The sequence below is a fragment of the Nycticebus coucang genome, chromosome 19, assembly GCF_027406575.1.
Source record: "Nycticebus coucang isolate mNycCou1 chromosome 19, mNycCou1.pri, whole genome shotgun sequence".
NCBI lineage: Eukaryota > Metazoa > Chordata > Mammalia > Primates > Lorisidae > Nycticebus > Nycticebus coucang.
This window is the reverse complement of record NC_069798.1, coordinates 390,266-512,161: the sequence shown is the minus strand read 5'-3', so window position 1 is coordinate 512,161 and position 121,896 is coordinate 390,266. Positions and strand designations below refer to the sequence as shown.

Below are 121,896 nucleotides of genomic sequence, written 5' to 3'. Positions count from 1 at the left end.
CAGCCCTCAGCCACCGCTTTCCTGCCAGCCCCTACAGCCCTCAGCCACCACTGTCCTGTCAGCCCCTACAGCCCTCAGCCACCACTGTCCTGCCAGCCCCTACAGCCCTCAGCCACCACTGTCCTGCCAGCCACTACAGCCCTCAGCCACCACTGTCCTGCCAGCCCCTCCAGCCCTCAGCCACCACTGTCCTGCCAGCCCCTCCAGCCCTCAGCCACCACTGTCCTGGCAGCCCCTACAGCCCTCAGCCACCACTGTCCTGCCAGCCCCTACAGCCCTCAGCCACCACTGTCCTGCCAGCCACTACAGCCCTCAGCCACCACTGTCCTGCCAGCCACTACAGCCCTCAGCCACCACTGTCCTGCCAGCCCCTCCAGCCCTCAGCCACCACTGTCCTGCCAGCCCCTCCAGCCCTCAGCCACCCTGTCCTGTCAGCCACTCCAGCCCTCAGCCACCACTGTCCTGTCAGCAGCATCAAGGAAAGACCCTCCAGCAACAAAAAGATTACCAGTTGGGCGGTGCCTGTGGCTCAAAGGGGTAGGGCACCAGCCCTATATGCCGGAGGTGGTGGGTTCAAACCCAGCCCCAGACAAAACTGCAGGAAAAAAAAAAAAATTACACGTTGCTGAAACTCAGATGATTAATATTTTGCAAGTGATGAAGTATTAAAGTGCGTGGTTCTTTCAGACATGGTGCTATTGCATGCTTTGTAGAGTATATGTAAACCTTTAGATTCACAGGGAAAACAAAAAAATTGTGTGACTCATTTTACTGCAGTATTGGGGAGGTTGCAGTGGTCTGGAACCAAACTTGCAGTGTCTCTATAGTAAGCCTGCATACAAATGGATGAGTTTGAGGTGAAGCCTTTATATCTACTTTTTAAATAAAGTTCCTCAGGGGCATACTCCTAAAATGTGAGCCAAGGAATATTCTTGATGATTTTATGTGAACTAAGGTAGATGTAGCATTGACCCTGGAAACATCTTAAACATGATATCATACGAGCTCCCCACAAGCTGTCCCCCAGTTGCCATTTTGTAGGAGCCCCATTCACTGATGTTTCTGTGGGATGTGTGGAAGGTAAGACACCTCTGTGTGTACAGCCAGCTTATTATCCAAAAGCGTGGTGACTTTCTAAGTCCAAGTCATAAATTCGTATACAGTAAGAAATTACTTTAGGTAACCCTGTTTGAAGACTCCAGTTCTGATCTCTCTGCAGAAAGTGAGTGTGTGCACACCACACACAAATTAATTATGCCACTGAAGGGTGTGGGCCTTCTCTCATGTTGACCAAGGTGCATACCTAGAAACATATCCCTTTGCCCACTAAGATAGTTGAATATAAAACTGCCTTCACTAATCAAACGTTCAGATGCAGCTGCCTGGTGGAATTTGCACTACTTCTCTGGCCTATTCCATTAAAATATATGTTTAGAAGAGTGTGTGTGCAAACGTGCAGCTCTACCCTGATGCTGTGACACATTGGCGCCCATAAGAAGCAGAGCAGCCAGAGAGCTGATAGGACAATGCTCTTGAAAAGCAGGACTTGGGTAAGTTTATGACCTTGGGGCTCGAGCTGAAGCATCTACATGTGTGACACAAGTCAGGCTTCAGATTTCTTTTGGCACCAAGAGGACCAGATGCTGACCCAGCTGCTGTGTGAGACAGGTCATCCCTGGACGGAGGAGAGGCCCCCTCCCTTAGGAGCAGGGAGCATGGCGCTGGCTTGAGCAAGCTGGTCCCCAAGTCTGTGCCTTCTGTGTGTACTCCTGTGCCTCAGCGTTCCCTTCTGACAGCACAGTTATAGCAACGGTGTCTTGTCCCTGACCTGCCTCCAGCCCTGGGCTCCAGGATGACAGCAGAGAACCTCACATCTCAATACCCCGAAGCAGCAGTTCTTAGGAGAGCAGAGTTGCTGAAGATGAATCCCTTCATCAGGTTCCCAAGCAGGCATCCTGTAACAGCAGGGGCAGCATGTGAGAGCAGTGAGGAACAGACGGGTCTGATGCAGCTTCTGCAGTGTGGACTCTGAATTGGTCAACAGAAAACAGAAAGCACCTTCTGTGAAAGTGATGGGTCATTGGTCTCACACATCCCAAAGGGAAGAGAAACCTAAGAACTCAACTTGTCCACCAACCAGGGGACACAGCTTGAGATAAAAAGCTAGGGTTTTCCTGCCACAATCAGGAGCGCTCCCAAGTCAGATGCACAGGTTGTCAACTTGGGCTGAGTGCTCTGGTTGTTACACTAGACATTCCTTGGGGCAGTGCTGGTGAAGGCGTCCCCAGCAGGAGCCAGGCTCCTCTGTTCACTGCAAAGGGCTTTCAGGACTCTTGGTTCTGATAGTTGAAAAAACTAGTATGTAATTAGTCAAGGTAGTCTTCCTCAGCAATACCTGGTTTTCCATTACCTGAAATAGTTCTAGGGAAACTGTGCTCTAGGGTGGGAGTAAAGCAGCTGCCTCTCTTTGTGAACACTCTGAACGTTTACCGGTTGAATTCTTCAGTTTCAGAGCACGGGCGTTAGGTGAGGTGGTCTTTAAGGTCACTTTTAATGAGGAGAGAGAGTCAAGATATTGAAACAAAACGACCAACCCTACACAGGTACCAACCCATGACTACATCTGAACCTGAGCTCACGGTGATCAGATGCTGAGTAACCCAGCATCTTTGTGTAACCCAGGGCAGCTCTTCTGCTGCAGAGAAGCGTGGAATGATCAGCACCTTCTAAGCATGACTGCTCTGTGTCGATGACAAACCTGAGAATGAACATTACATGAAAGCAAGAGAAAGTGAAAAATGGGTTGCATTTATTTGAAACTCAAGGCAAAGGCAAACTGCGTTTTACTGATGGCTGGCAACAGAGCATGACGTCATCTTTTAAGAAAGAATAACAAATAAACTTAAGTCTACCTCTCAAAAAGAAAACCTCAGATGAGTTGACTATATTAAAAATACTTTGTTTTATCTTAGGTCTCATGATCTGAGTGCACATCCTCTCCAGAAAGGAAACCACACCACAACCTGTTTATCTCAAATAGTGACATTTAGTCTCCGCATGTTTGTGTTGGCGTCAACAAACATCAACAGCACTGGAAAGATGAACACACAGGTCACAGCCCTTGCACCTGCTGTCTCGCAACACCAGTTGCTTGCACCGTATCTGCAGATCCCACTGTAGGGACAGGCCCCCCATCCCAAGGGGCAGCAGGCAGTGCCCTAGCATTTCTTTGTTCCCACAGTGTATTCATATTTCCTGCTGGGATGTAGAGAGAAGGGGGTGACTGCAGAAAGCAGGCCCTTCTCATCCTGACGTGGCCTTCAGTCCTAGAACCTCTGCCCCTGCACGTCCCAAGACATGAGACCGCCCTGGCAGATTTCTCTTCCAAGCGCAGGGATGCCCCGAACATGGACGTGACAGCAGTGTTCAAAGATGATGAAACAATTCTCTGTCCTTAAAGTTGAACTGTAGACTTTTCTCAAATTAGAAATCAACGTTAAACTGCTTTCATGACACTTTGTCATACAACATCTGCTTTTGTGAATTAGCAATAGAAAGAGCTGTATGAACACTGAATCAATTTGCAACCAAACCAGAAGTTACAAAGCCAAACAACTTTACACTAAACAAATGCTGGAAATAATTACTACTGCTTCTTTAGTTTATTGACTGATTACCTCAAGAAAAAAAAATTTTTATTTGTAACGGAAAGCATAAAAAGAATAAAACACCTACTGCTCACCAGTGAAGTGGCTGGTCACTGACACTGACAACTGTCCTTGCCCTAACAAATGTAGATAGATGTCCTCCAAAAACACATTTTAACATAGCCACTGCAGAGGGTCACAGGAGGCTGCCTGGGTGTCAGACCAACCTCCCGCATCAGGGAGCTGCTGCTACAGAACATGCTGCAGGCGGCGTACAGTGAGACATGTGCCTGAGAGGCTCACCCATGGGGTCCCACCCGGACCATCGCCCCACAGGGGCAGCAGTGAGCACGTCCAGGGTCAGCAGCAGGAGCCTTCACTGCCTTCCAAATTAAGAATTAGGCACCAAACAGATAATCCTCAAGAGGGACTTTTCTGCTTAAAAGTAAAAAAAAGACACAAAACAGATCCTCTCTGTGTTCAGTAAAAGAAAAGAAAACACCACACACATACTTTCAAGTACAAAGAGAAGTTCTGAAAGGCTTTGTAAAAAAGGGGGCCGGCAGAGGGAGGTGAGGCCTTTACCCTCAGCAGACTCCTGTTCCTTTAACCATAAACATCGGCTGCCTGTATATTTAAAAAAAAATAATGTTTTTGTTGTTGTTGTTGTTATTGTTTTGAGACAGAGTCTCACTCTGTCACCCTCAGTAGAGCGCTGTGGCATCACAGCTCACAGCAACCTCAAACTCTTGGGCTTAAGTGATTCTCTTTCCTCAGCCTCCCAAATAGCTGGGACTTTGGTTGCAGTTGTCATTGTTGCTCAGCCAGACCCGGGCCGGGCTTGAACCCACCAGCCTTGGTGTATGTAGCTGGTGCCCTACTCACCGAGCTACAAGCGTGGAGCCAAAAAATTAATGTTGTTTTAAACAACTTTGATTTACAGATGGTGGACAAAAGACCTTTGCCCTTATCCTGAAATGCCCACAAAATCAAAAAGAGAAAAACAGGAACACAAACCAGAAACCCCAAGGCATCAGCAAGCACACTGGGCTGGACAGCAGGGACTGCCCATGACACCGGGGGTGGGAGTGGGGGTCCCTGGAGCAGGGCAGGGCAAGCAGGCTGGAGGGGGCTGCTTCACAGACTATAGAAAGGGCACTTAGACCCCCAGGTCCCCATCCCTCCTCCAAAACACTGAAGAGTCTTGTCAGGAGAAGCTGACCTACTCTCGAGAAAAGATATTTGGGGGCCCTGGGCCCTGCACAGTGAGCCCAGCCGGCAAAGCACCTTCCCCCCACCCCCCATCCCCAAGGTTGCAGATGAGTGTGAATAACGCGAGGACACAGAGGCCCCAAGGGGCAGAGAGGGCAGGCTGCTCAGGGGTGGCAAGGCAGACACACCTGCCAAGGGGCTGAGCGGAGGGAGGTGCTGGGGGCTCATCTGAAAGGAAAGACGGGACTTAGCAAACCCAAGAACTGGCAAAAAGAGAGCCAGAGCCCCTGCCAAGGGGGGCCAGGTGAGTGCACAGAAAAATCCACCCAGAAATGGCCGCAGGGGCTGGACAGGGGCAAGGATGTCCCAGGCGCTGGCTTTGAGCTGGCTTTCCAGCCTGGCCCTTCCCTTGCCAGCCCAGCTCCTTCCACTGCCTGGCTCTGGGACAGACTAGAGCTTCCAGCTGCGCCCTGGCCACCATGTCCTGGGAGGTCACCATGGGGAGGCTCTGACCACATCATGGCTGGTTCCAGCAGATTCCACCTCTCCCAGACTGGGTCAGCCAACCACAACCAGACTTGGTTTTCTCTCTTTTTCTTTATACCTTGTTTCCTTTTCTTTTTCTTTCTCTGTTTCTCCTTTTTCTTTTCTCTTCTTTCTTCCTTTTTTTTTTTTTTTTTTTGGTGAGTTATCTGATTAAAGATGAAGGCAGTTTAGCTCTGGTTGTGAGGAAGCAGAACCGAAGGAGCCCACAACCCACTTCAGGTGACACCATCACATGCGTACACACCACCAGGCAGGCATGCCCCACGCACACTCTGGATGAGGCCCCAGCAGACCAAGACCTCGGAGTCAAAGTGAAGGTCTCCAGCAAAGCTCAGCTATTTAATGACCTGGGCAACATTGGCAAGAAGTCTCTGAAGACCCCTGGGGCATAGTACCATTGCTGACCAAGGGGCCTGAGTGAGCACATGCTGTGGACAGGGGACAGATGGTCATGCCGACAGCACGGCACTGCACAAGGCCAGGGAGCCCCAGGCAGAGGCAGGGCCCTGGGCAAAGAAGAGCATGACACTCAGCTATTCCCAGCCCCACGGTGTCAGGGCCATGTCTGGCGGTCCAGCCACTGGTAGCCAAGGAGGCCACAGAATGTTTGGGAAGCTCAAGGAAATGCCAGAAGTGGCTTTTGCCATTAAAAGGAAGTGGCCAGTGGTGGCCACATGGCTGAGCACTGACTGTGAACAAGTGAAGAGCACAAACATTCTTCATAGGAAAGTGTGCAAATCCTGCCCAAAATGAAAAATTCTCCCCATCAGCACAGCCTTCCAGGTGAGCCTGTGGTATTCAGGCTCTCTGAACTGCTCTGGGCCTGTGGACAGGCTGACTGACACAAGTTACCAGGCAGTCTGCAGCCGAGACACCACTGCCTTGGATAGCCACGAAGTCCCCCTGGAAATCGCTCCTACCACTAAACAGGAAATGAGGTGGAAGGAGAATGGTCCTAATGACTTACCACAGCAGGCACTGGGAACACAGGATGGAGGCCACATGCAGCAGCTCCTTCCAAGCATCCACGCAACATGTGCACCAGGCGCCACAGGCCACGGGCACTCCACAGGCCACAGGCACGCCACAGGCCACGGGCACTCCACACGCCACAGGCACTCCACACACCACAAACCAAGGGCACACAACACTCCACAAACCATGGGCACATCACACATTATGCCACAGGACACCACACCCCATGGCAGAGTCAATAAAGGGGGCAACTCCATACCAGGATAATGAAGGCCGCAGGTACGGCTGCTTATCAGAGGTGCTGGTGCGGCCTCCTTAGCTTACAGCACTTTCAGAATTCTCGATTATCCACTCGATGGCAGCCCATCCCTACAGAAACAAATTTCAATTTGGTGCAGGACTGTCTGCCTCCCCTGAAGGCAGCCTGGGGTCAGGCTGCAGAGGGAAGCGCGGAGGCCACCATGGAGGACATGTGTGGTGGCCCTGCTCCCAATCTCACCTCCGACAGTTGAGCACACCCAGCCTGCCTGCCCCAGGACAGGCTGCCAGCACCTCCCTGACCCTCAAATCACCCAAACCACAGGGTGACACCCCATCTTTTGGCCTGCCTTGGGCCCCCCAAGCTATTTTCAGGAACAAGGGAACATTCCCCAAGTCGCCAGGGGAAGCAGCGATTCTCAAGCTTTCCACACGACCACCCCTGACAAAGTGAAATGATGGAAAGCCGCTTTGGCTTGGGTGTGCTCACCATGCTTTCCTCTTATGAAAGTCGGCGAAGGTGGTTTTGGCCTCACTGAGTATTCCCTTCCTCCTATACTAACTAGATTCTTATTCTCAGGACACTTTAGGGTCCTGCCCTGAGCCAAGTGCTGGAAGCGCAAAGATGACTAAGAGTCCGTCTCCACCAGGAGGGCTCTACCCGCCATGCCCTGAACTCAGAGGCTGCCTGTGTTTCTCACACTGCATCATCTACACAAGTGGGTGAGCTGGCTGTGCAGTCGGGGCTTGGACGAAGTGCACGTCCTGAGTGGTTTTCCACTAAGCAGAGACTTAAGCATGGAAGGGCATTGGGAAGGGAAGTATAGCCTCAGCATCACCCCACTGATCCTGAAAATGAAGGCTCATATCTAGACCCAAAAAGGAGTGAGGGAAAGTCATTGAGGAGGATCAACAGGGAAGGATGTGAGCCCACAAGGTGAACAGGAAAGGCCCTACTCTGGTGAGTGGCGTCACTTTGAACTGAAGCAACGTCTTCCCTTCCAAATGTCTGAGCGCATCCTATCAGCTCTGCAGGAGGCAAGGGCTCCTGGAACCCCCGAACAATAATTCTGGTGACCCAGGCACAAACGTAGAGCCACAGCCAGCCTCCTGGGATCCATCCTTTCTTCTCTCACCTCCACACAGCTTGCTCCCAAGTCCTGCTAGAGGGGGCAGGCGGCTCCAGGGAAGCCTCAAAGCTGGAGAGGTTCCACCAAAGCCACTACTAAATGCCAATTAAATACAAAACTACTGAAAGTCCGAACACCCTACCTGACGGTGTCAGCACACATGGTCTTTCTGATGCTGGGTCTGCTGTGTGGGGGAGCCTGTGGTATTCAGGCTCTCTGAACTGCTGAGTTTACATCCCAGGCTCACCTGTCCTTCCCCACGGAGAAGGGCAACTGCAGCTGCCTGGCTCCCACTGACACAGCTCCCCTCAGGCCCAGCCTGGCCTTTCCTGACCACTGGTCTTGAATATAACTGTGGGAAAGGCTGTGGCATTATGAACTCAGCATAGACAGAGAGTCCAGCACTCAGGAGGCCTCAGGTGCCTAAGTATCACTCTCTCAATCTAACACCTGAGCAGAGCTCACGTAGGACCCCGGGACGGAGGCGAGCACCTTCTTCGCATTGGATGATATTGTGTTGGCCATCAGACTTTCCAAGTAGTTGCCGAGGCTGATGCCCTTCACGGTGATGATGGCTTCCTGGGTGAGCACAGTCCTGCGAAGAGCAGGGAGTAAGGGGCTGGCCAGTGCGGAGAGGGGACGCCTGCCCACCCTTGCCCTGGGCACCCAGTGTGTCAGTCAGAATGAGACAACTCACAGTTCTGGGTTCTCCGGATGAGGTGTATACACCAGCCTCTCATTAACTGACACCAAATTTGTGAGCGTGATCTTTAAAAAAAAGGAGAAACGATGGCTTTAGGTTCTATTTCTCTTGTGTTCTTCCCAAACCATCTGCCCATCCTGTCCCATCCCCAAATCAGCACTTATTACAACCAGAGTAGAAGATACTTTTAGGCATGAGAGGCATCACCACTTCACATCCTAGAACAGTGGTTCTCAACCTGTGGGTCGCGACCTACAGGAACTGTATTAAAGAGCTGCAGCATTAGGAAGGTTGAGAACCACTGTCCTAGAGGAACCATGGTCAGCTGCTCCTTGTGGCTCCTGTTACCTGGCCTCTTCAGACACCACACTGAGCAGGGCTCTAGCAGTCAGCTACCTTCAGACTGTCCAGTCCATCAGCAGTTGTAGACAGGGACAAAACAGTCCTCAGTCCAGGGAAGCAGCCAGAAAGCTCTTCATGCACCCTGCCAGGCCCTGGCGCATCTCCTGGGAGTGGTTAGGCCGGAACCCTGAATCTCCACAGTCTGTAAAGGTGGCAGCCTGGTCTCCAGGATCCTCCTGGACACAGTCTGCCTGCCTGTTCTCATTCATAGTTCCTGTTAAAACCCACTCAAAACCGGAGGGAGGGGCGTGGGGCCTTAGTGTGTGTCACACTTTATGGGGGCAAGACATGATTGCAAGAGGGACTTTACCTAACAATTGCAATCAGTGTAACTGGCTTATTGTACCCTCAATGAATCCCCAACAATAAAAAAAAAAAAAACCACTCAAAACCTGGAACTCTAGAATAACTCTGTTTAGAACCGTCTTCTGTGATGATAACAGTGTCTTCTCCTGGTGCCTTCTGACACCAAACACACACACACGCGCACGCAGCTAATGGACACCTGACACGTGGCTTGTATGACTAAGGAATGGAATTCCAATTTTATTTTATCCTAATTAATTTAAATTTAAATAGCTACATGTGGCTAGTGGATGTCACACTGGACCATCGAGCTCTAGAATTGTATCATTGTTAACCCAATTTACCCTCTTCTCAAAGACCCAATTCCAATAAAAAACCTTTTTTTAAGTTTAAGTAAAACCAAGACAGCCTCTCAGCAATGATAAATACTTTTCTTTTGCTCACTGAAAACCTCCCCTGGCCTTACACTCTGGATGAAAGTCATTAGTGGGAAATCTCTCCTATGGACCACAGTTATCAAGAGTCTCATTTCACAATACCTATTAAGAATTACGCTCTAAGGCCGGATGCAGTGGCTCACACCTATAATCCCAGCACTATGGGGGCCAAGGTAGGTGGATCACTCAAGCTCAGGAGTTTGAGACCAGCTTGAGCAAGAGTGAGACCCCATTTTTAAAAATAGCAAGACTTTGTGCAGGCACCTGTAATCACAGCTACTTGGGAGGCTGAAGCCAGCGGATCACTTGAGCCCAAGAGTTTGAGGTTGCTGTGAGCTATGAAGCCATAGCATTCTACCCAGGGCAACAGAGTAAGACTGTCTCAGAAAGACAAAAAAAAAAAAAAAAAGAATTACATACATACTGATTAGCTGCTGTAATTTTTTTTTTTTTTTTTTTTTGAGACAGAGTCTCACTTTGTCACCCTTGGGAGAATGCCGTGGCATCACAGTTCACAGCAACCTCAACTCCTGGGCTCAAGCAATCCTCTTCCCTTAGCCTCCCAAGTAACTGGGACTGCAGGTGCCTGCCACAATGCCCAGCTATTTTTTTTTTTTTTTTCTTTTTAAGAGATGGAGTCTTGCTCTGGCTCAGGCCGGTCTTGAACTTACTAGCTCAGGCAATCCACCTGCCTCAGCCTCCCAAGTGCTGAGATTACAGGTATGAACCACCACACCCAGCCCCAAGCTTCTATAATTTTGTGTAATATTTTTATGTTAATGAAGAGAAATCAGGTTTATAAAATACAGTCGTCTGAGGTTTGTTCTTTCTTTTTTATGCAAGAAATGTGATACTCCAAAAAGGCAAATAACACCCCCAAAGTCCTACAGGCATGCAGTGACCATTCTAGGATGGAAGCTCACATCTGTCCTGCCCCAACCCTGCTCCCTTTCTACCAGACTTCACTATAGCATGAACTGTCCCTTCTGCTGGCAACTGAGCTTTCTGAAATGATCAGTGGAATTCCCAAGTAAAGAGGATACTGGGGCAGAGAGAACAGAACCCATAAATTGTCAAGAGCAGCAAAAGAAGACTGGCCAGTGGGGACCCAGCAGGTTCTTATGACTGCCTGGGAAGAGAGGGTCCAACCAGAACAGGGGTCCAGCTGGTAGGTGGCATCCTAAGGAGTCGGGCTTTATCCTGACAGCAGTTCAGAGCCTCATTCCAAGCCCTCCTCTGGAAAGTGTCCCCAGATGGATCCACAACATAGAGGTAACAATGCAGCTGTTTCCATGGCCTCCTTACAAGTTTGAAGATGTTCTGAGAAGCCCTCGGGTTAGGGATGAGTAACCTCAGGCCCTGGAGTGGCTCTGTCTTTGTTTCAAACACCTGGCTGCACAGGAGATGCCGGAGAAGATGGGAGACTCCCTGATGCCACTCAGCACTGTCCCTGCTCTGCCACAGCCTGCTGGCCCCTGCCTGGGCCCACATCACTCCCTCCTTCACTGCAGCACCCCCACCTGGACACCCCATGGCCCACCATGCAGGGGGGCCTGCAGAGACTTCATACACTCAGGATGCCCAGAATGAAGCTCCTTGCTGGTGCCCACGCCAGACAGTGGAGTTGCACCTTAACCAACCATCCCATTCCTTTCCCCACATTCTGCCCCACAGCCTCTCACCTGGATTGCCAGTCTGCCTGGTTTAGGTCCTGTCATCCCCCTGCCCTCTCCCCACAAAGCTGCCAGGTGACCTTCCCAGCACATAACCTGGTGACATCACTATCCCGCAACAAACTCTCAATGGCTCCCTATTACTGCAAAAGAGACTTCCAAAGTGGTGTCTGTGGCTCAGTGGGTAGGGCGCGGGCCCCATATATTGAGGGTGGTGAGTTCGAACCCCATCCCGGCCAAACTACAAGAAAAAAATAGCCAGGCGTTCTGGCAGGCGCCTGTAGTCCCAGCTACTCGGGAAGCTGAGGCAAGAGAATCTCCTAAGCCGAGGAGTTGGAGGTTGCTGTGAGCTGTGATGCCACAGCATTCTACAGAGGACAATAAAGTGAGACTCCGTCTCTAAAAGAAAAAAGAGAGAGAGAGAGACTTTCAGACCAGGTGCACAAGAGCACGCCTGTACTTCCAGCACTCTGGGAGGCTGAAGCAGGAAGATCCCTTTAACCAGCCTGAGCAAGAGTCAGACCCTGTTTCCACTAATAATAGAAAAACTAGCCAGGCATGAGGGGGTAGGGGGGCCGTGTTTAGTCCCAGCTACTTGGCATGCTGAGGCAGGAGGATTGACCCCAGGATTTTGGTTGCTGTGAGCAAGGGTGACATCACAGCACTCCAGCCAGGATGACTGAGTAAGACTCAAAAAAGACTTGCAGGGCGGCACCTGTGGCTCAGTGAGTAGGGCGCCGGCCCCATATGCCCAGGGTGGCGGGTTCAGACCTAGCCCCGACCAAACTGCAACAGAAAAATAGCTGGGCGTTGTGGCGTGCGCCTGTAGTCCCAGCTGCTTGGGAGGCTAAGGCAGGAGAATCGCGTAAGCCCAAGAGTTAGAGGTTGCTGTGAGCCATGTGACGCCACGTCACTCTACCCCAGGGCGGTACAGTGAGACACTGTCTCTGCAATAAAAAAAAAAAAAAAAAAAAAAAAGACTTGCAGCACCCACCAGTCTTCAAGTCCCCACCTTCAAGGGCTCCGCTCCCCACCCTCCCTTGTGGTTTTTATGGCCTGCCCTGGGCCTGTAAGGCCAGCGAGGGCAGGAACATCTCTTAAGAGACCCTGGCATTCCCCAGCCGAGGACCTGACACTGTCGGGAGAACCAGTCTGCGGGCAGTGACTCAAACCAACACTGTGGGTCCTCTAGCAGGTGTCCAGGCATGTCCTCTAGCGGGTCTCTGGGAATGTCCCCTAGCAGGGGGTGACTGTGTCCAGCGGCCTGACCCTCCGCTGGCTTTGAGGAGCGCTTGCCTGGGGACGATCCATCATGTGCCCCTCTCTGCACATCTACTGTACTTGAATAAAAAGACAAATGCGGTGCTGCTAAATATTAAAAACCACCGATCATCTAGAACAAAGGTAGACTGAAAACGAAATTACACGAAGGCATCGCGCACTAAGACACAGAGAGCGCCTTCTCATCTGAGGCCGTTGCTTACATTGGTGGAACAAAGTTCCATTTTCTTTTCCGCTGGGTCCACAACAGAATGTTCTTGGATGTACGTTAAAGTCTTACTGGTCCCCAAAATCTAAAAAGCAAAGCAGTAGTGGCATCAGGACGTGCTGAGAACTCCACTTGGCATCACCCAACACAGAAGGGAACCTCATCCGGTAGTCAATTCTGCACGTGCGACCCAGGAGGGCGAGACCAGGCGTCCTCAGCACGCCCCGTGGCGCTATGCGGGGACAAGTCCGGCGTAGAACCGGAGGGAGGTGCCCGAGGACGCGGCTCTGTGGGGAGGGGACCGGGCAGGGGACGCGCGTCCTCGGCTCTGCAGGGAGGGGACCGGGTAGGGGACGCGTCCTCGGCTCCACGTTTCAGCCACACCCCACCGCCCCGGGCGCACGGGGCTCACCGCTCCCACCAGGCTGGGCAGCCCCCACTCGGTGCTGAGCAGGCGCAGGCTGTGCAGCCGCCCGCGGCCGTCCACGTGGCGGTCCAGCACGTCCACGCCCACCACGCTCGGGTTCATCGGATTCGGATACTTCCGCATGGCCGCCTGCGCCACCGTGTCCCACGGGTGGCTGCGAAAACAGAAGAGGTGTCGGAACACCCGCACCTGGGTGGTGGGGCCCCAGGCCCCACTGGGCGAGGCCTCCGCAAACTCGGCCGCCTCTCCCCGCCCAGACAGAGGCAGAGCTCCCGGCAGCAACAGTTCCCCGACCTCTGCAGTGCATCCCCACCCGCTGCTGCCCACATTTCTCCACTTGGGCTCCTGTCCTTAGCCTCCCCCAGCTGGCAGCGTGAGAATGTGGTGACAGGATAACACACTGCTTTGTCCGTCCGACGCCCTGAGCGCTCCAAGCCAGGGGGAGCCGGGCCACCCACCAGCGATGGCCTGAGTGCCAAGCCCACCTGCAATGCAGCCTCCCAATCCTGCAAATCCCTTGAAGTCTGTGGGTATCCCCAAGGTGTCCCCTGCAGGATGCCACCCCCTTTTCCTGGTCCCTGTTTTATTTCCTGCCATCAGAGGGATCCTAAGCTACCCACTGCTTTCCAGGACTCTGCTTGTTTAAGGCCTCAAATCTGCAGGAATCACACACATCTGCTGGAGGCTCAGTGGAAAGGGCCACCCCAGGTGCTCAGCACAGAGCTGTTAAGGGACCAGCTTATGTCCCAACTGTCCCATCCTGTCTCTCCTCTAGGGTACACTCTCTCCCAGGAAGCCCCACAGTACCATCATTTCTCCAGATGTGCCAGACAGGTTCCAAAGCATGTGCAGACATAGCCCACATGTAAGGTCTAGACACACAAACACATGCACATATGTGCACATACACACATGTACACACACATTAAGTACACACTCACACATATACTTCTTAAAAAATGCACCGGGGCTAGTGGGTTCAAACCCGCCGGAGCCTGCTTAAACAAAGAAAAACAAACCACAAAAAAACATAGCCAGGCCTGTGGCAGCACCTGTAGTCCCAGCTACAAGGGAGGCTGAGGCAAGAGAAATCACTTAAGCCCAAGAGTTTGAGGTTGCTGTGAGCTGTGACTCCAGGCACTCTACCAAGGGAGACATAGTGAGACTCTGTCTCAATACAAAAAAAAAAATTAAACTGGGATATATGGGTCATCATCTACTTTTTATAACGAGTAACAAACATTTTTCTATATCATAAAGCTATTTCCAAAAATAGGATTATGGAAAGGCCAGGTACAGTGGCTCACGCCTGTCATCTCAGCACTTTGGGAGGCCAAGGTGGGTGGATTCCCCTGAGCTGGTCTCCATCTCTAAAAAAAGACTCCATCTCTAAAGAAATAGCCAGGCATTGTGGTGGGCGCCTGTAGTCCCAGCTACTTTGGAGGCTGAGGCAAGAGAAAATTAAATTATATTAGAAAGCAATTCAAAGCACACTAAGTATATTCTTTTTCTTACTCTTTTTTTTTTCCCTCCAGAGACAAGAATCTCACTCAGTCAGCCTGGGGTTGAGTGCCATCGTGATCGTGTCACAGCTCACAGCAACCTCAAACTCTCAGGCTTAAATGATCCTCTTGCCTCAGCCTCCCAAGTAGCTGGGACTATCGGTGTCTGCCACAAGGCCGGGCTTTTTTGCTTTTTTTTAAAGACAGAGTCTCAAGCTGTTGCCTTGGGTAGAGTGCCATGGCATCACAGCTCACTGCAACCTATAACTCTCAGGCTCAAGTGATCTTCTTGCCTCAGGTTTTCTATTTTAAGTAGAGATGAGGTCTCATTTTTCCTCAGGCTGGTCTTGAACTCATTAGTTCAAGCAATGCCCCCACCTCAGCCTCCCAGAGTGTTAGGATTACCATGCCCAGCCTTTTTTTTTTTTTTTTCCAGAAAGTCTCACTCTGTCACCCTGGGTAGAGTGCCATGACCTCATAGCTCACAGCAACCTCAAACTCTTGGGCTCAAGCGATTCTCTTGCCTCAGACTCCCAAGTAGCTTGGGACTACAGGTGCCTGCCACAACACCCGGCTATTTTTAGAGATGAGGACTTGGTCTGGCTAAGGCTGGTGAGCTCAGGCAGTCCACCCACCTCAGCCTCCCAGAGTGCTAGGATTATAGGCATAAGCCCCCACTCTTTTTTTGGGGGGGGGATCAACATAATTCAAGTGTGCTGTGGAAGTTTAACTATCAGTTCAAGTGTGCCATGAGATTAAAAAAAAAAAAAGGTTGAAAAATACTGCTCTAGAGCCCTCTAAATAAGAGAAGCAGAAAGGACCTGAAGCCTTTTCAATTAAGTTCCTTAGACTTGTTTCCACAGAAGTCATAAGCAGAACAGGCAATGCCTTCTAAAATTAAGCTTAAAAGCATTTATATGTTGAGAGACACTTGCATTAGGCTTGTTTAAAATACTACTTATATGAAAATCTTTCATCTTCCTGGTTGATGATTTAAACTAAATACACCCTGCTTAAAATAGGCACATAATAAGTAATTTCACTAATGATAGCAAGATGACCACAAAATAGAGACATCAACAGAAGAATGTGATAGAATCAGGTGTACCCACCCAAATAGACCAGCCCTGCCTAGGTAGGACTGACCAGGAAAGGCCAGACTCATGTCCCTCCAGGAATGCCCCCAATTGCTGCCCCCCCTGACCCTTTATCTGCCATCGCCTACGTGTGGAATTCTTTTCCTGATTTCACCTGTATCCAGGCGGAATAAAAGCCACCTTGACCACATATACTGGGCCTCCATTTTCCTTTCCTCTAACGTCTCAGAATAATCTTTCATCTTTGGGTTTACAACCTCTCACATGGCACTGTGACTTGGATGGGGAGAAGCCACTTTGGGGGGCCGAAGTTCACCCCATCGGACCCAGCTAAACGGACCCTTCTTCCAAGACAAAGGAGAACGGGAAGCCTGTCCGACTCTACCTAAACTTCATCCATTTAATGATGAGGTGAGCAATTCCCCTAAAACTCCTTTTCTGAACTTGTTAAAACTTCTCTTCCCATCCTAACTTCCTCTTTCCCTCTCCCTCCATCTCTGGGCCTCTATCAAGCATCCAATACAATCTCTCTGCATCTTTTTAAACTTCCTTTCCCTCTGGTCCTGGCTTCTCTGACCAAGGTCAGATGCAGAGGCCAGGTCCTCTCTGACACCTGGCTCACCTGTCCAGTGCCTCATGTTTAGGACGCTCTCTTGTAGGCCTGGGCTCCAGCCAGTTAACTTCAGCCTTGTTTTTTCTGGCTAATCCCAGCCCCAGCCACCTACGGCCTCTCTTTACATTCTCCCTTGAATCTCACTTATTTTCTTCCTCCTTTTCGATATAGGCACTGCTCAAGTCACCGATTCCCTCTTCATCTCTAAGCTGCCTTTTGACTCACCTCAAGCCTCTCAAGCCCTATCCTGACCTCAAAGATAAATGTCTCATCTTTTTCTATAATACTGCTTGGCCTATGCATAAACTTGACAGTGGCTCGCACTGGCCTGAACATGGCACCTTCGATCTCTCAATTCTTACTGATCTCAATAAATCACTGTCAAAAATTAGGCAAATGGTCAGAGATCCTTTATATCCAGGCATTTCTTTTCTTTTCTTTTTTTGAGACAGAGTCTCACTATGTTGCCCTTGGTAGAGTGCCGTACCATCACAGCTCACAGCAACCTCAAACTCCTGGGCTTAAGCAATTCTCTTGCCTCAGCCTCCCAAGTAGCTGGGACTACAGGTGCCCACCATAACGCCTGGCTATTTTTTGTTGCAGTTGCCATTGTTGTTTGGCAGACTGGGGCTGGGTTCAAACCTGCCAGCCCTGGTGTATGTGGCTGGCACCCTAGCCGCTGAGCTACAGGCGCTGAGCCTATTCAGGCATTTCTCATACTCTGGAACATTCCTTCTCTGTGTTCATCTCGCAAACCCTCTCAGATTCTTCTGGCCTGCACACTGGCTTCCCCTGACCCATCAGAATTTCCACTGTTTATTCCTAACCTGGCAGACAGCTCTTCCCCTCCGGCCCTTTCACAGCCTGTCCTGCTCCTCTAACCCCCACTCCTACAATCCCTCCATTCTCTCAGTCAGAACACCTGGGAAATTTCTCTGTGTGGGATACCTCTCTTCTGTCTATAACCTCCTATCATTCACCCGTTCTCATTGCCCTCCAACCCCCACATCTATATCCTTCCATTAAACACTATCCCATCCCCCTCTCTACATCTCCATATCTACCCTCCACCTAATGTGGTAAGAAAAAAAAAAAAATGGTGGAGGGAGGCACCTGTGGCTCAGTGGGTAGGGCACCAGCCCCATATACCAAGGGTGGCGGGTTCAAACCCAGCCCTGGCCAAACTGCAACAAAAAAATAGCCGGTGTTGTGCTGGGCGCCTGTAGTCCTAGCTACTCGGGAGGCTGAGGCAAGAGATTCATCTAAACCCAAGAGATGGAGGTTGCTGTGAGCTGTGATGGCACAGCACTCTACCGAGGGTGACTAAGTGAGACTCTGTCTCTAAAAAAAAGGTGGAATTCCCCCAGGGCCCTCAGACACCCCCCCCCCCCAGGGAGATCTCTTTGATCTGGCCTTCGAGGTGTGGCAGTGCCTCTCAGAGCTCCAGTTATCAGTTTCCAACATTAGGCAAAACCTGGCTACTTCTTGAAACTCTTTGGGCATTCCAGAAAAAAACCAGAATCTTCCTCTGGATCGTGCTGTAAGTGCAGCAGACCAGGCAAAGCAGACAGCCCTCGAAGGTCTTCACTGGAAGTCTGACGGCCTAGACCTTTCTTAAGATCTAGTTTTGCAGTCACTCCCAAGACCTAACGAAACTTCTGGCCTCCTGAGCCTAGCTGCAAGAGACGGACAACCCCATAAACTCAGGATTTCCCCCCGGATGCCATCCTGTATAACTAAACTCTGGGTATTTTTCCTAATGGGAGGTAAGCCAATTCCTTTTCTGATAAACATGGGAGAAACTTCTTCCACACTGCCACCTTATAAAGCTCTCTAAAAACAGGCAGAGATCTCAATAATGGGTATTTACAACGTTCCCCTACTAGGTGGAGATGTCCTCTCAAGATGACTGACAACCCTGACAACTCCTGCTTCTCACTGTCCATCTTCCTCCTTAGTTATTGTATGTGATAGAGCCACTAATTATGTTTTTCTCATTCTCGGTTTTGGCCCAGTAACCCCCCCACCTTATATCTCAATATATTAACCAGTCACCTGAAAACAACTCATATCCTCGCCTTAGTGGATACCACCCACCTTAGACTGAAAAAGCCAAAGAGTTCCTATAGAAGCCATTTCTTTCCCCATTCCCTTTTCGGGAGCCCACACAGACCCTCCCCCTGCAGGAAGCAGTCAAAGAGACACCATGCCCATCACCTGCCTCCTTATAATAAACTAAAAAGACCAGAATGATAGAATCAGGTATACCCACCCAAACAGACCTGGTCCGCCCAAGTGGGACTGACCTACCCAGGAAAAGATTAAATTCATGTCCCACCCAGGAAAGATCAGACTCATGTCCCTCCCAGGAAACAGGAATGCCACCAATTGCTGCCCTCCCTGAGCCTGTATCCGCCATAGCCCACGTGTGGAATTCTTTTTCAAATTTCAGGTGGAATAAAAGCCACAATGACCACATACACCAGGCCTCTGTTTGGAGGAAAATAACAAACACAATAAGGACATCTTTAAAACAACAAGGTCTTAACTCATGGTAAAGTTAAAAAAAAAAAAAAAGAGTAAAATGACAAGGTCTAAGCACAGCAAGTCAATGCACGTACCTTAAAGACAGCCCGACACCCACTCTGAAAGCACATGTAGTGAGAATATGATGGTGGGCTGGGGCGGATGTGACACAGCTGGTCTGGGGGGTTTAGGTCCTGCCCAATCTTCACCCTGTCTCCCATTCTTACTGTTTTGTAAATTTAGCTCCCACCCTAAAGATGCCTATCTTGAGTAGTTAAGTGGATTGATTTAGGAGATTAACTTATGAATTGGAATGTTGTAAGAGGTCACTGAGTTATGCTGATTATTATTTAAAATATGGGTTAATGTGATCTTTGCTTTGAACTTTTATGTATAATACTGTGATTTTGGAACCAGTCTTGGAGAGGCTACTCTGGTCTCCAGAATCACGGGCCTCTGACAAAGTTTGGTGGACCTGTCCCCGTCTCTGTATGTTGGCTCGCAGTGACAGGCAAGCCAGACCATCTTCGTCCAGTAACAATTTGACTGGCAAATAGCCGGGCGTTGTGGCGGGCGCCTGTAGTCCCAGCTGCTCGGGAGGCTGAGGCAAGAGAATCGCGGAAGCCTAAGAGTTAGAGGTTGCTGTGAGCCGTGTGACGCCACGGCACTCTACCGGAGGGCGGTACAGTGAGACTCTGTCTCCACAAAAAAAAAAAAAAAAAAAAAAACAATTTGACTGGCAAAAATTGAAAAGTCTGGCAATTTCCAGTATCAGAGAGAGTGTGGGACATACAAAGTGGACAGCACTGGGGGACACACACATGGGGTGGGCATTTGGGAGAGCAGTCCACCCACGGGAGTGGAAATGGCCATCCCCCATCCACCAGGCTCTCAGTCACCTGCTTCAGGCACAGGAGGAATTTGTTAAAGCTACTTTTCAGGGGAGAACTGCCACCTATCAGGGCCTCAGGGGAGTATGACTCCTGTCCCCAGAGGGCAGGAGGACTCTGCTGCCACCCACCTCAGGGAAGCTCCTGTACAGGCGAATCCTCCTGTTGTGGGAGGATGGGTTCTCACCTTGTGCAAGGGAGTAAGGCACAGCCAGGGTATCAGGAAGACAAGGAGGGGGGTTTGCCTGAAGTACCCCAGGGAAAGGGGCAGTGGGTGGGGCACAGAGGGAAAAGGACTATTGCAGGGGTGACTCTTAACCTAGGAACAGCACCCTCTTTGGCATTCTAGTCTCTCCACGTTCATAGATTTCTGAAATTTCCATAGTAAAAAGTCTTTTTAAAAAGATGTTGGCACTTTCATATGAGAGATGAATCACTACTATAGCCCAGGATGAAGGAGGGAAGAGGGGGGAGATGGGAATGGGGGGTGGTTTGATAGAGGGAGGGTTAATGGTGGGACCTCACCTATGGAGCATATTGCAAGGTTACAAGTCAAATCTATCAACTATTGAACACAAATGTCTTAACACTGTCATTAAGTAAATGAGGTGAAAGCTATGTTAATTAGTAGAATGTAAGCACTCCAATTTGTACAAATAATCAACACATTAAATTCCACAAAGGTATAAATGTATTCATGATCTATGTATATATGACTTAATTAAAAAATTAAAAAAAAAAGATGTGGGCAAACAAGTATAATTGCGATGGATATGTTACTTAGTTCAATGTAAGAATTTCACATTGTATATCAAAGCAGTACCCTGAATCCCATAAATGCATCAATGTACAAAGTTATGATTTAATAAAAATAATAATAAAAGATGTAGGCAGGCTGGGGTATGAGTGCAGTGGCGTTCACAAGTAATTCGTTACAGCCTGTTACAGATTCCTTTCTGCCTTCTCCAGACCCCCTGCTTCACCTTAAAAAAAAAAAAATTGAAAAGAAAAATAAAAGATGTAGGGAGCTATAAACAAATGAAGAGTGAGCTACTCCCCACTGCCTGGTGACTCCAGGCTTTGCAGGATGGAGGCCATACACTCTGGGGTATCCAGGAGTTTTCACCAGGTGTGTGAGGCCAAAACTATCTCAGTGCTCCTGAGATAGGACCAACTTTTTCTGCAGCAGTGAGATTTGCTCTGATGCTACAACAGTGATGGAAGGAAAGTGCAGGCACCTCCCCCACCAGGGCAGAGGGGCAGGGCTCCAGACCGCAGGCAGGGCCATCACCACTGAGCTAGGAAACAATGCCAGTTTCTCTTCAGAACTGATGAAATGGCAAAGTAATTAATTTTATTACAGCTGGAACAGGAAGGGCAAGGGAAGGGATTCCACAGCTGAGCACTGAGCTCTTCGCGGGCCTTGGAGCCCCTTATTCTTGAAAGAACAACATAGACAAACTTGGCTAAGAAAGACTTGGGGATCTGGCAGGCATTGTCTCAAAAATTAACAAGGAGAGCCTGTCCCTTCAAAGAAAACTTCTGCCAAAGGCAAAATTTGAGCTTTCAAGTGAAAATTAGAATTTTAGAAAATCTGTATCTGCTATCATGAGCTTGATGACTGCCCCAGATTGCCATATATCCCAAATGACATTAAATTACACAAGTGTTAAGGACATTCAAGTGCATGAGAGACAAATGAGTTGTTTTTTTTTTTTTTTTTTTTAGAGACAGAGTCTCACTGTACTGCCCTTGGGTAGAGTGCCGCGGCGTCACACGGCTCACAGCAACCTCTAACTCTTGGGCTTACCTGGTTCTCTCGCCTCAGCCTCCCGAGCAGCTGGGACTGCAGGCGCCCGCCACAGCGCCCAGCTATTTTTTTGTTGCAGTTTGGCCGGGGCTGGGTTTGAACCCGCCACCCTCGGCATATGGGGCCGGCGCGCCCTACTCACAAATGAGACAAATGAGTTTTAATGTAAGAAAGCTTGTTACTCTGCTATGTTTCAGATTTTATGTTGCAACTAACTTTTAAGAAGTTAGCACTTAATTTGTCATAGTAGCAACAAAAAGACACAATTACTTTAAAAGACTAAAATGTTCCTATCCTTTCCAGGCTGGGGTTTATCTAAACACTTCAACCAAAACAACACATCTCAAAATTCTGAATGGAGAAGCAGAGGTGAGAATCAAGCCATGTGCTCTTAAGACAGACAGCCTGCGCTTCGCAAAAACAAAAAGTATCACTCTACTTATTCATTTTCTAGGTGTTTTTATCTTTAAAATGTTATGAAATAGAATAAGTTTACTGTTAATTTTCATTACTAAATATTTTTTAATTTCTCAATTTTAATTTCCAATGTGGTAAATACTGATGGATAATAACGACATCAACAAAAGCTGTTTGGGGGTCCACAATATTTTTCCAAGAGTGTAAAAAGGTCCTAAGGCTGAAGAGGTTGGACTCTGCCAGCCTCAGTGGCCGTGGATTAAGTGCACCACAGATGCACCGCCAGTCACTGTGGTGTGATCTGTAATAAGGGGAAAACAAAATGCCCTTCAGTAAGGGAAAGGACAGGCCAGTGCAGCAGCTCACGCCTGTAATCCTAACACTCTGGGAGACCAAGGTAGGTGGATCTACTGAGCTCAGGAGTTCAAGACCAGGGCTGAGGGGCAGCACCTGTGGTTCAGTGGGTAGGGTGACAGCCCCATATACCGAGGGTGGTGGCTTCAAACCCAGCCCCAGTGAAACTGCAACAAAAAAATAGCTGGGTGTTGTGGTGGACACCTGTAGTCCCAGCTACTCGGGAGGCTGAGGCAAGAGAATCACCTAAGCCCAGCAGTTGGAGGTTGCTGTGAGCTGTGTGACACCATGGCACTCTACCAAGGGCAATAAAGTCTTTTTTTTTTCTACAAAAAAAGAAAAAAAAAAAAGACCAGCCTGAGCAAGAGTCAGACCTCCAACACTAAAAACAGAAAAACTAGCTGAGCACTATGGCGGGCACCTGTACCTCAGATACTCAAGGAGCTGAGGCAATAGGATCACTTAAGCCCAAGAGTTTGAGGTTGCTGTGAGCTATGAGGCCACTGCTGTGAGCTATGAGGCCACTGTCTTCTACCCAGGGTGACACTGTCTCAAGAAAATAGACAAAGGACAAGTGGTAGCATATTCGCATAGCTATTATAAGCGATCTAGATCTATGTCTGTCTATGTAGATACCTACAGATACACATCTCATCATGAACAGATTTCAAAAACATTTCAAAAAAACTGCCAAAAGATCTGTACAAAACGATGCCATTGATTTGTACTTCAGAAAACAAACAACATTGCCTGTGTAACATGAACACACACACACATGTTAAGTGTAGTCAAACAGGCCTTCATAACATAGATGGCAGAAGAACAGCCACCAAATTCACCCTCGGCTGCCTGCGAGGAGGCTGGTATGCACTTCAACTCTTGCCTTTCATGCTCAATTTCTCTTCTCTGCCTTTGGTATCTTCTCCCCAAAGCTCTTATCCCCTGAGAGGGACATGGCCAGATCTTTCCAGGCAGCTGTCAGACTCAAAGGCATGCACACCTCAACTCCTGCTACCTGCTCTACTACTGAAACATTGAACACTGGGTAGAAGAGAGTCACAAAGAGACTTAAAAACTCTGTTCATTTTTAAATGCCCCTTCCTGTATTTTGCTCCTATATTTTAAATTGCTATTTAAATTATTTAAAACCCTGCCTAGGTTACACATCAACTGATTCCGTTGGCTTTCCCAGGTCTCTCTGCTTCTGCAGGAGGGTTTAGCTGTACTTTGCTGTGACTGATCTTGAGGCCTCTGGAGTTCCTTGAACAAAGAAAGAAAACTTGATAAGATCAAACGCGTCTGTGCTTAGTTATTTCCTGCTGTTGCCCTTAGTAGAGTACCGTGGAGTCAGCTCACAGCAAACTCAAACTCCTGGGCTCAAATGATCCTCCTGCCTCAACTTCCCAAGTAGCTAGGACTAATGCACCCACCACAATACCCAGCTAGTTTTTTCTATTATTGGTAGAGACAAGATCTTGCTCTTGTTCAGGCTGGTCCCAACTCCTGAGCTCAAGCAATCCACCCACCTCAGCCTCCCAGAGTGCTGAGATTATAGGATTGAGCCACTGCGCCTGGCCCTGCCTTTCTTTTGGTTTATTTTTTAGAGACAGGGTCTTGCTCTGTTGCTCAGGCTGGAGTGCTATAGCCTGATCATAGCTCACTGTAGCTTTGAACTCCTAGGCTCAAGTGATCTTCCTCCCTCAGCCTCCCAAGTAGCTGGGACTGCAGGCATGAGCTACCACATCTGGCTAATTTTTTTTATTTTTCACTTTTTTTTTTTTAAGAGATAGGTTTTGCGATGCCCAAGGCTGGTCCAGATCTCTTGGCCTCAGTTGATCCTCTTGCTACAGCCTCCCAAAGTGCTGGGATTATAGGCATGAGCCATTGTGCCCAGCCTATTTCTTGCTATTCATGAGTAAATTTAATTTCCAATCAAATATTCACCTCACAGTATCATAATTTTTAAAAAATCAGAAAGATAAAGAAATGCCTATAATCCTTAAAGGAAAAAAAAAAATCAAGGATTTTGATGGACTGAGTAAGGGAAAAACTGAATAGGCCCAGCTGGAAAGCCAGGCTTCCAATTTTGTACTTTCTGTACTGTCAGATGGATGCTGTGCCATGAACCAGCACCGCATCCTCACAACCTGTCTAGCCAGAGGCCAGGGATGCCATCCTCAGCCAACCACGCTCCATGCTTCCCAAGTTTCATCACTGCCCTTTGCTTTTGAGTTCAAAGATCAAGGCAGGCAATGAGCACCTAGTCCACAACAGCTCAGGGGGTGACTGGGGCTCCTCTGCCAGAACTCTCCTCATTCTGAAAGGGCATCTGGTCTCCCATGCTGCTCCCCACCCCCTACTGAATGGGGTAAGGATGGAAGTGCTGACCCTGCTATGGCAAGGATGGACCTCAAGAAAATTAGCCTAAGTGAAAGAAACCAGGCACAAATCAGTAAATGTTGTATCAGCGCACTTCTGTGAATTGTCCCAATGAGGCAAATCTACAGAATCAGCAGATTAGAGGTTGCCTGGGACCAGCACAGGATGGATCGGAAGTTCTAAGAATGCGCTTTAGCGACGGCTGCACAATTTATTAGAAATTTAAGTTTTCTATAAACTTACAAAAATTACTAGATTGTACACTTAAAATGGTGAATTATTTTTCTTTTTTTTTTGAGACAGAGCCTCAAGCTGTCATCCTGGGTAGAGATGCTGTGGCATCACAGCTCACAGCAACCTCCAACTCCTGAGCTTCAGCGATTCTCTTCTCTCAGCCTCCCAAGTAGCTGGGACCACAGGTGCCTGCCACAACACCCGGCTATTTTTTGGTTGTAGTTGTCATTGTTGTTTGGCGGGCCCAGGCTGGGCTTGAACCCACTGCCTCTGGTGTATGTGGCTGGCGACTTAGCTACTTGGGCTACAGGCGCAGAGCCAGAATGGTGAATTTTTTATGGTAGGTAAGGTATACTTCAATAAAGCTTAGAAAATCAATGGCAGTTGGCAGCTGCAAAAATTTTCCTAAGTATCAGCTGCCACGTTTCACAGGTGACAATGTAATTAAGTTGTCATCGGCCACATTTTACAAACCCCGGGGGCAGACTTGGGCCTTCCAGAGCCCCGACCCCAGCACAGTATGTGATGCGTTAACCCCACGGGCAGTCCAGCTGGCACAAGTGTCCCCCATCCTCCTCTCTCCAGGAACCACCCCTGAGAAAGGCTGCGGGCTGTGCAAAAAATTTAGATGTCAGCAAGTCTAAAAATGTCATGAAAAATAATCAAGAGTTCTAGAAACCCACTTGATAAATTATTATAAGTTTACATTTTAAAGAGCCAAAGGATGACAATTCCGTTTCGTGCAGTGTTTTTATTTTTCCAAAACCGAAACGCTGTCCTGAGTGGGTTAGGGAATTTAAAAATCTGTGTTCCTTTAAAAAATACAAAAAAGAATTATTTCGGAGTCTTAGAGATCGCTGACCTAGGGAGAAGGCGGCACTCCGGGGGCCCCTTTACGGTTCGCGCGCGCAGGCCGGAGAGCCAGGCTCCTTCCAGCCGGCCCCGTCCGGAACCGCGGCCCGCAGTGGACCCGCCGGGAAACACCGCGCGCTGACCGCTGACCGCGACCCGGGGGACCGAGACGGCGCCGCAGGCCTCCCCGCCCCGCGCCGAGCCTGGAGCGCGGGCCCCTCGGGAGGCAGAGGCCGCGCCCCGGACCCCGCCGTCCCCAGCCGCTCCCGCAGGCGCCGAGCCCCCCGCGGCCCGCAGCCCCGCTCACCCGAACACGTGCTCGGAGCTCCAGATCCTCATCGCCGCCCGGGCCGCAGCTCCCCGCGCTCCGCTCCCCGCGCACCGGGCGCGCTTCGGCCCCGGCCCCGCCCGCGAGCACGTGACCGGCTCGGCTGCGGCTGCTAAAAATACGGCCGCGGCGGGGGCCGTGCGGGGAGAGCCTGCGGACCCGGCCGGGGCTCTTATTCCTGCAAAATTCTTGCAAAGCCCTTTGCAACCACGCCGGTCTCTCAGGGGACTGAGATGGGAAACAAAATCCGCCAACCCCAAAAGAGCCCTCCCACGCGAAGCCGCAGAGAGTGAGGACGGTTTGGGTATCGAATAAGCATTAAAGCAGAGCGCGGTGCTCAGCACCGGCAACCCGCTAAAGACGTTCCCAAGACTGGAAGAAATCTCAGGATTTCTAAGTAGCCGTGAGACGCAGCCTGTTACAGGCAGAGGATTTGACCCGCTATTTGTCAGATTGCATCCAAAATTCACCTGGTCGTCAGAGCGGGCACTGGTAAATGGAGTGGCCATTTGTGTTTGCTAATAGCCTTTATCCAAAAGGAAAAATAAATTTCTCAGGTCTTTATGACAGGAGGTGGGTTGACAGCTTGAGGCCTGGCCCTCCCCAGGTGTTGGCTTCCTGGAGGATCAAACAGTCCTGAGTTGTCACACGTGGGGTGGGAGCGCTTATTTAGCTTTTTAAAACATTTACATCTGTCTCCAGATGACAGAGAAAGAATTTGCAATTACAAGTTTTCTAGAGCAAATCTTCCAAGAAAAGGAGAGTTTCTTTTTATTTTGCACCAGGGAAAAATCAACTAGTTTCTTTTCAGATTTGTATTTGCTGTGCAAGTTGAGGTGCAAAGAAGCCAGTTTCTTGTACTAAGAAGAGGATAAACCTCTGTAGGGTGAGAGTAGTGCCCAGGAGTTCCAGAAACACCACACTGCCAAAAAAGCCAAATTTACAGCAGAGTTCTTTTATTGAAGAGCCGGCCGGATACTGCCTCAGTGTCCCTGAGGTTTCTGAGAGCAGCCCTGAGTGCTTAAGGAGTCAGGTTTTTATTTTATTTATTTATTTATTTATTTATTTATTTGAGACAGAGCCTCAAGCTATTGCTGTAGGTAGAGTGCTGTGGCATCACAGCTCACAGCAACCTCCAACTCCTGGGCTCAAGCGAGTCTCCTGCCTCCACCTCCCAAGTAGCTGGGACTACAGGCGCTGGCCACAATGCCTGGCTATTTTTTGGTTGCAGCCATCATTGTTATTTTGCGGGCCTGGACTGGATTCAAACCCACCAGCTCAGGTGTGTGTGGCTGGCACCTTAGCCGCTTGAGCTACAGGCGCCGAGCCAGGAGTCAGGTTTTTAAGGCTTGGTCTGCATCCTGGTTGGCACGCAGGCTGTCCAGGTGCATTGGGGTGGGGGGCAGCAAGCAAGCATTGTACAGAAGCAGAATTTTGCAGTTAGTTAGCTATATGTCGTACATCTTTGTTTTAATATTTTCCCAAACATTTTAGTTCCAGTACTTTTCCTCCCTACATCTTTGTCTCAGTATTCTCTCTACCTGGCCTTGTTTAAAGGTCAGTCTGGGGATAGTCGGTTCATTTCCCAGGCCCAGGAGTTAATCAAGCAAGAAGTTAGTGAGTACTTTCATATCTATCTTGGGAGTGAACCAGACTTACTCCATTTTGTTGAGGTCTTGCAGCCCAGGAATTTGTCAGGAGTTAACTGGTATTTTTCTACTTTACCCCGACCTAACATGGGAAAGGCAGGTGACAAGGCCCCTGCCCTAGGGCAGTCTCATGGGCACGGCATCGTGTGCAGTGAGCTGGTGGAGTAAGTGGCCAGGGACCTGGCTGCTATACTGGCCACACCACCCAGAGCTTTAACTTCACAATAATCTTCAGCAGTTGGTACAAACTGGGGTTCAGGAGATTTCACACTCTCTTCCCTGGGATCACAGGCTGAGGTAAGAACCAGGATTACAGGATTCTCCCTTCTTGTGCTGTGGTGATTTGCAGTTGTAACTGGCCAGTGGCTGGGCACTTCTTTGCCCAGGTAGGTACTGTATTTATTGCAGAGACATAGAGGTGACACTGCTCCAGGTCACAGATGGGAAGTCAGCTGACCTAGAATCCACTGCCATGTCTGTGCAAGTGCAAAGCCTAGTCTTGCCATCATTATCCCTGGGAGCAGGACAGCCCCAGCCGCAGATGCACCTGCATCCAGCCCCTGTCTCACCTGTGCAGTGAGGAGCGTGCTCCGCATCACTGGTTACTGATGTCTTTAGAACATCCCTTCCTTTTGTCACTAGCTCAGCCAAGCTGGAGAACTATCCCTTGACCTTTTCTAAAATTTTCAAAGGAGGAGACACTGCAACCACCCTCATCAGGGGAATCTGGAATTATTTCCCAATTACTGACCTATAAACCTGGAGGCATAATACCAGCACAGTCGTAATTGTAAGATCCAGCTGTGTGGTGATTCAGCACTCACAGGACCCTCACCCTCTACGTACTGGTGGGGGGCTGAGGCATACAAGGTGTAGGGACCTATCCAAGAACACATAGCTGGGAAATCTCAGAACTACCACTGGAAGCCAGGTGTTCTGGCTGGGGTAGCAGAATGCTTATAATATCCTGAGTTTGGTTCTGCCTACTTGATGGCTCAAATTTGAACAGCTTTTTTAATAGGGCGAGGTAGCTCATGCCTATAATCCTAGCCATGGTTAGGAGGCCAAGGTGGGAGGATCACTTGAGCTCAGAAGTTCAAGACCAGCCTGTACAAGAGGGAGACCCCAGGCCCTATTAAAAGTCCAAAAAGCTAGCTGGGCTTGGTAGTAAGAGCCTGTAGTCCCAGCTGAGAGGCTGAGGCAAGAGCCTAAGACTGAGGTTGCTATGAGCTATGATGCTGCAGAACTCTAACCAGGGCGACAGAGTAAGACTCTGTGTCAAAAAAAAAAAAAAAAGTAACATCATTAAAAAATAATAAATTTAAAAACTTAAATTAGAGCAGCACCTGTGGCTCAAAGGAGTAGGGCGCCGGCCCCATATGCCAGAGGTGGCAGGTTCAAATCCAGCCCTGGCCAAAAACTGCAAAAAAAAAAACTTAAATTAAAAAAAGAGCTTTCAATAGACCATGATAAATACTCCTCACTTCAACAAAAGACATTGACTTGCTACAATATATCAGTCACCATTTTAGCAGATACCACATTTAAAACAGATCTTCTAAGAGTTCTTTCATTGGTTTAAAATTATATTATTCATACAATTGGCTGTTTTGTCATAGCTTTTAAATTCAGTAATCAGATAAAATAGTACACATAAGTAGTTCTCATTATTTTACTATAAATCCTACTACCAGAATTACTACTTCAGCCTTGTAACATTTAAAGCCACATCCTAAAGACCTGTACTGACAGCTCTATCTTCTGTTGAAGTCTACCCTCTGGCCTCATCTCTCCTCACTTGATGCCATCAAGTGTGGTCCAGGAGCAGTGGTGTCACCTGGGTGTTTGCTAGAAAGGTAGACTAGCAGGCCTGCCTCAGCCCCATTATACAGCATCTCTGGGGTAGGGCCAGGAATTCCTGGTCTAACCTGCCCTCCCGGGGCTGCTGCTGCTGAAGAGGCTACTGTTCCGGGTACACCGACCCTTCAGCCAAACTGGGTAGTGGTGTGTCCAGCATACACCCCTCACCTTGCTGCCCAAACCTTGGCTCACACTGCTCCCTCAAGCTGGAGCACCTTCCTCTATGCTGGCCCTGGAGGTTCTGTCCAGTGCAGGAGGGCAGCATGTGCAGGGTCTGAAAGAACAGGGAGCTGGAAATCACCCCTGAGGCTGGACTGGAGGGCCTCACGGCAAGTGGAGAGAATTGAGGCCAGAAGGAGAGACAAGAGCCATAGTGAGAAGGGTTTCATAGTTTAAGATGGAGCCTTCATGAGTTGTAGAGTTTACAGTCTGAGCCAAAACCATTCAAAACACAGACTAGATCCAGGAGATAGGCTTGGCTGGACAGTGAAAGTCAGTGGAGGTGAAGATGACCAAGTCACCTCGACTCCAGTGCAGGATCAGAAAGTGGCCCCAGGTGCCGTGGCACCTTCCTCTGCTGTAGCACCTGCTGTCCCCTTTCACAATGGCATGTACTTTACTGTTATTTAACAGGACCACAGTATGGCCTGGGCATCAAGACTTTGCAAAGTTCCAAGTGACTCTGAGAGGGCAGACAGGCAGCAGGGAGACCACGTGACACACGGTGTCTGCCTCAGGGAAGCAGGTGTGAGACCTGCCCAAAACTAAGCAGTCATCATCCACTGAGTTCAGGGGGAAGGAAAATGACTCCCTCCCTTCCCTCCAGTCACTGTCACCTGCGCTTCTCTGACACCCTCCATTTGGGGGGCCTAGCAGCTCAGCTTGCTGCTTCCCTGTCTCCCCTTTCCTGCCTTAATTCTGGGTGATCCAGGATTTGTCATCTCCAGACCTTCCTAACTTTAGTTCCTCATCTCCGTGTCACTCAGCTGCCCATGCCCAGCCAAGCCTACCTACTTCCTGGGTTTTGTTCAGTCTCAAACTCCAATATCCTGCTATGGGGCCCTCCTCCTCCCTGACACCTCAACACCCATCTGCGTTGTAGTCAGCACCTCAGGGAAGGCCGACGCCTGCCTTGCTGCAGGGCTGAGGGCCAGAAGCCCACCAATGCTGGCTGGTAGGACTTGAGGGCATCTGCCAAGACACTGCAGGAAAAAGTTCTGTAATCCAAAGAGCAAGTCATAGGAGACCTTCTCTTCTATTGTTTAACTTTTTTTTTTTTGAGTCTCACTGTGTCACCCTCGGTAGAGTGTCATGGTGTTACCACAGCTCACAGAAACCTCACCTCAGTCTCTTGGGTTCAAGTGATCCTCCTGCCTCAACCTCCTGAGTAGCTGGGACTACAACCACCTGCCAACAACACTCAGGTAATTTTTTCCATTTTTAGTAGAGATGGGGTCTTGCTCTTGCTCCAGCTGGTCTCAAACCCCTGAGCTCAGGAGATCCATGGCCTCGGCCTCCCAGAGTGTGTGAGCTGGCCCCCATTGTTTACCTTCTGGAACTGGTGTGGCCACCTTGTTACAAGCAGGAGAACAAATGAACACCAAGAATGGAAGTATAAAGAAATGGTCATAGAACAGAACCACTTTCATCTTAGTCTGTTTAGGCTGCCATAACAAACTACCACAGACAGGGCAGCTTAAATAGAGGACATTTCTCACTGTTCTGGAGGCTGAAGAGTCTAAGATGGAGGCACTGGCAGATTTGGTGTCTATCTGGTGGCGACCAGGCTCCAGGCTTACAGCTGGTCCTGTCTTGCTCTGTCCTCACACAGCAGCAGGGGCAAGGGAGCCCTTGGAGGCCTCTTTTATAAAGGCACTAATCCCATTTTTGAGGGTACCCCCCTCATGATCTAATCACTTGAGATGCCCCCTCCTAATGCTATCACACTGGGGGCTTCAGCTATGAATGTGGAGGGGACAAAAATATTTAGTCTGAAGGGACTCAGCCCACCAGAAACCCTGCTTAGTCAGGACCCTGAAGGCCTGTTGTAGAGAAATCCTTTTTTGTTGCACTTCTGTCAATGCAAACTCAGCCACCCCTAACTGGCTCTCACCCCAAGCACAGCTCCAGCCCTTCCCCCCATGCCACCTCCCTCAGGTGACCTCGTTCTTCTGCTTCATGGCCATCTCCAGCCCCCGGGCTGTGGACTATCAGGCTCTGAGCTGCCCCTGCACACCCCGCTGCCTCTCCCCCCAGGTGCAGTCTTGTCTCTGGTCAGCATGACTCCGTGCAACCATCCTGCAGACCCTGCACAAGCATCACAGGTGTCACTTTCGCCCAGGTCCCAGGGGCTCGCCAGACTCACCTCTCCTTTTCTTCCCTCACCCCCAGCCTTGTCTCTCCCAGCCTCTGACTCTGGGCTAAGGACTTTGCTTCTTGCCATGTGGAGAAACTAAGCCAAGAAGTGTGAGATCTCTTGACTTGGGGCCCGTCAGTTAGAAGCCCTGGGGCCATGCCTTGAGCTGCACCCCTCATTCCATGTCTGATCAGGAGCCAGTCCCAGCCCCACCAAACCCAGTCTTTCCCACCCGTGAAGGGTCATGGGCGCTGGCCAGCAGGACACCTCAGGTTCAGGTGTCACCACAGTCCCCTCTCTCCCAGGAATCTGCTCCACTTGTCTTCTGTAGATTGGTTTCTTCCACCCGCAGGTCAGTCTGCCTCACATCTTTCCCTTCATTATGAACATGGCCATGTCTTTTCATTAAAAAAAACAAACAAACAAAAAAAAAAGAGCCACATACACCAGAGCTGGTGGGTTCGAATGCGGCCCGGGCCTGCCAAACAATGACAACTACAACCAAAAAAGAAAAAAAAAAAAAATAGCTGGGCATCGTGGTGGGCGTCTATAGTCCCAGCTACTCGGTAGGCTGAGGCAAGAGAATCGCTTAAGCCCAGGAGTTTGAGGTTGCTGTGAGCTGTGATGCCATAACACTCTACATAGGGTGATAGCTTGAGGCTCTGTCTCAAAAAAAAAAAAAAATCAAAAAACGAAAGCACAAAAAAAAATTTCCCCTGTGACCCTACACCTGTCTGTGGGTCCTTAAAGGAGTCTCGGGACTTTGTTGTTTTACCTACTTGGACCCTGCCATCCCAAACCTTGGGGTTTATAGAAAACAAGGGAATGATCCCCAATCACCCATGACTTAAAAAAAAAGATGTGGACTCAGCACCAGCCACATACACCTGAGCTGGCGGGTTCGAATCCAGCCCAGGCCCACCAAACAACAATGACAGCTGCAACCAAAAAATAGCCGGGCATTGTGGTAGGCGCCTGTAGTCCCAGCTGCTTGGGAGGCGGAGGCAGGAGAATCACTTGAGCCTAGGAGTTGGAGATTGCTGTGAGCTGTGATGCCATAGCACTCTACCCAGGGCAACATGAAGGTGCACAGTTCTCAGCACCCCAGAAAGGTGGCTTTGTCTCATATGTGCTCCTTGTGGTATGAGAACCTAAGGCAGGAAAATTCCATTCTCGGCTATAAGCAAGACTCGGGGGTTAATTCCTCCCTACTTCCTAAAGCAGCAGAGACGCAGGGGTTAATTCTTCCCTGCTAGCTGAAAAGGCCTTGAGATATGATTCCCTGAGGTCCCCGCCAAGTCGTAGCTGGAGATTTAGCACCTGTCTGGAGCTGAACTGTTACTCTTCATTCCCTAACTTCAAATTACACAAAAGCTTCATTTAACCTGTTAGGGAGGTGGGCGAACAGAAACAGACAGCCTGGTATCCTTGTAGTTTATCTTTAAGTTATATGCTCTAGACTTAGAAATGACGTGTAGATGCTTTGCAACATTTATGCTGAAGAGAACTTTTTATACTAGTCTCAATTAATGCTTTTGTTCTTTATTCTTGCTCATTCTTATCTGGTGAGTTTGAATGTATAATACAGTGAATAAAGATAAACAGGGCTGTAGGCCTGAGCGAGCCTCAGACTTCCCTTAATTAATCACTCCGTCTGCAGTGATATCTCTGTGTCATTGATTGGGCTGGTGGACAGCAATAGCAACAGCTTGAGGTTCTGTCTCAAAAAAAAAAAAAATGTGATCTAGAAGCAGATTTTCACACCTTCTCGAATCTCTGGTTTTGGGCCACCTGCCTCTACTCCAGGCTTCACCATGTCCATCAGGGTTACCCAGAAGTCCTACAAGGTGTCCAGCTCTGCCCCACGGGCCTTCAGCAGCTGCTCATACAGCAGTGGGCCCGGTGCCTGCATCAGCTCCTCGAGCTTCTCTAGGGTGGGCGGTGGCAGCTTCCGGAGTGGCCTGGGCACAGGCTTGAGTCTGGGTGGAGGCTACACCAGGGCTGGAGGTATGAGGGGCATCACAGCCATCACAGTGAACCAGAGCCTGCTGAGCCCGCTCAATCTGGAGGTGGACCCCAACATTCAGGCCGTGCGCACCCAGGAGAAAGAGGAGATCAAGACCCTCAACAACAAGTTTGCCTCCTTCATCGACAAGGTGCGCTTCCTGGAGCAGCAGAACAAGATGCTGGAGACCAAGTGGAACCTCCTGCAGCAGCAGAAAACGGCTCGTAGCAACATAGACAGCATGTTTGAAAGCTACATCAACAACCTTCGGCGACAGCTGGACACACTGGGCCAGGAGAAGCTGAAGCTGGAGGCAGAGCTTGGCAACATGCAGGGGCTGGTGGAGGACTTCAAGAATAAGTATGAGGAGGAGATCAATAAGCGTACAGAGATGGAGAATGAATTAGTCCTCATCAAGAAGGATGTGGATGAAGCGTACATGAACAAGGTGGAGCTGGAGTTCCTCCTGGAAGGGCTGACTGACGAATCAACTTCCTCAGGCAGTTGTATGAAGAGGAGATCTGTGAGCTGCAGTCCCAGATCTCGGACACATCTGTGGTCCTGTCCATGGACAACAGCCGCTCCCTGGACATGGACAGCATCATTGCTGAGGTCCTAAGCCGGGCTGAGGCTGAGAGCGTGTACCAGACCAAGTACGAGGAGCTGCAGGTGCAGGCTGGGAAGCACGGGGATGACCTGGGCGCACAGAGACGGAGATCTCCGGCATGAATTGCAACATCAGCCGGCTCCAGAATGAGATTGAAGCTCTCAAAGGCCAGAGGACTTCCCTGGAGGCCTCCATCGCGGATGCTGAGCAGCGTGGGGAGCTGGCTGTTAAGGATGCCAACGCCAAGCTGGCCCAGCTGGAGGCTGCCCTGTGTCAGGCCAAGCAGGACATGGCTCAGCAGCTGCGTGAATACCAGGATCTGATGAACGTCAAGCTGGCCCTGGACGTGGAGATCGTGGAGATCGCCACCTACCGCAAGCTGCTGGAGGGTGAGGAGAGCCGACTGGAGTCGGGGATGCAGAACATGAGTACCCACATGAAGACCACCAGTGGCTACTCAGGTGGCCTGAGCTCGGCCTATCGGGGCCTCACAAGCCCTGGCCTCAGCTATGGTCTGAGCTCCTTCCAGACCGGCTTTGGCTCTGGTGGGAGCTCCGGCTCCAGGACTGTGGTTGTGAAGAGGATTGAGACCCGAGACGGGAAGCTGGTGTCTGAGTCCTCTGATGTCCTTCCCAAGTGAGCTGCCACTGTGGCCCCTCCAATCTACCCTCTCACAAGGCTGCCACAGAGCCTGTGGGGGAGGCAGCAGTGCCAGGGAGCACATGGAACAGGAGACCCACCTGAGGCTCAGCCCCATCCCTCAGCTCATTCTTCTGGGGAGTTTACCACCTGGGTTACCCACCTCTTATGTACATCCCCAACTAAAAAACAATTTGCTTTTTCCAAAATAAAGCCTCAGCCTCGCAAAAAAAAAAAAAAAAAGTGTTGGTTTTAACAAATGCCAAATGGATCAGTGTTCTTGCTTTGGGAACACCTCTAGCAGGGATGCGGCTCCCTGCCTCCCCTTGAGGATAGCTGGCGGTAGCCAAGCAAGAACCTGGAGAGCATGTGTGCGGCTGGCCAAGTGAGCATGAGTCTGACTCAGCAATGCCCAGGCGTCCCATTGCTGTTTCAGGCTTATGGTTTCTGTAGAACTGAAAAGATGCGCTTCAAGAGGGCAGCTGGCCTAGTGCTGGCTGGGGAGGCCGCTCACAGGGTGCAGTTGTTTCTCCCAGAGCTGGACTGGGGAATCAGCACTGACTCAGCCCCACAGTCCAGGGATCTCTGGACCAGGTCTTGTCACTCGCAGCTGTGGGAACTGGGAGTGAAGACACTCAAGGAATGAAGAATTTTGGAGCAAAATTCCCCATAAGCTTTCTCTCTCTTGCTGAAATTCCTCTTTGTTTCTTTGGAAACAGTCATTCATGTAGTTGCAAAAACCCATTGTTAACAAGGCAGGGGGTGGGTCATTTGTGTTGGCAAATGTCAAACCTTCCAGGCCCACTTCCCATCCAAGACTTTCAGAAGAATAGTCCACACTTGCTCACTCCAGTGCTTTGCTTTGTTCATTTTATTTTGTTTTATTGAACTGCTTATTTATCCCACAACATGCCATAATGGGCTCCTGAAAAACCTCCCATTAAATTAAGGGCCTCAAACTTTTTCAGTTGAATGTGTACTGTTTGGTCCCTGTCTTTCGAGACCTCTCTGCTGCACTTGAACTAGTGCCAATTCCCTTCTGGAGTCTGCAATGACGCCTCATCCCTGCCTGCTCTGCAGCTCTCCCTCCCCACCTATCATCTTTCCGTTCACTCTGCACCCTTCTGAGCGCCATCCTGGGTTTGAAGGTTCCCACTAATGCCTAAACTAACATCTGTGTCTCAGGTTTCTCCCCCAAGATCAGACCTACATATCCAACAATGCAAGCTATTCCCCAGGTGCCACCCTCAGCCCCAACAGGTCCAGACCCTCTTCCTTCTTAAGCAAACTCCTCTTCCAGGACTAGTAGAATTCAGGAGTAGTGGAATCACCCAGGCACCCCAAGCTGGAGACCTGGGAATGATCCCTCACCTCTTATATCAGTCAGCACAGCCTCTGGAAGTTACCTCTTACAGATTATTTTATTTTATTTTATTTTATTTATTTATTTTGGAGACAGAGTCTCACTCAGTCACCCTGGGGTTGAGTGCCCTGGCATCATAGCTCACAGCAACCTCAAACTCTTGGGCTCAAGTGATTCTCTTGCCTCAGCCTCCCGAGTAGCTGGGACTACAGCTGCCTGCCACAGCGCCCAGCTATTTTTTAGAAATGGGGTCTCACTCTTGCTTAGGTTGGTCTTGAACTCCTGAGCTCAAGCAATCCACCCAGCTCAGCCTCCCAGAGTGCTGGGATTACAGTAGTGAGCTACTGGACCTGGTTGACAGATTATTTAAATCCATTCCTTTGTCTATATCCTTTACGAGGAAATAGGACTTAATAGTTTGAAGGAATAGATTTGACAAAGAACAGATAGGGGTCCCATTCCTGGCTCCCCTTCTGCAAATCGCTTAATCACTCTAAACTTCAGTGTCATCATCTATGAGATGGGAATGGATCCTAGCATTGCCTGCCCTAGGACACTGGTAAGAATTAAATGTGCAGAGTTCTTACCATAGTGACAGGTAGGCAGTGAATAGTACCTGTCAGCTCTCCCCAGGGTGCTGTTATGACACCCCATCCCTTTGACTGCAGGCCCAGCTCAGCTCCCTCTAGACCACTCTCTACCCCCACGGCCTCCCAGCTGGTCTCCACAACAGCCCCTCAGAAAGTGCCATCCCCAAGCAGACCATTAACCTTGTCCTTCAGGGACCCCCCTGTTGGTAGGGATCCCTCTGGGTCCTCCTCATTCCCATCATTTCTAACGTGAACCCTCCCGCCCACCTCCATCATGCTCAGATCATTGTTTTGTAATTACTACCCTGGTTTATGTTTCTGTTTTTCCCACTAGATTAAAGCTTAGTAAGAAGACAGTTTTCTAGGCTCCACCCTTTGACCTTTGAATGGGCTTTTCTGCGGTGAGACCCAGAAATGATATATTTTTTAAATTTGTTATTATTTTATTTATTTATTTATTTATTTTTTGTGGTTTTTGGCCAGGGCTGGGTTTGAACCCGCCACCTCCAGCATATGGGACCAGCGCTCTACTCCTTGAGCCACAGGCACGGCCCTATTTTTTTTATTTTTTGAGACAGAGTCTCACTATGTCACCTCCAACAGAGTGCTGTGGCATCACAGCTCACAGCAACCTCCAACTCTTGGGCTTAAGTGATTCTCTTGCCTCAGCCTCCTGAGTAGCTGGGACTACAGGCATCCGCCACAATGGCCGGCTATTTTTTGGTTGTAGTTGTCATTGTTGTTTAGCAGGCCCAGGCCAGGCTTGAACCCACCAACTTCATTGTATGTGGCCAGCGCCCTACTCACTGAGCTACAGGCACCGAGCCAGCAATGATACATTTTAATGAGCAACCTGGGCAATGACAGTGCTCCCTAAAGTCTGGAAAGGAGCATGGCACAGGCTCTCTGAGTTCCTCCAGGATGGGGCCTGAGCTTTCTTTGTCACTCTGCATCCTGGATCTAACCCAGTCTCTGGCAAACAGTGGTCATTTGAAAATTGCTTGTTCAGTGAGTTAAGGCTGACTCCCAGGGAGTCATAAACCGGGAGTGGCTTGTCTGCTGGGTGGTAGGGGCTCCAACTAGTGTTATCATTGACACAGCTGTCCAGGCTCAATGTTTCAAGCCGTCTTCCAGGAAGCCTGCGACCTTACTGACCACAAGGGGGGGGGCCAGGTGGGAGGCTTTTCAACCACTGGTCCTACTTTTTGTTTTTGTCTATTCACATTCTACATATATAGGCTGGGTATGGTGGCTCACACCTGTCATCCCGGAGAGGCAGGTGGACTGTTCCAGCTCAGGAGTTCATTGGTCTGAGCAGGAACAAGTCCCCGTCTCTTTGGAGTATGTGTTGCAGGTGTCTTGAGAATTTATCGGCCTGTCCTTGCCACCTAGTGGGAACACAGAGGCAACACAACCCCACAAGATCTAGCTCCTGAGGGAACATGATTTAAAGTGAGGTGATGGATGTGTTCGGTGTAAGCATTTCACATTGTATATCAAATCAGTACACTGAACCCCATACATACATCAATGTACACAGGTACGATTTAATTTAAAAAATAATTTAAAAAATAGTTAAAGAAGGGCAGTGCCTGTGGCTCAAAGGAGTAGGGCACCAGCCCCATATGCCGGAAGTGGCGGGTCAAACGCAGCCCTGGCACCAAAAACTGCAAAAAAAAAATTAAAAAGTAATTAAATAAATAAATAAAAGTGACATTTCCCTAGCAGTCTCAGGCACTAGCACGTGTGTGTGTGCGCACATGAATTATGTGTGTACACACATTATACACAATGCTCATTGCAGCACCTGAAATGCAAAAACTGTGGCAGTCTAAATGGCCATTAGAAAACTGTTAAACCTTTGTAGGAGCTGACTAAGGAGTGCCAGGGAGGGCCTGCCTGTGTTCCCAGTACCTTGGGAGCCTGAGGCAAGAGAATCACTTGAGCTCAGGAGTTTGAGACCAACCTGAGCAAGAGCAACACTCCATCTCTAAAAATAGCCAGATGTTGTGGTGCAGGATATAGTCCTAGCTACTTGAGAAGCTGAAGCAAGAGGATCGCTTCAGCCCAGGAGTTTGAGGTTGCTGTGAGCTGAGACGCCATAGCACTCTACTGAGGGCGACAAAGTGAGACTCTGAGAGCAACAAAATGAAACTGTCTCAAAAAAAAATAGAATAAAATAAAGAATAGGGAAGAATTGTTATTAACATACAAATAGCTAGGTTAAGCAAAACATCAAGATGCATAAAGTACAATTTATTCATGAAAAGGGTTTTTTTTCTTTTGTTTTTTGGGGTTTTTTTGAGATAGTCTCACTATGTCACCCTTGGTAGAGTGTCATGGCGTCACAGCTAACAGCAACCTCAAACTCTTAGGTTTAAGCAATTCTCTTGCCTCAGCTCCCGAGTACCTGAGACTACAGGCACCCAGCACAACATGCGGCTATTTTTTGTTGCAGTTTTCATTGTCGTTTAGCAGACCCAGGCTGGATTTGAACCCACCAGCCTCGGTGCATGTGGCTAGCGCTGTAACCACTGTGCTATGGGTGCTGAGCCTGTTTTTTTTTTTTTTTGAGACAGAGTCTCACTTTGTCACCCTTGGTACAGTGCCGTGGCATCACAGCTCACAGCAACCTCAAACTCTGGGGCTCAAGCAATCCTCTTGCCTCAGCTTCCCGAGTAACTGGGACTATAAGCGCCCACCACAACACCCAGCTATTTTTAGAGATGAGGTCTCGAACCTGTGACCTCAGGCAATCCACCCACCTCGGCCTCCCAGGGCACTAGGATTACAGGCATAAGCTACTGCACTCAGCCTATCTCACAGCTTTTGATGTAGTTTAATTTTCATTTAATTTAAAATACTTTCTGACTTTCCTTTTGGGGGTAGGGTACACAGCATCCCTCTTTGCTGCCAGGCTAGCATGCCGTGGCGTCAGCCTCGCTCACAGCAATCTCACAGTGGCTTCAGCCTACCTCAAAGCTATCTCAAATGCCTGGATTCAAGTGATCTTCCTGCCTCAGTCTCCAGAGTAGCTGGGACTCCAGGCAGCCACCACAACACCTGAGATTTGTGTTTCACTGATGGCTGATGTCACTGATCATCCCTTCATGTGCATACTGGCCATTTGTGTATGTTCTTTGGAGACATGTCCATTCAAGTCTTTTGCCCATTTAAAAAGATAACTTCATCTTGAGTCAATTTTTGAAACTGGTGAAAGGTGTGGGTCCAGTTTCAATCTTTTACCTGTGGTTATCCAGTTTTCCCAACACCATTTACTAAATAAGGATTCTTTTCCACAGTGTATGTTCTTATTTGGTTTATCAAGAGCAGGTGGCTGTAAGATGATAGTTTTATCTCATGGCTTTCTACTGGGTTCCAAATGTTAATGTCTCTATTTTTGTGCCAATACCATGCTGTTTTGATCACTACGGCCTTGTAGTATAGCCTAAAGTCTTGTCTGGTAGGGACATATCCCCAGCCTTGTTTTTATTTCTAAGAATTGCCTTGACTATACAGGGTTTTTCTGGTTCCATATAAAATGAAAATTGATTCAAGATGATAAAAGATTTAAATCTAAGGCATGAAACAATACAAATCCTCGAAGAAAGTATAGGGAAAACACTTGAAGATATTGGCCTGGAGGAAGATTTTATGAAGGAGACTTTTGTGGCAATGTAACAGCAAAAATAAACAAATAAATTAATTAAACTGAAAAGCTTCTGTACAGATCAGGAAACAACAACCGAAGCAAATAGACAACCTTCGGAATGGGAAAAGATATTTGCATATTATGAATTGGACAAAAGTTTAATAACTATGATCTACAGATAACTCAAATTAATCAACAAAAAAAGACTCAACAATCCTGTATGTCACTGGGCAAGAGACACGAATAGAACCTTCTCTAAAAAAGACAGATAAATGGCTAACAAACATATGAAAAATGCTCATTATCAGAGAAATGCAAATCAAAACCACCCTGAGATATCACCTAACCCCAGTGAGAATGGCCCACATCACAAACCCTCAAAGGTGCAGATGTTGGCATGGATGTGGAGAGAAGGGAACACTTTTACACTGCTGCTGGGACTGCAAACTCATACAACCTTGTTGGAAGAAGTATGGAGAATCCTCAAATAGCTCAAGCTAGACCTCCCATTTGATTCTGTAATCCCATTACTAAGTATCCACCCAGAAGAAAAAACATCCTTTTGGGCGGCGCCTGTGGCTCAGTCGGTAAGGCGCCGGCCCCATATACCGAGGGTGGCGGGTTCAAACCTGGCCCCGGCTGAACTGCAACCAAAAAATAGCCGGGTGTTGTGACAGGCACCTGTAGTCCCAACTACTCGGGAGGCTGAGGCAAGAGAATCGCTTAAGCCCAGGAGTTGGAGGTTGCTGTGAGCTGTATGATGCCATGGCACTCTAACAAGGGCCATAAAGTAAAACTCTGTCTCTACAAAAGAAAAAAGAAAAAGAAAAAACATCCTTTTATCATAAGGACATTTGCACTAGACTGTTTATTGCAGCTCAATTTACAATCACCAAAATGTAGAAACAGCCTAAATGCCCAACGACCCAGGAATGGATTAACAAGCTGTGGCATATGTATACTATAGAATACTATTCAGCCATTAAAAGAGATGGAGATTTTACATCTTTTGTATTAACCTGGATGGAGGCGGAACATATTCTTCTTAGTAAAGCATCACAAGAATGGAGAAGCGAGAACCCAAGGTACTCAATTCTGATATGAAGGCAGTAGATGATCTAATATGAGGTGAGTAGGGGAACCAGGGGGTGGGGAGAGAGGGGGAGGAGGGAAATGGGAGTCATGGTGTATGACACACCTCTTGGGGGTGGGACACAATTATAAGAAGGACTTTATCTAACAAATGCAATCAGTGTAACCTAATTCTTTGTACCCTGAAGAATTCCAAACAATAAAAAAAAGATAGCTTTAATGAGATATAATTCACATAAAACACTATCTATTCATCTAAAGTATATACATCAATGGCTCTAGCTCATCCAAAGAGTTGTGCAACCGTCACCACAATTTTAGGACATTTTCCTCATCCCAAACCCTCAGCTCTCCTTCCCTCTTTCTGGCAGCCCTGTCAGAGATCTACTCCTGTCCCTGTAGACTTGCCTATCTGGACAGTTCAGGAAAGTGCAGTCAGACATGCTGTGGCCTTTGCGTCCAGCTCCTTTCACTTAGCATGCTATTCATTGATGTTTTCTATTCTATTCTTTTTTTGAGACAGAACCTTAAGCTGTTGCCTTGGGTAAAGTGCTGTGGCATCACAGCTCACAGCAACCTCCAACTCCTGGGCTCAAGCAATTCTCCTGCCTCCACCTCCCAAGTAGCTGTGACTACAGGCGCCTGTCACAACGCCCAGCAATTTTTTTTTTTTTTGGTTGTAGTTGTCATTGTTGCTTGGCGGGCCAGGGCTGGATTTGAGCCTTCCAGCTCAGGTGTATGTGGCTGGTATCTTAGCCGCTTGAGCCACAGGTGCCAAGCCTATTCTATTTTTTCTTAAATATATTTTTGTTGTGATAAAAATTCACAACATAAATTTGACATTTTTTTTAAATTTTTATTTATTTTTTTTTTGTTGCAGTTTGGCCAGGGTGGGTTTGAACCTGCTACCCTTGGTATATGGGGCCAGCACTCTTCTCACTGAGCCACAGGAGCTGCCCTGCCATTTTGATAATTTTAAATGTACAATTCAACAGCATTAATGACATCCACAGTCCTGTTCAACCATCATATGGTCCATTTCCAAAACATTTTTATCATCCCCACTCTGTAACCACACAGCAGTAACTCCCACTCTCCCTTCCCCTTTAATCTATCTCTGTGGAATTGCCTATTTTAGACATTGCATGTAAGTGCAGCCATATCATATTTGTCCTTGTGTGTCTGGCTTATTTTACTCAGCATAATGTTTTAAAGGTTCACCGTGTTGCAGTGTGTCAGAACTTTCACAGCTGAGCAGTACCCACTGTCTGTGTACACACCTCCCTGTCTTTGCCTATGATGTGTAAGTTCCTGTTTTCAGTTCTTTTGAGCACATACCTGCGAGTGGAACTGCTGGTAATTCTGTTTAGCTTTTTGACAAATTGCCAAATGGTGTATAGGGGTACCTCATTGTTTTAATTTGCATTTCCTCACTTTCTTATGATATGGAGATTTTTTTTTTTTTGTAGAGACAGAGTCTTTATCGCCCTCGGGAGAGTGCCGTGGCATCACACAGCTCACAGCAACCTCCAACTCCTGGGCTCAAGCAATTCTCTTGCCTCAGCCTCCCGAGTAGCTGAGACTACAGGTGCCCGCCACAACGCCCAGCTATATTTTTGTTGCAGTTCGGCCGGCCACCTTTGGTATATAGGGCCGGCGCCCTACCAACTGAGCCACAGGCACCACCCAATATGGAGAATCTTTTCATATGCTTGTATGTCGTGAGGATATCTTTTGTGGTGAGGTGCTGAGGTCTTCGGCCTGTTTCTTTGGTTGTTCTCTTGTTGTCAAGTTTGAAGAGTTGTATATTGTGGATAACAGTCCTTTATCAGATATGTCTCCTGTGTGTTTCTCCCAGCCTGTAGCTTATATTTTCCTTCTATTGATAATGCCTTTTCAAAGAAAAATACTTCAATTTTAATGAACCCAGTTTCTCAATTCTTTATTTCATCAATTGTGTCTTTGGTGTTGTATCTAAAAAGTCATCACCAAACCCAAAATCATCGAGATTTTCTTCTCTGATGTCTTCTAGGAGTTTTTCTTTATTTTATACTGTGTCTGTGATCCATTTTGAGTTTTTTGTGTAAGGTCTCAGTCAAGATTCATTTTTTTCTGCACGTGGATACTCAGTTGTTCTAACATCATTTGTTGAAAGGACTACTTCTCTACTGTGCTGACTTTTCTCCTCTGTTAAAGATCAGTTGATCATATTTTTGTGGGTCCATTTCTGGGCTCTCTCTTCTGTTACATTGATCTATGAATCTGTTCTTTCACCTACATCACACTGTCTTAATTATGGCAGCTTTATAGTTAAGTCTTGAATTTGGGTAGTGTCAGTCCTCAAACTTCGCTCTCCTTCAATACCGTGTTGGCTATTCTGGGTCTTCTGGCTCTCTATATTAACTTTAGAATTACTTTGTCAATATCTACAAAATATTCTGAGATTTCAATTGAGATTTCATTATACAGATCCAGCAGGAAGAACTAACACCTTTACAACAGAGTCTTTCTAGCCACAAACGTGGACTGCCTCTCCATTTATTTGCTTCTCTGATTTTATTCATCACATTTGTGTAATTATACTCATATGTATCTCCCACATAGTTTCATTTTTTGGAGGTGATAATGTAAATGGTATTGTATTGTTCGTATCAAATTCCACGTATTCATTGCTGGTATATAGGAAAGCAACTGACTTTTGTGCATTTATCTTCTATCTTGCAACCCTGCTAAAATTTCTTATTTGTTTCAGGAGTTTTTCATTTTTTTTTTTCTTTTTGAGACAGTCTCATTGTATTGCCCAGGCAAGAGTGCAGTGGAGTCAGCCTAGTTCCCAACAACCTCAAACTCCTGGATTCAAGTGATTCTCCTACCTTAGCCTCCCAAGTAGTTGGGACTACAGGCTCCTGCCACAGTACCTGGCTTCTTTTTCTATTTTTGGTAGATACAGGGTCTCAACTCTTGCTCAGGCTGGTCTCCAACTCCTGAGCTCAAGCCATCCTTCTGCCTTGGCCTCCCAGAGTGGTAGGACTACAAGTATTAGTCACCAAACCTGGACTTCCAGGAGCTTTTTAATTTATTCTCTTTTTTTTTTTTTTTTTTTGAGACAGAGTCTCGCTATGTCACCCTCAGTAGAGTGTCATGGCGTCACAGCAACCTCAAACTCTTGGGCTTAAATGATTCTCTTGCCTCAGCCTCCGAAGTAGCTGGGACTATGGCACCCACCACAATGCCTGGCTATTTTTGTTATTGTTGTTTTTGTACTTGTCATTGTTTAGCAGGCTGGACCCACCAGCTCCTGTACATGTGGCCGGCGCCCTAACCACTAAGCCATGGGTGCTAAGCCAATTTATTTTTTCACATGTTCTACACAGACAGTTATGCCATCTACAAATAAACACAGTTTTACTTTTTCCTTCCCAATTTGTATGCTTTTATTTCTTTTTCTTGTTTTATTGCATTTATTAGGACATCTGGTAGATGTTAAAAAGTAATAGTGAGGCTCAGTGCCTATAGCTCAAGCTCCCGAGGTGCCAGCCACATACACCAGAGCTAGTGGGTTTGAATCCAGCCCCGGCCTGCCAAATAATAATGACAACTACAGTCAAAAAACAGCCAGGCGTTGTGGCAGGCACCTGTGGTCCCAGCTACTTGGGAGGCTGAGGCAAGAGAATCACTTAAGCCCAGGAGTTGGAGGTTGCCGTGAGCTGTGATGCCACAGCACTCTACCCAGGGTGACAGCTTGAGGCTCTGTCTCAAAAAATTAAAAAAAAAAAAAAGCAATAGTGAAAGGAAATACTTGTGCCTTATTTTGTAGATTTTCTTTATTAAGTCGAGAAAGTTCTTCTGTATTCCTTAGTTTACTGTGAGTTTTTATCATAAATGGGTGTTGGATTTTGTCAAATTCTTTTTCATTTTCTACATCTATTTATACAATTTTTCTTCTAAAACCTGTTGATATGATAAATTACATTTATTGATTTTCCAATATTAAACTGCCTTGCATATCTGGAATAAATCCCACTTGGTTGTGGTATATAATTCCTTACATACAATGTTGGATTTGATTTGCTAACTTTTTTTTTGAGACTTTTTTTTGAGTTTCATTATGTTGCCCTGGTAGAGTGCTCTGGTGATACAGCTCACGGCAACCTCAAACTCTCGGGCTTAAGTGATTCTCTTGCCTCAGCCTCCTGAGTAGCTGGGACTACAGGCACCCACCACAATACCCGGCTATTTTTTGGTTGTAGTTGTCATTGTTGTTTGGCAGGCCTGAGCTGGATTCAAACCCGCCATCTCCTGTGTATGTGGCTGGTGCCCTAGCCACTGAGCTACAGGCCCGAGCCCATTTGCTAACATTTTGTTGAGGATTTTTACATCTATATTCATGAGAGATACAGTTCTATTGTTTGGGTGGTTGGGTTTTTTTTTTTTTTAAGGTAATAACCTTATTTGGTTTTGATATCACAGTAATGTTAGCTTTGAATAAAGAGTTAAGAAGTTATTTCCTCATTTAAATTTTCTGAAAGAATTTCTGTAGTTCTGGTATTTCTTCACTAAATGTTTGGTAGAATTCCTCAGCTAAGCTATCCAGGTCTGAGGTGCTCTTTGTGGGAGGGTTTTTAACTGTGAATTCAATTTCTTTAATAGATGTAGGGCCTTTCAGCTTATTTGAGAAATTAGTTTTGGTAACTTGTATGTTACAAGGAATTTGTCCACTTCATTTAAGTTGTTAAATTTATTGGCATCAAATTGTTCGTAATATTCTAGTATCACTTAACATATGTAGAATCGGAAGTCGTGTCAACTTCTCTCATTCTTTTTCATTTATTTATTTTATTATTATTATTTATTTATTTATTTATTTTGTAGAGACAGAGTCTCACTTTATGGCCTTTGGTAGAGTGCTGTGGCATCACACAGCTCACAGCAACCTCCAACTCCTGGGTTAAGCGATTCTCTTGCCTCAGCTTCCAGAGTAGCTGGGACTTGGGACTATAGGCGCCTGCCACAACACCCGGCTATTTTTTTGTCGCAGTTCGGCAGGGGCCGGGTTTGAACGCACCACCCTTGGTATATGGGGCTGGCGCCTTACCGACTGAGCCACAGGCACTGCCCTATTTATATATTTTTTTTTGAGAGAGAGGCTTGCTCTGCCTCCCGCGCTAGAGTGCTATGGTGTCATCAAAGGCTCACAGCAACCTCAACCTGCTGGGATTCAGCAATCCTTCTGCCTCAGCTTCCTGAAAGGTGGAACTACAGGCACACGCCACAACACCTGGCTAATTTTTCTGTTTTTTTGTAGAGATGGGCTTTTTCTCAGGCTGATTTCAAACTCCTGACCTCAAGTGATTCTCCAACTTCAGCCTCCCACAGTGCCAGGATTACAGGTGTGAGCCACCACCAAGGACTGTTTTCATTCTTGATAGCATTTGTGTCATTTCTGTTTTTCCTACTGTTCTACTATTGATATTCAAAGAGTCACAGTTTTATTTCATTCATTCATTATCTCTCTGTCATTTTTAGTTTTTAATTTTACTGATTTTTTACTCTGAGCTTGTTTTCTGCTTCTTTGGTTTTATTTCATTTTCTTTGTCTAGTTTCTTAAGGTGGAAGCTGAGGTCATTGATCTGAGAACTTTCTATTTTCCTAATACAAGCATTTCATGCAACAAAAATCCATTGAATTACTGTTTTAACTTTATCTCACAACTTATTTTTTTTTTTTTTTTTGAGACAGAGTCTCACTTTGTCACCCTTGGTAGAATGCCATGGTATCATAGATCACAGCAACCTCAAACTCTTGTCTCAGCTTGCTGAGTAGCGGGGACTATAGGTGCCCACCACAATGCCGGGGCTATTTTTAGAGATGAGGTGTTGCACTTGCTCAGGCTGGTCTGGAACCTGTGAGGTCAGGCAATCTACCCCAGCCTTGGCCTCCCAGAGTGCTAGGATTACAGGCATGAGCCATCGTGCCCAGCCTATCTCACAGCTTTTGATGTGTTCTTCCAGCCTGAGCAAAAGTGAGAACCCTCTCCATCCTAAAAACAGAAAAAAAACTACCTGGCGTGGTAGCCCACCTGTAGTCCCAGCTACATGGGAGGCTGAGGCAGGAGGATCACTTGAACCCAGGAGTTTGAGGTTGCTGTGAGCTGTGATGCCATAGCACTCTTCCCAGGGTGACAGTGAGACTGTCTCTCTCTCTCACATACACACACACAAATAAAAAATATTAATTAAATTTTAAAAAGTGTTTTCTAGTTTTTTCTTATGTGTGTGTACATACATGAATAAATTCCCGTTGCTACCTTTTCTCCCATCCGTCTGGCTTATTTCCTGTCTTTCCTATTCTTCTCCCATACATACCATCAGATCCTATTGATAACATACTTATTACTGGCAGAGAGGGAACAAAATCCTCTCTTTTTCTCCTCCGCGGTCACGGCGCGCCTCACAATTTGCAGTGTCCCCTCCTTGGAGGACTCAGTTTGTTCTCTGGAATCGTTTCTTTTTGAAACTGTTCCCGAAGAGCCCAGGTGGATGTTAACTTCCAACACTTGGATTCTTCGCATCGCCCTGCTAAGGTTCCGGACGTATGCTTTGATACCTCCGATCCTAGAACGATGGCAGTTTACTGAGTACGCGTTGAATTAAACATTTGACGAGTGACTGAGAGTTATAATACTAAAAATATCGAAGACGGCTTCGAGTCGGAGAGAAGGAAATGTCTTTTATTTTATGTATTTATTTATTTATTTTTTTTGTAAATGTCTTTTAGACGGCGAGCCCTCGGCGGCTTCCACTCGAGCCTCCTTAGACCCGCCTCCCACCTCCCTGACGTCCGGACCCCGCCCCAAACCCGCCCCTTACGTTCCCCTTAGACTCCGCCCAGCCGCGCCCCCAGCACCTCCCCGACCGCGCCTCTAGCCCCACCCACCGCCAGAGCTCCTCCCTCGGCCCCACCTCCAGCCCGGGCAGAGGTCGCGACCGGCTTCCGGAGATGACGCCGGCGTCAGTACCCTGGGGCGGGGCCAAGACGACGAGCGCGTGGAGCGCGAGGACTCGTCGGTGAGGCGCGGGCGCTCGGTGGTGCCGGCGTCCGCTCTGCCTGGACCCAACCCGCTTTCCAAGGCGCCTCCGCCTTGCAGTCGCGCCTGCGCGGCGACCCGGGTCGAGCGGGCCGCGCTGGCCGCCATGGCGCACCGCTGCCTGCTGCTGTGGGGCCGGGGTGGCTGCCGGCCCCGCGGCCTCCCGCCGCTCCTCTGGCCTGGCGGCGGCGTGGGCCCCAGCGAGCGGCTCCGCCTCCGCACGGTGAGTCCGGTCCCGCCTCGCCCGCGCCCGGGCCCGCTCCCAGCGGGGCGAGCGGGCGTCAAGGTCACCGGCCCCCGGGGTGCCGTCACGGCGTCCCCTCTGTACTTTGAGAACTGCGGTCTCCAGCCGCATCAGGTCCCTGTGCCTCCGGGGGCAGCTGCTTCCGAAGGTCACGTCACGACTCTGGTTGTTTCTCCCGCTTTTTGACTCTAGGGAGAGAACCTGTGTGTCCTGCCTAGATCTTAGAGCCAGTGGAAAAGGCTCTGTGTTAGAAGCCACTGAAACCTTCCTGGTCTCCCTTTTCCCATCTCTTAAATGGGGCCATCGCTGGCATTCTGGGGTCGGCACATACTAGATACCAGTAAATATTTAACAGTTGTTACTAAAAATATCGCCTTTTCAGAGTAAACGCTGTTGGGCCTGCCTTCCGCAGGAGGCGATTTCTCTGGTAGTAACCAGCTCCCTATAGGGCTACATACGCAATGTAATAGGTGTTTCTGAGCTGGTAACCGGCTACTGGCAAAACCATGATGTATGTCTCAAATAAAGTTTCGTGTCTCGATTAGTCGGTATCAGCTATTTCAGTGACACAGTTACTTGCTTTCTGTCAGTTCTTTAGAGTTCACCCTTCACTGGTTTACCCAGGGTGTTTAGCCCAGTAGTTGAGGCCCTGAGGTCAGTCTTGGCCACCTACTAGTAGACTCCCTTGAGGAAGTTAGCAATCTCGCCTGAAAGGGGGAAATAGTGGTACCTGTAGTCATGATTTCTGCTCTTTGCAGCTCCCTTGCAAGTGTTGGATTAATTCCTTAGCTATTGTTGTCTCTTTTCTACTCTATAGAAGAAGAGGCCCTTCTTCACTTTCTGGAGTTAAGATTCTTTTTCTGTGTTAACTTACCTCTGATCCCTTTCCCCATTTGACATTGCTGAATACTGGATTCAGGTATGTACTGGGCAAATAGGGATCAACTTTGTGAGTCTGCAGTTTTTGTGTTAGGAGTGTCATGCAAAAGGCCTTCCTTTCCAGTGGCACTATTGTCACTGTGAATCACAGTTGCTCAGATAAAAGGAGTCCTCTGAACTGGCAGCTGTAGCTTACTGATTGAGGAAAGAATATATGTCTGTGACATATATTCCCTGATACTGCTCTGAAGACCCAGGTGGAGATACCTGGGCATTATGTGAGGCCTCTGAGGGCATCAGATAGAACAGATTTTCTTGTAGGTTTATGCTACTATTGAAAATCAGAGACAAAAGTAGACAATTACTCATGGAAAGGCTCCTGGAGAAAAGATTCTGATGTGTTGAGATGTCAGTTCTCAGGTAGTATGCCCAGAGCAGGAAGGCTGATGATAAAGCAACTGAAAGGTGCTTATATTGTCATACGTAAAAAGCTAATTCTCTATAATGAGGTGCTGTAAATTTAAATTGGCATTTTCTTATTCTTTGAATGATCGACATCCACGGCTTAGATGCACAGGAGAAAAAATTTCATCAGTGGTTTCTTCATAGAAAACAATTTCACTGTTAAATGCATTCACATATTATTACTAGGGGTATTGCATGTAAACAGAATTCAAAAATAGAGCCTAAAGAGAGCTCAGTACTCAGCAAATGTTTATGGTGTAAATACAGCGTATCCAAGTCTGTACTAAACCTCATAGTGGTATAGAGATTTGTTTATATAGTGCTGTGGTTTGCACGTGGCTTGTTCGTCCCTGCTGTAGTGAGTCTTTGCTCTGGATTAGTGCTGGTGAGAGTGGGTTGCTGCAAAGGGAGGATCCTCCTCCTGTTTGGTCCTTCTCTTCACACGTGTCCACTTCTTTGTCCTTCCCCACTATGTTTTGGCCTAGCACAGGGCCCTCATCAGAAGCCTTGTCCTTCCCAGCCTGGAGAACTGTGAGCTAAATAAACCTCTTCTTTGTAAATTACCCAGCTTCAGGTATCCTATTATAGCAGTACAAAATGGGGTAAGGCGTGGTGACATAAAGAATCTTTTATACTATCTCTGTGCTATCCCTGTTCCCTATGCTATAGAGGTTTTGTATTGTAACTGATTTGCTTCCTTGACTTTTTCCCTTGGATTTCTTGAGTTTTATAGGTGTGGGAACTGGGTACCCTTTGGTAGCACCTGGTCTGGAATAGGTGCTTAATGCCTGAGCATGATTTGTTGACTTGCCTAGCTTGATAATGTTTCATTTTAATCTACACACACACCCTTAACAGATTTGGTATTGGAAAAAACTTCTATTTACTTATGATATATTCTTATCTCTTCTAAGTGGTTATTTCACAGGCCATGTACTCTCGTGGTCTGGAAGGTTGTAATATAACATAAGCTCCAAATTCTTTACAGTCAGCATTAAGGTCAGCCCCAAACAGTGATTGTTAGTGTTTCTGTGCACAGTTTTGTGCAGAATTGTGTATTTATTTAAAATCAGCTCTTTGACAATTCATATGCTATGAAATTTATCATTTTAAAGTATGCAATTCATTGTTTTTTTAAAATATTCATGAGGTCATGCAGCCATCACCACTATTCCTAACTTCAGAACATTTTTTTCTTTAAAAAGAAAGCCTCGTAACCATTAGTAGTCACTCTCCATCTCTAACTACCCTCTCGCTCTTGGTAACTGCTCGTCCACTCTGTATGGATTTGCCTATCCAGGCATTTTATACACAGGCGACACTTAAACAGCAGGCTATGAAGTTCACAGGTGGGTTCACTTAGCGTGGATTTTTTTCAGTAAACATGTTGGAACATATTTTGGTGATTTGCAAAAATTGAAAAAAATTTACAGATAAACCATAGCATAGAACCATTGAAAAAATTAAGAAAAAGGTATGTTATGAGTGCATAAAATATATGTAGATGCTAGTTTGTTTTATTATTTACCACCATCAAATATACAAAAATCTGTTACTATGTATACACAGACCATACATGGTGCATTTGCAGTTGAGAGAAATGTAAATAAACATGAAGATGCATATTAAACATGTTAGATTAAACTATCTAATATGCATAAGATAGTTTTAGTCCATATTGTACTACTGTAATAATTCTATGGCCACGTGTGGTGAGCTCGGGTGTTGGCCATTATCTACTTAAAAGACCGTGTGACCTAATCATCTGAGCATTTTATTTTGTGCCTCCAGTAAGTGGTATCTCATAGTAAAAAGGGATCTCGGTGTATGTGGCTGGTGCCCTACCCATTGAACTATAGGCACCACCCGGCACTAGGATTTTCAATTTCATTCCTAACCCTCACATTGTTCAAGGGGCAACTGTACATAGGATCATATGTTATGTATAGGATCGAAGCCTTTTGTGTCTGGCTTCTCTCACTTAGCATAATGTGGTCAAGTTTCCTCCTTAGGTTAGCACTTAATTCCCCTCTGTGGGTGAAAAATAATCCATTGTGGGTGTTCCACACCTTACTTGTCCATTCATCAGTAGTTGATGGACATTTGGGTTGTTCCCACATAGCACTGCTGTGAACCTTTGTGCACAAGTTTTTGTGTGGATACGTTTTCAGTTTTCTTGGGTAGGTGTGGAATTGTTGGATCATATGGTAACTCTACATTTAACATTTTGAGAATCTGCTAAACTGCTTTCCAAAGTGGCTACACCTCTTTACATTCTCACCAGCAGTGCACAGTGGCTCCTTTTTCTCTGCTTCCTACCAGTGCTTGTCTGTGTTTTTCATTATAGCCTCTGTAATGGTGGTAGTTTTGTTTGGTTTTATTTTTCTCATCAATCATAAAAGAGGCAAATAATGATGGATGCTAATGCAGATAAAACCTCTAGCCCCTGTAGTGGTGAATTTTCACTTTGCAAAAGCATAGAATTAAACTTTTTCCGCTGCCGGATTTGGATATACCCCTTCAAATGCCCTTTGACATTGATTGCTTTTAATTGTGCAGCTAAAGATGTAGTAGGGAACTTCTTTGAGTTATTTAAATTATACTTGGATTTACCTGGACTGTGTTTTCTGTAAGAAATGTGTTATATAAAGCAGAAATGTATCTGTAATGGACTTGTAGAATTCTCACCAGGATGACAATGTATCAAATATTTTTAGCATATGTTGATGGTACCAGGATTCTTGGTGATGTTGGGCCATATTAACTTTTTTATCTTGAGCTAAGATATAAGCAGCACTGAGCTGTAACTTCGGGTAAATATCTTTTAGTATTGAAGATCCTGTGAGAAGCAACACATTTTCTGTGTCAGAGTTTGCCTTTCGAATGTTACGAATTAAGTAAAGATTGCCAAAGTGATTGTGTTGTCAGATAATTATAGTTGGGTTGTAGTTTAAACTTATGTCTGATTTTGAAGTATTCTTATCTTCTAGATCAGTGGTTGTCAACCTTCTTAATGCCACGACCCTTTAATATAGTTCCTCATGTTTGGTGACCCCCAACCATAAAATTATTTTCGTTGCTACTTCATGTGTACAAAAATATGTGTTTTCGGGCGGTGCCTGTGGCTCAGTGAGTAGGGCGCTGGCCCCATATGCCGAGGGTGGTGGGTTCGAACCTGGCCCTGGCCAAACTGCAACAAAAAAAATAACTGGACGTTGTGGCAAATGCCTATAGTCCCAGCTACTCGGGAGGCTGAGGCAAGAGAATCGCTTAAGCCCAAGAGCTGGAGGTTGCTGTGAGCTGTGATGACATTGCACTCTATTGAGGGTGATAAAGTGAGACTATCTCTAAAAAAGAAAAGTGTTTTCCAATGGTCTTAGGCAACCCCTGTGAAAGGGTCAGTTGACCCCCAAAGGGGTCACGACCCACAGGTTGAGAATGGCTGTTCTAGATGATAACATGTATCTCCTGGTTTTGTTGCCAGGATAGAGCAGCATGATACAGATGAGCCCAGTACCCCCTGAAAGGGAGTCCTATTTTCGTCTGTAACACCCACACCCCACCTCACCTCCTGGAAGGGAGAACAGTTCATCCACTTTGTGATTAGGAAGTGAAACTTTGAAGTCTTTTGTCTTGGTATAACCTTCATGCTTTTTTTAAATGTCATTTTACAGCTTTATCAATATGTGACAACTCAAGCAACAGCCAGGAGAAATTCTTTTTTGACAGATGTAATTGCTGCTTATCAGAGACTGTGTTCTCGACCTCCAAAAGGTAAGTGCTTAGGTGTGATTGTGACGTTCTACGTTCTTGCTGAAGAGACGTGATCAGCAAGTGTTGGTCTCAGGATGACCCTTCTGCCTCCCACTTTAGCTTGTTCCCTTTTTTCTAGTTTCTATCTGATTAGATCGATGAAAATGTGTCACCTTCAAATGTAACACTTTTTTTTTTAATTTTTTCCTTTTCTAATAGGATTTGAAAAATATTTTCCTGATGGAAAAAATGGGAAAAAAACTAGTGAACCTAAAGAAGTTATAGGAGAAAAAAAAGGTACTTTTAAAAAAGGTTAAGTTTTAATTCATTGTTTTCCCCTAATATATGATAGTGATGGTTTCCACTGAAGAAAGAGTTACTGAATGTCAGTTCTGGAACTATAGGTTATAACTGTATAGTAAAATCTACAAACCACATGTTTCATTTCCTCCTTAATTTTCTGTTCATATGTTCCTGTCGTTTTATAAATTGGAATAATTTAAGGTCTCCTTAGAGATAATTGCTCAAACTAAGCATATTTGATAAGTGTCTGAAACATAATTTAAGCCAATGTGAAAAATCCTAGAAAGCTAATACATGTAATTTATTTGACACATACTGTGATGTTTTCTTTTGTTGTTGTTTGTTTTCTTACTTTTGGCGACAAGAGTCTCACTCTGTTGCCCAGGCTATAGTGCTGTGGCGTCAGCCTAGCTTACAGCAGCCTCAAACTCCTGAGCTCAAGTGATACCTCTGCCTCAGCCTCTCGAGTACCTGCGACTACCAGCTTCCACCACAATGCCTGGCTTGTTTTTCTGTTTTTGGTAGAGACAGTCCACCGGCCTCTGCCTCCCAGAGTGCTGGGATTACAGGCATGAGCAGTGCAGTGTTTTTAAATTATTCCTCAGAGGCTTCCTCGTCTTAGAGGTTCAGAGAGGGGTCATAAAGCTGGGCAGCTCTGAGGACCAGGTGGGCTTTGGGATATCTGGCCTCATTTCGTGAGGGTGGGATAGCATTTAGCACAGTGCCTAGCATGAGTTGGTGTTTAGCCACCAGCATCCTTTCTTTTTAGGGAAATGTAAGGAAAAATATAATTTAGCCCTTGTTTTTAAATGAGCTTGTCACCTATTTGGAGAGACAAATAATGTATGGTCAAAGAATGCAAGGGGTGCAGCCCAGGCCAGAGGACAGAGGAGGAAGAAGCGCTAGGGTGAGCCCAGTTGTCCTGAGCTGCTAGTGTGGAACATGGATGACAGGGCAGCATCTACAGAGGTTCCCAGGCCACACTAGGTAATCTTCAGAGCTTGTTGTGGGAGCAGATTAGTAATGATAGGTCCACTTTGTACCTTTTGTGTGTGTGTGTTACTTTATCTCTGAGTGGTTTGGGGCATCTTCTGATGCCCTCGGCAGTGGTGCTCCTGGTGCATGTCCCAGTCATGTGCCTCAGAGGGGTGGGCCCAAGGCCGCGCCCACTGCACCCATCAGGCTCTCTGCGTCACTTGAGGTGGAGGTGCAGAAGTTCCTTGTATGCAGCGCAGTGTGGTGATGATCATGAAGCCAGTGTCATGTGGCCTCAGGGATGACCAGGTACCTGTAGCCTCCCATCCTGCTGCCAAAAAGGCTGCTTCACAGTAGCTGAAGAAGTTGGAATGGTAGTTGTGGAACTGAGAGAAGTTGTCACAGGAAGTAGGATGGTCCTGACTGCCTTAGTTTGCTAGGGGTGCCCTTACGAAGTGTTTGGTATCACAACTGGAGTGGCGTAAGCACTGGAGATGTTCTTTCATAGTTCTGGAGGCTAGAAGTCCAAGGTCAGGGTGGCATCAGGCTGGTTCCTTCTGAGGCCCAATGGAGAAGCATCTGCTCCAGGGTGTACTGGGAGTGCTCTCCCCGTCGTCTTCCCTCAGGCTTGTCTGTGGCCAGATTTCCCCTTTTTTGAGGACACCGGTTCTTTTGAGTTAGGGCTCACCCTAATGACTTCATCTTCACTTGATTCTCTCCACAAAGACCCCATTTCTAAATGAGTCCGCATCTTGGGGGACAGAGGGTTAGGACTTCAACATTTGAGTTTTGGGTGGACAAAGAGATTGTGGCAAACTAGTTTTAGGTGGGTGTTTTTTTAAGCCATTTTCAAAATTTTGAATTTTCCTACGGAAGAAATGTCTACTATAACTCACTGCAACAAGTTCCTCAAGCTCCTCTTTCTGCCTCCGTAAGGGAGGTGTCCCAGCAGTATGCTCTCAGCTGCTGGGCTGTTGTGCACATTCTGGGAGGCGCTGCAGGGGAAGTACCTGCCGTGTCCTCAGATGCAGCGTGTGGTAGTGGTGTTCTCTCCCACAGTGCTTTGTTTAGTAACTGGTTAGTTGCTGTCACGTATTTTGAGATAAATCAATGAGCAGTGCTGACAGGTGTAAAACCCTGCGATGCTGTTGTGTGTGCTTTTTGTTTGTGAACAGAATCAAAATCACCTTCTACCCCACGCTCTGCTGGAGGAGGAAGTGGTGGAAAACGAGGTGGCAAGAAAGATGATTCTCACTGGTGGTCCAGGTTCCAGAAGGTTTGATTCCGTATGGGGTTAATGTGATGTGATGATGGCGGGGCCTGGAAGAGTTGAGGGGTGTTGGTGTGGGGAGGGACTTAGGCCCACACAGTGCAGGTCCTGTTGTGGGGTCACTCTTCACAGAAATGTCTCCTCTCTCCCCAGGGTGATTTTCCGTGGGATGACAAGGACTTCAGGATGTACTTTCTCTGGACTGCACTGTTTTGGGGTGGAATCATGTTTTACTTCCTGTTCAAGAGCTCGGGGAGAGAAATTACTTGGAAGGACTTTGTCAATAATTATCTTTCTAAAGGAGTAGTAAGTATTTTATGAGATTGGTGGCTATTGTGGTTCAAAGGTGAAATATGGCAGATTAGACCAAGAAAGTGATAGTAAGCAAGTTAGCCTGGCTCATCCACTGTAAAGTTGTTATTTTTACATCACATTTTTATGATAACCTATTTTGACTCAGTGTCCCCAGATTAACCCCAGAATCCATTTGTCTCACTTTATACTGGAACCTGGTTTGGGAACTGCTGCTTCCAGTGGTGGTCCTGTCAGTCTTCCATCTGCCTCTCCTCTGCTCTCCTGTACCAGCTTCTCCCAGCTCTTCTTAGGTCTTTACTGAATTTAATCTCCTGTGGGCTTGGCAGCTTTTCAGAGTTGTGGAAAATAAGAGCAGACAGCCTATAGGGAAGGGCCAGTTAGGCGTATAGACTCTGATCTCTCCTGGGCCCAGGTAAGACCGTATCTCAGCATATTTAAGAGGCTGATTATAAGACGCGTGCTGTTTCATATGTTACTAAGAAGAATTTAGTAAGTTGCCAGGGACACCACGACATGTCATCAGTTGTCAGATGGATCCCAATTTCTTAGATGTTATGATATGAAAAATGTGCATTTTGGGGTAATGGATTACGGTGATTAGGCCTGCTGTGTAACCTGGGGGGTTCCTTAGCCCTCAATACTTGGTTTTCATCAGTGAAATGGATAAAATAAAGATAAAACGTTAATATTGACTGAAGTAGTGTAAAGAATCTAAATTACTTCTAAAGACTGTGCAGGAAGTTGAGGACATAAGAAATGGTTATCTCTTCGGATGGATTGCTGCTGTGCTAAGAACTGAAGTTGACCTAAATTAACCACAATTGACTGTCCACGCCTTCCCCTGGAGCTTTCGAGCCCTTCATAGACTCCAGAATTCCAAAATAATCACATCAGACAGACTCTGCCTGTGCAGTTGTCCTGTAGGTCGGGAGACATGTTCCCAATGCTTCTTTATGCCACTGTCTTCCTCGAATCCTCTTTACTGCTCAGGTTTTTTGAAATAAACATTTATTTCATGAAAAGTGAGGCTGTTATATTCAGTGTGGTGGGACGCATCTTGCTCAGAAGTGACTCCACACATGATAACAGGTGCTTGGGGAGGATTCTCCACACACCCATCTCCTCCTGACCCTCTGGTTAGGAACTACCTCCCTGTCTACCGGCTGTTGCTTCCCTGCAGTTGCCCTGGGGCTCCCTTACTTTCTTTTCTTTCTTTTTTTTTTTTTTGTCAAGAGTCTCAAGCTGTCACCCTGGGTAGAGTGCCGTGGAGTCACAGCAACTTGTAATTCTTGGGCTCAAGCAATCCTCTTGACTCTATTTTTCTATTTTTAGTAGAGACACAGTCTTGCTTTTGCTCAGGCTGGTATGGAACTCCTGAGCTCACGCAATCCACCCGCCTCAGCCTCCCATAGTGCTAGGATTACAGGCGTGAGCCCACCGCGCCCGGCCTCTCTTAGTTTCTGTCCTTCATTCATACTTTCCAGAGTTGCTGACAGAGCAGGCAACAGGAAGTGAGCATATTTCAAAGGATGCTTCTGAATCATTTACAGTCCTTGGAATGAAGTGTTTAAGCTTACCATTAAGAATCTTGTTTAATTAGGAGTTGAAAGAAAAAAACAAATTTAAACCACTTTATACTATGACAGAAATTAAGTTTTATAATACCACGTATTGATGAAAATATAGAGAGCAATAGGAATATTTCACTGCTGAGAGTGTGATTTGGGGAGTCATTTTGGAGACCAGTCTGGCAATATCTACCAATTTTTGAAGATGGGAATACCTAGCAACCTAGCTCTAATGTCTCTGTCTAGAGCAAGGGGGTCCACCTTGCAGCCCACAGCCACATGCTGACTTTGTGAAGACTTGTTTTGCTTATCTGTGGTGTCAGATATCTCCAAAAGTGTGCTCGGACTAGCATTAGTATCATGTATCTAAAGTGTATCTAAATCTAAAATGTCCATGTATCTAAAATGTGGCCCAAGACAACTCTTATTCTTTCAGTGTGTGGCAGAAAAGAAAAAAGGTTGGACACCCTGATATAGGTACATATGGAGAAAATTTTGAAGATGTGCCCAGGAAGATATATATAGAAATACTTATGGTAGCATTTTTGTGACATTGAAAAATTTGCAACAGCCTAACTATGAACAGGAGAATGGATAATTATGAGCATATTTGATGGGGTGTGTTCATGAGATGGAACAGGCTGCAGCACTGAAAATGACACCTGGGGTTAAACCCGACAAACGTAATGTTGGGAGGAAAAAGGGCATTGTGGAAGAACATACACAAACTGAGACCATTTCTAAAGTTTAAACACAGGCTCGGCACCCATAGCTCAGTGGTTAGGGCATTGACCACATACACCGGAGCTGGTAGCTTTGAACCTGGCCTGAGCCTGCTAAACAACAATTACAACTACAACAACAACAATGAAAAATAGCTGGGTGTTGTGGTGGATCCTATTGTCCGAGCTCGTTGGGAGGCTGAGGCAAGAGGCTTGAGCCCAAGAGTTTGAGGTTGCTGTGAGCTGTGACACTACGGCACTCTACCGAGGGTGAAATAGTGAGACTCTTGTCTAAAAAAAAAAAAAAAAAAAAATTTAAAAACAGGCAAAAGTGAACATACATATCATACAGCATTACGTGTGTATGTAATACACATGTAAGGATTGGTTTTGGGTGGCTCAGCCCCTAGATGAGGGTGGATCTCGATCCCCTGTGGGAGAGAGCACACTTATGGGAACATGGGGTGTCCTTGTCTGATTGTTAATTATTTTTTATGTCTGAAATGCATGCATTTTAAATGAGCTTAAAAGAATATCTCAAGTAATTTCTGTTAATTTGTGTTTGAATGTTTAATTTTTTAAAATTCTAGGTAGACAGACTGGAAGTTGTCAACAAGCGTTTTGTTCGAGTGACTTTTACACCAGGAAAAACTCCTGTTGATGGGGTAAATAATTTTTATAAATTGATGAAAATTAAACCACTTTATACTCTGACAGAAATTAAGTTTTATAATACCAAGTATTGATGAAAATATAGAGCAATAGGAATATTTCACTGCTGAGAGTGTGAGTTATTTTGGAGAGCAGTCTGGCAATATCTACCAATTTTTATAAATTAACTTTTCAGATTTAAAGTTGAAAAGAAGACATCCTCACACTGCAGTGGGTATATACACTGGCTCTGTCAGACTTGCACAGCGCGGCAAGGATAGTATTGCCTAACACGGGAATGTAGATATGTGTTTTAGTGACCTGGGGACTAAGTCACAGTTCCGTCTGGGTTTTGGTTATTGTTTTGTCTATACATTTAGGAGGCACATATTAAGTCCTAATTGTCCATGTTCCGGAACAGTCTGTGATTTTTTGAGACTGAGTAATGGTTGGTTGGTTAGGAAAAAATACTAATTCTGAATTGCTTTTATTTATTTGTTTGAAGTTTTTTATTTTATTATTATTTTTTTTCTTTTCTTTAGTGATTCTCTTGCCCTCAGCCTCCCCGCCCGCCACAACACCTGGCTTTTTTTGGTAGAGACAGGGTCTCACTCTGGCTCACTCCAACTCAGGATGGTCTCAAACCTCTACAATTCACCCACCTAAGCCTCCCAGAACGCTAGGATTACAGGCATGGGCCACCACGCCTGGCCTGTTTATATTGCTTATAAATAGCTTTTTTCGGCTTGGCACCCATAGCACAGTGGTTACGGCACCAGCCACATACACTGAGGGTGGCAGGTTCCAACCCAGCCTGGACCAGCTAAAACAACTGCAACCAAAAAAAGCCAGGTGTTGTGGCGGGGCGCCTGTTGTCCAAGCTACTTGGGAGGCTGAAGCAAGAGAATGGCTTAAGCCCAAGAGTTGGAGGTTGCTGTAAGCTGTGATGCCACAGCTACTGAGGACAACATAGTGAGACTCTGTCTCAAAAAAAAAAAAGACAGCTTTTTTCAAGTCAGCATTATCTTCTCTCCCCCAACCCTTTTATGATACTATTTAATTTGTTTTCCTATTTTAAAAATAACTTGTATTTCCTATCCATCCAGTTTGGACTGTCTTCCTGGTGCCTCCAGGCCCAGCTGAATGCACTGGGGGCATTATGAGGAGAGGGGAGAGATGGCACTGAGGCTTCCCAGAGGTGCCCAGCCCTTCTTGTGGGGCTGACCTCTGTCTTCCACCCCCAATGCTCAGGCATTCTGCAAGTCTTCCTGACCTGGGCCCACCTTTCTACCAGGCTACATCCCTTAAGCTCCCTTAAGATTATTTTGTTTAACCATTTCCTAGCCCTCCTGCCTCGATGGGGCAACATTTAGAGACAAACTAGAAGTGATGGTGACGGAATCTCTGTTCAGTAACGTATTAGCAAGTATGTCTGTGAAGGTATATGGCTCTGATATTTCAGTCACGTTTAGGAAAATTATTTTAATTGTGTTGGTTTTTCCCCCATTCTCTCTACTTTATGATGACATGACCATTAATAACCATGCTTTTTTTCCCTCTCAGACTGTTAGTGCTGGGAATTAAGTTGGCATCCCCTCTCAAGGGGACATTTTGGCAGTGTATATACCAATAGTTTGAAAGTATGCACCCACCAATAATTGTGTTTCCAGGAATATTGCTTACATTGCAAAAAATTAAAAATAAGTTTGTGCCCCACACCAGGTTCCTGATTAATGGGGAGCTTCTTCCCTACATTATGAGCATCATTCCTGAGCAATGGTCAGGGGTGGGGGATGGGATAGGCAATACTGTCCCCTGAGGGCAATTTTGACACCGTAAGGAACCTTGTTTTCTAGTGTTGGCATGCACAAGCATTTATGTATTGAAATTCATACCAGTGTATATAAATATTTTTATTTCTCCTTTATAGTTTTTGAAATTATGTATGTATTTCAAGATTGTAAAGAGGACCTTATAAAATCTTGAAGGATAGCCATAAAATGCTGGCAGTGCTTATCTCTGGGTATTGGGGTTATTGATGCTTTTTATTTTCTGTATGTGTATGTTTCCTTAGTTTCCTACAGAGAACATGTATTAATTACCTGTATTTAATGAAGATTTTTATTTTGGGCTTTCAGAAACAGAAGACTCAGTGCCCTATTGGTTACAAAGTGGCAATTGATGTATAATTTTTCTTTTTTGTCTTCACTAGCAGATTCCAAACAGGAGGGATATTAACTGTGCTGGGCTGTGTGCTTGTCTATACAGGCTTTCACTTCAGATCAGACCTGCCCTTCCCTAGCACATAGCTTAGCTTCTCTGACCCAGTTTTCTCGTGTTCAAAATGGGAATGATGATTGTATTTCTTTTCTTTTTTTTGAGACAGAGTCTTACTATGTCGCCCTCGGTAGAGTGCTGTGGCATCACAGCTCCCAGCAACCGGCAGCTGTTGGGCTTAGGCGATTCTCTTGCTTCAGCCTTCCGAGTAGCTGGGACTACAGGCGCCCACCACAACGCCCAGCTATTTTTTGGCTGTAGTTGTTGCTGTGTGGCAGGCCTGGGCTGGGTTCAAGCCCGCCAGCTCTGGTGTATGTGGCTGGCGCCCTAGCCGCTGATCTACAGGTGCTGAGTTGGTGATTGTATTTCTTTAGGACTTAGTGCCTAAATGAGATAGGGTAAGTCTAGTGGTTTTCAGACACAACTATACGTGGGAGTTACCTAAAGAGCTGTTACAGCTGAAGTCCTGGACACCTTCTGTGCCCACAGATCTTACCTGGCTCATGTCCTACAGATTTGTGCACCTGACATGCTCTGAGGCAATAGCTGTGCGGCTGGTCCTTGGCCCACACTGAGTCTGTGGGGTGAGCCAGGCATGTATTGCCTGGATAGCAGCATCACTTAGGGAGCATTCAGTGGTGCCTGGTGTGTCAGTTATGTATGGGTTTTGGGTCATGTAATCACATGAATTTTTTTTTTTTCTGTAGAGACAGAGTCTCACTGTACCGCCCTCGGGTAGAGTGCCGTGGCGTCACACGGCTCACAGCAACCTCTAACTCTTGGGCTTACGCGATTCTCTTGCCTCAGCCTCCCGAGCAGCTGGGACTACAGGCGTGCGCCACAACGCCTGGCTATTTTTCTGTTGCAGTTTGGCTGGGGCTGGGTCCAAACCCGCCACCCTCGGCATATGGGGCCGGCGCCCTACTCACTGAGCCACAGGCGCCGCCCCACATGAATTTTTTATCTTTGTCAGTGAACAATTTAGCCAGAACTGTTACATTGTTATATAAGATAGAACTACTCTTTATCTTTTATTTTTAGATATGTACAGAGAAATACCAGAGTGATGTACCTCACTGGGTGACAGTTGTTGGTGGGAGGAAAGTGGTATTACATGTTGCTCTCTTAGGAGTTTTATGTCGTACACTGCTATCTTGATTAAAAAAAAAAAAAAAACTTTTTAAAGGTGATTGTAGGTTAAAGGAGAAACAAAGTCTTTTTTTTTTTTTTTTTTTTTTGAGTTGGAGTCTCGCTCTGTGACTGTGAATAGAGCATAGTGGCATCATCATAGCTCAGAGCAACCTCAAACTCCTGGGCTCAGCACCCATAGCACAGTGGTTACGGTGCCAGCCACATGCACCGAGGTTGGTGGGTTCGTACCCGGCCCAGGCCAGCTAAACAACAATGACAACTGCAACAAAAAATAGCCGGGTGTTGTGGTGCATGCCTGTTGTCCCAGCTACTTGGGAGGCTGAGGCAAGAGAATCGCTTGAGCCCAAGAGTTTGACAAGACACCACAGCATTCTACTGAGGGCAACATAGTGAGACTGTCTCAAAAAAAAAAAAAAAAAAAAAATTACCCTCCTGCCTCAGCCTCCTGAGTAGCTGGATCAGAGGTGAGTGCCAGACAATCACCTAATTTTTCTATTGGGCAATTTTTCTATTTTTAGTAGAGATAGGGTCTCACTCTTGCCCAGGCTAGTCTCCAACTCCTAAGCTCAAGAGATATTCCTGCCTTGGCCTCCCAGAGTGCTAGGATTACAGATGTGAGCCACCGCTCCTGGCAAAGAGAAACAGTCTTTTTAAGCTATAAAATGGGGCTCATACATACTCAATGCTTGGAGCGGGGTCCTCTGTCTAGTGGAAGTCCATAGATGTGAGCTGGTATTAGCGTCTTCATCATTGTGCAGAGAGGCAGTGTGACACAGGGGTTAGCACACTGGCTCTGGAGCCAGACTGCGTCTGTTCATATTGCAGCTTCTTACTCTGCGTATAACTGTAGGTGAGTGTTACACACGTTTGGCAGGTGGGGACAGTGCAGATAGGGGCTCTTACTCAGCCAGTAGACACTAGTACAATATGGAATCCTTCTCTGCTGGTTGGTGAAGTAGCCATTGCCCTTAAGAACTCCCAGCTCTGTGAGGGAGGAGGTGGTGCAGGTGTGCAGAGTCTGAATGTTGCCCCTGTTGATGGACCTGTGTCAGGATGGTCCTCAGGATGTAATGGGCTCCACGTACAAAGGGCTCAGAGCACCCTGTCACTTAGTAAATGCTCAGTAAAATTCAGCTGTTACTGTATCACATTAGTTTGTATTTGAGAATAGGCAGCTGAGAAATACTTGGGAAAGGAGAAGAGGAAAAGAATGCATGTTTAGTAGGGCTGAGTATATTGGGTACTTACAGTTATGATTCAATAAAAAAAAAAATAAAATAAAAAAAAAGAATGCATGTTTATTTAGTTTTTTAATTCTGTTCTTTGAATTTACAATTTCAGAGCCTCTGAGGAATATTGGAAAAGAAATGGTTATTTGCCAAGGCTTATCAAGTGTTCTCACTGGCTGAAATTTATCACTGAATTAATAAGTGTTTTATTATAGTTTTTTGGATTTATAAGTTTTCAAATTTCTAAATAATTCTTCAAAAGTCAAACCCTTTAGTGAATTATACTTTTTATTTCCACTTTGTTCTTAGGATGTTTGTTTTTCTGTTTTTATAGCGATACGTCTGGTTTAATATCGGCAGTGTAGATACCTTTGAGCGGAATCTGGAAACTTTACAACAAGAATTGGGCATAGAAGGGGAAAATAGGGTGCCTGTTGTCTACATTGCTGAAAGTGATGGGTAAGAAGCAGTTTTTTTTTTTTTTTTTTTTTTTTATTGTTGGGGATTCATTGAGGGTACAATAAGCCAGGTAAGAAGCAGTTTTAAATACGATTATTTGGAGACTGTTAACTGCACTGTACTTGGTTCATAATGGTTCTCTGTGTTGTGTTACCGGGTAGCAGGGTGGCACATTATATTCTCAACACAGGCCTTTTTCAATTACACCACATTTTTTTTTTTTTTTTTTTTGTTTGTGGGACAGAGTCTCACTTTGTCACCCCTGGTAAAGTGCCTTGGCGTCCTAGCTCACAGCAACCTCAGACTCTTGGCTGAAGCAATTCTCTTGCCTCAGTCTCCCAAGCAGCTGAAACTACAGGTACCCGCCTCAACACCTGGCTGTTTAGAGACGAGGTCTCACTCTTGCTCAAGCTGGTTTTGAACTCATGAGCTCAGGCAATCCACCCACCTCAGCCTCCCAGAGTGCTGGGATTACAGGTGTGAGCCACCTCACCCAGCCCAATTTCACCAGATTTTTAAAAGCTATTAGTTGCTTCCTAGATTTTCCACATGCTAATTTGTTTTCTGCACATTTATATTTATCGTAATTAAGCAGTTTGGGGTATTAAGGTCAAACGCATTGCCCTTTCATAGGACTTTAGCGTAAAGAACCTCTTTGTATCAGAGTGGCATTCCACTTTGCATTGTCAACTGTGTTTATATTTCGTAGTTTTCAAGTAATTCTTCCTCTCATCAGAGCTGCTGCTTTGCTTATGGGATGTCATTAATAAAGCCATTTTAATAATACCACTTAAAAGTCTCAGTGGGTGCCCATTTATTTCAGGAGTCAGTTACCTTTGAGCTTATTGGGGAATTGTATTGCCTATGAGTGCTGGTCCACAGCCTTCCAGGAGAACCTTGCCGTTCCCTCCTTGGCCGTACACACAGGATACTTTGCTGTGGAGTTAACTAATTTTGGAGTGAAAATAGAAATAAATCTTAGGTTTTATGTACATGTAAGAAGAGTAAAAACCCTGGTAACTAGTATGTTAATCGTACCAATGGTTTTACTCAGATTTAGTGATTTCTTGAGACAACAAGTGTTAGTTAATCTACGTAACTTGTGACCTTCACCTGGGAAGGTCTCTCCAGCCCTGAAGCTGTGAGATAATCTCCTAACTTGACCGGCTAGTACTGAACCATTATAAAATGTTTTATTGCATCATTCTTTAAATGCTTATTGTCAGTGCATGGAGTTTTTTTCCTCAATATATAAACCCAAGGTGAATTTTATATGGTTTTTGCTGCCTACTCTAGCCGCATTTGAAAATTTGTAATAGATTAAAAATTAGAAAGCAGATCCTAGTTTTTGTTTTGGTTTTGACATAAACCATGTACAAGGTTTAGATCCACATTTTTTCAGGTAAAAGTTAAACTAAATTGCACATTATCAATCACTACAAGTATCTGTCCTCATAGTTATGTTGAAATAAACTTTATTAAGACAAAAGGCTTGTAATCCTAGCGTTCTGGGAGACTGAGGTGGGTGTATTGCCTGAGCTCTGGAGTTTGAGACCAGCCTGAGCTAGAGCGAGACCCTGCCTCTTAAAAAAAAAAAAAAAAGGAGAAAAGGAGGGCGTTGTGGCGGGCACCTGTAGTCCCAGCTACTTGGGAAGCTAAGACAAGAGAATCACTTAAGCCCAAGAGTTTGAGGTTACTGTGGGCTGTGATGCCACAGCACTCTGCCGAGGGCAACAAAGAAAGTCTCTGTCTCAAAAAAAAAAAACCAACAACAAAAAAAGGGCAAAAGTCCAGAGGGCTCCCTGGTCTTTAGATCATTACTGAGCAGCTCTCTCTGAACCAGACCTGGGCTTGTCTATTGAGGCTAGCATGCCACATTTGGCCAGAGTTAGTTTTAAACAGTATATACATTATTTTGAAACTGACATGCTGTTAAATTAGCAAAGATTTGCTATTTGGAAGACATTTCTTCAGAATAAGTTAATGCATTCCATTAAGAACTGAAATTTTTACTAAATTAACACCAGGATCATGTTAAATTTTTGAGTAATTTGAAAGAAATTTTTTGGAACTCAGATGTTATAGTAAATCACAGTTATTGAGATAAAAATAAAATATAGGCCGCATTTCTACTGAGAACAGGTTTTTCTTTGGTCTTTTGTCAATGATATTAAGATATTAAGATTCGGGCGGCACCTGTGGCTCAGTGAGTAGGGCCCTGGCCCCATATACCGAGGGTGGCGGGTTCAAACCCCGTCCCAAACGAACTGCAACCAAAAAATAGCTGGGCGTTGTGGTGGGTGCCTGTAGTCCCAGCTACTCGGGAGGCTGAGGCAAGAGAATCACCTAAGCCCAGGAACTGGAGGTTGCAGTGAGCTGTGTGACGCCACAGCACTCTACCAAGGGCGATAAAGTGAGACTCTGTCTCTACCAAAAAAAAAAAAAAAAGATACTAAGGTTCTCTTTATGCCTCAGATAAAGGAATATTTAGGTTTTTTAAAAATTGAAAATTTTTATAATTGTATCTAAAGCAGTTACCAAAAAACGTATCTTGCAACACATTAACAAAGCCGAAAGTTGTGGGCAGTGGCAGGTCCTGTCTGTTGTGCCCCAGGTCATTCGTCCTGAGTATGCTGCCCACGGCGCTCATCATCGCCTTCCTGCTATACACCGTGAGACGGGGGCCCGCTGGCATTGGGCGGTCCGGCCGAGGGATGGGTGGACTTTTCAGTGTTGGAGAAACCACTGCCAAGGTCTTAAAGGATGAGATAGACGTGAAGTTCAAAGATGTGGCTGGCTGTGAGGAGGCCAAGCTAGAGATCATGGAATTTGTGAACTTCTTGAAAAACCCAAAGCAGTATCAAGACTTAGGAGCAAAAATCCCAAAGGTAAAATGAGCTTTCAGAAGACTAACCCAAGTTGTTATTTTATGAAATTTGATTGCTTATTATAAGTAGCTGTTTTTTTCTCCTTCCTCCTCTTTCCAGGCACCACCTAACTCAGAGTGGTGCCAGTTTTTCGAGTGTATATGTCTTCCTACATGTTGTGTGCGTATCCTGAGAACATCTGTGTTACCACTTCTGTGCAGCCTTCCCTGACCTGTCGTCCTTTTCTCTCAAGTCTGGCTTAACCCTGTCTCAGGAACTGTATCCCTCTTAGCTCCCTGACGTGTCACGCTCTGCTGTCAGCTGGTGTTCCCTCACTCCGCGGATGTGTGTAGACCAGCTCCTGTGCCTGGCACTGAGGTTCATGGCTCAGGACACAGTGAGAAGAGCTGGCGCTCACAGTCACCTTCCCTGCTTTCAGCTTGTACATCTGTGCCTCACGGGCTTGGGACCTTCCAGGGCTGGGCGCAGAACAGTCATTTTATATTTGCTGTGTGGACCAGCTATTACGTAGAGGAATAACAATGCTCTTTTAGAAGAACCCTTTGTAAAGGGACCGTCATTTCCTTGATCGTGATGTCCTCCTTGCATGTGTAAAAAAAAAAATCATAGTTCATGCATGTTTAGTAACCACGTCCTACCTGGGAGTCTATAACGTAATGGCTTTTTATCAGCTGAGCAAACACCATTTTTTCTTTTTAGTTAAAAAATGATGACTTCATTATGTTTCTACTTCATTTGTGAAACTTAAAGAAAATATGCAAAATTGAAAAAGTTTAAGTTGTATTACAAAGTCTGGACAAAATGTCTTTTAAACATATTATTTACCTCCCACACGTTGTGTTTGGAAATATGGTTTATGGTAGTGTGTCTATTTATAAAACAGAGGGCATCATTTGTAGGTAGTCAATGGAAAATGAACAAAAAGTGCATTCGTAGAGTTAGGTTTTAAGCTACATGTTCATCCATGCTAAAAATGTACAGACCAGCACCTGAAGGTGAAAGTCGTTGGTTGGGTTTGTTTGGGTTCAAATGCCAATTTTACTTGGAAAGTAAAAGAAGTATGTAAATTGAGAGTGTGGCCTTCGAGTTTTCTTGAATTAAGTAAACTTCTGTGGCTTTATCCATAGATTCCCAACAACACTAAAAGTAAGATTTCACGTTCTTACCATATTTCTTTTTTTTTTTTTTTAATTGTTGGGGATTCATTGAGGGTACAATAAACCAGGTTACACTGATTGCATTTGTTAGGCAAAGTCCCTCTTGCAATCGTGTCTTGCCCCCAAAAGGTGTGGCACACACCCAGGCCCCACCCACCTCCCCCCTTCCTTCTCTCTGCTCTTCTTTTCTCCACTCCTTCCTCCTCCTTTCTGTCTCTGCTCTCCCCTTCCCCCACCGTGACCTTAATTGTCATTAATTGCCCTCATATCAAAATTGAGTACATAGGATTCCCTGGTAATCCTTCTCTTATTCTTTTTACTAATATAAAAAGGTTTTACATAGTCCACATGTTTAAAAATACTGAACGTATATCAATAAGATTTAGAGAGAGTGTTCTATCTTGGAATTATTTGTGGATGTACAATTTACTTTTTTGAAATTCTCATTAAATGTAATTTCTCTTTATTTCATCTGAAGGGTGCCATTCTCACTGGTCCTCCAGGCACTGGGAAGACTCTCCTGGCTAAGGCCACAGCCGGAGAAGCCAATGTTCCCTTCATCACTGTCAGTGGCTCTGAGTTTTTGGAGATGTTTGTTGGTGTGGGTCCAGCTAGGGTAAGTCTCGTCATGTTGTGATGGTGCAGCTTTCGTAGGCTGGCATGTGGTGCAGGGCGCCCTATCCCCCAGGGTGCTGGAGGGCCCTCCATATGCTCATTGGTGTCTGTGTATCCTCCTCGGGCAGGTATCCGGACGTTCAGATCCTTTGTTCATTTTTAAATTGGGTTATTTGTCTTTGACTTTTACAGCTTAATATATTTATATATCCTGGATACCAGCTCTTTTTTTTTTTTTTTTTGTGGTTTTTGGCCGGGGCTGGGTTTGAACCCGCCACCTCCGGCATATGGGACCGGTGCCCTACTCAATGAGCCACAGGCGCTGCCCTGAATACCAGCTCTTAATCAGAAATACAGTTTGCATATATTTTTCTCTCTTTCTGTGGGTTGTGTTTTTGTTTTCTTTGTTTTTTCTTTTGTTTTCTTTTGTTTCTTTGTTTTCTTTGTGAAGCACAAAGTTTTAATTTTTATTTTTTGAGACAGAGTTTCAAGTTATTGCCCTGGGTAGAGTGCTGTGGCATCACAGCTCACAGCAACCTCTAACTCTTGGGCTTAAGTGATTCTTTTGCCTCAGCTTCCCAAGTAGCTGGGACTACAACACCCAGCTAGTTTTTGGTTGTAGTTGTCGTTGTTTGGCAGGCCCGGGCTAGATTTGAACCCACCAACTCTGGTGTACGTGACTGGCATCCTAGCTGCTGAGCTACAGGCACCGAGCCAGGTTTTAATTTTGATGGAGTCTTATTTATCTGTTTTTTTCTTTTTTTGATACTTGTGTTTTTGTTGTCCTATCTAAGAACCCATTGCCAAATTCAAGTTTGACAGTAGATTCTTAGGTGAACACTTACTATATTTCCTTCTAAGAGCTTTAAGTTTTAGCTCTTAGATTCAGGTCTATGATTCATTTTGAGTTCATTTTTTTTACATATATATAATATGAAGTAACAGTCCATCCTCATTCTTGCAAGTGAACATTTAGTTTTTCCAGCACCATTTGTTGAAAAGTCTATTCTTTCCCCATTCAATGACCTTGGCACTCTTGACCATAGATAGATACATGGGTTTATTTCTGGACTGTCAGTTCTATCATCTTAACTGATGGACGTGTGTATCCTTTTTTTTTTTTAAATGTGGAATGCTTCATGGAGTTGCACGTCATCCTTGCACAGGGGCCATGCTGATCTTCTTTGTGCTGTCCAGCTCCAGCCTGTGCTGCTGAGGCGAGCACCACGGCTGTCCTCATACCAGAACCTTACTCTTGTGATTGCTGTTGCTTTGTAGTGAGCTTTGAAATTAGGAAGTATTAGTGTGGCTTAAACTTTAAAGAAACAAATCTTTTTTTCCTTCTTCCTTCTTCCTCTTTCCTCCTTCCTACCTCCTACTCCCCCCTCCCCCCCATCCTTCTCCTCCCCTTCTTCCTCCCTTCCCCTCTCCTCCTCCTCCTGGTTTGAGTGCTGTGGCGTCACAGCCCCCAGCAACCTCATACTCCTGGGCTTAAGCTATTCTCTTGCCTTAGCCTCCTCAGTAGCTGGGACTACAGGTGCCTGCCACAATGCCTGGCTAGTTTTTTTATTTTAGTAGAGATGGAGTCTTGCTCTTGCTCAGGCTGGTCTTAAACTTCTGAGCTCAAGCAATCCACCTGCCTCGGCCTCCCAGAGTGCAAGGATTGTAGGTGTGAGCCACTGCGTATGGCTTAAAGAAACAATTTTTACTCTTGTGTGTGTTACCAGTTTCCAAAATGTTTTTTAAAAATTCTATAGAAATGCAAAGTGTTGTCATGGTTACTTTTGAGACTTCGGGGCACAACTTAGAATCACTGAGGAAGCACGTCATGCTCAGTGGGTGGTGCACTCTTCTTTCTCAGTGGCAAGTACAGGAATGATGGATCTTAGATGAGATAAACTGCAGTAATTGGAGTGTGCAGATTCATAAGGGTTTGGGGGGCTAAATCTTAGAAAAATAAGGAAACAAGGGGAAGTCGGGCATTGATAATGATGGACCATGGACTCCAGCATGGGAGGGGGAGTTGTAGACTGATGTCAGCTTGAGTGTGTCTGGCCGGCCAGGCCATAGGAGGGGTGGTCAGAGTGGATGGGTTGAAGCTGATTGTTTAGAGGTTACCTTGGCAGTGACGGCCTTGTCAAAGTAGGGCATAAGCTGATTGAAGAGGTAGGTGGTCAGGTGACCAAGAGACCAGGAACCACATGGATGTCGAAATCACAATGAAAGTAATGCCTGCTCCCACAGTGCAAGCCTGAAGAAGCAAGAGATTTTCTAGCAGAATTATTTTGGCAACAGTAATGGAATATAAGGAGGAGTCCAACTCCAGCTGGCCTGGAGGGGCAGATACGAACTCCTACTTGAGTGCTTGCAAGGACAGGCAAGCTGCAGCTCAGCAGGGAGGTGAAGGGCCCACTCTGGGATGTGCTTGAGGGTGTGGGGTCTGTTCACCATGAATCTGGAGTTGGAAGGGGAGGCTGTAGAGTAGTGGTGTCCAACCTGTGACCCCGTGCTGATTTTTTTTGAGGAGTGTTCTCTTTATCTGTGGTGTGGGATATCACTAAAAAAACTAGCCAGGCGTAGTGGTGCACACTGTGGCATAGCCTTTGATTTTCTTCTTTCATCCTTTTTTTTTTTTTTTTTTAAGACAATCTCTTACTTTGTTGCTCTGGGTAGAGTGCCATGGTGTCATAGCTCACAACAGCCTCAGACTCCTGGGCTCAAAAGATCCTCCTGCCTCAGCCTCCTGAGTAGCTGGGACTAAGGTGCCCACCACGATGCCTGTCTAGTTTTTCTATTTTTAGTAGAGACAGGTTCTCATTCTTGCTGGTGTTTAATGCATGGCCCAAGGCAACTCTTATTTTTCCAGTTTGCAGCTGAGAAAAAAAAAAAAGGTTGGAATCCTCTGCTGTAGAAGGATGTAAATTGTTTTAGGGGATGTGTTCAGAGCTGTGTAGGAATGAGAATTCAGAAATCTTAAGTGGAAAAGAATGATGGGAAGATCTGGAATCCTGGTGTGTCACCAGCTCTAGTGGCACGCAGGTGTGCGTAAGCATTTTGTGGACCTGTTACTGGCCTCTGGTCATTAATAATGCTGAGATACCTGAACTTCTCACTGAATGCAGACTTCACAGCTCTATTGTGTGGTCTTTTGTAGGGCAAATATGTAATGCTAATTTGCTGAAGTTACACTAATAGCAGATATTATCAGTGTTTATTAATACAACAGTCTGTCAGGTACCCACTACATTACTGGTCATTTGCCACTTCTAACTCTTTTTAAATAGTTATTGCAGGGCGGTGCCTGTAGCTCAGTGGGTAGGGCGCCAGCCATACACACCGAGGCTGGTGGGTTCAAACCCGGCCTGGGCCAGCTAAAGCAACAATGACAACTGCAATAACAGCAATAAAAAAAAACCCAGCCAGGCATTGTGGCAGGCTGAGGCAAGAGAATTGCTTAAGCCCAAGAATTTGAGGTTGCTGTGAGCTGTGACTCCACAGCACTCTACCCAGGGTGATAGCTTAAGACTCTGTCTCAAAATAAATAAATAAATATTGGACAGTGTTCACAAAAGGGTGGTCTTCCCATGGGACAGTAAACTCTGTTTTTGTTTTTTTTTTTTTTTTTTTTTGTGGAGACAGAGTCTCACTTTATTGCCCTTGGTAGAGTGCTGTGGCATCACAGCTCACAGCAACCTCCAGCTCTTGGGCTTAGCCGATTCTCTTGCCTCAGCCTCCCAACTAGCTGGGACTATAGGCGCCCGCCACAATGCCTGGCTATTTTTTTTGTTGCAGTTCAGCCGGGGTCAGGTTTGAACCCACCACCCTCAGTATATGGGGCCAGCGCCCTACTCACTGGACCACAGGCTCCGTCCTGTTTCTTTCTTTCTTTTTTTTTTTTTTTTATTTCAGATTAATAAGAGAGTACAAATTTTTAGGTTACATCGTTCTCACTTCCCGGGTAAAGTTCCATTTGTAAAACAGCCCCTCACTCAGGGGGCATGTTGTACACTGTCAGTGTGCACATTAGGTGAGATCCCACCTCCTACCCTCCTTCCTTCTGCCAGTCGTCCTCCCCGCTCCCATTCCCCTCTGCCCCTGAACTAGACTATATTAGTGTTTTATTGTTCTTATGAGCATGTAATTGTTTATATATTGATTTCATATTAGTATGGAGTACATTGGATATTTATTTTTCCATTCTTTTTTTTTTTTCTGAGACAGAGTCTTGCTGTTGCCCTGGGTAGTGTGCCGTGATGTCACAGCTCATGGCAACCTCAAACTCCTGGGCTTAAGTGATTCTATTGCCTCAGCCTCCCAAGTAGCTGGGACTACAGGCGCATGCTACAACGCCTGGCTGTTTTTTGGTTTTAGTTGTTGTTGTTGTTTGGCAGACTCAGGCTGGATTCGAACCTGCCAGCTCTGTTGTATGCGGCTGAGCTACAGGTGCTGAGCCTATTTTTCCATTCTTGAAACACTTTACTAAAAAGAATGTATTTCAGCTTCATCCAGGTAAATGTAAAAGATACAGTCTCCATCTTTTTTAATGGCTGAATGGTATTCCTTAGCATGTGTGTGTGTGTGTGTGTGTGTGTGTGTGTATATATATATATATATATATATCAGGTTTGTTTCTTATGAGAGGATAAATAATACTCACTTGTCAAGTGACTGTCACATTTATGTTTTCATAAAGGTTAGAGACTTATTTGCCCTTGCTCGGAAGAATGCCCCTTGTATTCTCTTCATCGATGAAATAGATGCGGTGGGGAGGAAGCGAGGAAGAGGCAACTTTGGAGGACAGAGTGAACAGGAGAACACCCTCAATCAATTGCTTGTGGAGATGGATGGTGAAGTCTTTCTTGTCTCTAAAATGAGAGTTTTATTCCCATATTTAGTAACTCTCTCAAAACATTTTTCTAAAAGAAACAACTCTTTTTAGAGGCTCTTTTGTACCAATACAAATAATAGCAAAATATTCTTGCCTGACAGCTTGCCATAATTTAGTATTCGTGTTAAGATGGTATTTGTACCTGGTGTTGAGTGAGGGGAAATTTGGATGCAGTCTAAATCATCAATGTCTCTGAAGCATAAGGAAAACCCAAGCCTAACCAAGTGGAATTTAGCAAATTTCAGATACTTTTTTACTGAGAGAATGGTAGTCTTTTCATGCTGGGCAGCTCCTCTGTCATTCTGGATGGCCAGCTCCCAGGAGGAGCACACTGTCTTCTGGAAGGCAGCTGGTGCAGTGGGCAGTGCAGCACCAGGCATGGAGCAGGCTTGGGGCGGAGCTGGGCACGGTAGTCAGTGGGGAGTAGAGGTCCTCCCGTATTCTGTGACAGCCCATATTCAGAGTGTGTGTCCATGTCCAACTGCCACGTTTGGGGACATCAACCCTTGAGCCCTTCCAGTGTTAGAGTCCTGGGGTGCTGTGTCTGGGTGGTGGCTCTAAGACTTGAGAAATAGCTGTTACAATTGAGCAGTCTGGAGAAGAGCTGGGGGTGTGACACCTGCTGGGTCAAGGGAATCACGTCACTTGCAAATTCAGTCTGACTTTAAAACATTTTAAAAATTTGACAACATCTTCTAAGTTTCTAATTAAATAAGTTAAAATCTTTCCTTGCTTATCTTTAGGAAATTGATTCTTAAAAGTTTAACATGATTCTTAAGGACAGGATGAATAGTAAGAAAAATAATTCTAGTTGGTGACTTAAAAATGAGTGGATAATGAATAGGAGAACATGTTTAGTGCAGTGTCGATCTGTAGTTCTCAGGCTCACTGTTGCCTTCTGCCTTGTATCATTGAATAGTGACAGGATTTCTGTTCTTTTCAGGCTTTAACACGACGACCAATGTTGTCATCCTGGCAGGCACCAACAGGCCAGACATCCTGGACCCTGCGCTGCTGCGGCCGGGGCGCTTCGACAGGCAGATCTTCATTGGTGAGGTGACGTTCCCTGGGTTCAGTCCAGTTCTCCTGGGTGTAGATGTGACTATTTCACTATGATTTTTTTCTCCTAAAAATAATGTCTAAAGGACCACCAGACATAAAAGGAAGAGCCTCCATTTTCAAAGTTCATCTCCGACCACTAAAACTGGACAGTAGCCTGGAGAAGGAGAAACTGGCAAGAAAACTGGCGTCCTTAACTCCAGGGTTTTCAGGTGAGTGGAAGACAATCACCCTACTTAAGTCCCTTTTTTTTGAGACAGAGTCTCAAGCTGTCGCCCTGGGTAGAGTGCTGTGGTGTCATAGCTCACAGCAACCTCCAACTCTTGGGCTCCAGTGATCCTCTTGCCTCGGTTTTTCTATTTTAGTAGAGTTGGGGGTTTCACTTTTGTTCAGGCTGGTCACAAACTCGTGAGCTCAAGCAGTCCACCTGCCTCGGCCTCCAGAGTGCTAGGATTACAGGTGTGAGCCACTGTGCCTGGCTTTAAACAAGTACTCTTAAGTCACTGACAGTTACCTGGTATCAGTTCACTTTGTTACTCTCATAATGGGGCTCCCTAAGTATATATTTTTTACTTTTTCATTATGAGAAATTTCAGACAGAATTTAAGGAAATAGCATAGTGAACCTACCTGTACCCCATCACCTAGTTATAGGAATATTTGGCCTGATTTGTCTCTTTCCTCTTCCCTCTGCCTCTGGAGTATTTTGGGATAAATTCCTGACAACTTACCATTTTATCCATAAATATTGCAGGATTATTCGAAATTGTTTTTTCTTTAATCTCTATTGAGATAAAATTAAGATACCATAAAAATCAACTATATAACATGTACAATTTCAGTGATTTTTAGCATTTTACAAAGTTGTGCAACCATTACTGTAACCTAATTTTAATTTTAATTTTTCATAGTTTAAGATAAACTTTATTTTATTTATTTTTTTTTTGGTTGCAGTTCAGCCGGGGTTGGGTTTGAACCTGCCACCCTTGGTATATGGGGCCGGCGCCTTATGCCTTTGAGCCACGAGTGCCACCCACTTATTTTTTATTGTTTAGGGTTCATTGAGGATACAAAGAATTAGGTTACACTGCTTGCATTTGTTAGGTAAAGTCCCTCTTATAGTTGTATCTTGCCCCCAAGAGGTATGCCATATACCATGACCCCCCACTCCTTCCTTCCTCCCCTCCCCCAGTTCCCTTGATCCCCCTCCCCTAGTTTGAATTGATTTGAGTTTTTCTCTTTAAGTGGGTATGTGTTAGATCATCTACTGGCTTAATATTACAATTGGATTCTTGCTTCTCTATTCTTGTGATACTTTACTAAGAAGAATGTATTCCAACTCTATCCAGATTAATAAAAAAGATGTAAAGTCTTGGTTCAATGCCCATAGCACAGTGGTTACAGCCCCAACCACATACACTGAGGCTGGCAGGTTCGAACCGGCCTAGGCCAGCTAAACAATGACATCTGCAACAAAAAATAGCCAGGCATTGTAGAAGGCGCCTGTAGGCCCAGCTGCTTGGGAGGCTGAGGCAAGAGAACTGCTTAAGCCCAAGAGTTTGATGTTGCTGTGAGCTGTGATGTCATGACACTCTCCTGAGGGCTACATAGTGAGACTCTGTCTCAAAAAAACACAAACAAAAAGATGTAAAGTCCCCATCCTTTTTAATGGCTGAATAGTATTCCATGGTATACATATACCACAGTTTGTTAATCCTTTCCTGAATTGCTGGGCATTTAGGCTGTTTCCATATTTTGGCAATTGTAAATTGAGCTGCGATAAACAGTCTAATGCAAGTGTCCTTATGGTAAAAGGATTTTTTTCTTCTGGGTAGATGTGCAGTAATGGGATTGTAGGATCAAATGGAAGATCTAATTTGAGTTATTTGAGGATTCGCTATACTTCTTCTAAAAAGGTTGAATTAGTTTGCAGTCCCACCAGCAGTGTAAAAGTGTTCCCTTCTCTCCACATCCACACCAGCATTTGTAGCTATAAGACTTGTGATGTGGACTATTTTTACTGGGGTTAGGTGATATCTCAGGGTGGTTTTGATTTGCATTTCTCTGATGATTAGGGATGATGAACAATTTTTCAAATGTTTGTTAACCATTCATTCATCTGTCTTCCTCAGGGAAGGTTCTGTTCATGTCTCCTGCACAGAGGTACATGGGATAGTTGACTCTTTTTCTGTTGATTAATTTGAGTTCTCTGGAGATTGTAGTTATCAACCTTTTGTCAGGTTGATATCCTGGAAATATTGTTTCCAGTTCTGGATGTTGTCTTTTTGCTTTACTTGTTGTGTCCTTAGCTGTGCAGAAGCTTTTCAGCTTTATTAAGCCCCATTTGTTAATTTTTGTTGTTGTGATGGTCACTGAAGTCTTTGTCATAAAATCTTTCCTCAGTCTGACATCTTCAAGTGTTTTTCCCACACTTTCTTCTAAGATTTTTATCGTATCATGTCTTAGATTTAAATCTTTTAACTCCCTCGAGTCAATTTTTGTAAGTGGTGAAAGGTGTGAGTCCTATTTCAGTCTTTCACATGTAATTATCTAGTTCTCCCAGCACCATTTTGTTGAATAGGGAGTCTTTTCCCCACTGTATGCTTTTGTTTGGTTTATGGAGGATCAGGTGGTGAATAGAGACTGGTTTCATCTCTTGGTTTTCTATTCTGTTCCATATGTCTACATCTCTGTTTGTGTGCCATTACCATGCTGTTTTTATCACTGTGGACTTGTAATTTAACCTGATGTCTGGTAGAGTGATACCTCCAGCTTTATTTTTCTTACTAAGAATAGCCTTGAATATATGGGTTTTTTTCTGGTTCTATACAAAACAAGGCACCATTTTTCCCAATTCTTCAAAATATGACATTGGTATTTTAATGGGGATTGCTTTGGGTAGAATAGACATTTTCATAATGTTGATTCTTCCCAGCCAAGAGCGTGCCACGTTCTTCCATTTGTTAATGTCTTCTGCTGTTTCTTTTCTTAGAGTTTCATAATTCTCTTTGTAAAGATCCTTCATCTCTTTTGTTAGGAATATTCCTAAATATTTTATTTTCTCGGAAGCTACTGTGAAGGGAATTGTGTCCTTGATTTGCTTCTCAACTTGGCTATCATTGGCGTATATAAAGGCTACTGATTTGTGGACATTGATTTTATAACCTGAGACATTGCTGCATTTCCTGATCACTTATCGGAGTCTTGTGGTTAAGTCTCTAGGTTTTTCTAAGACTGTAATCTAATTTTAAAACATTACCCCAGAGAATCTATTAGCAGCCATTCCCTCTATTCCCAGCCCTAACAACCCTAGTCTACTGTCTTTAAGATTTTCCCATTCTGGATTTACATTTACCTGAATGTCATTCCATTTACGTAAATAGAATTCCACTTACCTAAGTGGAATTACAGAAGATGTGGGCTTCTGAGCCTAGCTTATGTTTACTTAGCATGTTTTCAAGATTGATCCATATTGCAGTTGGCATCAGAACTGGGCTGGTAACAGTCCATTGTTTGGATATTTTGCATCTTACTTACGCATTCATTGGGTGGATATTTATGTTGTTTCCATCTTTTGGCTATTATAAATAATGCTGTGAACATTGGTGTGCAGAGTTTCATGTGGACCTGTATTTTCATTTCTCTATGCCTACCAGTAGTGTTGCTGTGTCATATGGTAACTCTGTTTAACTTTTTGAGGAGCTACCAGACTGTTTTCCAAAAGTACCTACACCATTTTATGTTCTCACCAGCAGTGTTCTGAGGGTTTCAACTTTTCTATATCCTCCCCAAGATGGCTATTGTCTTTGCTTTTTCTTTTTTAGAGACAGAATCTAACTTTGTCACCCTTGGTAGAGTGCCGTGGTGTCACAGCTCACAGCAATGTCCAGCTCTTGAGCTTAGGTGATTCTCTTGCCTCAGCCTCCTGAGTAGCTGGGACTACAGGCGCCTGCCACAACACCCGGCTTTTCTTTTGTTGTTGCAGTTTGGCTGGGGCCAGGTTCGAGCCCACCACCCTCAGTATATGGTGCCAGTGCCCTTCTCACTGAGCCGCAGGCTCCACCCTCTTTTTCTTTTTCTAAGGGATAGAGTCTCCTCCCTCTACAGTAGTGTGATCACAGCTCACTGCAGCTTTGAACTCAAGAGCTCAAGTGATCCTCCTGTCTGAGCCTCCTGAGCAGCTGGGACTTTAGGTGTGTGCCACCATGCCCAGTAAATTAAAAGGTTTTTTAGAGATGGGGCCTCCTAAAATGCTGAGATTATAGGCATGCTCAGCCCTGAGTGTTTTTTTTTTTTTTTTTTTTGAGACAGTCTTGCTTTGTTGCTCTTGGTAGAGTGCTGTGGCATCACAGCTCACAGCAACCTCCAGTTCTTGGGCTTAAGTGATTCTCTTGCCTCAGCCTCCCAAATAGCTGGGACTACAGGTGCCCATCACAAAGCTCAGCTACTTTTTCTTGCAGTTGTCATTGTTATTTAACTGGCCCCGGGCTGGGTTTGAACCTGCCACCCTCGGTGTATGTAGCTGGTGCCTTAACCACTGTGCTATGGGTACTTTTTAATATGCCCCTGAGTACTTTTTAATATAAAATGTGATTCTTTCTCAGTCTCTATTTCCCTCCTTGTAAACTTGAAATAAAAGGAACATTTGAGAAATATGAGGTCGTTATTTATGTACAATGGTATGGTCGGAAGATGGACATATTAAATGTCCCAGATGTCCAGCCTTTTTACTTGTTTCTTGTTTTTGGACTTTTAAATTTATAATGTTTCAACATTTATTGACTGCAGTCAGTGTGCTTGTGTTGTAGCTTATGTGTGTTCCATATGCTTAATCTGAAAAGGTAAAGAGGCTTATGGATTTAAAAAACATTTGGCAAACTTTTAAACTATATTAAAAATTAGTTGTTTTGCTACTTATATTCGGTGATTTTTTTTTTTAAGAATACTCACAGACAGTCTGATACGTGCCCACATAAGAGAAAAACTCAATTTGAGTTGGGAGGAGGAGGGAGGGGCATAGTGTAAGGGTATATGGCACTCCATGTGGACACCACTATAAGAGGATCTCCACCTCACAAAGGCAAACACTGTAACCTAGTTGTTTGTACCCTCACATTAACCCGAAAAAAACAAATAGAGCAAGGAAAGACCTTGATAGCCCATCTCCCACACACCCCAAAAGAAGCAGGAAAGAATGCAACTGCTTTGTTGTGGGTTAAGACTGCACAGCCTTTAGGAGAAGAAAGTGATTTATCTAGGGTGAGCTGCTTACTTTACATGTCAGCCAGCAGAGAGAGCCATACTAGCAGCCTTGCTGCCAGGCTCACGGGTGGGGAAAAAAAGAATATTTCTTGGCAGAAAATGTCCTAGGTGATTTTAATGCTTAAGTTTAACATTATGTGTCAGCATGTTCTACTTAATATCCACAGAAACAGTTTTCCCAATGGAGATGGTAGGGCTGAGTTAGTTAATGAACATTTTAAAATGCTGTCTTAGTTTGCTGTTATGTGAGCTGTGTTGTCTGCAAGGTAAATAGTTTTTTGTCATTATCTATTTATTACCAATACTTTCACCTTCGTTCAGAGGGCTGGAGTTGTACCAGCCTAGTACTAAGTGTTAGAATAATTGGGGGTTATCATGAATCAAACTGAGTTATATTTACATAAAATCCCTGTCTGTTCTCCTGCTGAGTCTGCTCACCCATGCTGGGTGACTAGTCAGAGTATGATTTGATGGGTGGCTGTTCTGCGTGCTCATTCTGTAGGAGCTGATGTTGCTAATGTCTGCAATGAAGCTGCTTTGATTGCTGCAAGGCACCTGTCGGACTCCATAAATGAGAAACACTTTGAACAAGCAATCGAGCGAGTGATTGGTGGTAAGTCAAAGGCTAAGGAAATAAATTTGAGGTATTTCTTTCAAAAACAGGGATTTCTGTCTTGGCGCCTGTAGCTCAAGCGGCTAAGGCGCCAGTCACATACACCAGAGCTGGCGGGTTTGAATCCAGCCTGGGCCCACCAAACAACAATGACAACTACAACCAAAAAATAGCCAAGTGTTGTGGTAGGTGCCTGTAGTCCCAGCTATTTCAGAGGGTGAGGCAGGAGATCGCTTGAGCCCAGGAGTTGGAGGTTGCTGTGAGCTGTGACACCATGGCAATACCCAGGGCAACAGCTTGAGGCTCTGTCTCCAAAAATAACAAAAAATACAAAACAAAACAAAAAAAACCAAAACAGGGATTTCTCTGTTCTGACAAAATCTAGAAGCAAAGAAAGAGTCTCCCCCTCATGACCATGTGGGTTCTGCCCTATGCTGTCTTGGTGTCAAGAGCCTCTTCTGCCATCTGTATGGAGGTCAGAGGTGTGGGTGAGTCTGAGACGGCAGCTCACTTAGGCTTCACTTGCATGGCAGCACACAGTGACCTTACCCCTGAGTTAGACCAGTCAAGATTTTTTTTTGGGTGGTGCCTGTGGCTCAAGGAGTAGGGCGCCAGCTCATATACCAGAGATGGCAGGCTCAAGCCCAGCCCTGGCCAAAACTGCAAAAAAAAGACTTTTTAAAAGCCTACAACTTTCCTGTTTTTAAAAATGTTATGACATAAATCAAATGTGCTATGCGCTAAGTATAATGGAGAGGAATAATTGTAACTGCTGAAGAAGTACTGACTCTCGGCCAGCAGAGTAGAGACCTTGTCTCTAAAAAAACTAGCTGACCGCTGTGGTGGGCTCCTGTAGTCCCAGCTACTTGGGAGGCCGAGGCAGGAGGATCTCTTGAGCCCAGGAGTTTGAGGTTGCTATGAGCTGTGATGCAACAGCACTCTAGTCTAGGTGACAGGGTGAGACTCTGCCTCAAAAAAGAAAATGGTAAGTCTAGATTTTGGAAAACCTTGAATGTTGAACATTAAGGTCAAGCTGGCATTGAACTAAGGGAGGTCTTTCCTGAGCCTTTGAGTGACGTAGTGATCAGTGGTGTTTGGAAAACGAGTATGCATTGGAGAGGGGGCACCTCAAGGCAGAGGGCCTGTGGGCATCAGTGTGAGTAGCAGGCACAGCGTGAGAATCCTAGGGGCAAAGCAAAGGCAGACTTGTAGGCCACTTGCAGGGAGAAGGGACTCTGGTAAGGGGATGGAGCAGCACAGTGAGTGAGGATGCTCAGGGAGCAGGATGCTCATCTTCCCCTGGGGGGGGCGGTGTGCCAAGGAAGCATTGCCTGATGCCCACATTTTGTAGCAGAGAGGAGAAAAGCCACCCAGGCTCAATTGCAGAGGTGCTGATGGTGTGACAGCCAATAAGGCAAGGAAGGAGCCCGGCAGATCGCAGGAGCCAGGAGGTGAGGAGCAGTCAACAGGGCAAGTGATGCAGGCTATGAGGGAAGAGGACTTCTGGGTTTGCTGGTGAGGCTGTTCAGGGTAGCTATTGACATTACAGTTTATGCTGAGTGGAGAGCACAAAACCAAGTTAATGGAGCGTCCAGTGAGGCTGCGAGGCTGGGATAGCAGTGTGATTTGCCTGGCTGGTGCTAAATAAATGGTTAATGCCTAAAGGAAGAAAGGAAGGAAAGAATGAAAAGACCACTTACTCTATAAATTTCATGTGGAAAAAAAGCCCTCTGAGATGATAGAATTGTAGAGGGAATTAAAATAATTCACTGTACAGACAGGAGAAAACTGTGTTTATGCCTTTTTTAGGTTAGAGAGAAGCAATTGGTGAGATCGGGAAAGAGGTGGGGGCGGCCAGTTTAACCGACCACAGTTGTTTTGTAATGAGACGGTATCCTGAGAAAATGACACATGCCAGTGGTCAACAATGGGGAGATTCTTCTTTGTTTCTTCAGAGAAGGCAGGGGTGCTGGTCTGTACGGGAGCCTGGTAGCTCCCTCTGCATCTTTCTGCTGGAAGCTGCATGACATCTCCTTGTCTCGGGTGGTGTCACAGGGGACAGAGTTTTCAGTCTTTAGTCTCCCTCACATGTTGTCAGTTGGGAAGTTCTGGACCACAGCAGAGCTAGGACTGTCACAGAGTGATGTGTGTGAGTTGGCACAGAGGATACCGCCAGTTTTTGTGGTGCAGAGGTGCAAAATGCGGGGTAAAGCTTGCTTTCACCCAGCCAGAGAAGGCTCACGCTCGCGTTGGAGGTGCTTCAGTGCTGCGGTCCACAGGTAGTAGGCTCCAGCACAGGGTTTTCTGGCCCTCGTGTCTGCAGGATTCACCCGCTGAGTCTTTCTGCTGCTGCTTTGGCTGGCCTGCAGGCTGGGTGGTCAGAGTGTGGGTGCTCCAGCACTGACCTGCTTCAGCTCAGGGCCTTCTCTGACTACCATCTGTCTTCTACCAATAATGGACAACAGTTGGTCTTATGGCAGGTGTTATTATTTACACCATTTTTGATAATTCTGAATACCTAGACTAAGTAAAGAAGGCCTTTCCAGAATTCTTTGTTTTCCTTATTTTTGAGACAGACACTGTTCCGCAGGCTAGAGTGCCCTGGCATCCTCTTAGCTCACAGCAACCTCAAACTCCTGGGTTCAGGTGATCCTCCTGCCTCAGCCTCCCAAGTAGCCCGGAGTACAGGCACCTGCCATGACACCTGCCTAGTTTTTCTTTTTTTGGTATTCCTCCCAAGTTGGCCTCCCAAAGTGCTGAGAAGGCATAAGCCACCATGCCTGGCCCAGAATTCTTTGTTTTCTGTGAATTTTTTATGTTTTAAATTGACGTAATGCTAAATTTTAGTTTACATTTCTGTTTGTTCTCCAAAATGGGATATATAGTTTCAGAGAGCTGAAGAGTTAGGATAAAAGTGGGTCTGGAGGTAGAGGGAATAAGTACATTTTTGCTTTAGTTGGCTGTATTTTGAACTTGATCTTTTGTTTTTACTCTTAACCTTGACTGAGAATTTTTGAATTGTCATAGGTAGTTCAGACCCCAAACCCCATTTTGGAGAAGGCAGTAGATAGCACTGTGTAACTGTCTTCGTGTCAGTGTCACTGACCCAGTGGTCTGGGTTGTTGTTGTTTTGTTAGGCTTAGAGAAAAAAACTCAGGTTCTACAGCCCGAGGAGAAGAAGACCGTGGCATACCATGAAGCAGGACATGCGGTTGCTGGCTGGTACCTGGAGCATGCGGACCCGCTCTTAAAGGTGAGGCCGTCTAAATAAAAAAAAAACTCAGTGTATAAAAGGTGAGGCCATCTGTGCTGGACAGCAGCCACTAGGTCTCCATGTGAGCAGTGACCTCGGAGGAGACCTGTGCTCCCAGAGAGGATAAGTGCATACAGTGTCTAGAAACTTTGGGTAATGACAGGTGAATGAAGTGGTTACACAAACTCTCCTGCAGATAAGCTATATAATTTGGACAGAAAAAATTTTAAAGGAATCACAAAGTATCCAAAAGCAGACCAAAGCTGGAGAGAGTTTACTTTTAAAAAGCAGCAGCTACAGTGGGTTGAAACTGGGAGTCTGTGGCTTTCTTGCTTGAGGATTCTTGGTAACCTCCACTGTGCAGTGGTAGATGACATTGGTCTTACCATCTTGAGGTGGCAAAGGAGAGGAGATAATAGAGAACTTGAAGAATGCTGGGAATTTAACAGGAAAGTGTTAGAAGCAAAAAAAACTACAGAGGGGGTGAGACCCAAATCTGAGTAGAAACTGGCCAAATCCCTGGGTGGCCAGTAAACTACACCTAAGTCTACATGCGCAGGGCCAGCCCCAGAGGCTGCAGAGACTCTGCATGCCAAACGGGTGAGCCAAGTGAGACAGTTAAGTTTGCTGCCTTTTCAAGGAATTCATTCCCTAAACCTTTGTGACAGAGAGGAGATGACAGGTGCTTAACTGCCTTGGGATGTCAGGGGACATCCAGGAATTGAGGGGTCCCTAAGGCAGGGGCCACAGGGAATACAACATTATAGAGTGTACATAAAACACTCTAAGGAATATGCAACGAAGCCGCTGGAACTCATAAGTGAAGTTAGCAAGGTTGTGGAATTCAGGGCCAATATACAAAGACCAGATGTATTTCTCTGTATTAGCAGTGAACAGTTGGAAAATGTTAAAGATTCAATTTCATTTTCAATAGCATCCAAAGACATGAAATATGGAGGGATAAATTTAAGAAAATATTTGTAGAACCTGTACATTGAAATAATTAAAACCTAAATAAAAACAGACTATTCACGGAATGTTATGTCAATTATCCCCAAATTGATAGTTTTAGTGCAAACTTTCAGAGATTATAAGTTGCAGTCTCTTATAATTATAGCAGAACATTATTGTGGAAATTGAAAAACTGAATCTAGGGTGGCGCCTGTGGCTCAGTTGGTAAGGTGCCAGGGGCCCCATATACCGAAGGTGACGGGTTCAAACCCGGCCCCGGCCAAACTGCAACCCAAAAAATAGCCGGGCGTTGTGGCGGGCGCCTGTAGTCCCAGCTACTCGGGAGGCTGAGGCAAGAGAATCGCTTAAGCCCAGGAGTTGGAGGTTGCTGTGAGCTGTGTGACGCCACGGCACTCTACCAAGGGCCGTAAAGTGAGACTCTGTCTCTACAAAAAAAAAAAAAAAAAAAAAAAATCTACAATTTATATGGAAATACAGATAAACAAGAACAGTCAAAACAGTTGAGTCAAAGAGGTTCTCTACCTGTACATAGCTGCAGTGATGAGATTGTGGTGCTGGTGACAGGACTGGCACATGGCTCAGAAGCGGGGATCAGAGTCTGGAAAGAGACTCATACACGTTTGGGTAATTGATTTTCAATAAGGATACCAAGGTAATTCAAGAGGAAAGGATTGTTTTATCAACTGGTGGTTCTGACAGTTCAGTATTCATAAGAAAAAACATGAGTATTAGCCCTTACATAGAAAAATTAATCATAAATAGATCATAAAAGCTAAAACTGTAAAACTTCTAGAAGAAAATGTAGATAAAAATCTTAGTGTTCTTGAGTACGCAAAAATTTCTTCTTTTTTTTTTTCTTTGAAATAAAGTCTCACTCTTGTCACCCTAGGTGGAGTGCTGTGGCATCTTAGCTCACAGCAACCTGAAACTCTTATATTTGAGCAATCCTCTTGCCTCAGCCTCCCAGTAGCTGGGACTTACAGGTGCCCACCACAATGCCCAGCTAGTTTTTTTCTGTTTTTAGTAGAGATGGGGGTCTCTTGCTCAGGCTAGTTTTGAACTCCTGAGCTCAAGCCATCCACCTGCCTTGGGCTCCCAGAGTGCTGGGATTACAGGCATGAGCCACCGCGCCCAGGCTATTAACTATTTTTTTGAGAGACAGTCTCACTCTGTTGCCCTGGGTAGAGTGCCCTGGCATCATAGCTCACAGCAACTTCAAACTCCTCAGCTCAAGCGATCTTCTCACCTCAGCCTCCTGAGCAGCTATGACTACAGGTGCCTGCTACAATGCCCAGCTATATTGTGCTTATTTATAATCAGTGAGTCGTCTAGCTGAAGACAGGTGTTTTCATAATGTCTTCATTTGTTGGAAGGATCGTCAGCGTTTTGTGTTTCTGTTTTCAGGTATCCATCATCCCACGTGGAAAAGGGTTAGGCTATGCGCAGTACCTCCCCAAAGAACAGTACCTGTACACCAAGGAGCAGCTCCTGGACAGGATGTGCATGACGCTAGGGGGCCGGGTCTCAGAAGAGATCTTCTTCGGAAGAATTACAACTGGTGCTCAAGATGACTTGAGAAAAGTGACACAGAGTGCATATGCTCAAGTAAGTGCATCAGATGGGGTGTGTCTTCATTTTCATGTTTGCATGTGAAATTGACATTCATGGTTGACTCTGAAATAATGGGGTTGTGTTTGTTTTAGGTGTTTTTAGGCTTATTTCTTAAAAGAACTCCATTTTAAAATAGTCGAAACTTATGAAAAGAAACCCTTTTTTGTAGTCTAGTGTTTAAAGTTTATTTCCTGGGCCAGGCACTGTGGCTCACGCTTATTATCCTAGCACTCTGGAAGGCCGAGGTGGGTGGATTGCTTGAGTTCATGAGACCCTGTCTCTAAAATTAGGTAGTCTTTGTGGCAGACCGCAGTAGCCCCAGCTACTTGGGAGGCTGAGGTAAGAGGATCACTTGAGTCTAAGAGTTTCAAGTTGCTGTGAGCTATGATGCTATGGTACTCTAGCCAGGGTTGGCTCACTCTGTCAGTGAGACTCCGTTTCAAAAAAAAATAAGTTTAGTTCCTAAGAGTATGTTAAGCACATACATGGTGAACCTTTGTGATCTACAGGTGGGCCTGCCCAGTTCTCATCACAGTCTGTCCACTCTGCTGCCAGCAGCCACACTCCTCACTTCTTTTGTGGGCATAGCCTTGTTCTTTAAGCTTCATCCTTGGGGCCGATATTCCCACACAGTAGAGTCTGCTGTCTTTGAACCTGCTATAAGTGACTTTCCTTGGGAACTTTTGCTGTTCAGATGTCAGCTCTGCCTGTCTGCTGTGTGTTACTGTCTTGGATCCTTTTTGGACAGGTGTGTGGCTCATGCCTGTAATCTTAGCATTTTGGAGGCTGAGACAGGAGGATCCCAAAAGCTTGGGAATTCCAAACCAGCCTGAGCAAGCATGAGACCCTACCCCCAATCTATACAAATAGAAAACTAGCCAGGTGTAGTGGTACATGCCTGTAGTCCTAGCTACTTGGGAGGCAGAGTAAGGAGGATCACTTGAAAAGTTTTATTTACTTGTCTCTATCTCTGTTAGGGCATTATTTGTTATTATTATCATATTTTGCTGTGTATGATATATACTTTTTTGCTCAAACTATTGAGGGAGAAATGAGGCTGTACGTTGTACATGGGTTGTATGGCTTGAAAGCAGGGTTGCCCAGCAGCCCTCCTGGGGCCACCATGTTTTCCCTGCTGGGCCTGCTGGGTGCCCAGAGTTCTAGTCCAAGAGAATTTGGAATCTGGTGGGAGCAGGCCGGAGTGTTCTCTGCCGGGCATTATCATCAGGAGTGGGGACAATGGCGGTATGGAGCAAGGACCAAGGCCAGAGGTTCAGCTGCACGGAGGGGATTGGAAGCTCTACTCAGGCCCCTAGGATCCACTGGGATGCCCATGGGATGAGGGGCCTCAGAAGCTCCTGCCCTATTGGCCATGTCCGTGGCCATCTCCCCCAACATGGCAAGGAGGGAAGAGCTCCCGGGAGAGAGAGAGAGAACAGCCTTCACAGAGTGGTTGGCTGGAGGGGGCCTTGCGATCTGCACATTTACCTGGAGAGCATCAGCTCTCCCCAGATAAGTCTTTCCCAGCCGAGATCCAGCTGCTTTCTCCAGGGGTGTTTTTCTGAAAGTTTAGGCCAAAAACATGGATGTGTCACACGGGAGCACATTATACATGGCAAAATATGGTATTTGTATCTTTGTACTTTAATTTTCATTTTAAAAATCATTTTTCTTTTATACCTGTTTATTTCTAACACCTGTCCCAAGTTTTTCTAGTTTATGTAGATCTTTCACATTATCTGTCATTTTTCTGATTTCTTTTAGCCTATTTTGAAATAGTACGTTGGACATGTCTCTTAATCTCACTCTTACTACTTGTGAAGATTATATATATATGTGTGTGTATATATACATACCTGCTTTTTTTTGTTTTTTTTTTGGTAATTTTATAAAGGATTTTTCTTTTGCCAGTTTTTAGGTGAAATGTTTTTCAATTTCTTAGGATGGAAGGGGATTTTTAGCCTACTGGTTTTAGAGTTCCCTTTTCTGCCTTCATGGAGCGTTAGAAAGTGTGTCTTCCTCACTTCTGGGCTCTAGTGCCTGTTCTGGACCTTCTCTTTTCTGCCACTTTGCAGGAGCTTCTTCCTATGCGCTGGTTAGTTTTAGGAGCTCATAGAGTCCCACCTGGGTCAGCCTCATTACAGGGCCCCTGGGCCCCCTGGACTCTGTGCCTCTCCAGAGTCACAGCGTCCAGCTGGGCCCGTCCTCCTCCCAGGAGGAGCCTGTGGGCAGGGTGGGCTCTTTCTCTTCAGGTGCTTCTCGCCACTCACATCCCCTCACACAGACAGGGATGTCATAAGGTTCTTAACAGCTGTTGGTGTCTTCCCATCTGTTCTTTACCTTATGATGGGGGTGTTTTCTGTGGGTTCTGGCTCTGTCCCTCATGGAAGGCTCTAAAGTGCTGTGCCATTGCTGCCACCACCTACGCGGAGTGCCTTTGTCCACTTGGCCACTCCAGGCTGCCAGGTAGATTTAATCATTTATAACCACTGCTGATCCTGTGGTTTTCAGATCGTTCAGTTTGGCATGAATGAAAAGGTTGGGCAAATCTCCTTCGACCTCCCACGCCAGGGAGACATGGTGTTGGAGAAACCTTATAGTGAAGCCACCGCAAGACTGATAGATGATGAAGTGCGAATCCTCATCAATGACGCTTACAAAAGAACAGTAGCTCTTCTCACAGAAAAGAAGGCTGACGTGGAGAAGGTAAAATACCCATTTTAGGAATAATTCTCTACAGTCTTGTAAAAAAAGACTTGAGTGGTTGGTGTGTATGCTTGAGAACCCGTGCCCCCTGTCCGACCCTCAGGCACCGTGTGGTGAGGTCTCCTGATCTGTCTGCAAGGCCGTGGGGGCACAGTGGTGAGCACAAGTGCACACCCCTCCGGTTCTGTGGCTCTTAGTCAGGAATAGGAGTGACCAGTTAATGAAGTCTGTCAGTAACTACAAAACACGCATCCGGATGAGCGCCCTTCCTCCCAGATGTGTGCCAGGACTCCTAAATGAGAAGCACAGGTGCCTGATTGGAAATTATTGGTTTTCTTTTTTACCTCCAGAATAAATAGGAATACATTGATAATGAAGATGAAAGGGCAAATTGAAGAGTTAGCGACCTGATAGTTAGGAAATTGGCACGTGAAAGTTACCTTTGGTTTTGAACTTCCCTGAATAAACATGCTCCGTGTTGTTGTCACAGCTCATTTGAGAGCACCTACAAAAGGGAGGTTCATAACCTCCCACTAATCAGAATCTGTGTAATCAAAATCAGAAAACTTGATCTTTGAACATTTCCCACTCTAACGAGAAAAAAAAGTAAAAGAAGATTTATTTTTCCTTTTTTTTTTTTTTGAGATTGTCTCTGTCACCCTGGGTAGAGTACTGTGGCGTCAGTAGCTCATAGTAACCTCAAACTCTTGGGCTTGAGCAGTCCTCTGGTCTCAGCCTCCCAAGTAGCTGGGACTATAGGCACCCATCACGACCCCCGACTACTTTTCCATTTTTAGTAGAGATGAGGTCTTGATCTTGGTCAGGCTGGTCTTGAGCTCCTGGACTCAAGCAATCACTGCCTTGGCCTCCCAGAGTGCTAGAATTACAGACGTGAGCCACCATGCCTGGCCTGAAAAGGCCTTTTATTGAGATACAGAAAATCATATTCTTAGATATGCTGTCAGTCAGCAAGTCTTCAGAGAAACCAGCTGTAAGGTGTGCATTAGGCGATTCCAGAAGAATCTGTGCCATCAGCTCATCAAGCGTGTAGTGAGACTGGAGAGAGACTAGTGTCCATACAACACAGGTGAGCACGCAGCAGAGGCTCTGAGAAAGGAAAGGTCATTTGTCCAGAGTGGTCTGAGAAGGCTTTATAGAAGACAGGTCGAATGGGCCTCTGAGGAATGATCAGGTCACAGCGAGTGAGGCACGTGGTGGTGGTGGGGAGCAGGCTGCGTGGTGCTGGCGGGTAGAGGGGTGATTGCAGCACCAGGGCCTCCCATCACCATGCCACGTAAGTGTTAGAGATGACCTGACCTAGCCCCTTTGTTTCATAGAAGTCCTTAAAAAATATTGAGCAAAAAGTGACTAAAATTCCATTGCTTCGAAAGAGAGTGTGCATCAGCAAGCCAGCTTGGTTTTGCTGTGAATAGCAGACCAGATCAGACCTGTCAGGAGACCTGAGCAGGCGCTTTTTAACAGCTTAGATGGTGCCTGCTGGGGGTGGCCAAGAAAATAAAAAGGCAAAGGAGATCTGTAAGGCCAGGATTTACTGATTATACAGAGAAGAAAAGAAAGCCCTTGAATAGCTTAGAGGCCTCTCCTCATGGTGCCCGTCAAGGGTGCAGGCAGCGCATTTGCAGGCTGTAAATGGGAACTTGGAAGAGCTCACCCAGGTTACTGCTGTGCAAGGCACAGAGGTATCAGCAGCGACTTGGGGGTGAGGATGCCACGAGCTCTCCATAGCTGGTCTCCATAATGGGTCTAGAAGATGCTGGGAGGAGATGTGATAAGGCTTTCCAGACACTGGCAGGGTGTCCAGCCTCTTCTCTGCTGCACACTGGAAGAAGAGCTCTTCTTGGGCCACACGTTAAATACACAAACACTAATAAAGCTGATGAGCAAAAAAGTCCATGCCTAATTTTCGCAGTATCTGACACCACAGATAAGCAAAAAATAACAGGCCTCACATAATGTGCATGTGTGCGGCCGTGGGCTACAGGTTGGATATCCCTGCAAGTTACGAAGAACTTTCTGGTCCATCACAGAAAATTAAACACATTAAGAGCAGCATAGAGCCAGCTAAGGAGATAGGGACTTTGACAAGAGGAGGGTGGTGGAGGCTTTGTTTCTGAAACCAGGGTCTGCTAAAATCAGGCCTCTGTTTGCTCTGCTGTGGAGTGAGGGTTTGTACGGCCAGCTTCAGGATAACAGGGTTGACCCACCTCCTTGTATGCACTAGGCACTGCCTGAGGGCCACTAACTTTTAAAAAACTGTTCAAACTCATGTGGTAGCTGCCATTATTAATCCTATTATTACAGTTTCAAATGAAGGAACTTATATCGCATGATCACATAACTTTGCTTGAGGTCATACAGCTGGTTAAGTGGCAGAGCCAGGAGGACCCCATGTCCTGTCCGTGGAGCCCTTGCCATTGACCCCCTAGACCATGCTGTCTTGCCTGGCAGCCCCGTGGCTGCTGAGCACTGTCCAGTCTGCATTGAGAAATGCTGTATAAAGTACACACCAGTTTTTTAAAATTTAGTATGAACAAAGGAATGTAAAATATGTCAATAATGTTTATATCTCACATGTGGATATAACATTTTGGATATACAGAGTTAAATGTATCATTGAAATTTAAGTGGTTGCCCCCAGCTGTGTATGAGTGTGTATGCAAATTGAGAATTAAAGATGGTCTAAGAGGGAGCCCTAAAGCTTTTATTTTTCTACATCTTATATATGCAAACAAGCTGATTAAAAATTAATCAGCAGTATAGGATTCTCGTTTCTTAAAGAATCTTTATCTCTTAGACACAAAGATAAATATGGATAAAATGATAGGACATCTAAGATTTGCTTTAATCTAGGGAGTCAATGAGACAAAAATAGCTCTGTGTCAAGCATTGTTGGTAGCGAGTAGAGGAGGTTGGTTATCCATTCTTTCTACTTTTGCACTTATTTGAAATATTCCCTAACAAAATTTCTAAGTAAGGTTTTAGCAAAGGAACTAAGTCCAGTTTATGAGATGGGTTTATAACTTAAATGCTTCATTTTCTTTATGCTGGTCAGATGGCCTGACATAGACACTGCTCTCTCTGTTTTCACACCATCACTCACCACCATAAACACATTTCTTTTTTTGTTGTTTAATTTTTTTTTTTTTTAATTTCAGGTTAATGAGGGGGTACAACCAACCAGGTCACAATATTTGAATGTGTTAGGCAGAGTCCATCTTGTAGTTCTGTCTTAGACCCAAAAGGTGTGCCATACACCCCTACATTGTGCCTGTGAAGTAGGAGCACACCAATCTCCCTCCTCCTCCCCACCTTGAATTGAATTGAATGGGGGTGTGAATTAGATCGTCTGCTGACTTCATATTAGTATTAGTACATTGGATACTTGCCTTTCCATTCTTGTGATACTTTATTAAGAAGAATGAGTTTCAACTCCATCCAGGTTAATACGATACGAAAGATGTGAAGTCTCCCTCTTTTGTTAAGGCTGAATAGGATTCCACGGTGTACATATACCACAGCTTGTTAATCCATTCCTGAGTTGATGGGCACTTAGGTTATAAGTGATGGGCATTTGGCCATTGTGAATTGAGCTGTGATGGACAATCACATATCTTATAAATACATTTTTATAGCCTGCTAACATGCCGGGGGTCAGGTTTGTGGTTCAGCGGCAACAAGTGACTAGCACTTCAAGGTGCATGTTTTCATATACCAGTGGCTCTCAACCTTCCTAATGCCATGGCCCTTTAATATAGTTCCTCATGTTGTGGTGACCCCCACACATGAGGAGCAGTGTCTCGGTTCCTAAGACCATCAGAAATATGTGTTTTCTGATGGTCTTAGGCAACTCCTGTGAAAGGGGAAAGGGTTGTTCGACCCCCAAAGGGGTTGAGAACCACTTAGAGACCTTTTTGGCTTTGTTTTGTACCCCTGCCCTTGTTTGCCTTTTTTATTTATTTATTTATTTATTTTTTTGTAGAGACAGCGTTTCACTTTATTGCCCTTGGTAGAATGCCGTGGCATCACACAACTCACAGCAAACTCCAACTCCTGGGCTTAGGTGATTCTCCTGCCTCAGCCTCCTGAGTAGCTGTAGCTGGGACTACAGGCGCCCGCCACAACGCCTGGCTATTTTTTTGTTGCAGTTTGGCCGGGGCTGGGTTTGAACCTGCTACCCTTTGGCATATGGGGCCGGCGCCCTGCTCACTGAACCACAGGCGCCGCCCTTTTTTATTTATTTATTTTTTTAATTAACTTTTTAAATTTACTTACCACCCAGTTTCCATCTTTTCTTCTAGTCTGCCCCCACTTTCTTTTTATTACTTTATTTTGCATCCATGGGCGGCGCCTGTGGCTCAGTGAGTAGGGTGCCGGCCCCATATACCAAGGGTAGCAGGTTTGAACCTGACCCGGCCAAACCACAACAAAAAAAAAAAGGCCGGGCGTTGTGGTGGGCTTCTGTTGTCCCAGCTGCTCAGGAGGCTGAGGCAAGAGAATCGCTTAAGCCCAAGAGCTGGAGTTTGCTATGAGCTGTGACGCCATAGCACTCTGTCAAGGGTGACAAAGTAAGACTCTGTCTCAAAAAAAGAAAAAAAAAATTACTTTGCGTCCTTCAAGAGTTTTTTAATGTATATGGACATGCACAGTTAAAAAAGAAATTTTAGGTTCAGTACCCATAGCACAGTGGTTACGGCACCCGCCGCATAAACCAGGGCTGGAGAGTGAACCTGGCCCAGGACTGCTAAATAACAAGGACAACTGCAACAAAAAAATGATGGGGGCGGTGCCTGTGGCTCAAAGGGGTAGGGTGCCAGCCCCATATGCTAGAGGTGGTGGGTTCAAACCCAGCCCCAGCCAAAAACTGCAAAAAAACCCCAAAACAACAGCTGGGTATTGTGGTGGGCGCCTGTAGTCCCAGCTCTTGGGAGGCTGAGGCAGGAGAATTGCTAAAGCCCAAGAGTTTGAGGTTGCTGTGAGCGGTGACATCACAGCACTCTACCCTGGGCAACAGCTTGAGACTCTGTCTCAAAAAAAAAAAAAAAAAACCAGAGAGAAATTTATTTACATAAAGAATTGTTCATGAATCAGGCAGCTCCATCTAGCACCTGAGTAGTGGGTTTTCAGTGGTTGAGCACAGAAGCAAAGAAACTAGTCTTGAGCTGAATGATGGGGTACGTTCTGAAAAATTTGTTGTTGATTGTTGTCGTCGTTGTGTGCATATCAGAGTGTACCACACAGGCCTAGACAAGACAGCACACTGCATGTCCAGGCTGTGTTAGCCTATTGTTCCCAGGCTGCAGACCTGTACAGGATGTCACTGCACTGAATGCTGTTGGCACCTGTGCACAGTGGTACCTAAACAGAAACGGTGCAGTAAAAACACAGTATTGGGCATGGTGGCTCATGCCTGTAATCCTAGCACTCTTGAGAGGCTGAAGTGAGGCCAGGAGTTCCTGACCAGCCTGGGCAAATAGCAAGACCTCATCTCCATAAAACTTTTTTTTAAAAAACTGTGCTGAGCACGGTAGCTCATGCCTCTGTGATCCTAGCACTCTGGGAGGCCGAGGCAGGTAGATTGTCTGAACTCAGGAGTTGGAGACCAGCCTGAGCAAGAGGGGGACCCCATCTCTAAAAATAGCTGGACATTGTGGCGGGTGCCTTGTAGTCCCAGCTACTTGGGAGACTGAGGCAAGAGAATTGCTTAAGCCCAAGAGTTTGAGGTTGCTGTGAGCTATGTTGCCATGGCACTCTACCAGGGCACCAAAGCCAGACTCTGTCTCCAAAAAATAAATAAATACATAAATAAGGACTAAAAAAAAAAAAAAATCAGCCAGGCATGGTGGCCTATACCTGTAGTCCCAGCTACTCGAGAGGCTGAGGCAAGAGGATCACTTGAGCCCAGAGCTGGCGTCTGCAGTGAGCTGTGCAGACAGCACTGCACTCTAGCGTAGACAAGAGACCCTTTGTCAACAAACAAAAAAACAATGGTATTATATTATAGGATCACTGTTGTGTGTGGTCTATACCTGACAAATGCTAGGCACTTGGTTGATTTGAGTATGGTTCTGTTAAGGCCCCAAGTTATATTACCAATTGGCTAGTTGAAGCTTGGTTTAAAATCAATTAGTTATAAGGGATAACTCTTAAGATAAGTGCCAGTTTGCTTATATGAAAGTTCTAGGTACAGAAGCAACCCCAGGTTAATGGACTCCTGCTTATTTTGCTTTAACAGCACATAAAAATATATAGTGGCCTCTGTAAATTGACCACTCAAGGGGCTGTAACAAACTGTCAACACGGAGGTGGTCAACTAGGACCTCTATACTGATGCATACATGTGGTACGTGTCCTGTTATGAAAGATAGGTCAACTTAAGGAGGTGGTCAATATAGGGGAGTGGTCAGCTGTGGAGGCTCTACTGTATATTCTTCTCACCTCTTACAAGCAAATGTAACAAAGTGTACACATGTACCTTGGGTTTTTTCATTGAAATACATGTCTCCAAGATGTGTATCAAACAGCTTCCGTGCTCTTTATTACAGGTACACACTTACTGTGTAGATGTACGTTGTATCAACCTGTGTCTAGACCTTCCCTTACTGATGGATATTTGTTGTTTTCGGTAATTTGCACATCTTACTCAAAAATTACGTGACCTTAATGTCTGAAACATCTTTTTCAGAGATCTTAAGTCTTTTTTTGGAAGGGAGTCACTTAGAAATAAAAACACTATTACTTTTGAATAGACTTTGCTAAGTAGCAGTATTTAATGGAAGTTTTCATATTTCAGGTTGCTCTTCTATTGTTAGAAAAAGAAGTATTAGATAAGAATGATATGGTTGAACTTTTGGGCCCCAGACCATTTGCGGAAAAATCTACCTATGAAGAATTTGTGGAGGGGACAGGCAGCCTGGACGAGGACACCTCACTTCCTGAAGGCCTGAAGGACTGGAACAAAGAGCGGGAGAAGGAGAAGGAAGAGCCCCCCGGGGAGAAAGTCGCCAACTAGGTCCACAGAGGGAGGGCCGCTGAAGCCTGTCCTGCTGACTTCAGCTTGCACACATGTCCTGGCTTTCAGAAGAGTGAGAGCACTGCTAGGTGGACTTTAGCCAACTACTGACCCAGCTGACCTGATGGGGAGAGGAGTCCTTGACCCTCAGCCTTGGAAGTCGCAGAAGAATGGCAGGGGACGTTCCAAGGGTCCCAAGGAAGACTCACAGAGCCCCATAGCCTCACTGGGCTCCCAGATGGCGGCTGGAATGGTGGAGCCCAGCACCAGGAAGGCTGGTCCCCGTGGCCCAGCTGGAGGTGTGAGGGCTAGTCAGGGACGTGGACTCCCACCAGTGTGGGAGGGCGTTTTTTCTCTTTTCATCACCCACTCTTTGTTGCTGTTCTCTTCAGTTTCCCTCTGCTAATGGGCTGTGAAATTAAATCGGAGTGTGGATAAGAATGTTTTAATTTGACTTAATATTTTAAAGATCAAATCCAGATCACTTGTTGCTGTCTTAATGGTTTTCTACAGAGAACTGTAACATATTTAAACATGAATGTATTATGTAAATATGGCTTCTTTACATCAAAAATAAAATGTAAACACTGTGCTTTTTTTCTGAACACAAAGGGTTACTATTTATGTTGGGGGTACTTGGAGAAAACATAAAAGAAATTAAGTATTCTTGCTTTACAGAGTGGACTCCTTCAAAGCCTCTGTCTCACAGGCTCTCAGCTCCCACAGAGGATCACTGTGGATCCGTGTGTCCTGTGGTGACTCACTGAGCTTGGACAGAAAGTATGTCAGCCCTGAGTTGTCACAAGAGTCTGTGATGGTTTAGGTCCTCATGAGATCTGTTGTAACCAGATGTCGGTCACACTTCCTGGGTCTCAAAGTTTCTTAGTGGGCCTGGGAGGCTGTGCTGTGTTACCTGGATCTCAAAAAAGGGACAGTGGGGCCAGGCACCGTAGCTCACGCCTGGCACTCTGGGAATCCAAGGCGGGTGGATCACCTGAGCTCATGAGTTCAAGACCAGCCTGAGCAAGAGTGAGACCCCCGTCTCTAAAAATAGACAAACTAAGGCAAGAAAGCCCAAGAGTTGGAGGTTGCTGTGAGCTCTGACACCACACCACTCTATCCAGGGCAACAACAAAAAAAAAGGGACAGTGGGACTGAACTAGTGAGCCCCTTGGGGCCCCTGCATATCTAGAAGTGGTCAGAGTGTGAGCTGCTCCCATTCTGTACAAGAAAGGAAAAGCTGTGTGGGGTTCCAGAAGGGCCGGAGCCTGCAGTGTTGCAAACCAAATAAAACCCATAGGAATTTGCTGAGTTCACAAGTCAAACCTGGACATGAAAGTGCCGGATGTCCTTGTATTTTTAAACACTTGAGTAGCCTCCTTTCATGTTACTCCAACTCTAGTATTGTTGATGCTATGGCAGGGGTGACTGCCTGGCCGGTCCCCTGTCCTGTGGCCACTCTGCTGCAGGCCAAACATGCTACTGCTGCCTCAGGGGCCACGGCAGCAGCCGCTGGGACTCCACAGACTCATGTCCAAGGAGTACAGGGGCCGCCTCGGCTCTGCCTCCACCCGCAGCTCCCTTGGGACCGAGGACCCCAGGAATGACATGATGAGCACCTCTCCTCACAGGGTGCTTGAGGGAGGTGGCTCATAAGCAGTTGGTCCTAAGCAGCAAGACCCAGCTGTGGGGTGCTTAGTGGGCCTTTTCCATACAGACAGCAGATGACAGAGGGACACTCTCTGCACCCTGTCCCACATGCTGTAGGAGGTGCCTACAGGGTGCTGGCTGGGACCTGGGGGGCAGAGGGAGGGGCCACTGCAGGTCAGGCTGGATTCAGGGTACATAACAGTTGGCCATGAGGTGGCTGGTCAGACAGCACCCACATTACCCTGCGTTTTCTGGGAGGTAAGCCTTGTTCAGGCTGTGGGCCTTTCACGGGCCACCAGTGTGTGGAGTAAGGCTACTCTGTCCTGCCCAGGTGTTCTGGTCTGGACAAGGAGGGGTCAGGTAAAGCCTGACTCTAAGGTCCAGCTGAGCATATTTCCAGGGTAGATGAGGGTGGTGAGCTGGTAGGATTTATTTTTACTGTAGTCTCCCAGTAGGTCAGATTTTTGTAAAATGGTATCTGTGCCTAACTCAAGCCATGCCGCTGTGTTTATTGATGAATTTTGTCATCTGCCAAGGTTGAGGCTTTCATACAAAACAGTCACTCAGTGAATGTCAGGCTGGGGTCACAGAACGTGGACACTGTGGTCACACCCTGGGCAGCCCTAGCCCTCGGGGTTCCAGACAACACAGGTCCATTTGTTTCGGTCCTGGTCCCACCCAGACAGGTCAGAAAGCCACACCCAGTGTAACTGTCAAGACCCAGATGGGTAGAGCAGGAGGTTGGCACTAGTGTGTGACACTCCCACCTGAAGGTGATGTGCCACACCCATGCTGAGGGCTGGAACGGTCACATGTTCATAGTCAACCTCAAGGGGGCAGGAAGCAGACCAGAACATTGGGAACGGCGAGCTCCATACCAATGACTGGCCAGCTAACCTGACTTTGAGATGTTACAATAGAAAAGGGGCCCTCCACCCTCCATGCCAGGCCCGGCTGCCACACCACGTCTTTGCCTGGAAGGCTGAACTGCATTGCTTGTGGCTACTCTGGCAAGAAGGGTGCGTGTCCCCAGCCTAGGGCCTGACTTGGCCAGATGACACACTGCTGACTCTAGGAGAGAACTAGATGGAAGCCAGCGGGCAGGAGGGCATGTGTAATGCTCTCACTGCTCTCAGGCTCTGGAAGGTTTTGGTTGTCCCCGTAAACCCTCCAGTTTAAGAAGAGCCCTTCCCTCTGCTCTTCTAGTGATGGGATTGGGAGGTTGCTCAGCCCAAGGAGAAACCAGTGACCAGGGTCCCATAAGCACAGGGCAGACACAAAGGCATGGGTTTAGTATTTTATTATGAATTGTTATCTCAGAGTTCCATGCTGCACACTCAGGGCATGGCAGCGCTGCAGGTGTGGTGTAGGGGTGAACATCCCGCTAATGCTCAGACATGGAGGGCACCAGTGATTCTTCAGCCTTCTCTCAAGTCCTCTAGTAGCAAATCTGTGTAGTCTGCGCTTCTGATAGGGTGGAACTCCTATTTTATTTTCTTTGTTCCAGATGACTGTTAGCCCCACTTTGTTGTGTTAGTGAGGGCCTGGACCCATGGGTTCAGCCCAGTGCCCACTCAGGCCGCAGGAGACAACCCGTGCATTTCCGCGTCTGAGCCAGGGATGCTGCTCTATTCATCCAGCTCCTCTTCGTCGTCCTCGAAAGCTTCTTCCCCGTCGTTGGCAGTGGCGTCCTGGTACTGCTGGTACTCGGACACCAGGTCGTTCATGTTGCTCTCGGCCTCGGTGAACTCCATCTCGTCCATGCCCTCGCCCGTGAACCAGTGCAGGAAGGCCTTGCGGCGGAACATGGCGGAGAACTGCTCCGAGATGCGCTTGAACAGCTCCTGGATGGCCGTGCTGTTGCCGATGAAGGTGGAGGACATCTTGAGGCCGCGGGGCGGGATGTCACACACGGCCACCTTGACGTTGTTGGGGATCCACTCCACGAAGTAGCTGCTGTTCTTACTCTGAATGGCCAGCATCTGCTCGTCCACCTCCTTCATGGACATGGGTCCTCGGAAGACGGTGGCCACCGTCAGGTAGCGGCCGTGGCGCGGGTCGCAGGCAGCCATCATGTTCTTGGCGTCGAACATCTGCTGGGTGAGCTCAGGCACTGTGAGCGCGCGGTACTGCTGGCTGCCCCGGGCTGTGAGCGGCGCAAAGCCCGGCATGAAGAAGTGCAGGCGCGGGAAGGGCACCATGTTCACCGCCAGCTTGCGCAGGTCGGCGTTGAGCTGGCCCGGGAAGCGCAGGGAGGTGGTGACCCCGCTCATGGTGGCCGACACCAGGTGGTTGAGGTCCCCGTAGGTGGGCGTGGCCAGCTTGAGCGTGCGGAAGCAGATGTCGTAGAGCGCCTCGTTGTCGATGCAGTAGGTCTCGTCCGTGTTCTCCACCAGCTGGTGGATGGACAGGGTGGCGTTGTAGGGCTCCACCACCGTGTCCGACACCTTGGGCGAGGGCACCACGCTGAAGGTGTTCATGATGCGGTCGGGGAACTCCTCGCGGATCTTGCTGATGAGCAGCGTGCCCATGCCCGAGCCCGTGCCGCCGCCCAGCGAGTGCGTCAGCTGGAAGCCCTGCAGGCAATCGCAGTGCTCGGCCTCCTTCCTCACCACGTCCAGCACGGCCTCCACCAGCTCCGCGCCCTCCGTGTAGTGGCCCTTGGCCCAGTTGTTCCCTGCACCTGTTTGGCCTGCAACAGAGCAAGAGTCGGCTCCGGTCACTGGCAGCACCTGTGACACCGTGAGTGAGGGAGGGGTCCTGGACACCGGCATTCCCCAGCCGGTCACTGCCAGCACTTGTGACACTGTGAGACAGGGAGGGGTCCTGGACACCGGCATCCCCTAGCCGGTCACTGCCAGCACTTGTGACACTGTGAGACAGGGAGGGGTCCTGGCCACCTGCATCCCCCAGCGCTACCCTGGCAGGTGGATCGCAAGAACTTCTGCAGACAAGTCAAAATACCTACCAAGTTTAAAGCTGTATTTGCACTTAGATCTGGTAATTTCATTCTTATTTATTTATTTATTTTTTTTCTTTTTGAGACAGATTCTCACTTTGTTGGCCTGGGTAAAGTGCAGTGATATTATACCTCAGAGCAACCTTAAACTCATGGGCTCAAGTGATCCTTTTGCCTCAGCCTCCCCAGTAGCTGGGACTACAGGCATCCACACAACTCCCAGCTAATTTTTCTATTTTTAGTAGAGATGGTGTCTGGCTCTTGCTCAAGCTAGTTTCAAACTCCTGAGCTCAAGTGATCTACCCGCCTCAGCCTCCCAGAGCTGGGATTACAGGTGTGAGCTACTGTACCCGCCCTTCATTCTTATTCTTAAATAGGTAATTCTTGGACATAGTGAGATTCAAAGGGTGTATGTACAAAAAGTGTATGTTAAAAAATAAGTTAACAGTGGCCGTGCCTATGGCTCAAAGGAGTAGGGCGCTTACCCCATATGCTGGAGGTGGCAGGTTCTAACCCAGGCCGTGGCCAAAAACTGCAAAAAAGTAAGTTACCTTCCTCTTTTGAGCTTTCTCAATTTTGTGCTATGTATACAAGTATCTTCTTTTCAAAAGAATCACACTTTTCCATGTTAATGGAGTCCCTCAGCTCTCATCCAGAATCACTGTTGCTATTTATTCTGCTGCTGCTCACAGGAAGTGATTCCTGTCCTCAGGGTGTTTCCAGTCCAGCTGCAGAGAAGAGCACCTGAAAGGTTTCTGTATTTTACCCAGAGTCTAAGTCACTGGAAAGAGACCTACTTAGTCAGGCTTTACAATGGTGCATGTTGGCCAATAGGCTTATTTACACCTTACTTTACAGAAGAAATTTTTTTTTTTAATTTTATTATTTTTTTTTTTTTGTAGAGACAGAGTCTCACTTTATGGCCCTCAGTAGAGTGCCGTGGCCTCACACAGCTCACAGCAACCTCCAACTCCTAGGCTTAAGCGATTCTCTTGCCTCAGCCTCCCGAGTAGCTGGGACTACAGGCGCCCGCCACAACGCGAGGCTATTTTTTGGTTGCAGTTTGGCAGGGGCCGGGTTTGAACCCGTCACCCTCGGTATATGGGGACGGCGCCTTACCAACTGAGCCACAGGCACCGCCCTACAGAGGAAATTTTTAATCTGAAAAACCGGCTCTTAAATTTAAAATCCTACTTTTCAGTTTGTCTCATTATAACACTAGAGAAAGCGTTTGTTGGAGGTGTAACAATTACAGGCCTGCATTGGTGCAGATGCACCTTAAAACAAATGGGAAAGCAGAGAAAAGGGGCTCATTTTAGTTCTTTTCTGGACACTGCAAACAAAATTCCTGTCACACAATGGCCTTCACACATTATTGCTGTGAGCATTCATTTTTAAGTTGATATCTAATTTTTCTTCATAAATTCAAATAGTTGGAAGTAATAGAAATTTAATTTCTAAAAATCAAACACTACAAATCCCTTATCCTATAGAATCAATATAAAGTCAGAAATAAATCCAGTAAGTTGAAACTGTTTTTAAATTCCTATGACTACAAGGTGCTAAAAAATGTTATGTATTTTTCAATTGCTCATTTTTCCAAGGGCGACTATTAAATACTGTCAGGATAGAACAAGGCTTGGCACCAATCCTATTCCTTGTTCTCATTTTCACATATGTACTGAGAAATCCTATCCATACAGGTTTGTAAATAGAATGACATTCTACGTCTCATGCAGTTTTTTCATCTTCAGAGTTATATGCCGAAAATCAAATAGTGATCAAAAAAATATTTCTAATCATCTCTCAGTTAACAACTCAATTTTGTGGGAAGCAGAACTGGAAAAAAGTGGACTTGCAAAATAATGTGTCACTTCATTTCACATCAGTCATTCATTTCTTGTTTCTGGAAGTACACCCAATAGGAGCACCAAGGCGGACCCGCTGGGCTGGGTGTGGCTGTGTGTACCTCTGATCCAGCACAGTCCCAGCTACTTGGGAAGCTGAGGCAGAAGCATCACTTGAACCCACGAGTTTGAGGCTGCTGTGAGCTAAGTTAACACCACACCACTCAGCCTGGGCAACAGAGTGAGACTCTGTCTCTAAAATAAAAATTAAAAAATGAAATAAAATAAATAAAAATAGAAAAACTAGCTAGGCATTGTGGCAGGTGCCTGTAGTCCCAGGCCACTCAGGAGGCTAAGGCAGGAGGATCTTGTGAGCCCCCTAAGAATGTGAGGCTGACACTACTGCACTTTACCCAGGGCAACAAAGTGAGATTGTCTCAAGCAAAAAATAAAATTTGCTGAGGAGAAGTTCGTAATAGTAAAGAAAAGATGAAACAACCTGAATATCTCTGTTAATAGCAGTGATTAAATAAATCCATGCCAGTCTGTGTCTGTGCAAAGGAATGTTGTCAGCCATCAGTTGACAGCCAGGCAGCTCTGGGTCCAAAACGGAAAGATTTTCAAAATACACTGCTGAGAGGGAAAAATGCACTAAACAGGGGCAGGGCATGTGTGTCAGTGTGTCTGCTTGTGTGTGAGTGGACTCCCACCACGGTCCCCTCTAAGAGGCATGGTGTAAGGACCCACCTGGGGGGAAGGAGGTGAATCTGTGACTTGTGCCTTTTGAATCCTGTACCATGGAAATGCTTTTGCTAGCTTGCTAGCAAAATGCAACCAATTTAACTTTACTGACCCATTTTAAAATGCAATTAAGGGCTCGGGGCCTGTAGCTAAGGCGCCACCCACATACACCAGAGCTGGTGGGTTCAAACCCAGCCTGGGCCTGCCAAACAACAATGACAACTATAACCAAAAAAAAATAGCCGGGCATTGTGGTGTATGCCTGTAGTCCCAGCTACTTCAGAGGCTGAGGCAAGAGACTCCCTTAAGCCCAAGAGTTGGAGGTTGCTGTGAGCTGTGACGCCACGGCATTCTACCGAGGGTGACAGAGACTCTGTCTTTAAAAAATAAAAATACAATTAAGAAAGAACAGATTGTCTCTGAAGGATGGAGTCAGGGGAGTTTAGTTTCAACATCATATATGGCTTATAAATTTTTTTTTTTTTTTTTTTGAGACAGTCTCACTATGTTGCCCTGGGTAGAGTGCCATGGCATCACAGCTCACAGCAACCTCCCGCTCTTGGGCTTAGGTGATTCTCTTGCCTCAGCCTCCTGAGTAGCTGGGACTACAGGCACCTGCCACAACGCTGGCTATTTTTTGTTGCAGTTGTCATTGTTTAGCTGGCCCAGGCCAGGTTCGAACCCACCAGCCTTGGTGTTATGTGGCTGACGCTATAACCTCTGTGCTATGGGCGCCAAGCCTGCTTATAAAATTTTAACCAAGACATACTTTATGACAATGAAGGAGAAATTAAAAATTGAAAACATGCCTTTGAGAAATTACTTTCAGTGACATCAGTAAGTGGGAATCACTAAATGATGACACACAAGGGAACGTCCAGGGACTCTCTTGGAGGATTTCCAGGATGAGGAACTTTTCAAAAGGCTGTGGAGTGGCACCTGCAGTGAGACCTCAGCTCCCAAAGGCACGCAGGGCTGTGTGTCCCAAGGCTTGCAGTGCACACCCACCACCTCCAGCCCCGAGGACGACCCTAAGTGATCCACATTTGTTTTAGCTTTGAGAAGGTTAAACACTCTAGATACCATACACTGCAGTTTCCAGAGAGCAGAGGCAGCACCGCACTTGTCTGCAGCCCTGGGCTCATCAGGCAGGAGAGAGCTTGGACCCTCCCACTGCCTCTGCTCCATCTGGTCTGTTGGAGGCACCAACGTCACTGACAGGGCAAGCCCTTGGCTCCACAGGGGCTATGCTTGTAGCATGCCTTGTGGGTACTTCAGCCCTCTAAGTGGCCGCTCCCTTGTTGGGTTTCTCACAAGCGCTACACAATGCCCCCATGGGCGCATGGGGTTGCTGTCTCTTATGGAGACAGAGGTTCTCTTCCTGCCCAGCTGCAGGCGCTGCCCAGTGACATATGCCCAGCCATTTCCTCTTAGCAGACTCCAAAATGGTCATTGCCCAAAATGGTCATAAGCCCCCACCACACACACCCAGGAGGCAGCAGCCTGGCCAGACTGCAGCACTGGCATGGGAAGGACGGATTCCGGTCGGCTCCGGGCTCTCCTTGTCCTTGGAGGTCATGCACAACCACTGCCCCTCTACACAAGGAGAGGCCTTGAGGGCAGCGCTCCATGACCGCGAGTTCGTGCATGTGGTAGAAGCCAACACTGAAGACAGCAGGAGGCTCTGGGCAGATTCCAGCTGGTTCTCGGTGCACACTAGACTCGAGCATTTGGCTTTCTCAGCATGATTAGCTGGGAGGTTTGCCCTGCTCTTGACAAAAGTAGGAAGCTGGTGACTTCTGAAAATATTTTGCTGCTGTCTCATAGCAACAGACATTCCCAGTTAAATATTTGGGGATCATGAATTGAACATCTTTTATAATGATATATTGTGACATTAATCAGTGACTCTGGACTGTTCACACAAGGCAGCCGGGCGGAGGCTGCAGCAGGTCCAGGGCCTCATAGTCCAGGTCCCACTAGTGACGGAGTAAGTGTTGGCTCTGAGTGCTCCCTGCCTCCTTCTCAGCCCTGAATCCAGAAGAAAAGGTTACAAATACAGAAAGAGATTTAAACAAAGTTGACCTTTCTGTTGTTTTGTTTTCCCCACCAACTCTCCAACAATCTAAAAGCACAACTGCTGTGCAACCAGCAACTCACCAAGGGAAAGTTTTTAAAAAGTCTATTCATGTTCAGAACACAAGTAGATGACTTTCACTTCTAAAATTATACATTATTGGCCAGGCGCAGTAGCTCACACCTGTGATCCTAGCCTTCTGGGAGGCTGAGGTGGGTGGATTGCTTGAGTTCAGGAATTCTAGAGCAGCCCGAGGAAGAGCCTGTCTCTACTAAAAATAGAACAATTACTCAGGTGTTGTGGTGCACACCTCTACAGGGCACATAGTGAGACTCTGTCTCAAAAATTAGAAAGAAAGTTACACATTACTAATGTGAGTTTTTATTTATTTATTTATTTTTTTTTTTTTGTAGAGACAGAGTCTCACTATATGGCCCTCCGTAGAGTGCCGTGGCGTCACATGGCTCACAGCAACCTCCAACTCCTGGGCTTAAGCGATTCTCTTGCCTCAGCCTCCCGAGTAGCTGGGACCACAGGAAGTTTTTATTTATTTTTATTTTTTTGAGACAAGAGTCTCACTCCATCACCTCCTGTGCTCAAGCGATCCTCTTGCCTCAGCCTCCCGAGTAGCTGGGACTACAGGCGCCTGCCACAACACCCGGCTATTTTTTAGAGATGGGGTCTTGCTCTTGCTCAGGCAATTCACCTGCTCGGCCTCCCAGAGTGTTAGTATTATAGGCATGAGCCACTGCACCCAGCATAATGTGAGTTTTGTTTTTTTTTTTTGAGACAGAGCCTCAAGCTGTCACTCTAGGTAGAGTGTCATGGCATCACAGCTCACAGCAACCTCTTACTCCTGGGCTCAAGTGATTCTCCTGCCTCCGCCTCCAAAGTAGCTGGGACTACAGGCACCTGCCACAATGCCAGGCTATTTTTTGGTTGCAGCCATCATTGTTGTTTGGCGGGCCCAGGCTGGATTCGAACCCGCCATCTCAGGTGTATTTGGCTGGTGCCTTAGCCGCTTGGGCCACAGGCACTGAGCCCATAATGTGAGTTTTTAAACCATGACAAACTATACACGTATCTCTGGAAATGCAATGACAGGGATTATTCTACTTTACCAACTCCAACTGAAACAACGAGCTATAAACCTAATGAAAATAGACCATCCCCAAATGAAAATGGACCATCCCCAACTCATGAACAAATTCCATCTCTTTTATTGCAACTGTTTAGTCAAATAACACAGTATGTTTATATATTCTAGATACTTCTCCATTCTCTGTAACAAACCTAAACCAAATAGGCATATTCATTAAAACAACTACATTTCATTTTCTTTCTTTCCTTCTTTCTTTCTTTTTTTGAGACAGAGTCTCATTATGTTGCCCTTGGTAGAGTGCCGTGGTGTCACAGCTCACAGCAATCTCAAACTCTTGGGCTTAAGCGATTCTCTTGTCTCAACCTCCCAAGTAGCTGAGACTCCAGTGCCTGCCACAATGCCCAGCTATTTTTGTTGTTGTTGTTGCAGTTGTCATTGTTTAGCTGGCCCTGGCTGAGTTCAAACCCGCCAGCCTCAGTGCATGTGGCTGGTGCTATAAGCACAGTGCTACGGGTGCCAAGCCACAGTTCACATTTCTTAACTAAAATGTGTCAATTTGTTAAAATTACAATCAGATATTTCATGTCAAATATAACCTATTAAAAATTTATAATAACCTATCAAAAATTTAAAATATTCTGAATAAAAAATAGGGATGGGCAGGGCACAGTGGGTCATGCCTGTAATCCCAGCACTTTGGGATGGAGGCAGAAAAATCACTTGAGGCCAGGAGTTCACGACCAGCCTAGGCAACAAAGTGAGACCCTGTCTTGAAAAAAATACACAGTATATAAATAGAAATGCATGTCTGACAAGAAAAGGTGCAAGAAGCTATTCTGGAGACAGTTTAAGTGCCAAATGTCATTTCTAACATTTTTTAAGGCTTCCAGGGACAATTGGATCACTGAATGGGCAGCACAGGTTTGTCCCCATCTATGGACAGAGGGAAAGACCTTACGCTCTCCCAGTTTTTAGTTCAAATAAATTAAACCAAAGAAAATTTCCACAGTTGCTGAAGCTGTTGCTGTGAGAAACTAGCCTCTCGCAACTTCCATAGTTTGTGAAGATCGAATTTCAGAAAGACCAGCTCATGGCTTTGACTCTGAAACCCTGCCAGAATCCCTGCTGCTCTGAGCTGACAGTATGGAGAGGCTGTTCTGGGCAACCATCCAGTCTGGGTGAGGCTCCTGGGCTCTGGCCAGGCCTACAGCAGAACAGACACTGAGCTGGGCCACAAAGTCTGGCCTCCTGCAGGCCAGGGTTACTGCTCTTCTGTGACCACACCTCTCAGACAGACTGAAGTTGGACTTGAGGCTCGCAAAAGGTTGTAAAAAATAACATAACGAATTGTCAACATACTTGCCACCCATCTTAAGGAGTAAGACATTCCAATGTTACATGAAACCTAGCGTAACAAGTTTGAGTTTGAACATTGCGCCTGTGGCTCAGTGAGTAGGGCGCCGGCCCCATATACTGAGGGTAGTGGGTTCAAACCCAGCCCCGGCTGAACTGCAACCAAAAAATAGCCGGGCATTGTGGCGGGTGTCTGTAGTCCCAGCTGCTCGGGAGGCTGAGGCAGGAAAGAGCTAGAGGTTGCTGTGAGTCCTGTGACATCATGGCATTCTATTGAAGGTGGTAAAGTAACACTCTGTCTCTACAAAAAAAAAAAAAAAAAAGAGCCGGGCGCAGTGGCTCACGCCTGTAATCCCAGCACTGTGGGAGGCTGGGGCCTGTAATCCCAGCACTGTGGGAGGCTGAGGAGGGAGAATCGCTTGAGCTCAGGAGTTCGAGACTCGCCTGAGCGACAATGAGACCCCTGACTCATGAAAAAGATGGAAAAGCCCAGCCAGGCACCACAGTGAGCACCTGTAATCCCAGTGGCTTCCGGAGGCTGAGGCAGCGGGGTGCCCGCAGCCCGGGTCTGAGGTTGTGGTGAGCTACCACGCCCACTGCACTCTGCTCAGGGGCATAGGGTGGGACCCTGTCTCAACAACAACAACAAAAAAAAAGTAAAGAAATAAAAAATAAGCAACGAAATAAAAAAAAAGCCAAAAAAAAAAACAATGTAGAAGTGGATAGTTTTTCCCTATCTTCTCTCAAAAAGCAGAGAGGAGGTATGTGTGCTTCAGCCAATGCCGCGGCCTGTGAGCAGTGCTCACCCAGGGCTATGTGCACAGATTTCTCTTCCCCCAGGCTGACCGTTTATATACAGAGGGACCAGATTCAGAATTGTTTTTACATTTCCTAAAAAGTGATATTTAAACTCTAAACCTCTCACAGAAGAAGCATTCATTCAGTTGCTGCATTTCTTTAAAAGTTTAGTTTTAGGCTCGGTGCCTCTGGCACAGTGGTTATGGTGCCAGCCACATATACCGAGGCTGGTGGGTTCAAACCCAGCCCGGGCCAGCTAAACAACAATGACAACTGCAACAAAAATAGCCGGTGTTGTGGTGGGCTCCTGTGGTCTCAGCTACTTGGGAAGCTGAGGCAAAAGAATCACTTAAGCCCAAGAGTTTGAGGTTGCTGTGAGCTATAACGCCATGGCATTCTACCAACAGCAACATAGTGAGACTCTATCTAAAAAAAAAAAAAAAGTTTAATTTTAGACAAAAAAAAAAAAATGCAACAAACCCTGCTCTCAAATGCTGCTGGTGGCCGCAATTTGACTGGAAGGACTATAGCAAAGTGAGCAGAGAGGGACTGTGCACTGTGACCCAGTGATTTTACGTTTGAGAATCTATTTTGAAATCAGAGTCAGAAGCAGACACATACAGACTTTAGTTCACAGAGATTCATTACAATGATCTCTGTAAGAGCGGAAATTGGAAAGAAACTAGCCATTTTAAACTTAACTAGTTACACATACAGCTATCAAAATATAGATTTTGGAAATTTCATATTAACATGGAATATGGTTTATAATATAATGTTCAGTGGAAAAAAAACACAAAATGATATAGTGATCACAACTAATGAAAATCAGCCAAAAGAAAAAAAGGTAGAAATACACTTCAGTGGTGACAAGGATTATACTAAGACAAGCATATGCTCAAGGAGTAGAGCGTCGGCCCCATATGCCAGGGTGGCGGGTTCAGGCCTGGCCCCGGCCAAAAACTGCAAAAAAAAAAAAAAAAAGACAAGCGTATGGAATAATTTTCTACCTTTAAGTTGTTGATTTCTTAAAAATGTGGTTATATTAGTTTTGCTGGAAAAAAGCAAGTAAAAATTAAAGATAAATAAATAGAATTAATTTAGAATGGAAGGGAGGATCTCCCTTTTTAAAATAGCAACATATTCTCTTTTAGCGAGACAGTAACAACCATGTCACCTGCTGTGCTTCCTTTTTTGGGTTTAGTTGCCAGAAACCCAGAGCTAAAGTTAATTCTCAGCCACAGCTGAGTCAGCTTGCAGTTGGCTTTCTGTTTTAAACTGCCACAGCTATGCCTGTCGCACTTGACATTGTTTCATATCCTTCAAAGCAGGAAAACATGTGTGTTACATAAATAAAACTTTAAAATCTTTTTTGTATATAAAATGTTCCCATGTTAACCAATACTAACTCTTAGCAGGTTTTAAAATACCGGCCCGTCTGGTGAGAAAAAAATATTATTTTAATTGCTTTCCATCCCTGGTCGCTAGTAAATTTTGTCCCTAGGTATTTATAGCTTTTATTATTATAGTGAATAGGATATTTTTCCCAATGTACTTTAAAAATGATTATTGCTTTTAAGGTGATTTCACTTGCCTGGGACTTTGCCAGTATGGGCACTTAAAGTCCAGTATCCTGGGGAACACTTTCCCCCAGAGTCAGGCACGCCAGAATGGCTGGTCACCCAATAGCAAAAATTATGGATTTCTGAATATTTTAATCTGTGTCTGGGGCTAGTCATTTTTAAGCTGATAGGCTACCTAGAAACTCCAAAAGAATCATTCCATTTACAAATAACAATTCTACCTTTTCCTTTACATGATTTGCATCGCCTTTTTTCCTTTGGATTTTATGCACTGGCTAAAGCCTCCAGAACGTGAAATAGCAGTACAGACAATGGACATCTTATCCTTATATCTAATTTTGTTGGGAATACTTATAATGTTTCAGGAATATGATGTTACTATGGGTTTCTGGTAGCTAATCTGTAAATAAGTTTATTTCTACTTCCTGCTTATATAGAAGTGTTTTTGTCCCCTACAAATCAGGAACACATACTAAATTTCATTAAAAAAAAAAATTTTTTTTTTGGCATTTATTAGAATGTTGTCTGTCCTAATCTATTAGCATAATTTTTTTTTTTTTTTTTTTTTTTTTTTGTAGAGACAGAGTCTCACTGTACCGCCCTGGGGTAGAGTGCCGTGGCATCACACGGCTCACAGCAACCTCTAACTCTTGGGCTTACGCAATTCTCTGGCCTCAGCCTCCCGAGCAGCTGGGATTACAGGCGCCCGCCACAACGCCCGGCTATTTTTCTGTTGCAGTTTGACCGGGGCTGGGTTTGAACCCACCACCCTCGGCACATGGGGCCGGCGCCCTACTCACTAAAAAAAAAAGAATATTTAGAACATCTAATATATAATAAGGTTTTGACAAATATTAGCAACATCCTGGGAATGCAAGGATGATTTAACATCCATTCCCAGGATGTTGCTAATATTTGTCAAAACCTTATTATATATTAGATGTTCTAAATATTCTTTTTTTTTTTTTTTTTTTTTTGTAGAGACAGAATTTCACTTTATGGCCCTTGGTAGAGTGCCATGGCATCATACAGCTCACAGCAACCTCCAACTCCTGGGCTTAAGCGATTCTCTTGCCTCAGCCTCCCGAGTAGCTGGGACTACAGGCGCCTGCCATAACACCTGTCTATTTTTTGGTTGCAGTTCAGCCGGGGCTGGGTTGAACCCACCACCCTCGGTATATGGGACCGGCGCCTTACCAACTGAGCCACAGGCGCCACCCCTGTTCTAAATAGTCTTTAATCCTTACATCTCACTAAGAGGTAGACAGTCTCACTTATAGATGAGGACATTAAATCATAAAGAAGTTAAAAATACCAAGTCCAAGCTGGGTCACTTAGTGAGTGGAAGAGCCAGGATTCAAACCCAGGGAGATGCTTAACCATTGTGTTACCTGCCTCAGTCTCACCCACTCATGATTTTCTATCTTTTAACAACGTAACTACATTTGATGGTCTAAATGTTTATATTTTAAATAATATAACTTTTTATTGATTAAAAAGTTATAATCAATAACTTGATTATAACTTGATTATATTATTAAAAAGTTTTAATCAATAAAAAGTTATACTATTTACTATTTAATTAATATTGAATTATATTAATTAATAAAAGTAATATGACTAATTATAATTTTATAATATAATATAAATATATTTAAATAATATAACATTTGTACTTTAAATAATACAACTTTCACTGGCATATTCTAGTAGAAGTTTACCCAGCTTCGTAGGAAATTTTGGGAAATTTTCCATCATTTCCTCTCTGGAATTGTTTAGATAAGAGGATTGTCTGTTAGCCCAATTAAACTATCTCTACCTGGTACCTTTTAAGGAAAGGGTTAGAATGTAGATTTTTGTTATGTATTTGATTCCTATACCATAGTGCAGTGGTTCTCAACCTTCCTAATGCTGCAACCCTTTAATACAGTCCAAAAGGGTCTCAAACCACAGGTTGAGAACCGTTGCTATAGTGCTTTTGTATGCCAGGACTCAGCATTATAATTCTCACTTCCTTGAAAGACACTACCTTTCACAGGTACTGGAAATACGTTTGCTGATTGAGGTATTTCTGTTGATAAGTAATAATTTTCCCTCTTTCTTAACAGTTAAGTGGTAATTTTTTTTTTTTTTGAGACAGAGTCCCACTATGTCGCCCTTGGTAGAGTGCCCTGGTGACACAGCTCACAGCAATCGCAAATTCTTGGGCTTAAGTGATTCTCTTCCCTCAGCCTCCCGGTAGCTGGAACTACAGGTGCCCACCACAACGCCCAGCTATTTTTTTGTTGTAGTTGTCATTGTTGTTTAGCAGGCCTGGGCTGGGTTTGAACCTGCCAGCCTCTGTATATGTGGCTAATACTGTAACCACTGTGCTACAGGTGCTGAGCCTGTATGATATTTTTGATCTTATGAATAAACTCATGTGTTTTTAAAAAAAATAAAGACGAGGGCGGCTCCTGTGGCTCAAAGGAGTAGGGCGCTGGCCCCATACGCTGGAGGTGGCCGGTTCAAACCCAGCCCCAGCCAAAACTGCAAAATAATAATAACAATAATAAAGAAGAAAGTAGGAAAGATGGAGCCTACCAAAGATGAAGTTGTCAGGCCGGAAGAGCTGGCCAAAAGGCCCAGACCGCACACTGTCCATGGTGCCTGGCTCCAAGTCCACCAGGGCAGCTCGGGGCACATATTTCTGAGCTGGAAGAGGAAAAAAGAGTTAATTTCAAGTTTCTAGAGCAATTGACTTCCTTCTAGCAAGTTCCATCAACTAGCACTGTCTGGAATAGATGAATTGAGTCTTTTCAGAGGGAGTACTGTGACTCTCTTGGAATCACAAAAACTTAACACTGGGGTAAGGAAGCAGCTCGGGCATGAATGAGCAGAAGTTCCAGAAGAGGCAGGATGAGGAATCAGGTCTCCTGATTTCCTGCCTACTGTGTTTTCTAGTTCACCCTGACACCTCTTTCCTGTTGGGAAGTTTTACTTTTTTAGTGCCATGGAAAATAAAGTATTTCTTATGGCAAATTGCCAGATTGCCATGACGTCCTTTGCTCTTTGACACCTCCCCAAAGCACACACATATATGAGCCTCACGTTTACAGAGCCTCACGCTGGCTCTGTAAACCAGACTTGCCCTCATTCCTGAGGAAGAGTGTTCTGTGTAGCAGTTTCCTTGTGAGCACGTTCATGCCAGCTGGGCAAGAAATGGTTCCCAGGAGGATGGGGTTAACATGATTCCAGCAGGAGCTGCCCTACAGCTGCTGCTCAGCTGCACAGCTCAGGTCCAAGAAGGAAAGTGACTAGGCTGGACGGAGGGTGAGAGGATGTGCATGGGGTCTTCCTGAATGTGTTTCATCTTATGTGCCCTAGCATTGCAGACCTTTTGGCATCACTGCTTAAATGAAATAAAACCCAGTGAATCATGAATACTGTTCTTCCCAGATCTTGTGCCGACAAGCAGGAAATGACTCCAACAAGTCTGGTGACAAACTCAGGAGAGCATCTCTGGGGGTGCACGTCACACGTCCTGGCAAGGGCAGTTCCTGCCATGTTTTAGTTTTTTGTGAAGTGCATGCACCACTTTCATAAAAAAAAGCTTGTTGAAGTAATGCATGTGTGCAGTCACGATGTATGTAGATACTAAGACAGGTCTGATATTATGCCCAAACTCAAATAAAGCACAGCTCGGAATTTTTATAAACTCCTCTAGGTAGACAGGATTGTCTGTCGTTTTCAGCAAAGTCTTTGGGGAAGACTGCAAAGGACAAGAAAAGTCACTTAAGAAACTGTTTTCACATTTTTAGCCAAGAATCCAAATTTCTTTGGATTTACATTGAAAAAAACGTTTCCTCAAGGATTCTTGAGAAAAAGTCCAGTCAGTGCTTCTCGCCATTCTTACACGTGGAATGAAGCCCGGACCAGACCCCCGGGCTGATTTCAGAACCCGCAGCGGGGCCTGTGGCCGCGCTCAGACCTCGGGTGTGAAACCAGGGACAGCGGATCTCCCGCCTCCCGGCAGGAGGGGCGGCCGGGCACCGGGGCCGTCGGGGAGGGGTCCCCGCGGCGGGCAGGGCGGGGGGCGCTACTCACACGACGACTCGTTGTAGTAGACGTTGATTCTCTCCAGCTGCAGCGCCGAGTCGCCCACGTAGCCTCCGGCCGGGCCGATGCCGTGCTCATCACTGATCACTTCCCAGAACTCGGGAAAGGCGAGGGCAAGGGACAGACGGTCAGAACCCGGGCCCCGGGGTGTCCCCCGCGCCCCCCAGAGCCAGCGGGACCGGGCGGGGAGCGCGGGGCCCAACTCCCGGAGCGCCCGGGGCGTGGGGAGGGAGTGAGGGGCCGGGATCCGCGGCGCGCGCGCCGGGGTCCGCACCGGGCCGGCCTGGGCCCCTGCGTCCTCGGCGCGCCAAGCGGGTGAGCACCCGGGGGAGGTCGCGCGGGCAGAGCCCGGACTCCGCCGCCCACCCGCGGGGAGGCCCGGCCGCGCCGCCCACCTTGGTGCCGATCTGGTTCCCGCACTGGCCCGCCTGGATGTGCACAATCTCCCTCATGGCGCGCGCTCTGCGCTCCAGCACCGGCTGCGCGGATGGCTGCGGCGACTGCGGGCCCGCGGCGCCGCGGGGGACTCGCCCGCGCCGCCCTGCCCCGCCCGGCCGCCCGCCCCGGCCAATGGCTGCGGGCCGCGCCCCCCGCCCCGCCCGCACTGGCCGCCCCCGCGCGGCCTGCGGACCCTCGCCCCGGGAAGCGCGGAAGGGAGCGGGCGGGGACGGCTGGCGCTGCGGGTGGCCGGGGACGCTGGAGCCCAGGGCCTGGGCGGCGAGGGTGGGGGTCGGCGGGCAGCGCTCCAGGGGTCTCTGACCCCGCCCGGACTTCACCCTTGGCCAGCGTTCCGAGGTCCTCGCCCTCTGGCTTCCCGCATCTCCCGAGGTGCGGGCGCTTTCTGTCCGGAGGCTTAAGCGCAGGAGGCTACGCGGCGGGGCCCGAGAGCGAGCAGCCCCCGCGGAGGGTCGCTCAGCCTCGGGTCCCAGCTGGGCAGCGTTGGGGCCCTTCTTCCCTCTCCCCGCGCCGAGGTTCTTTGTTTGGAAGAGTTCGAAGCTTGGGACGCAGAGAGCAGTGCGGAAAGAAACTTAAGCCACACGAGGCTGGTCGGGCTGTGTCATCTGAGTCAGAGGTCCCGGCAGACTCAACTGAGTGCTCCCCCAGGACTGGAGATAATTCTGTTGTACAAAGCAGGACCCCATATTTCCGCTATAAATGGCTCCCAGGCCCCTTGGTAGCCTTGACCTGCTGGACCCCAGCCCTCCTCCCTCGCGTTTGCTGGACATGCCCTCTAGGAGCCTGTCCCCATTGGACCCTCCAGCAGGCAAGGTCCTAACTTGTCAGTCTGGGTGTGGGGCTCTCTCTGCGTCTTGGCTTCCCCAGGGGCTGTTTACTGATGACACACACACACACACACACGCACACACACGCAGCCATACAGCCGGCGAGTCTCCTCTCACACAGATACTTAGTGCCACCAGGCAGAAATCAAGGTTTCTTCCGGGCATGCATTGTGTGGAGTGACTGCTGGGGTGAGTCAGGGTGAGTCAGGGTGACTCGGCTTTTAATGCTGGTTGTGTATTCCGTGAGCTCTGAGCTAACTCAAATCCTCTGAGCTTCAGTTCACTTGGTAAGATGAGTGGTTATCCCAGGGGCCACAGAGGGCCTCCCAGGCTCTGGAGCCTGTGACTCTCTGGCACCTGCATCAGAAGGAGCACCAGTGAGCATCTGGGAAGGATGCCTGAGGACATCCCCCTGCACTCCTCCAGGCCACGGGAAGCAAATGAGGAAGCAAGCTCTCTCTGTAGTTGGCACAGGCAGTTTCTTTTTAGACATATGAAAACTTTGGGAAAATCCTGGGTGTATATGTGTGTGTGTGTGTGTGTGTGTGTGTGTGTGTGTGTGTGTCTGTGTTTGGAAGGGGGTAACAGAACTTTAAAACATATTTCTTCTGGAGTTTTGCAAGTGTTTCCAAATTTAGGGATTTTTTTTATCACTTGCACCCTGCCTCACCCCTCCACCCAACACTCCCCTTTGCTTCCTGTGGGTCACCACGCCTCTCCACACAGGGACCTGCACAGCCTGGCCCATGCTCCCCTCTTCAGTGTAAAGGAAAGTGCCTACTCCAGGTGTTAATGGTGGTTTGCTGAACTTGCCACCCTTTCAATGCTACTCCTTGGGCTGGGACCTGACTTTAAGGTATCTGATGGAGCCAGAAAGCAGGTGTCTGTGTGGCTTCAGGTACTCATCACCAGGCTTTAACAAGGGATAAGCTAACTTGCTGGAGCTTCTGAGATCCACTGCTTTGCAGGCAGCCCCTCAGCACACCATCCACACTGTAATGGGAGAGGGTGGGGAGGGCTCATGACGATGCCTTTGTACAGAACTTCTGGAATCATCACAGCAATCCTCCAAGGTAGGGATTCTTTTTTTTTTTTTTTTTTTTTTAATTTGGCCGGGGCTGGGTTTGAACCCGCCACCTCCGGCATATGGGACCGGCGCCCTACCCGCTGAGCCACAGGCGCCGCCCAAGGTAGGGATTCTTACAGGGAAGAAAACTGAGGCTCAGCTCCAGTCTATCACCTTGGAGTTGGCAAGTGGGGCTGAAAGGATTCCACTGGTGGTCTGGGGCCTGCGCCTGAAGATTGAGGGGCCAGAGTGAGAATACACACAGGGGAGCCTATGAGGCCTTATGTCTATATATAGTAAGTCACAAGTCAAGCTTACACAAAGCCATAGAAGACACATTCTACCTTCCTACCTTAAAGAATATGCTTGGTATCTGGAAAACCAGGTCCCATAGTGATTGCATCAGGGGTGGGAGAGGGGACTGGCTTCCAGCCCCTAACTTTCAGGTCCCCCCCTCACCACCCCCCAGCTCATCTGGGCCCCTTGCCTGGTCTAAAGTAGCAATGGAGTTCTGCTAAGCCCACGGGCCCTGGGCAAGCTACGTTCCCCCCGGTCCTCCTGCCCCTCATCTTGCTGTCTGTACTGTGCCTCTTACCACATTCTTCCTCCTTCCAGAGCACTGGGTTCTGTTTCAGTCCTCATCACCTGTCTGTGGAAAGGACTCCGGACTCACCACGTGGCTGTAAGTACTGACTGGTGTTTACAGCACCTGGCATGCTGGCAGAGCACTTTCCACCCTCTGCAGTGCAGCACTGAGGCAGAAGGTGTGTTTTCTCAGCCTTTCCAGTGCTGAGAAGCCTAGAAAAAGGGACTGGAGGCTCTTGAACTGGGCTGGTGATGGCCGTGGTTGCCATTTTCAACTAAAATTCCAGCTCTTGAAAAAATGAGTGACATGAGACCATTGTGTTTTTATGATTTTATTCTTGGAGGACAGAGGATGGGATTTCTTCAGAAAGAAGTGGACACTCCACCTGCCAAGGGTGCAGGGAGCGGCAGATGTGGGACAGGAAGGGGGGAGTAGGCAGTGCTGTGTCAGGGCCATCCTCTCTGTGACTGTGGACTCCAAGGGCTGTGCCACACTCTCTGCTCCTGTCGACTGGCTCCAGTAGGCAGGTTCCAGCCAGCAGCATAGCCAGGCCAGTTGTCAGTGGAGCTCCTTTGTTCCCAGTGCCTTCCCTGCAGCATTGTCAAAGCTTACTCTCTGGAAGTTCTCCTGAAGAGGGACCCATGGTCTGAGTGATTTGTTGTGGGCATCTGGGTCAGTGTCAACGGTACATGAATGGTCAGTCTGCCCAAGGGGTCCTTGTTACAAATAGAGGCCTCAGAGTTCAGAAAGGTGGTCTGTGGACCTGCTTGATGCTGGCCTGTGCTCAGCGCAGTCTAGGTAAGAGCATTTTCCTAGGTTCTAATTCTTTTGAAAAATAATATTTCAAAGAGAGTGTTTTTTAAAAATATGGTCAACCAGGTAGGATGCTCATGAGCCATAGAGTGTTGGGGACGGCTTGGCTCAGCACAGTGCCAGGTGCCCTGGGACACAGCAGAGTGCAGGCTGAGTGGGTCACACGGCTGGGGCCTGGCTCTGGACAGGCATATTTTGCACCTGGACAGTGTTTTGCCTTGGTGTGCTAATGACCCCACCTGTAACCTGTGATCACAGATCATCCACGCTGGGGTGGTGACTACCAGGCAAGGTGACCCAGGCTGGGCCTGCTGGGAGCTGTCTTTGCATCCTCCAAAAAGACAGGGGGGGACCAGCAGGCCCTTGCCAAATCTGCAGGGCCCAGGCTAAGCATACAGATGGAGGCCCACTCAGTGTATGACTTCATTTAAAGTTACCACATAATATTCATAATTTTCTCTATTTTCACACTTTGACAAGCATGTGCTGCTTATGGCACTCTGAGAGGCTCAGTTTGAATTTAGAAGTTTCTGCTGAGAGGATGAAGGCAAGAGCCGGCCCAGCCCAGGCCCTGACCTACTTATCTTTGCCCTGCAGCCGGCTGTGCACCAAGGACCGGGCTGAGCACAGATGCCACGGACATCAGGCCCTGCGTGTCCAGCGTCACCCTCCCTGGACGCTGCTTACAGGGCGGGTGGCGCAGGGGAGCGGGTGCGCTCCGTGGGGGGCCGTGCTGGGTGGCAGGGCACAGGGGCCCCTGGCTGGCTCAAGGGGGTTGTGCCGGCCAGGGAGGCCGCGCAGGGAGACAGGCGCGACGCGGGTGGGAGGAATACATGTGGTTCTGGCACCGGGAAACTGTGCCTTGAGTCCGTAAGAACTGGCGAGAGCTGTGCGTTCCTGCGGCCCGATCTACACGTGTGTGTACCAAGAAGGGTTCCCGGATCCTGGAATACAAGATGGCCAAACTGGTGTCCAGAATGGGCTGCGGCAAAATCTTGGGTGCGGGGTGCCCACTACGCTATGGGGAGGGGCGCCCCCCTGTCCCACCTCAGCAACACTAGGCGTGTGGGGGAGGCGGCTCCGCAAAAGTGGCCGGAACAGTGCCTGAAAAGTGAGCAACTTTCGTGGACAGTGAGCGCCTGGGACTCCTCCACAGGACAGCCCCCCGGGGGCCGCGGCGTTCCAGCAGGGCGCGGTCGGGCCAGGCCGTGAATGAGATAGGTCCCCAGCCCCTACCGCCAGGCTGCCTCCGAATAACAAGCGAGAAAATGGAGGGAGACCCCTCTCGGGGGGCGTCCACGCAGGGACAGAGAAACCCTGCAGCAGGTGGCTGTGTGGTGGACCCCTGCTCTGCCGCAGGCAGGGATAGGACACAGGCATGGCGAAGATGAGGATGAACCAAGCCAGCCGAGCACAGGAGGCCCCGCCCTGCGTGAACCCGCTTCTTTGAGTGTTTGTGGTTAGGGTGTGGGAGGGTGGGGACAGCGCAGGTGAGGGATGTGGGGGGATGCAAATGTCCTAAAACGGACTGTGGTGATGGAGGCATGCGTGTGGTAAGATCCTAAAAACCATTGACACTTTAACGGCTGGATTGTATGGAAGATGAACTATATCTAAGTAAAGCTCTTAAAGAAAAAAGCAACCACAGCCTGACAGCCCAGAGCCCACAGGAAGCAGGCAGGAGAGACCTGTGCCTGGAGGGACCTGTGCCCCCAGGGATGTGTGCCCCGAGGGACCTGTGTCCACAGGGACTTGTGCCTGGAGGGCAGCTGCAGCAGAACCACACCCAAGACCAGCTCCAGCCCCACCTGGAGAAGTCCAGGCAGGATCTGAGGCCACCGTCCCCAGGCATCAGTATCATTTGCCCTGCTCTTTACTGGTCTTTCTCTACAACAGTTCTCAGAAAACTCAAGAAAAAATCCAATCCATTGTTAAGAGATAAAGCCATCAGGGGAAAAGACCCAAGCTGGTCTAGATGCTGGAACTGTCCATTTTGGAGATCTGGTGGGGAAACTGCAGCCAAGTCTCTGAAAAGCTTGGGAGAGATTTCAGGAAGGGGACGCTGGACCCATGGAGCGTGGTGGACATGGAGGTGCAGGGCAGTACAATTGTCTGTGGATGGTTGTTCCAGGACCTCTCTCAAATGCCAACATCCACAGATGCTCCAGTCCTTACTATAAAGTGGCCCAGTGTTTGCATATAACCTACACACAGCCTCACATCCTGCCATATATTTCAAATCATCTGTAGATTACTCACAATACCTATTACAATATAAATGCTGTGTAAATAGGGTAAGAGAAGTCTGTACATGTTCACTACAGACACACTTTAAGAAAGATATTTTAGGCTGTCACTCATGCCTGTAATCCCAGCACTCTGGAGGCCAAGATGGGATAATCACCTGAGCTCAGGAGTTCAAGACCAGCCTGAACAAGAGCAAGATCCTCTCTCTATGAGACACAGAAAAATTAGCTCTAAGCCCCAGTGTCTTCACTCCAGGGATGTGAATTAAATG

At 46.6% G+C, this 121,896-nt stretch overlaps 3 protein-coding genes, 1 non-coding gene and 1 pseudogene across 16 annotated transcripts; 2 read left to right on the top strand and 3 right to left on the bottom strand.

Moving 5' to 3' along the window:
* Positions 1–411: 411 nt before the first annotated feature.
* PRELID3A (PRELI domain containing 3A) lies at positions 412–26,274 on the bottom strand. Of its 11 annotated transcripts, none has more exons than XR_008376016.1 (7): positions 26,187–26,274; positions 13,191–13,359; positions 12,774–12,863; positions 8,466–8,536; positions 8,219–8,363; positions 6,640–6,749; positions 412–5,551 (listed from the first exon to the last, which is right to left on the bottom strand). XR_008376016.1 is itself a non-coding variant. In XM_053571895.1 (7 exons), the coding sequence occupies exons 1-6, from the start codon at positions 26,216–26,218 to the stop codon at positions 7,610–7,612; spliced, it is 654 nt and encodes a 217-aa protein (XP_053427870.1). In that variant the 5' UTR covers positions 26,219–26,274; the 3' UTR covers positions 412–6,749; positions 7,596–7,609. The 11 variants fall into 11 exon arrangements, 4 of the variants coding, with proteins under 4 accessions (XP_053427870.1, XP_053427871.1, XP_053427869.1 ...); XR_008376017.1 differs by having other exon boundaries at positions 412–2,758; XR_008376013.1 differs by having other exon boundaries at positions 412–1,955; positions 2,411–7,798; positions 8,261–8,363.
* A 7,585-nt stretch (positions 26,275–33,859) lies between these two features.
* LOC128571787 (keratin, type II cytoskeletal 8-like) lies at positions 33,860–35,566 on the top strand (annotated as a pseudogene). Its single transcript, XR_008375973.1, has one exon. The product of XR_008375973.1 is annotated as a keratin, type II cytoskeletal 8-like (transcript).
* Positions 35,567–49,016: 13,450 nt separating this feature from the next.
* On the top strand, positions 49,017–98,012 carry AFG3L2 (AFG3 like matrix AAA peptidase subunit 2). Of its 2 annotated transcripts, XM_053571121.1 has the most exons (17): positions 49,023–49,330; positions 54,370–54,469; positions 54,668–54,745; positions 56,902–57,002; positions 57,150–57,302; positions 60,192–60,266; positions 65,245–65,369; positions 67,984–68,257; positions 69,893–70,030; positions 74,723–74,876; positions 75,861–75,968; positions 76,063–76,188; positions 81,740–81,850; positions 84,988–85,103; positions 87,480–87,680; positions 90,198–90,392; positions 97,204–98,012. In XM_053571121.1, exons 1-17 carry the CDS (start codon positions 49,214–49,216, stop codon positions 97,420–97,422), a joined length of 2,391 nt encoding a protein of 796 aa, XP_053427096.1. In that variant the 5' UTR covers positions 49,023–49,213; the 3' UTR covers positions 97,423–98,012. The 2 variants fall into 2 exon arrangements, with proteins under 2 accessions (XP_053427097.1, XP_053427096.1); XM_053571122.1 differs by lacking the exon at positions 90,198–90,392 and having other exon boundaries at positions 49,017–49,330.
* On the bottom strand, positions 71,151–71,254 carry LOC128572176 (U6 spliceosomal RNA). The gene has a single exon (XR_008376087.1). It is a non-coding gene; the product is annotated as a U6 spliceosomal RNA (small nuclear RNA).
* A 2,345-nt stretch (positions 98,013–100,357) lies between the features above and the next one.
* On the bottom strand, positions 100,358–116,252 carry TUBB6 (tubulin beta 6 class V). Its single transcript, XM_053571120.1, has 4 exons — positions 116,026–116,252; positions 115,619–115,727; positions 114,116–114,226; positions 100,358–101,764 (listed from the first exon to the last, which is right to left on the bottom strand). Exons 1-4 carry the CDS (start codon positions 116,080–116,082, stop codon positions 100,701–100,703), a joined length of 1,341 nt encoding a protein of 446 aa, XP_053427095.1. The 5' UTR covers positions 116,083–116,252; the 3' UTR covers positions 100,358–100,700.
* Positions 116,253–121,896: the final 5,644 nt, after the last annotated feature.

Bases quoted from the DNA above. Each gene is read 5' to 3' on its own strand.
- TUBB6 (XM_053571120.1), bottom strand. From the start codon at position 116,082: ATGAGGGAGATTGTGCACATCCAGGCGGGCCAGTGCGGGAACCAGATC. The intron at 115,728-116,025 runs GTGGGCGGCGCG...GCCTTTCCCGAG, and splicing joins GGAACCAGATCGGCACCAAG to TTCTGGGAAGTGATCAGTGA. The intron at 101,765-114,115 runs GTAGGCTCCATC...GCTCTGTTGCAG, and splicing joins GCCTGACAACTTCATCTTTG to GCCAAACAGGTGCAGGGAAC.
- AFG3L2 (XM_053571121.1), top strand. From the start codon at position 49,214: ATGGCGCACCGCTGCCTGCTGCTGTGGGGCCGGGGTGGCTGCCGGCCC. The intron at 54,746-56,901 runs GTACTTTTAAAA...GTTTGTGAACAG, and splicing joins AGTTATAGGAGAAAAAAAAG to AATCAAAATCACCTTCTACC. The intron at 57,003-57,149 runs GTTTGATTCCGT...CTCTCTCCCCAG, and splicing joins GGTGGTCCAGGTTCCAGAAG to GGTGATTTTCCGTGGGATGA.
- PRELID3A (XM_053571894.1), bottom strand. From the start codon at position 26,218: ATGAGGATCTGGAGCTCCGAGCACGTGTTCGG. The intron at 12,864-13,190 runs GTGAGCCCCGTG...TTTGCTTTTTAG, and splicing joins TGCCCAGCCTGGTGGGAGCG to ATTTTGGGGACCAGTAAGAC. The intron at 7,799-8,260 runs GTGCTCGCCTCC...CCCCTCTAGCAG, and splicing joins TATCATCCAATGCGAAGAAG to GACTTGGGAGCAAGCTGTGT.